The sequence below is a fragment of the Miniopterus natalensis genome, chromosome X (genome assembly GCF_054644295.1).
Source record: "Miniopterus natalensis isolate mMinNat1 chromosome X, mMinNat1.hap1, whole genome shotgun sequence".
NCBI classification, from domain to species: domain Eukaryota; kingdom Metazoa; phylum Chordata; class Mammalia; order Chiroptera; family Miniopteridae; genus Miniopterus; species Miniopterus natalensis.
The window spans coordinates 23,512,524-23,656,702 of NC_142103.1; the positions used below are offsets into that span (position 1 = coordinate 23,512,524).

At 39.0% G+C, this 144,179-nt stretch overlaps 1 protein-coding gene across 1 annotated transcript; it reads left to right on the forward strand.

Annotated features, from left to right (window-relative positions):
- Positions 1-31,167: 31,167 nt before the first annotated feature.
- Positions 31,168-112,299, forward strand: GUCY2F (guanylate cyclase 2F, retinal). The gene is given in 22 exon segments (XM_016198670.2): positions 31,168-31,909; positions 42,150-42,451; positions 53,911-54,265; positions 55,967-56,051; positions 60,886-60,982; positions 65,513-65,546; positions 65,549-65,643; positions 71,119-71,205; positions 74,311-74,371; positions 74,374-74,481; positions 76,942-77,100; positions 82,378-82,527; positions 85,531-85,675; positions 87,900-88,073; positions 88,845-88,884; positions 88,886-89,042; positions 92,495-92,614; positions 92,617-92,664; positions 96,246-96,344; positions 99,181-99,274; positions 112,032-112,118; positions 112,212-112,299. Coding segments are annotated over 22 exon segments (3,327 nt in total).
- Positions 112,300-144,179: the final 31,880 nt, after the last annotated feature.

A 144,179-nucleotide genomic window follows, 5' to 3' on the forward strand; every position in this document is an offset into this window, starting at 1 on the left:
GTTCCACGCTTCTGTGTCACTGAATCTATTTTGTTCATCAGTTTATTTTGTTCTTTAGATTCCACATATAAGTGAGATCAGGTGGTATTTGTCTTTCTTTGCCTGGCTTATTTCACTTAGCATAATATTCTCCAGGTACATACATGCTGTCCCAAAGGGTACGAGATTCTTCTTCTTTACAGCTGCGTAGTATTCCATGGTGTAAATGTCCCACAGCTTTTTTATCCACTCATCTACTGATGGGCACTTGGGCTGCTTCCAGATCTTAGCTATTGTAAATTGCACTGAAAATAGGGGTGCATAAACTGTTTCTTATTAGGGTTTCGGGTTTCTTAGGATATATTCCTAGAAGCAGGATCACTGGGTCAAATGGCAGTTTCACATTTAATTTTTTAAAAAAATATGTATTTATTGATTTCAGAGAGAGGAAGGGAGAGGGAGAGGGAGAGAGAGACATCAATGATGAGAGAGTTGCCATTAATCGGCTGCCTCCTACATGCCCCCGACTGGGGACCAAGCCTGCAACCGGGGCATCTGCCCTGACTGGAAATCAAACCTCGATCTCCTGGATCCTAGGTCCAGGCTAGGATCCAGACACTTAGCCATGCCTGGATGGGTCATATTTAATTTTTTGAGGAAACTCCATACTGCTGTCCATAGTGGCTGCACCAGTTTGCATTCCCACCAGCAGTGTACTAGAGTTCCCTTTTCTCCACACCCTCGCCAGCACTTGTCATTTGTTGATTTGTTGATGGCAGCCATTCTGACAGGCGTGAGGCGGTATCTCATTGTCATTTTAATTTGCATCTCTCTGATGATTAGTGACGTTGAGCATTTTTTTCATATGTCTCTTGAGTATCTGTATGTCCTTTTCGGAGAGGTGTCTGTTTAGGTCCTCTGCCCATTTTTTAATTGGATTGTTTGTCTTCCTTCTGTTAAATTGTATGAGTTCTTTATGTATTTTGGATATTAATCCTTTATCACATGTATTATTGGCAAATATGCTCTTCTATACAGTGGGCTCCCTTTTCGTTTTGTTGATGATTTCTTTTGCCGTGCAGAAGCCTTTTATTTTGATGTAGTCCCATTTGTTTATTTTCTCCTTTGTTTCCCTTGCCCTACGAAATGTATTGGCAAACGCATTGCTACCAGAGAAGTCTGAGATTTTGCTGCCTATGTTTTCTTCTAGGATTTTTCTTTTCTTTTTTTTAAAATATATCTTTATTGATTTCAGAGAGAGGAAAGTAGAGGGAGAGAGAGAGATAGAAACATCAATGATGAGAGATTCATTGATAGGCTGCAGCCCGCAACCCGGGCATGTGCCCTGACCGGGAATCGAACCCTGATCTCCTGGATCCTAGGTCGACGCTCAACCGCTGAGCCATGCCTGGCTGGGCATCTTCTAGGATTTTTATTTTCATGAATTACATTTAAGTCTTTTATCCATTTTGAATTTATTTTTGTGTATGGTGTAAGTTGTGGTCTAGTTTCATTTTTTTTGCATGTACTTGTCCCATTTTCCTAACACCATTTATTGAAGAGACTGTCTTTACTCCGTTGTATGCTCTTGCCTCCTTTGTCAAATATTAATTGAGCGTAATGGCTTGGGTGGATTTCTGGGTTGTCTGTTCTGTTCCATTTATCCACATGCCTGTTCTTGGGCCAGTACCAGGCTGTATATATTACAGTGGCTTTGTAGTATAACTTAATATTCAGTATTGTGATCCCTCCAACTTTGTTCTCCTTTCTCAAGATTGCTTCTGCTATTCAGGGTCTTTTTTGGTTACATATAAATATTTGGAGTATTTCTTCTATATCTGTGAAATATGCCATTGGCATTTTAATAGGGATGGCATTGAATATATAGATTGCTTTGGGTAGTATGGACATTTTAATAATGTAATTCTTCCAAATCCACGAACATGGTATATTCTTCCACTTGTTTACATATTCCTCTAACTTTTTTGCGGCTTCCTACAGTTTTCCAAGCACAGGTCTTTTACCTCCTTGGTTAAGTGTATTCCTAAATATGTTAACTTTTTTGTGACAATGGTAAATGGGGTTTTTTTTTAGTTTCTTTTTCTGAGAGTTCATTATTTGTGTATAAAAATGCCACTGATTTCTGGGTATTAATTTTGTATCCTGCTGCATTGCCAAATTCATTTATTAAATCTAGTAGTTTTTTGGTGGTCTAGGATTGTCTATGTACAATATCATATCATCTGCAAATAATGACAGTTTTGTTTCTTCCTTTCCAATTTGGATGCCTTTTATGTTTTCTTCTTGTCTGATTGCTGTGGCTAGGACTTCCAGTGCTATGTTGAAAAAGAGTAGTGAAAGTGGACATCCCTGTATTGTTCCTGTTCTTAGGGAAAATGGTTTTAGTCTTTGCCTGTTGAGTATGATGTTGGCTGTAGGTTTGTCATATATGGCCTTTATTATGTTGAGGTATGATCCCTCTTATTCCCACTTTGCTGGGTGTTTTTAATCAAAAATGGGTGTTGGATTTTGTCAAATGCTTTTTCTGCATCTATTGATATGATCGTGTGATTTTTGTCTTTCAGTTATTTGCAGTATCCCATTTACTGATTTGCAAATATTGTACTAGACTTGCATTCCTGGAATAAATCCCACTTGATCATGTTGTATGAACTTTTTAATATATTGCTGGATCTGATTTGCTCATATCTTGTTGAGGATTTTAACATCTATTTTCAGCAGGGATATTGGCCTGTAATTTTCTTTGTAGTGTCTTTATCTGGTTTTGGAATTAGTATAATGGCTGCCCTCATAAAAAGAACTTGGTAGTATTCCTTCCCCTTCAATTTTTTGGAATAGTTTGAGGAGGATAGGTGTCAGCTCTTCTTTGAATGCTTGTGAAAACTCCCCTGTGAAGCCATCAGGGCCAGGGCTTTTGTTTGCTGGGGTGTTTTCTATTACTGCTTCAATTTCATCAACCGTTGTTGGCCCACCCAGTTTCTCTGATTTGTCCTGACTCAGCTTTGGAGGATTGTATTTTTCTAGGAATTTGTCCATTTCATTCACATTGTCCAGCTTGTTAGCATATAGGTGTTCATAGTATTTTATTAAAATCCATTGTATTTCTGTGGTGTCAGTTACTTCACCTCTTTCATTCTTGATGAGTGTGGCTAAAGGTTCATCACTCTTGTTTATTTTTTCAAAGAACCAGCTCTTGGTTTCATTGGTCTTTTGTTTTGGGGGTGTTTGTTTTGTTTTGTTTTGTTTTAGTTTTTTTGTCATTTATTTCCACTCTGATCTTTATTATTTCCTTCCTTCTGCTTATTCTGTGCTGTTTTTGTTGTTCACTTTCTAAGTCTTTAAGTTGTAGGATTAGATAGTTTATTAAAAGTTTTTCTTGTTTTTTGAGGTAGGCCTGTAGTGCTATGAACTTCTCTCTAAGGACTGCTTTTGCAGTGTCCCATAGATTTTGGATTGTTGTGTGTTCATTTTCATTTGTTTCCAGGAAGTTTTTGATTTCTTCCTTGATGTCATTGGTAACCCATTCATTACATAATAACATGCTATTTAGCTTCCATGTGTTTGAATGTTTTTCAGTGTTTTTACTATTATTTATTTGTAATTTCATGCCATTGTGATCCAAGAAGATGCTTGATATGATTTCAGTCTTCTTGAACTTTTAGAGACTTGATTTGTGCCCTAACATGTGGTCTATTTTTGAGAATGTATCATATGCACTTGAGAAGAATGTATATTCTGCAGCTTTGGGGTGAAATGTTCTGTAAATGTCAATTAAATCCATCTGATCTAGTGTGTCATTTAGGGTTACCGTTCCCTTGTAGATTTTTTGTCTGGAAGATATATCCAGTGAAGTCAGCAGGGTGTTAAAATCCCCTAGTATGACTGTATTGCTGTAATTCTCTCCCTTAAAGTTCTCCAGAAGTTATATATATGTGTGTGTGTGTATGCTCCTATATTGGTTGCATATATGTTTACCAGGGTTATATCCTCTTATTGGATAGATCCCTTTAGTATTTAGTATATGAAGTTACCTTTCTTGTCTCTTGTTATGGCCTTCAGTGTGAAGTCTATTTTGTCAGATATGAGTATTGCTACTCCATCGTTTTTTGTGTGTTTTTTTTCATTTCCACTTGCATGGCCAATTTTTTTCCATCCCTTCACTCTCATCCGGTGTGAGTCTTTTGTTCTGAGGTGGGTCTCTTGTAGACAACATGTATTTGGGTCATGTTTTCTTATCCATTCAGGTTGCCTATGTCTTTTGATTGGAGCATTTAGTCTAGGTTATTATTGATAGGCACTTAGTTATTGTCATTTTAATTCTTTATGCCTGTGTTTCTCTATTTCTACTTCTTATTACAGCAGTCCCTTTAACATTTCTTATAATGCTGGTTTGATGGTGATAAACTCCTTTAGCTTTTTTTTTTTTTTTTGTCTGGGAACCTCTTTGCTTCCTTGCTGGATAGAGTAGTCTTGGTTTCAGATCCTTGCTTTTCATTATCTTAAACGCTTCATGCCATTCCCTTCCGGCCTGTAGAGTTTCTGATGAGAAATCATCTGACAGCCTTATGAGAACTCCTTTGTAGGTAATAGATTGCTTTTCTCTTGCTGCCTTTAAGATTCTCTTTGTCTTAAATTTTTGGCATTTTAATTATGATGTATCTGGGTGTGGACCTCTTTGGGTTCTTCTTGCTTGGGACCCTCTGAGCCTCCTGAATTTGTGTGAATTTTTCCTTGACCAAGTTAGGGAAGTTTTCTGCCATTATTTCTTCAAACAGGTTCTCTCTCCCTTGCTTACTTTCTTCACCTTCTGGTTCTTCTTTGATGTGAATATCATTACATTTCATGTTGTCCCAGAGCTCCCTTAAACTGTCCTCCAGTTTTTTAATTATTTTTTCTTTTTGGATCTCTAATTGAGTGATGTTTTGTTCCCTGTATTCTAATTTGCTGATCTGATCCTCAGCTTCCACTAATGTGCTGTTTATTCCTTCCAATATATTATTTATTTCTGCTATGTCATTCTTCATTTCCTTCATAGTTTCCGTATCTTTTTTCATGCTGCTGAGCATCCTTACAATCAGTATCCTGAACTTTATATCTGATAGATTCCTTATCTCCATTTCATTTAGCTTTTCTTCTGGAGAATTCTCTTCTTCTTTCATTTGGGTCTTGTTTTTTTGTCTCCCCATTTTGGCTGCCTATCTGCATTTATTTCTATGTATTAGGTAGATCTGCTAGGACTCCCTGTCTTTTTGGAGGGTCTCTGGTGCAGGCCAATGTCAGACACTGTTTTTGACTGGCCTTGAGTACCTTGTTTGCATCTATCAACAATACACAGCTTGTGGCTCCCTCTTCTGGGGCTGGGTGCTTTTGGAAAGGACCAAGATACGCACCAAGGTCTGTTTTTCTTATCCCCAGGTCCAGATGCAGATCAGGCAAAGACTCAAAGCACCCAGTGATCTACCTTTGCCTGCAGGCTGATTGTTATTCTGAGTCTCTTAATGAGCTTCAGGCTATAGACCATAGCAAGATGTAAACTCCACAGGGTGGGGTGAGAGGTTTTCCAATTGCTTCTCCTCTCAGGCAAAAGCTGCCTGGATGGTAAAGGTCTGCCGAGAAAGATGTCCTCTGCAGTATGGGGGAATGACTCAGCACAGGAATCCAGAAGGCTGACCTCTGAACTCTATCCCCAGAGCCAGCAGTCTTGGATTCTCTTCACACAGCTCTATTTCACTCTGCCCTCTCTCTGCTGGAGCCCAAGGTGAGTGGCTGCACATGAAATTTTGTGTGTTGGCCCTTTAAGAGGGTGCTTGCACTTTCATCCCTCTCTCCCTGGCAGACAGAAACCTTGCTGCTTTTCACAGCCAAATTTTATGTGGGCACCTTTCTCATTTCTGCTGCTCTGGCTGGGGTGCCCAGCTTGGGGTTTGACCCAAGAGTTCTCAGTGGGAACCTCCCACGGCTGAGATATCCCTCGGCACCTTCAGCTGCTGCCTGTGGCAGCCCAGCCAGCCCTCTCATGCCTCTGCACTTCCTACCAGTCTCTATGTGGTCTTCACTTTATGTCCTTGGTTATAAGGGTGCTCTCCAGCTAGTCTACAGTTGATTATTCAAGGTGGTTTTTCTATATTTTAATTATAATTCCAGTTTGGTCCTGGGAGAGTGTCATTGTAGCTTCCACTTAATCTGCCACCATCTTGGCCTATATCTGTGCCAATTCTTTAATGCAACCTCTCTCTCTGTCTCTCTTCTCTGTACACAAATATCAACTTGCTTTATTCTTATTATTCTAAAATATTCCTAATTTTAAAAAATCTACCTTGAGCCCAGCCGGGCATGGCTCAGCAGTTGAGCATAGACCTAGGATCCAGGTAACTGGGGTTTGATTCCCGATCAGGGCACATGCTCGGGTTGCGGGCTCGATCAATGACTCTCTCATCATTGATGTTTCTATCTCTCTTTCTCCCCCTCCTTTCTTCTCTCTGAAATCAATAAAGATATATTTTAAAAATATAATAAAATAAAAATCTACCTTGATCTGTTCTCAATTTACCTTTACATACTTTTCTCCCATTATTCACCAACATTGGCAAAAAGTTAACTACTACTGTTTGTCAAAAATTACTCATGTTTATTGCTTTTAGGTGATTGTTTTCCTTGATTGAAAGCTTAAAATGTGTCTGGTGTTTGATTTCATTCATTCTTCCCAAACCCTGGAGAGGGAAATATTATTATCTACATTTTTAAAGATTTTTAAACAGAAGTTCAAGGAGGCTAACTACATTGGCCATGATGATACAGCTAATGGAGATGGGATTACAACCCAAAACTGTCCTTGCTCTTAGACACTACTATTCATGCATTTGTTTATACTATGCTTATTTTGGAATGTTTATTCCCTCCACTTATACCTGCCCTTCAAGGACCAGGACATGTGAAGTTTTTTCCCTGAGCCTTCTCTCATTTGATATCCCCAGAACCCCAAAGGATATGATCTATCCTATGGCTATGAGGAGTGTTTTTTGGTGTGGGGCAAGGTGGGGCTGGATGCCCCTCTACCCCAAAATGGATCCCAGTTCATGCAGAGCAGAAGCTGTGCTCCCAGGCTGCTCAGTCCCAAAGCGGATGTGGATGTCCTTCCCAGACTCTAGTGGCACCGGTTCCCTCCTCTCTCCTGGGCTGCAACCGGCACCATCATTGTAGCTCACACAGCCTTTGTCTCTGGCTGAGGCAGCCTCTGGGTCATTTTCCTCTCCAAACCAGTCACCAAAGTGGTCCTCAGAAAACTCTGGTTTTATTGGAATGCTTCTTTGCTTAAAGCCCTTCGATGGCTTCCTATTACCTTTGTCCTGTGTCTCTCTCCCTGCCTGACAGGCCCTGCCCACTCTGGCTGCCTTTCCATCTCCTCCATCAGTTCAGCCCCAGAGCTGCACAGGGTGCTGTGCTGGTGCTCACAGTATAGAAATCGGAGGAGGTCAAGAAGTTACCTGATTAAAATGTGATAGATGACACATAATGGACCCAAAAGTGCTTGAGACTTACTGTGGAGTGTGGGCCAGGTGCTCACAGACTCTGACTCTTAGAATGTTTCAGCATTGAGCAGGACAGGCACATGCATATGTGCAAGGGAAAGAAGGGCGTGCTTTCCTTAATTAAAAATATAATTTAAAATGTAATTAAAGCCCTGGCCAGTGTGTAGCTCAGTTGGTTGGAGCATTGTCCTGTATACCAGAGGGTGTCAGGATTGTGGGAGGTAACTGATTGATGTTTCTTTCTCACATCAATGTTTCTCCCCCCCTCTGTGTGTGTGTGTGTGTCTCTTCCTCTCTCTAATGTTATATATATGTATAACATGTAATATATATAATATGTATATATTTACATGTAGTTAACAACTTTTGGTCACTTCATTCTGGAAGTGAATGTTCTTTGTGACTACATCCCCACCTAGTCAGTCATTCATATGACCAAGAAGAGTTCTGGACAGACCCAGACTCTTTTCATCTCTTATACTTTACTTTTCTGTCTCCAAAAAAGCATTAGGAGTCTTGCCCAGCCAGTGTGCTCAGTAGTTGAGTGTCGACCAAGGAACCAAGATGTCACTGTTAGGTTTGGGGCTCAATCCCCAGTAGGGGGCATGCAGGAGGCAGCTGATCGATGTCTCTCTCTCATCGATGTTTCTATCGATCCCTCTCCCTTCCTCTCTCTCTAAAATCAATAAAAAATATTTTAAAAAGTATTAGGGCTCTTGACCCTTTTTACAAGTTTTCAAAATGTTTTTTAAGACAATTTATGCAATTAGCTTTGAACTCTCAACAGGGACTCTGTTATTTCCCTCTGTGTTTAATCGCATGTTCACCAGTGTGAGTGAGTGAAGTAAGAGTCACTACCCATCCCCCCAGATAAAGGAAATAAAAAAGAAAAGGGACAGCTGAGCTAGAGATAGAGGAAAAGCTCAGAGTTTTGCACTGAATGCTTGCACAAAAATTTGGACGTGTTTATTAATGTGCTACTATGGTGGGAGAGTGGGAAAATTGATAATGTAGAAAACAGTGTTGATCTCTAATTAGTCAGAGCAGTGAATCTGAACCTTAAGAAAATTATGTCTGGTGGAACAAGTGGGAACCAGGTGGATAATACACAGAATTGCTCTTTATTAGATAACTGCACATGTGCAAAAAGTGGAGAGAGTAACTAGTAAGGGTGTGAGCTTTTTTTGGAACACAGAAAGGCATATTGGTCAAGCACATTGTTGTTGACATTAATCTGGGTTTAAATCCTTGCTATGCCACTGAGTAGCTCTGTGACCTTGGCCAAATTACCTAAACATTCCATGCTTTAGTCTCTCAATCTGTAAAATGGAAATGAAAATATTACTACATGTTTCATAATACTGCTGTAAGAATTAAATGAGTCAGTGCCTGGCATACATTCCCTGCTTGAGGAATATTACAGTATTTTCCTATCCATGGTAGATGAGATTATGCACCCACCTATTTAAAAGTATGAAGTTGGGACAGATTAGATAACTTTTGGTGTATTGAGAGGCATCAGGGCAGATCAAGAGAGGGATAGGGGCCCCGATATAGCAGATTGTAGAAGCAGTAAATTGGGCTGATTAGGATTACTTGTGGCTGTGCTGTGTAGCCATTTCTCCTGGTCAAGCGTAATACTACGGGAATTAAAGCTGTTTGGAGTTACCAACATTTCTATCTGAATCTATACCTTTCTCTGGACTTGATAAGGACTGTTCTGTAACAATCAGGGAAGTGATCAGAACAGTCAGCCCCTTCCTTTCAGGTCTCTAATTGGCAACCAGCCTCTTCACATTGTCTCATGCTCTCCTGACTAAGTTAGCCAGGTGCCTTTGGCCTGTTTAAATTAGATAGACCTTTAAAAAACAGGTTTATTGTGATATAATTCACATGCCATTCAATTCAGTCATTTAAGTGTACAATCCAGTGGTTTTTAGTATATTTACAGAGTTATGCAAGCATCGCCATGAAATTTGGGAGCATTGTCTTGATAATAACCCCCTTTCCCATTAACAGTCATTTCCCATTTCTCTTTCACTCCAGCTCTTGGTACCACCAATCTACTTCCTACTTCTATACATTTGCCTATTCTGGACATTTCATATAAATAGGATAATAAAGTATGCAGTCCTTTGTGCCTTAGCATAATGTTTTCAAAGTTTATCTGTGTTGTAGCATGTATCAATCAATACTCCATTCCTTGCAGAATAATCTTCCATTGCATAGTTATAACACATTTATTTATCCATTTATCCATTGATGAATATTGGGGTGGTTTTCATTATTTTTGATGTTATGAACAATGCTTCTATAAACATTTGTGTACAAGTTTTTATGTGGAAATATGTTTTCAATTTTCTGGGGTGGATCCCTGGGAGTGGAATTGCTGGGTCATATGGTAACTTATATGTTAAAAACCAAAATTCAACTGAATAAATTTTGAAGATCTTATCAGCTTTATTCAATAATTCATGAATTGGGCAGCATCCAATCTAGCAGATAGAAAGGAGCTCTGAGGAGCAGTACAAAATAACAGATTTTTATAGGCAGAAAGGAGTAGGAACAAGGGAGTTATAGTTGGTAAAAGAAAAAAAAAAAAAGAAAAAAAAAGCAGGTTAGTTATTGCAATGTCACTTTCCTTTAGGACAAGGGTGGGGAAACTTTTTTCCTGCCAAAGGCCATTTGGATATTTATAGCATCATTCTTGGGCCAGACAAAATGATCCACTTAAAAATTAGCTATGATAAAAGCTACTAGATTTATTGAATTTTGAGTCCTGCCTGTGGTTGCCTTGGCAGGGCCAGATCAAATGATTTTGTGGGCCCAATATAGCCCATGGCCGGATGTTCCTAGCCCCTGCTTTAAGGGATGGCAGGGGTCTATTAGGCAGATTATGTGACTTGTGGTGATCAGGTGATTCCTCATTGACTGTTTTAAGATTCCATTTCTGGGAGAGCTGAAACTGTATTTGTCTTAGTTTGGTAACATGGCGCTTAGCATAAGCAACTCTATTTTAGGCCTGTTGTCTTGTTTTTGACATGTTTAATATTTTAAGAATTGCCAGACTGTTTTCCACAGTGGTTGCACCATTTTACATTCCTACCAGCAATGCATGAGGGTTCCAATTTCTTCACATCCTCACAAATACTTGTTATTGTCTCTTTTTTATTATAGACATTCTAGTGGGTGTGAAGTGCTATCTATTGTGGTTTTGATTTGTAACCCTTTGAATGTTGAGCATCTTTACAGGAGCTTATTGGCCATTTGTATATCTTCTCTGGAGAAATGTCTATTTAACTCCTTTGTCTATTTTTAAAATTAGGGTATCATTTTATTATTGAGTTTTAAACATTCTTTATATACTCTAGATACAAGTCCCTGATCAGATATATGATTTGCAAATATTTTGTTTCATTCTGTGGACTGCCTTTTTACTACTATCGAGTGTGGAGAGAGGTATGGAAATAGGTGAGTAAGTCAAGTTACAACACTACAAACCTTGCTATCCTTATGGATGTTGAGCAGTTTTCCTTGAATAAATGCTCCTCAAATTTTTGAAAGTGTTAGCTTAATTTCTACAGTTCTGAATAATTAATTTTTACAATTTTTGCCGATATTTTCATTGCTTTTATGGAGTGATAAAGTTATGGAGGATCTCATTCTCTCATTCTAGAAGTCCTGCCTAGATAACACTTTTGTATATCTTTTAAAAGACATATTTATAGTCTGTCTTTTATTATTTGTATATTTATATTCATTACTAGATTTTAAGTTCCTGGGACTAACATTATATGTTTTTCATATATTAAACACTTACTTATACCACTGGCACTAAATAAAAGCCTTACACAATGTAGGTGGTTAAACACAAATGACCAAATGAAATTTCCTCCTCCTCTTAGCTTGCCTTTATCCTCCTTCTGAATCCATCCTGAAGTGAAGGTGTGAACTAATTTCTTATAAAGGGATCTTTTTCTTCCTGTCATGATAGAAGTGAGAGAATAATCCATTTTCACCTCATTATGTTTCAATTGCCTCCTCTATGGGTTATTCACAAGTCTTATCTTCAAGGGAGAACAATTCTTTCAACCCCACTGGAAACTTCTTTTTCTTTGAGTAATATTTTCAGAAGCAAAACGTACAATAAAGCTTTTGTCTTGGCTGAGCTCTCAGGTTTTGGTAAGTTTCACTAAAACTGGCTCACCCAGTCTGCAAATTTCTTAGAAAAATATCAACTATCACTGTCAAGGCATCATAATGTAAGATTCAGACAGGGGCATGCATTTAATTAACAAGATGAAGAACTAAATACTAGTTATTCTACCTGATTTCCCTCTTCTTCAATTGCTGTTAAAATCCTATGTGTCTGTATTGATTAGGGTCCTTTGTAAGCAACAGAACTGACTTTGACTGTGGTATAGATTGCAGGTGCTCATTAATATCAGTATTCTCTTCATTCTGGATGTCCATCTAGATTACATTCTCCAGCCTGCCTTGCAGCTAAGTGTGGCCATGTAACTGAGTTCTGCCCAATGGAATATGAGCAGAAGTGATGTGTCATTTTCCACAAAAACCTCCCACATTTGGTCCTTCCAGCAGATGCAGAGGATGCCTGTCTTAGCTCAAGCTGTGATAACAAAATACCATAAACTGAGAACATTTATTTCTCACAGTTCTAGAGCTGAGAAGGACCCTCTTCCTGTCTGCAGAAGAACTACTTCTTGCTGTATTCTCACATGTCTTTTCTCATGTCCCTTCTTATAAGGGCACTAATCCAATTCATGTGTGCTCCACCTTCATGACCTAATTACTTCTCAAAGGGCCCAATTTCAAATACAATTACATTGGAAATTAGGGCTCCAACACATGAATTTTGGGGAGACACAAACTCCATCCAGTCTATAGCAACTCATAAGACATAGAAGAGAACAGAACCAAAGAATAGAAGGAGCCTGGGCCTCTGAGTAACTATGGAGCATACCCCTACTTCTGATCCAATTTGGATTGGATATGGATGAAAATGGATATTTTTTAAAAAGTCACTAATATTTAAGAACTTGTTTATTACTTACCCAAACTAATATATTAGCTAACCAAAGAATTTATTTGGAAGGCAATGGGTTAGCTCGCTGAAGGAAAAACTAAACAACCAGGTCTTGGGAACAAGGTATCTTCTGGGATCTAGATAGAGGGGCCACTTTTCCAGGGCACCACTGACACTATGAATCAGCTTCAACTGTTTTCCATCTTTGCATTAGTCAGCTCAAGATTCAGTTGCCTGGGAGAATCCAGTTGACTTGGCTTGGACCTTGCGCCCACCTCTTGACCAACGGAGCACAGGGCATATTTATTGGCAGTCCCCAAATGCTACACACAATGTGGGAGGGGAGTCTTCCAAAGGAAATAACATAGCTGACACTTGTCATGTCCTGAAAAGTAGCAGTAAACCTTAGGCTTTATGTGGTCCATCTATTGAATTCTTAATTTTATCTATCATATTTATTTTTAATTTTAGAATTTTCATTTGATTCTGTTTAAAAACAGATTCTAGCTTTCTAGTGAAATTCACCATGTTGTTCTTTATTTTCTTAAATATTTATAGTCTATGTCATATAACTGCTATAACTGGATCACTATGAGTCTGTTTCTATTGCTTGGGTTTTGTTTCTTCTTGAGCTTGTTTCTTAGTATGTCAATTAATTTTTTACTGTCAGACTTTGTGCCTGAAAAGGTATGTAAGTTCTAGATGATCTTACTTCCCTCCAGAGGGGATTCACCCTACTTTCTGCAAGGCAGCAGAAGGGCAAATAACCTTAGTCCAATCAGCCACTGAAGTGACTTGAGTCTGATTTACAGTGTTTGTTAGACTCGACCTATCTCTAGTTTGCCCCATTCCTAAGATTTAAATCTCCAAGGGATCCCAAATGAGAACCAGGGTGGATGTTTCCTAGGGACCCTCTTCCTTGAGAAGATCTAAACTCCAATCTTTGTCTCCTCAGCTCTGTAAAACTCCCAAAACTCCACTCTACTTTTTAGCCACTCTGCTTGACTTCTAATTTTTTGCCTTGTGAAACTTAATTGGAAAATTCCTGTACTGTCAGGCTCACTTTTCTGTGCTTCTCCTTTCTCCAGACTGTGGCTGCTCAAATCCTAGCTAGCCTGGGCAAACTTTAAATTCCAATTTTTGTCTCCCCTCTAAGTCCTGTGATATTACCTAAAACTCTGGTGGCTTCTCTGCCTTTTAGGAGCTACCCTGTACCCAGTGTCTGGGCCAAGAATTGACAAATATCCTAAGGGGTAAAATATCAACATGTAGGAAGTTGGATTTACTTCAATGAGTTTTCCTTCTTTCTGGGATCTCACCTCTCAAGTCCTGGTTCTCTGATGCTTTCAAAAATGATTTTATTTTGGAATTTTACCTGATTTTTCTAGTTGTTCTCAGCAACAACATTGGTCTAAGTTACTCCATTTTGAAGCCTAAGTCCCTTGTGTGGTACATTATTTTATTTTATTTATTTAATTAATTAATTTTTAAAAATATATCTTTATTGATTTCAGAGAGAGGAAAGGAGAGGGAGAGAGAGAGACAGAAACATCAATGATGAGAGAGTCATTGATCAAGCCCACAACCGGGCATGTGCCCTGACCGGGAATCGAACCCTGATCGCCTGGATCCCAGGTCGACACTCAACCGCTGAGCCACGCCCGGTTGGGCAGTACATTATTTTAATAAGTATTTGACCTCCAACATTTTTCTTGTATATTTATCTCATCAATATGGTCTATAACTGGTTTGAAAAGTAGATGTTTGTAACATATATATATATATATATATATATATATGTGTATATATATATATATGTATACACATATACACACATTTAATGATGATGATGATGATGATGGTGTGTGTATCAGTCAGAATTTAGTGAAGGAAACAGAAGCCACATTAAGAAATTGAAGCAGGAAGAGATGTCCCTGCCTCTTTATTACCAAAATGAAATTATACAAACTATTTCATTAAATATATCACATATTATGGCATATTTTTTACTAATACATACACAGCATTTTTTTCAGTTTGATCTAAATATTCTATAGTGTGGATGTACTGATGAATTTAATCATTCTCCTATTGATGGATGATCAGGTTGTCTCCAGGTTGCTGTGTTTTTGTTTTTGTTTTTTGCCACTAAAAATAACATGGCAATAAATGTCTTTGTGGCAGTGAGTCTTGGTGCTTTTATTTCTGTGCAATAGAATTTTCCAAGTGAGATTGCTAGGTCAAAGAGTATATATATTTTTAAACTATAATAGACTCAGATTACATTTAAAAAGTTCATAACAATTTACAGAAGAATCTAAAATAGAGAATTTAGTGCTTATGAATTGCTGAAAGGTCTAAAGAGAGGAGTATTGGATGGATTTAAAAGAATAGTTACAGAAAAATAGGGAACTGAAAACTTAAGTGAGCTACCACCTCTGATGTTACCCCTACAGCTCTGCGAAAATCAAGAATCTGCCACTGTCACTTCTGCAGCTGGGGCAGCTGTCTCTGAATACCCAGGGAGCTAGATCCATAGATGTGCTCCAGTGATTAAAAACTAGGTAGAAAAACTTCTGTTGCTGCCTTTTCTGGAGGGTAACCTCTCAGTTCCTCTTGATACCCATGATGCTAGAGAAGAAACAGTGTAGAAAAATCACATATGTACAGACAGGACTGTTATTTCTGGCTTGTCAGCCCATTTCCACTTGCCAGCCTTCACATAAGTGCATCTCCTTGGTGATATCTAATTTGCATGCAAAACCCTAGCTGCATTGGACTTCGGAGTGGAATGGAAGTGGAATCAACCAATCCATAGTATTAGCACAGTCTATAGTTATTACATAGTATTACTAATTACCCACTTCTGGACAAGATACTAATTTTGGTGTGTTCTCTGCCTACCACTGAACCTTAGAATTAATTGGGGGAAGAGACAATTCACAAAACAGGAAATGCAAATGGTTGACAAAATTATGGGAAAATAATTTGTAATCAACTTGTTAGTAATAAAAAAATGCATATTAAAACCAGATATAATTTTTTTGGCCTGAAGTTAATAAATATATATGTGAGGTGACCTGAAGCTGGTGACAGAGCAATAAAATGGACACTTTTATTCATTGTTGGAGAGAGCATATGTTGTTCCAAATATTTTTGAAACTAAGTAGACTACATATGTCAAGAACCATTACTAATTTTCATATACTCTGACCCAGGAATTCCACTTCTGGGAAGCTATTCTAAGTAATAATCCTAATATACTGAAAAGAGGTTTATATTAAAAGTTATTCATTGTAGCTTCATTTATAATAGAGAAAAATTGGAAACAACTTAAATGTATAATAATAGAGGAATGGTTGAGTAAATTTTAGCTCATATAAAAAATTAAACATTCCACAGCCATAAAATAATGCATAAGTGAAATTACAATAATATTAGTCAGAAACTTTTATTTTAATCCATTAAGCATGATAGGCACAAAGACTAAGACCTCTGAACTTTTCAAGGGCCTAAAAATGTATTTGAAGCTTGGTAAAAATGATTGGCTACAAAATATGAAGGTAACTGCTGCTAAATAAATGTTTAACTAAATGTCAAAACTGTAATGCATCAATTTTATAATTATTTATTTTTGTGTTCAGAAAATTTGAATATATTGGAAAAATAGTTCATTTGCAAGAATTCCTGAGTATATATACTCTCTGTTAAGTTATAGGTAATAATATATTTCAAAAGCAAAATTTTAAAATTACTTCAAATTTTTTAGGAAAAAATATATTTAATGTAGGATGTGGGTACATGTTAAAGTGTGTATGTACAGTGGGGCCTCCAAAAGCAACATTGACTAAGATTTAGCATGGTCTTAAAATATTTTGGTTAAGAAATGCCATGTTTTGAGCATATTATGTGCATCATCTTTTTAAATTCCCACAACAGTTCTGGGTTGTAGCTCTGTTTATCATCAACTAGCACGAGGTTGTATGGCTCAGAAAGGCAGTGCTGTAGTTTGAAAGCAAGTTGGCTTGACTCCAAATCCTGGGCTGTTAGTGAGAAGTTACAATGTTACGGTATATAATAATAATAATAATAATAATAATAATAATAATAATAATGGCTTACAAAATTGTATTAGTGGTTTGATTACAATTTTAAGAAAAATACTATATTCATTGAAAACAAAACATGTTTCTTATTTTTACTCTTCTGCATTTTCTAAAATATCTTTACAATGGTTGTGCAACAAACACCTGTATTGATTTTTTTACATTGAATTTATTCGGGTGACATTGGTTAATAAAATTATATAAGTTTCAGGTGTATAATTCCATAATACATCATCTGCATATTGTATTATATGCTCACAATCCTAAGACACGTCACCTTCCATCACCATTTATCCTCTCCTTACCCTCTTCTACCTCCTTCCCCCCCCCCCCATTGTTTAAGAAGCATTCGAGAATGCTTGTATAATAGTGTCATCTTGTGGCTCGATATGGTCATTACAGTCTCAGCTTTAATTTCAGTTTGGGAACTGATTACTAGAGGGCAGCACTGAGCTTTATTCTAGTCAAATTTTCAGGGCTGAATGAGGCAGAAAGGTAGGTCAGGATTCTACCTATCCTTCAAAACTTAAGAAAATTATAATGCCATAAATAAATAGGTAGATAAGAGAAATACTTTCTTATAGTTTCTTTGCATCTTGAAGCAATGTAGCAGAGTTATTAAGTGTTGAGCCCTGCAGCCATGCTCCCTCAATTTGAGCCCTGACTCTACCATTTACTAGCTGCGTGACCTTGGCCAAGTCACATAACCTCTCCGGACTTTATCTTTTACTCCATCTCTATAGTGAGGATAAGAAATGGCCTGGCCGGGCGTGGCTCAGCGGTTGAGCATCGACCTGGTATCCAAGAGATTGGGGTTTGATTCCCAGTCAGGGCATATGCCTGGGTTGCGGGCTAGGCAGCCGATCAATGACTCTCTCATCACTGATGTTTCTATCGCTCTCTCTCTCCCTCTCCTTTCCTCTCTCTGAAATCAATAAATACATGTTTAAAAAAATTAATGTCCCCACTTCTTATGGTTGTTGTGAAAAATAAATGAAATAATACACTTATAGTGCCAGTTAAGAGGGGGTGCTCAATAATTAGTAATTACTATATTGCCTGCTGCCCAAAGCTCGCACAGCTCAACAGAAGGAAGACAAATAACCCAATTAAAAAATGGGCACAGAACCTGAGTAGGCACTTCTCCCCAAAGGACATACAGATGGCCAAGAGGCATATGATAAAACACACAAGGTCACTAATCATCAGAGAGATGTGAACTAAAAATACTATGAGATATTACCTCACCCCTGCTAGAATGGCTACCATAAATAAATCAATAAACAACAAGTGCTGGCCAGGATGTGGAGAAAAGGGAACCCTAGTACAATGTTTGTGGGAATGCAGATTGGTGCAGCCACTATGGAAAAGAGTATGGAATTTACTCAAAAAATTAAAAATGAACTACTGTTTGACCCAGAGATCCCACTTCTTGGAATATATCTTAAGAAGCCCAAAACACAAGTCAGAAAGAATTTATGCATCCCTATGTTCATAGCAGTGCAATTTACAATAGCTAAGACCTGGCAACAGCCCAAGTGCTCATCAGTAGAAGAGTGGATAAAAAACCTGTGGGACATATACACCATGGAATACTATGCAGCTGTGAGAAAAGGGGATCTCTTGTCCTTTGGGACAGCATGGATGGACCTGGAGAGTATTATGCTGAGTGAAATAAGCCAGTCAGAGAAAGACAGATATCACATGATTTCACTTATAAGTGGAATCTAATGAACAAAATAAACTGGTGAACAAAATAGGCCCAGAGAGATGGAAACATGGAACAGACTGACATATCTTGGGGGAGGGGGGCCTGAAGATGGGAATAGATTAACCTAAGAGCTTATATACTTATATGCTAACCCATGGACACAGACAAGAGTTTGCTGAAGGCCTGGAGTGGGGAAGGAACTAGGAGGAGGGGGACAAAGGTGGATTAATTTGGGAGACATCTGTAATACTGTCAACAATAAAATAAAATTAAGTTAAAAGCAAATAATAAATATATATGTTATTGAGCACTATAAAAAGAGAGAGAATTTTGTTATTACTGCTGAATTTGCAAAAGAGCTTTCGGTGAGGTAAGGTTTATATGGAACACTTAAAGACAGGTTGAAAATTGCAGTTCAGAGCCTGCACTGCAATCAGGCATATCTGGCTTAGAATCTAGCCTAAACCTGGGCAAGTTACCCGCTCTGCCTAAGTCTCATTTGTTGAAAATGGGGGAAATAATATTGAATGCATCATAGAGTTTTTGTGACAATTGAAATTATAGAGTACCTTTCATGCTTGTAGCACAGTGACTGGCATGTAGAGTTCACAGCAACTATTAAATTTTGTTTTCCTTCTTATCCTCAGTGAGGTTTTATGTGACACAGCAGTCCTTGTGGCAGAATATGGACATTTGTCTAGCATTCTTTCTTGTAGTTTTCTTCTCCCACTCAGTCTTCTTCCCTCATCTTCCTGGCTCTCCAGGTTCTCATGTGACTCTTGACTGCAAGGAGCTACTTTTCCAAGCCTTGTTCTGGATAATTAACTAGGAACACACTATTCTGGACCTAGTTCTATAGCACATGCCCAAGTCCTGCAGAGCAGTGCATTCTGTGTTTCAGTCTCAGAAGGAACACAGAGATCCCAGGCTAATGTCCTGGAAAGTCTTTACCATTTTCCGATGATATATATAATTGAGGGTTCCCTGTAGTATTTAGCATTTAAAAAAATTAAATGTTAAGAGACTGTGTTTTTGTCTCTGCAATTAAAGTTAAGAGGGAAGCTAGAAAGATGTGTCTGCTCCACAATCAGTCTTGTGTGGGGAGAGGAGGCCATCTTGGATCCTGTCATTCCGTGGCTCCTTAGGAATTAAAGATCATCCAGTAAAGACTGAATTTTGTAAATATATAGGCTTTCATATTGGGAATGTAGAACAGGAATTCATATAAGTTTTAATAAAATCCAGTACAATCTCATGAACATTCTGGTGCTATAGGTCAACAAGACCCCTGAGGGACAATATTTAACCAGATAGTGTAGCTGATGTTTTTGACACATGGTTCTTAAAGGTCTACAGGGATGATCCCTAAGATTGTACTCATAAGTGGATTTGGAATTTTTGTATATGTTTAGACTCAAAAGGAACCTACATGATTTTTAATTTCTGTTCTAACATCATCATTAATTATACTGTCATTGAAGTTGAGAGAGTAAATGGGTATATTTGAGTCTATGGATAAATCCAATAGACCCACCCTGTGATTTCTTTTAAAAGACAATGGATTCTAAAGTTAGGCCATTTATTTTCACAATCTGGCTTCACCACATCTTATCTGTGTGCCCCTGTAACTTTACTCAACCTCTTTGTGCCTCAGTTTCTTCATCTATTAAATGTGGATGATGATACCCACCCTATAAGACTGTTGTGATGGTTCAGTGATTTGGTACATAAAGCCCACAGAACACTGTCTAGCACATAGTGAACCCTCAATGACTGTTAGCAACTATAATTAACATATAGGGTAGGCAAAAGTAGGTTGACAGTTCTTTGTATGGAGAATAATACAATAATTAATAAATAATAATGCAAGAATAAACTCTCTGTTTCATGTACTCACAACTGCAAACATATTCTTGCCCCACCCTGAGAGAGAGAGAGAGACAAGTGCTTGTGGAACTCCTTTTTTTTTTTTTTTTTTTTAAGAAAATCACTTTAGAAATTTTATTTATATGCTAATTCCCAGCTACTCCTACTTATGAATTTGGAATCAATCTTACGTCTAGTCAGGATTTTGGAGCTTTCCTTCAATAATGGTCTTTGAGCATCCTAGTCTTCATCACAACTCTCCTGTGAAGTAGCTACTAGGGCTCATGCATGGAACAATGGCAATAGGAGGTAGAGGAGGTAGAAGGACCTCACTTGAACAAATATTTTGATCAGGTCACCACAAATTCTACAATTAGGGATTTTTTTTTTTTTTTAGGTAGTCACGGTGTTTTCTTGGAACCCCTGTTAAAATGCAAATAGCCTTGGAGGGATAGCACAAGAAATGCATTAGTGGAATGTAGCAAAGATAAGCATAGGCTTTGTTGGAGTCAAATGGCTTTGGGTTTAAATTTTGACTCCACCACCTATCCAGAAACAGACCTTCTGGGTTTAAATTCTGGCGCCACTGATTATCAACTGTGTGACTTTGGGTAAGTTACTTTAACTTCTCTGTACATCTGGAATTCAATTAGTATTTACCCCATGGGGTCACTGTGTAGATTAAAGGAGATAGGGCTTCCAAGAATGCCTATCACACCATCGGTAGTCAATAAATATTATTATTGTCTACTTTATCAGTGTCTTGATATTCTGATTTACAAAATGGGGATAATAAAATCTACATTCATGGTTGTTATGAATATAAAATGAGATAATATACATGTAAAAATGCTTTCCATACTAAAACAAGACAGATAATAACAAGTGTTGACAAGAACATGGAGAAGCAATAATCTTCATATATTGTTGGTGGGAATTTAAAATGGTCCAGCCTCTTTGTTTTTTTTTAAATATGTTTTTATTGATTTTAGAGAGAGGAAGGGAAAGGGATAGAGAGATAGAAACATCGATGAGAGAGACACATTGATCATCTGCCTCCTGCACACCCCCTACTAGGGATTGAGCCCACAACCTAGGCATGTGCCCTGACCTGGAATCGAATCAGTGAATTCTTGGTTCAGGGGTCAACCCTCAACCACTGAGCCACACCTGTGGGGCAAAATGGTCTAGCCTCTTTGGAAAACAGTTTGGCAATCCCTCCAAAAGTTAAATATAGAGTTATCGCATGACACAGCCATTCCAATTTTAGGTATATACTCAAAGGAATTGAAAAGATATGTCCACACAAAAACTTGTATACGATGTTCATAGAAGCATCATTCAGAAGTCAAAACATAGAAACCACCCAAATGTCCATCCATTGATAAGTGAATGAATGAAATTAAAAATAAGTGACACTCATTGAGAATGCATTATGACCCAGGCACTATTGTAAGTTTTTTTATTGTTTGTTTTTAATTTTGAGAGTACATTTATTAAAGCTGGGGACAGTGAAACAAGGAAGGGCTTAGTATAGAAGAAGTAACATCCAATAAAATGGAATATAATTCAGCCATAAAAAATAATGAAGTACTGACATTCTACGACATGCATGAGTCTTAAAAACATTATGCTAAGTGAAAGAAGCCAGTCACAAGTGGCCATATATTGTATGTTTACATTTATATGAAATGTCTAGAATAGACAAATCCACAGAGACAGAAAGTAGATTTGTGTTCGACAAGGGCTAGGAAGAGTGGAAGAATGGAGAGTGACTTAAATGGGTAAAGGTTTTCTCTGTGAGGGTAATAAAAACGTTCTGGAGTTGAATAGTAATGATGGTTGTACAACTTTGTGAATATATTACAAAACACCAAATTCTACACTTTAAAAGAATGAAATTTATGGTATGTGAATTATGTCTCTATAAAATTGTTATTTTAAAAATGTCTGCCATATAGTAGCCCTCATTTAATAGAAGGCATTTTTAGCTACCAACACTTTAGTTTGTACTTTACGAATCCAGAACAGGGCCCTGAATGGATGGTGTCCATGACTGAGAAGACTGCTAAGGAAAAAGGGATAGATCTAAAGTATGAGGGATGTGCAGAGGTGTGAGGGGAAGTTGGAAATCTCTCTTAGAAGGAAAGGCAGTGGAGGTATTTAAGGGGAATAGAAGGAGACAAACTTCACCTACTTTAAATTATGCAGAAAGCCAGCCTGGATCATCTTTCATATCCTGGGCTAGAATCACAGCTGATGAATGTTCTGGCATTTAAAGCTGTCCTGGAGAAAGAACAATGTGTGATTATTAGACAGAAAGGGAAAAGGAAGAACACAGAGGCAAAATCCGAGGGTGAGTCCGACTTTGGAAGGTAGAAGAGGGCAGTAGCCCACAGAAGACAATTTTATCCAGAGGGCTCTAATTGTTTATTAATCTCTGGGTCAATGCATTTAGGTCAGCACTGACTCTGCTACAGGTGGAATCAATTTAAAGGATTAGAAGTGTCTCACTAAATCCTAATCTGGGTCTTGGTGCTTCACAAAAAAGGTTTACTATCCCTCTGAATTATTTACCCCATTAGTGGAATTTATCAACAGACTGAAGTCCTTGGCAGTATTATGAATGCATAGAGGATGCACTGAAATGGAAACACTGGGTAGCCATGCCAGAGTTTTGCATATGGGAAGGCAAACTGAAGACATTTGAGCACTGACTTACGTGGTGAGTAGTTGACATCTCTTGTTTATTAGAAAGATTGTAATGGAGGAAAAACACAGTGCACTTAGGAACTCAGACTTCTGACTGAGATACATTAATTTTACTGCAATATGGAGAAGAAGAAAAAAACAGAAATAAAAAGAAAGAATGAAAGAGAAAGAAGGAAAGAGCAAAATAGCTTTTAAGATACTTTAAATCAAGATCTGGTCTCAAAGGCTTTCATCCAAGTGTTTATTTAGTTTCACTCATGATTATTTTTTATTTCTTCCTGCTGTTGTCTTACACAAGCTGTTAACTTGATTCAGGCTGTAACAACAAAGATTAATCATCCATACAAGTTTTTGGCTTGAAAAGCTAGAATGAGGAACCATTTTTCTCAGAGTTATTTGTCAGTCTTCCTTTGCACATATTTAAATAACAGTCAGTTTCCTTGTGAAATCAGGCTTCTTACCAGATTTTGAAAGCTACCTGAAATGAAATGATGTGTCCCTATGCTCTAGCTACTTTGCACAAAAGCCCAATTCCATGCAGGTGTTGGAACCTGAGTTGCCTTGACAACAACCCCAGAAGAGCTGTGGGTCAGTAGTATTCTATTTCCAAAATTTCATACCTTCAAACATTTAGTTATGTCCACATGTCCCATTAACCCTGGGGAAGACATCAGGCAGCTTCTTTTGAACACAGTGTCTTTTACACGAGAGCTTTATAATTTTGTCTTTAAACCCAAATCAGAAGGTAAAGGTTTAGGACATCTTCCTCCCTCTCCTACTCCCTCCCTTTCTTCCATCCTTTCCTATCTACTTTTTCCCCCAGAATAAATTTTCTTTTGCAAAATCTTGTAGTCAGAGATCAAGACTAAATCCTAGAGTGACATAGAACTTTCTGGTTCTCCAGAAAGTCCTAGCAGAGTTAGAAATACCACTCAAACGCATGAAATAGAGTACAGGAAGAATGGAGGGACAAACCTTCAGCTTGGGGGTTGTTTAACAAAGGGCAACATTCCTGCTAACAGCGTGCAAGGATTCCAATTTCTCTACATCCTCACAAGCACATGATATCTTTTTTTTATGTAATAGACACTGTGAGAGCTGTGAGGTGATAGCTCACTGTGATCTTGATTTGTGTTTCCCTGATGATTAATGATGGTGAGCATCTTTTCATATACTTTCTGGCGACTTGTATGTCTTCTTTAGAGAAACATCTCTACAAGTCCTTTGCCCATTTTAGTCAGATTATATTATCATTTGCTATTGAGTTGTAGGCATTCTTTATATATTTTGGATGTTAACCCCTTATCAGGTATAGGGTTTTATCTTACTCTGTAGGTTGCCTTTTGACTGTGTTGACTATTTTCTTTGCTGTGCAAAACTTTATAGATTGATGTAGTCACACTTGTCTATTTTTGTTTTTGTTGGTTGTGCTTTTGCTGTCATATTTAAGAAATCATTGTCAAAACTAATGCCAAGAAGCTTCCCCCATTTTCTTCTAGGAGTTTTCTAGTTTTAGCTCTTGCACATTTAGATAATTGTTCCATTTTGAGTTAATTTTTGTATGTAAGGTAAGGTAAGGGCCCAACTTCATCCTTTTTAATGTGTGTATCCAATTTTTCCAGAACCTTTTGTTGAAGAGACTATCCTTTCTTCATTGTATATTCTTAGCTCTTTAGTTGAAGAGCAATTGGCTGTATAAGAGTGGTTTTATTTCTATATTCTCTATGCCATTGTCTATAACTCTATTGTTATTTCAGTACCATACTGTTTTGATTACTTTGTAATATATTTTGATACCAGGAAGTGTGATATCATCAGCTTATTTCTTTCTCAGGATTGCTTTGGCTATTCAGGGTCTTTTGTGGGTCCATATTCACTTTTAGAAATTTTTTTCTGTTTCTGTAAAAAATGTCATTAGGATTTTGATGGAGAAAATACTAAATCTGTACATTGCTTTGGGTATTATGGACATTTTAACGATATTAAGTCTTCCAAACCATAAGCTTGGGATGTCTTTCAATTTGTGTCTTTTTAAAATTTCTTTTATCCGCATTTTGTAGTTTTTCAGTGTACAAGTGTTTCACTACCTTGGTTAAATTTATTCCTAAGTATTTTATTATTTTTGGTGCTTTTGTAAATGCGGTTGTTTTCCTAATTTCATTTTGGATAGTTCATTGTTAGTGTATAGAAATGCAACTGATTTTTGTATGTTGAGTTTGTTATTGCAACTTTTGAGTTCACTTATCAGTTCTAATAGGTTTTAGTTTGTTTGTTTGTGGAGCCTTTAAGGTTTTCTAGCTATAAGGTCATGTACTCTAGAAACCAAGATAATATTATTTCTTCCTTTCCAGTTTGGATGACTTTTATTTCTTTTTGTTGCCTAATTGCTTTTGGCTAGAAATTTAAGTACTATGTTGAATATGGGTGGTGAGAGCAGGCATTCCTATCTTGTTCCTGATCTTAGAGAAAAAGCTTTCATCCTTTCATCTTTGAGTGTGATGTTAGCTGTGACCTTTTCATATATGGTTTTTATTATGGTGAGGTACATTCTTTCTCTATTTAGTTTGCTGAGAGTTTTTATCAAGAAAAGGTGTTAAATTTTGTGAAATGCTTTTTCTTCATCTATTGAGATGATCATGTGATTTTTTTCATTCATTCTGTTAGTGTGGTGTGTAACATTTATTGATTTACATATTTTGAACCATCCTTGCATCCCAGGGATAAAACCGATCATGGTGTATGATCAGTTTTAATAGCTATTTGGAAACATCTTTATGGAAAGTCCTGATAATCACTTGACTACATGTATCATATAACACTGTGCAGAATGCAGTTTGCAAGTACCATTATTAGAAACATCTTTATCATACTATTATACCTAAATACACAAATTACAGAAAGAGTATGGCTTCCATTCATTGAAAGAACACTGTGCTGAATGCACCTTACAAAGTAGCTTGTAAGAAACATCTTTACTACAAGACTTGTTAAACAATTCACTGCATATATTATAGAAAGGGTATCATTTTCATTCTCTGAAAGAATCCTGTGCTGAAAGCAGCTTGCAAGTACCTTGTTAGAAACATCTTTATTATTAGTCTTGTTAAAGACTTCACTACATGCATTACAGATTTTGTATTAACTCCCATTCACTTCAAAAACACTGCTGAAGGCAGCTTGCAAGTACCTTTGTTAGAAACATTTTTTATTGTATAAGTTTCAAGTGTTCAACATTATAATTCCACATCTGTATATATTACGAATGATCACTTCCCAAAGTCTAGTTACTATCCATCATGGTGTTTGATACTTTTAATGTGCAGTTGGAAAGCAAACTTTTTCGAACTTAAAATATTATAGATCAATTACTTTGGCATAAACTTCTCCTCACCCCCTGTTGGAAACAAACAGGGAAGAAGAGTAGGGGAAAGTGTCGAATGTTATTAATCTTTTACATATCAGTGAACATTATGTAAAAGGCTTATTTTTCTAGAGTTGTTTTTCTATTAATAGAGAAGGCAGAGAGAGCTGGACTAGAAGTTTGAAGACACAATTTACCTACTAGATAATTTTGCCAAAGGTGGTTTCTGACCAAGACCTAAAATAGAGCCTTTATATAAAACATTTCATTTGTGCTCTATGTCTCTTCTTTACTATTTATTCAACAAATATTTGTTGAGTAGCTATTATGTGTTAGGCATTGTGTAGGGCACTGGAGATACAATGGTGAGCAAAAGGAATTTGACCTTACATGTGAGCCATGTTGGTGGACATTATTGTTCTCTTCCTCCTGATATACAAAGTTACTTTTCCTGGTGAGATTTCCTAGGCAGTCCCTGTATTCTTCCACTTTTTTGTAGTACAAACCAGGTTCTCAATGTGTACTTGTTAATAATGATGATAAGATAGTGAATGGTTTTAGAAACCGATAATTTCAGTGTAGCATAACTCCAGCATTGGGTGGGGGACACTTCACATTGTAGGTACTTGATAGAGGATTTTAGACCATAATTAAAATGATCAGGAACTGGATCTGCTCCTCCGACTTTACTTCACTTTCCCACTCATTATGTAATTTATTTTTTCATGGGAACTAAGGAACTTTTTTTCTAAACATTTTTTTTTTTTATCCACACCTGAGTATATTTTTTCCATTGCTTTTCAGAGAAAGGCAGAGAGAGAGAGGGAGAGAGAGAGAAACATCAATGTGAGAGAGACACATCGACTGGTTGCCTCCTGCATGTGCCCCAACCAAGGCCAGGAATCGAGCCTGCAACCGAGGTACGTGCCCTTGGCCGGAATCAAACCCAGGACCTTTCAGTCTGTGGGCTGATGCTCTAACCACTGAGAAAAACTGTCAGGGCCTAAGGAACTTTTTTAAAAACAACAAATGAATCATTCAAATTCAATCTGAGTAGCATAAAAGGTATAGTAATGATGGTCTCAGTGACTTCATAGTTTAGGGGCTGCTGGCAGGCCTTCTAGTACAGCTCTCACTCTACTGGGGTGCAAATCCTCATTCTACTACAGTGTGCCCTCAGGCAAGTTACTTACCCTATCTGAGCCTCAGTTTCATCATCTGTAAATGAGAGTAATAATAGTACTTACCTCAAAGGGCTGTGATTAGGTTTGTTAAATCAAGTTTTTAAAATAGCATAATACATGCAAAGAGTTTAGCCCAGTCTTTGATACATAGCAAGAACTCAGTAATTACCTTAGCCTTTGTTTATTTGCATGCTAATTTCTGGCTCAAATTTACCACTTCTGCGAGAGAACCTGTCAAACTAGGTGTGTTTGGGGGAGAAGAGGCAGTAGGTTGGCCTCCTTGCCCTGTTGCTGTGAATAGGGCTCTATTCTTCACATGGAGTTGCCCTCACTACTTTCCACTCCTAATGGTCGAAAGAGTGAAATCCTAATCAAATAGTTTGATATCCTTGTTTCAATGTAGACCAAAAATAGGGACCCCTTCCATGCTACTCCAGAAAAGGGGCTGTTCCTATAGTACTTTAGCTCTCAAGTTTTGCCATGACAGATAAAAGATTGGGGCTAGGGGAGGATGGAAAGAGAACCATGTAGCTATTGACTAGAGCTCAGATTGTAGTGCCAGGCTGGGGCTCTTTGGAGGCTGAGTCCACAACTCACACTTCATCCATGGTGAATCTCAACCTCATGCCTTTGGCCTAGCATGGAATAAATCTATTTTGGAAGAGAGAAGCTGGGCTAGATGATTTTTGAAGATCTAGGAATAAATTTGAGCTCCTTTTCATATAATCAGTTCGGAACCACTTTCCCGTTCCTCCCCCCAAGCAAAGTTGGAAGTTTTCCCTCTCCATCCTATAGACACCTCAGTCTCTGACTCATGCTGTTTTGTGAGATGTTTCCTGCTCAATTCTTTCTTGACCCTAATTTTAACCAGCTTTCACTTGTTTGTAAATGTTGGGGCATACTATTGTGACAGATCTTTAAGATCCAGCAGGTGTGTCCCTGACTGGCCCCTTGAGAAGTCAGGTTTTATTATAAAATTAACGGTGAAAGTCAAGATAATAACTAACAGGCCTGGTACAGGCAGATTGTTTTTGGCAATAAACATCCAGGCTGGGCTTGACCAATATACACCAGTGCTGATTATCAGCCCTGAAGAGAGCCATGCCATTACTTTATCTTTGGTCAAAATTAAAAATTTAGTAAGGACTTTCCTCATTAACATCTCCCCAAGCAATTAATTCTTCTTACTGTGTCTAGTGTGGTTATTCCTGACCTTGTCAACTTTAATGTTTATTAATTCATTTCACAGACATTTATCTGGTACCTATTCTGTGCTGGGAACTTGTCTAGACATTAGGGATATGAAGAGGACTTCTAGGAGCTTCCATTCCATTGGTCTGTATTCTGCATGGAGAGTTGCCCTCATTGTTGCACATTCCTTGTGGTTGAAAGTATGAGGTCCTGTAAATAGAGGGATATCATATGGTTCAGTATCCTTGTCACAATATACACCAGAAATAGGGATAGTGTATAAATCAGATTGACACCTTTTCTAATGGATATAAGTATGAGGCACAGATGGAAAAACAATGAACTCAACCTGGGGGTGTTACCTAAGGCTGCACAGAGTAGATAACACTTAAGTTGGGTCTTGAAGGTGAAGTTCATCAGGATAATCTGGAAGTGGAGTATGGGAAGAGAGAGGAAGGCATTCAAGGCAGAAGAAATGGCATTTTCCAAATCCTATGCTTGACCAACTATATGATATAGGTCTGTAGAATTGCAAGAAATTTACTGTACATCAGCTGAGAACAGTGGGAGATGGGGGTATACAGAAAGGCAAAAGCCAGATGGAGAAAGGCTTTGCCTGCATAATCTTAAAAGAATCTTCTACATTTGCTGATGCCACTTCATTTATTCCTATTCAATTTTGACTCCTTGTGATCCCTCAACTTGCAGCCTTACTCTCTGAATCCAAGTCCAATGGAAGACACCTTTCTATCTTTAGCTTACTTGAATTCTCAACAGAGTTTAAGATGTGATAGACACTTTTCATCCTCAAAGTTTCATCTTCCTTGGATTGTAAGTACCACTGTCTCCTGGATTTTGCTGTTTCTCTGGACTTTCCATATAAGTTTTCATTATGACTTCCTTTCTTTCTGCATGACCCTTAAGTGTTATAGGTTCTCAAGGTTTGTACTCTGGCTTCTTTCTATACTTTACGACTGTCTTTTCCTGATCTTATATACTGCCAGATCTTCAATTACCTTCTCTGAATTGATTACAGTCAAATTTATATATCTAGCTCAGCTTTCTATTATGAGATGCAGTATGTCAAACTGTCTACTGGTTATTGCCACTTGTACATTCTACAGGCATCACCAGTTCAACATGTCTACTAAAATGCATTATATCTCCCATTCCTTCCTCTAGTGTTCTCTATCTCAGAGACTTGTATCATTTTTTAACCCAGTTGCCTAGGTCTGAAAAGCTCAAAATCATCTTGGAGTCCTTCTTTTTACCCCTTACCTTCTACATCTTGTCAGTGACCAAGTTGTTATTGGTTCTGCTTTCTTAAACTCTTTGATAGTTTTAACTTTGGTGAAATTCATCTCCATTTTTCTACATCTTCACTACCTATCTCTTGATCTGTCATCATTTCTCATATGGATTACTACAACAGTCTCCAAACTGGTCTCCCAGCCTCCAGTCTTGTCCCCTTCCAACCCATTCTCCACAGTGCTACTTGAGTGATCCTTTAAAACTAAAAATCTGATACCATTTCTCTGCTTAAATCCATTATCTACAGGATTAAATCTAAAAACCTATGAATGGCATATGTGACTCTTGGTGATCTGGTCCCTATCTTGGCTGATAATATAGACCCAAGCAGAACAAATGGCTTGGAATTCTGCGAAATCTAACATATCCTTTAAAAAAAACACACATAAACTTCTGTATTTACTGTATGCTGTTCCTTCAGCCTGGAAGGCTCTTAGCACCAACACCCTTCACAATCCCATTCTCTAGGCTAACTTTTCTTTCAATACTGAACTCAGATGTTCCTTCTCCTCCCTCCTCACCTTCCCTGAAATCTGGGTTTGGGTAATCTCTGTCTTCTTCTGTCTGGGCTATTTCAATCATAGCACTATTTACTCTACATTGTCATTATCTGTTTACATCTTTGTTTCTCTCCAAGAGGACAGTATGGTGGAGAAATGTGGACATATTTAAAACTATAATAACGATAATATCACTAATATAATCTTGTTATAAGTGCTTGCTGTATGTTAACCCATGTAATCCTCACAACACTGTGGGGTAGGTAGTTATTACTGAAGTTAAATCGACAGGACTTGGTGATGAATGTGGGGTCAGAAAAGAAAGAAGAGTCTCAGCTGACTCCCAGGTTTCTGACTGGAGAAAGTGGGTGAACTGTGGATGGAAATGCCTTCTACTGATATAAGGAGTACAGGAAGAACAAGAAAAGGAGGAGTTTTGGTTGGAGGGAGGGGAAAGAAACTTCTAGTTTGGGGACTGCTATTCCTTTGCCATTTTTTCATAACCAATATTTCCAGAAGCTTCAGGAATAATGTGAATAACACATCTTTCCCTCTAATTGACAGGCATTTGGAAACACCACTGTCCATCTCGGGAAAGCGCACTAAGCTTCCAGTATCCCTTTGTTAGCTTGCTGGTAGCAGGAAGGCTATGTTCTTGGGACCCTGGCCTTTCTCTCATCTTGTTCTCTGGTTTAAGGCTCCCAGAAGACAGCAAGGACACTACAACTTTGCATCCTTCAAGCTCCTGTAGTGTTTGTGCCTCCTGACCCTCACATGCCTCCCGCAGCAGGTGTGAGCACCTCCTTACAAGATAGGTGTAGTGGGCCCTTGGGCTTGGGATCAGTTGTTCTCCAAGGCCCTGACTGAGGTTGCTGCTCAATTAGCCACTGAACGGATCAACAGAGACCCGTCATTTAACCTGGGTTACTCTTTTAAATATGTGATTCCCAATGAAGACTGTGAGACTTTCAGGGCCCTCTCCACTTTCATTTCTCACCACCAGGTGGCCTCTGGATTTGTTGGACCTGCCAACCCTGGCTACTGCGAGGCAGCTGGGCTCCTTGGAAACAGCTGGGACAAAGTGATTTTCTCTTGGGCTTGTGTAAATTATGAATTAGACAATAAAAATAGTTACCCGACCTTTTCTCGGGCACTCCCTTCTCCCATCTGGGTGCTGGTAACTGTCATGGAATATTTGCAGTGGGCTCATGCTGGAGTAATTTCCTCAAATGAAGACATTTGGGTGCACACAGCCAATCAAGTTGCAAGTGCTCTTCGGAGCCGTGGCCTACCTGTAGGGGTCGTCCTGACCACAGGAAAAGACAGCCAAAGCATTTGGGAAGCTCTCCAGCAGATTCGCCTGGCGGACAACTCCTGGCTGAGGTTTAAACGTGGCTCAGAGAAAGATATTACAATTTCCAACACGTTTCCTATCCTCGCGCCCTAAGGTAGCAAATTACTCTTCAGTTCTTCATGCGTTTGCCTCCTTCCACTCCCACGCAGGCCCCAAGACTTCCTTCTTTAACAGAGCCTATTTTATTAACTGAATAAAGGTACAAAGAACTCTGCAGTTAAAGTGCCCTTAGGTGCCAATGACTGCTCTCAGCACCAGGTTGGGGAACAATAGCATCAAGAGCAACTGTATCCACATACCCTCTTTGCTCTTAGGACCCTGGAGGTTTCAGATTAGCCAGAGGCCTGTTCTTATTGCTCCATTTTTGTCTGTTCTAGTCACTGAAAGAAGATTTTCCTTTCACTCCCTTCTGGGTACGTTCCCTCATAGGTGACCAAGGCCCTTGTGTCATCACATCTCACTGTCTTATCTGGACTCTGAAATGCATGTCCCCCTTCTGTTCTCCACCCCCAAACGGGGGCTACTTTCTCTGCAGCACACGGATATGGAACACCATATCTGCCTGATAAATGAAAGCATGTTAAAATAAGACCGCCTGCATTTTAGTCTTTCCCCTTTCAAGAGAAATTTTATGTTCAAAGATACTATTTGCAGAGGCAATGGACAAATTGTGAAACACTTTGAACTGACCCACTGAAGCTGGTATTACCAAGGCAAGTTGGGTACATTTTGGGGAAGGGAGTCCTTCTTGATTCTTTTTTAAAAATATGTTTTTATTGATTTTAGAGAGAGAGGAGGGGAGAGGGATAGAAAGATAGAAACATTGATGACAGACATTGATTGGCTGCCTCCTGCACGCCCCCTACTGGGGAATCAAACCTGCAATCCGGGCATGTGCCCTGACCAGGAATCCAACCAAGGACCTCTTAGTTCATAGGTGGGTGCTTAACCACTGAGCAACAGCAGCTGGATCTTCCAGATCCTTTTATATCAAACCTTTTACTTACACTTATTGCAAACCTTCATGACACTTGGTGTTGATTTTTTATATTCTAATTTTTAAAATGTCCACTTTATCTTTATCTTATCCTAATTTTAAAAATCTCCACTTTATCTCTTTCTAGAAAGTGGCAGTAATTTGTGGGAACACTGCTCATTTCCTTATTGCAGCTACTCCACCACTTTGGGACAGATAGCTCAGACACTACTTTGTCAAACTGATTACTTCTAGGATTAGTCCTAGTCCTAGTCATTTCCTTAATATAACAATGGACTTGTTAGAGAATGGTCCAGCTAAAGCCTGGCCCATACCCAGAATCCCATTTTAGGTTTCAAGTGTCTCCAGTATTGAAACTTAATTATGATCATTATGGGGGGATGAGGACAAGAATTTTTAGTTACAGGAACTACAGTAGTCTGCTTTCAGCTGCACTCTACAAGATCCTATAATGTTAAGCAATCAGTGTGATTCTGATTACTTCATAACAGAGCTGATACCTTTAAAGCAGAGCTCAGAATTATTTTTAAAGCTATAAAAACCATTTCCAAAGAGATGTGATGCCAGAAACAGGCTAACATATTTAATAAAACTTTATAATATGTTACAAATCTTCATGAAGCCCAGTATCTCCTGCAAGTTTATATTTAATGAGTGTTTCATATCCAACCCATTCTAAATAGTATACTTTTTGAAATGACATTTTGACCTCTACCATGAAATGTTAAATAAATCCAGGTCCGGAAGCAATTTGGGCTGTCAGTGGACTGAGCGCTCACCACCCACATCTCCTTTGAGGTAGGGAAGGAGCAAAGGTACATATTATTGCCTTACCATGAGAGATTATTTCCTTAGGTCAGTGGTTCTCATTGTGGCTGCACACTGGAATTACCTGGACATCTTTTCAAAATGATTGATTCCAGAGTGCCACCTCCAGAGATTCTGATGGTCTGATAGTGGGGCCCCAGCAAAAGTATTTTACATAGCTTCACAGGTACTTGTAAAATGCAACCAGAGTCAAGAACTACTGCTTTAAGTTAATGAAAATGCAAATGAATATTCCTTACTTTAAGCTATTAGTCATTTTTATCTTATGATTTTGTTTAATCAGATTGTTTTCTTTGTAACAGTACGAATCAGCCCACTAAGGGAATGAAACTTTTTTTTTTTTAATGAGATTTTTATTTTTAGTATATGTTTATTGATTTCAGAGAGAGGAAGGGAGAGGGAGAGAGAAAGATAGAAACATCAATGATGAGAGAGTCATTGATCAAGCCCGCAATCCGGGCATGTGCCCTGACCGGGAATCGAACCCTGATCGCCTGGATCCTAGCTCAACGCTCAACCACTGAGCTACGCCAGGCCAGGCTAAGGGAATGAAAGTTTTAAGATTAGGGGGGGAAAGCCAGAGAGGAAGGTATGTGGTTATGGAGCAAAGAAAGACCCTGGGTAAAGAGGACAGCAACAGAAAGTGAAGTAGGGACACAGAAAGGGAGAGAAAAGGTAGTGAAGACAAAACAGTGCACTCTGGGACTTTGCCTCTGGTTTCTGACAAAACAGGCAGACTCAGATGAAGGATGCTGGGATCCCAGCAACGTGAGTCAGAATGTGGGCAGGTGGGTGCAGTGGGGGAGAGACAGGCAGGGAAAGTGAGCCATCCGTTAAGCTGTGCCCTGAGTATGACTTCTGGTAGATCAGTGTGCAAGTCTTCAAAAAAGTATTTGGTACTCACACTTGATATAGCCAGTTGTTGGTATCTGAGGGCATGCTAAGTAGTAGGTGGGTTGTGACAGCAGAAGTTGTGGAAGAGAAGAGTCTTAAAGTAAGATAGAACTGTCTTTTACTTTATTATCCATTGAGAGCAGTGCTCCAGCCACTGGGAGTATGAGAACTAGGATCCAGAGTTTAAAAAAAAAATAGACTGAGTCTTAGGACTTTAGCTCAGTGGCCTATGGTTCAGGGCACATCTCCAGTCCCATCAGAAAAAGGGAGATCTGGTGAAAAACTGAGCCAGAGGCCAATGAGTGTGGTTTGGGCCAACAGAGCAGTGAGGAAAGTTATAAAACACCAGATACAGCACAAACCAGATCAAATCTCTAGCTGATTTTCTAGCCCCTCTCAAACTGGTAGGACTTAGACTGCTAAAGTATTTCTAACTGTTATCTATCTTGACTGAAAAGGTAGTCAGCTTTTTTTAAAAATAGTTTTTAATTTTCCACAAACCATATATATTTTTTTTCTTCACCTGAAGATATGCTTTTTATTGATTGTAGAGAGAGAAAGGGGGAGAGAGAGAGACAGACAGAGAGAGAGACAGAGAGAGAGAGAGGGAGAGAGGGAGAGAGAGAAACATCCATTTGAGAAACATCGATCAGCTTCCTCCTGTATGTGGCCTGACCAGAATTGAACCTGCAACCTTTTTGGTGTACTGGACAATGTTCCAGCCAACTGATCCACACAGGCCAAGGCAAAAGGCACTAAACTTTTTGTGTGTCAGCTGAGAAGAGCTGGGGAAGGCAGGCCTTTCATATTCTGCTGGATATGAGGCTACTTCCCTGGCCTCTTTCCTATTCCACTAGATATGAGACTACTGCTTAACACTGGGTACCTCCAAGCAAACCTTCAGAGAAGGACCTTTTGTGACATAAAAAATACAGTGAAAAGGAACCCCTTCCTTTGGAGAGACTTGACAATATTTGGAAGTAATAGAAATAGTTGGAAGTTTGGTTTTGTCTCATCTGCTCACAATAACAGCGACTACAGCTTCATGTGGGGATAGTCGTGAGAAACAGTGGTGGGAGGAAGGAGAGAGAAAGCTAGTCTACTACTGGCTGGTATCCTATTAGGAAATAACCTTGGCACCTTATAAGAGTCAGAAGGACTGCCTTTCTACAAACTGCGTCTAAATTGTGCTGACACAATACCAAGACAATGATAAACCTTCATAGTAAAGATGATAACAATAATTACAATTGTGGGCCCTTGAGAGAGGAAACAACAGGGATGTTATTAGATGTTACTTTAGAGACAATGAAAGGAACCATAAAAACACTTTACATGTGAACAACTCTCTGCAGTTTACAAGGTATTTGCATATAGATAATCTCATTTAATCATCAGGATTAGGGAGGAGATAGGTATTTTCTTTCAAATTTTACAACAAGTGTGAGTCAGTCTCACATAACATATAAGTAGCTGTAGGCATTATTAACACCAAAGAATGGGGTAAATGAAGTCCTAGAGAAGTGGGGATCCAGCCTCTCCCAGATTATCAGCTCATTTAGTTTAAACTTCGGGGACAATAATCAAGTATCTTTGTTTCTGACTAAGTCAAATAGAGATATTAATCAAAGGCAAAGGCCTCAATTTACAGTCAGGGCTGCTGTGTGTGGTTATGCAGGTTGTGCCCTGCACAAGGGAATCTAACTGAGTAGGCATGAGGGCCAAAATTCAGTTCATTCTCTGCTTCTTTAACCATGAGCCCTGATGGAGGTTTTGATCCAATGGGACAAAAGAGCATCCATTCACCAGGCAGAGCACCTGTGAGATTGTAATTACCCTGAATAGGTTCTTTTGCTAATTCTCACAAAGGCTAGCTGGAGGCCCCATTAAAAAAGCTCTTCAGAAAACTTTTCAAATGGCTATTTCAAGCCCTCCTCCCTTCTCCTCAATTTTTTGCCTATCAATGCTTGACTGATTGTGAAATCCTTTCAATTTGGGCTTGCCAAGTTGTTGAACCATTTGGGGACTCCTTTAAGTCCTAAATGGGGAAATTTTCATGACAATATGACCATTAGTAAATAGGGCACAATCAAAATGGTCTTATTTTATTCTTCCAAAAATTAGTATCTTATTGCCTCTTCCTATCTATTGAAAATTATTCTGCATAAAAAATAATAATAACAACAAAGATAATAGCTAATATTCATTGAGAGTTTATTATGTGCTAGTCATTTGCAAGGGCTTTGTATGGACCATTTCATTCAACTCTTGCAACATCCTTATAAAGTAAGGCTGATAATTATTTAATGCACTTTATGGAAGAGAATTCTGAGGCTGAGAGGTTAAGTAACTTGCCCAATGTCACACACCTAGTGAATGAGAAAGTCAAGATATATACTCAGGTTAGTCTAACGCAGTGACTCTCAAACTTAGATATGTAACAAAATCCCCTGCAGGGCTTGGTAAAACACAGATTGCTGGATTTTTCCTCCATAGTTTCTGATTCAGGAGGGCTAGGGTAGAGCCCCAGAATTTGCATTTCTAAACAGTTCACAGTGATGCTGCTGCTGCTGGTCCAGGGTCCACACTTTGAAAACCACTGGCTTAATGAAAGACTTATGCTCTACTGCCTCCTGTCCACTTGAGGTATGCCCCTACACCATACTCATTTGAGATCTTGTGTTCTGTATATGGTATATAAATCAGCCCTTCCATTTTTCTTCCTTAATTTCTAGATCCATTTATGAAATTTTAAAAAGTGCTTCAGGGTACCAAGCCCTGTTTTCCTAACAGTAATAACAATAATAATACTGATAAAGCTTTTGGCCAAGAGCCTTAGTCCGGATAGGGAATTGGTATAAGATTTGATATAGATAAATGTAAATGAATTAAATGTAGAAGGAAAACTTACTCTCATAAGTAGGACCACTATCAGTAATGATACAATTATTGAAGACCTAGCACAAGAGAAAATCTCTAAACATCTAGGTCTCCTGCATTTAAGAAGCCTTATTTGTATATATAGCAGTTTAGGAAAGTTGAAGAAAACATATCTTGCAAGGTGTGGAGAAATATTAAAAACTTATCTCAAGCTGGGCAGCACTGTGAAGGCAATAAATGCACTTGCATTACCAGTTATATTAGGTATGAAAAAAACATGATCTGATGCACCTGGAATGGCCATTGACTGTAATATGTCTGACATCATTCTGAGCTTCTTGGACCAGTTACTCATTAGTGGCACCTAAGTGGTCTCAGGACTTAAAGTGAAATATGTGGGATGTCTTCAGCCAATAGAAACAGCCACACATTGCCTAATGCAATGTTCTTACAGTATGCTTTGAGCACCTCCTGTACTGAATCACTTGGGAGAGGTGTGTGCTGGGAAACATGCAGATTCTAGACGGTCCTACCCTCTTTTTATATATCCATATTATAGACTGGGTGGGGGAAAACTGAGAGGAAGAGGATATGAATCTACTTCTTTGACAGTATATCCAGATGGGGCAAGTCCTGGAGAAGTGTGAGACTTGTGGTAAATCACACTGCATGCCTCCTCTTCCCCTGACCTGCCTCCCCTCCCCTCTCTCTCAACACTTGTTAAAATAAAATAGGTTAAAATATATGTTAGTGGTAGGAAATGTCAAAAAATGGTTAAAATGAAGAGCAAGGGCAATATAATGGGGGTTTCTGTGGGTTCAGAGCAATATTATAGGCTCACAACATGAATATGACTCTTAAGGGCTTCTTCAGCAAATGCTAGCAAAACCATTTCCATCTCTCTAGGTGGGTCCAGTTTCCCCCACTAAGGACTACATAACCAGTAATCTGAGAGAAATTTTAAAAAGTGAACTTTGACTTCTGAGAAACATAGTCCCTCTGTCTCAAGGAAATATTGGATGGAGTATTTCAATATAGGAAGAGAAGTAAGAGTTAATTGACTTGGTGATTGGTTTTTCCTAGAGTTTCAAGGTATTTTCTGATGCTAGTGTTGAGGGTGAAAGAGAGGGTCCTGGATAGCCTGCCATAGTGGGTACCACAGTATAAAGATATACATCTGCTAGGCAGCTTGAGTGGGGCTCAGGTAACTTAGAGAAAGTGCTAATATTATATCTTGGTGAGATGGGATTTCAGGAGAATATATCTCCTAGTCTTTGGTTATGGAGTGGCTTGACTGTTAATAATCAGAATGGAAACTTACAAATTGGTATTATTCAACGATTACCTGCTGACCCAAGCCTTGTCTAGGATTTAACATTTCTGTCCACTAATCTTTTCCTGACAACAACTTACAAGTAAAATCCCATTTTAATGAATGTAATTTTGAGATAATAAAACTATTTAGTAAAATTATCATGTAGACCAGATGTATCCACAAATCCTTGTTTATGAAGTACTCAATCTATTAAATTAAGATGCTGTTGTTTAAATTCAGTATTTAAGCTTTTTACTTTAATTATGTTCAATAGCAGGGTCTTGCCATGCAAAAAATAGAGAAGCCTGTGATCATTCCCTCTCGAGGCTTCCATTTCTTTTTTTTCTTTTTTTTTTTTTTTTTTTTGAGGCTTCCATTTCTTTATCTATAAAATAATAGGGTGGGAGAGGAGCTAGATGGTCTCAAAGGGTCTCTCCAATTATAAAACTTCTGACTTTTTGTTTGAACTGTCCTCAGTGTAGGCCAATGAAGTGAAAATTAAAAGGAGAGATTCAGATTGAGGATAAAATCTTGAGCATATTTAATGATACTAAATATTAAAAACAGCCATGGTAGTATCTACCTGCCCAGCAAACGTCTCTTCAAATTGTTGCTCCATACTAACAACTCAAATATGCCCATGTCTTTTAAGAAACCAACAAAAGACACCCAAGTGTACAACCTCTCTTTCTGAAATTTTTAAACATTCATCTAAACAACATTTATCCTGTGCATGATATGTACCGAGATAATATGTACAGGATAGGTAACACAGTCACAAGAGCTCACGGTTTCATAGTGGAGGCTGACAAAAATAAATAGGGACAAAACATCTTATTTATATGTGCCATAACAGAAGTCAGTTCAGAGTACAATGAGGCTCTAAACCAGTGTCACAAGTCAATGCCCTGAAAAAAAGTCTATAAAATGAAGATTTGTGTGCAGGAAGCTTATTGGGGAAATGCTTTCAAGGACATTACCTGTGAGGGAGAGAAGGCGATAGAACTGGGCAAAAAGAAAAAAATGGACCAGTCATACAGTTGCAACAAAGGCCTTAGCTAATTCCAACAGGAGCTCTCAAACTGGGGTGGCCCTTCAGAGTTATCCAGAATTGAGGAAAGGATTCTTGGCCTTTATATCTTCATGTTGACTAGTCATTGGGTACAGGCTGATGCAGAAAAAGGGGTGCAGTGTAATAATAATTGTTTAACAGTCAGCTCTTCCGGGGGTGGGGGTGGAGGAGGAAGCCCTGGTTTTTAGCATTTGCTTATTTTAATGCTATAATCACTGCCACCATGCCTAATTTCATTTTATAAATATGGCATTAACTTGCTCACAAAATCCCTGAAAATTCAACCATAAGTTCTTGTGAACCAACACAAGTTTACTCTAGCATACTAATGATGGGATGTGACCTTGGAAAATGTGACTTTCTTTGGCTGAGGACAATTCCCAGAGAGGCATCAGCAATCATCTCCTAACACCCCCAGCAGTCAGTAGGATGAATTCCATCTGGGTGGCACACCACAGCACCCACTACATGTACTATATATTAAAATTATTTGATGTATTTCAACCAACACAAAGCACTTAGTTCTATTTAGCATTTACCATCCAGTGAAGTGATTTTAATATTTCTTTAATTAAGTTAAATGGAATTCTATCTCTATTGGGTAATGTTGGTGGAATCATCTAATTTCTGTTTTTGTAGAAGAAAGTTGCCAATACTGACATATTTGCCAAGGATACTGTTGGACGAACTGACCAACTAACTGAAGCACTTGACTTAACTCATTTTTTTCCCATCAATGGACGTGTTACTGAACTAATTTGACCAAACTGATTCATGTTTAATAGTGCAGATAAGTGTAGGGAGTCGTAGGCCTTTGGTTTTAGTTTCTCTTTCTAAATCCAACCTTTGCTTTATCAAACCTCTTTGGCACTCCATTTTCTCATTATACAATATGTGATTATGCACAAAGGAGGCTGAATCCCTTGTGTGGCTCAGGAACTGGCTCCAAGGATATCCCCAGAGTATTTGAAGGAAGATTTGAGCATCATAATACATGTAGAACCTCTTAGGGTAATTATATTGAAGGAGCAATGGTCATTTGGAAACTCAAGTTATGGTTTATGTGGGTGTGGTGTATTTAAATCAACTTCATAACTTGCTAGTTATGCCTTAAAAAATGAAGGGTACTAGCTTTAGCTCAAAAGGGAAACTTTCTAGGGGTATTTAACAAGTGCAAAGAAGTTTTTTGAAAATAGGTGAAGCAATGTGTAAACTAGTCATTGAAATTAGTTAATTTAGTCACTTCCTGGGATTAAAGGCTCCCATTTAAGCATATATAATTAATATTTACCAGTGGCAATAGGACCTTTTCCTTTCTTCAAGGAGTTCAGAATACTTTCCAGGCATTATCTAATTAAACTATTCAATGTACCTGTGAAACGCATTGGAATCTACATTTTAAAAGTGTGGGCACTGATGCACAGTGGACTTACACTAAACTCATTTAGCATGCCAAGGGCAAAATTGGATATGACTTTCAATCTCATGATCTAGTTGTCATTCTTCAACCCGTTGCTTCCTCTAATCCACTATATTTTAGCATAGCCTTGCTAAACAACATAGTTTCACAAGTCTAGGAAGAATGAAATTTAATGCAAAGTAATTCCAATTATAGGGAAGTTATATTTTTAAAAGTTAGTAGCATTTATAGGTGAGTGTAAGTTAGTGCCATTCATTGTCTATAATGTCCTTGGTAAGGGTGGGAATAGTTGGTTAAAATCTATTAGAATGTATTTAGGAGTTTGGCAATAAAAAATGACAATGGCTATTGGAATATCTCCCATCCTCTCCTTTTAGACTTCTTATCTTCGGTATAATAATAACTACTATTTATCGAGTGGTATGTGCTAACCCATTATATGAATTGCTCCTTCAGTCACCCCATGAAGCACATATTTATTATCTTTATTTTGGGAATGAGACAGATAGAGGTTAATAATTTACCTAATGGTGTACAACTAATAATTGATGACACTAGGATATAAACCTAGGTCTTTCAACCCTAAAGCCTCTTCATTATGCTGCCTCCTCTTATATTTTTTGTTGTTCCTGTCAACTTTAGGTTCTGCGGCTGTAGATATATCTGTCTTGTCCCTGTGCTTAATCCACAGTCCCTGAACATACCTCAGCCTCAGATCTGGGCTTCTAATCTTGCTCATCTTGCAGGCATAAGATAGAAATTATTTACAAATTGGTTATAACACATTTATTTACTTCTATCAATCTGTAGTTTTGGGTACTATACTTACTAACATATTGTTGCCACAACCTTTTTGCTTTGTTGGTTTCAGTAATCATCATGTGTATGCATTCGGCCTTGATTGGGGGAGAGACTCGGACACATCTCTTGGAATGGGCTCATGATCTGAAAATGACTGATGGAACCTATGTCTTTGTTCCCTATGATGCCCTGCTCTACAGTGTACCTTATAAGCATATCCCTTACCAGGTCCTGAAGAACAACCCCAAACTCTGGGAAGCCTATGATGCTGTGTTGATCATTACAGTGGAGACCCAAGAAAAGACCTTCTATCAAGCCTATACAGAGGCAAGAGCTAGAGGTGGAATTCCTGAGAAATTGTAGTCAGATCAAGTAAATACAAATTCACAAGTTATGAGCAAGAACCTCAAAAATAATGAAGGTAAATATTTTTCCAATGAAGAGCTTCTATTCCATAGGCAATCACACACAAATGAAAATCACCTTTTGTTTGCAGAAAACTTTTATAAAACAAAAACATATTGTTGAAGATTTTTTTTTCACCTTCAAGCAACCCACAATGACAGCATACAGCCATGAAGAATAAATAAAATATATTTAAGAATAGGACAACAAAACTGTGATATATACTAGTGCTGTTCAAAGGGGCCTAGTAAAAAGAAGTATTGTTTCTCACCCAAGTTCTGAACCAATTCAACAATAAGACAAGAGAGCTGGTATATAAGAAGATATTACCTTTATTATTGATAAAGCTTGTATTAGAGAGTGTGGCTTCTGTCTGTAGACATTTGAGCTTCCCACTAATGAATCTGAGGATTAATCAGACTTCCCCATCTAGTCACCAGTATTACTGGACCACCATATTCCTGCCCCATGATGTCATGCCTTTTGTAAAATGTACAGCCTGGAGGAGCATAGTAGAGTGTGTGTTCCCTATTGGTAGCTCACTCACAAGACAAAGATGTTAGGAGGGGCTGGGCTACACATGCTTAGTTCTCTTTCCAAACTAACCAATCCAAGTAAGTCACTTCTCCTTTGTGGAAAAAAATAAGTAAGGGAGAGAAGAGAGGTCAGGTGTTTTTTTGCTAATAGAGCTACCCGTATATGAAAGAAATCATGTGAAAGAATTCCTACCTTCTAATATATAAGAAATAATATTTATATATGTATAGATGAATGTATGTATAAACATATTTCAAATTCAAATAGTAGCCACTTAAGGGCAGAGAAAGGAAAAGAAGTGGGGAGGGGAAAACAGAAAAAACAATGAAGAGTAAGGACAAAAGCAAAGAGGAAAAATGCAAAAACGATGAAGAATGTGACGAAGGCCAAAGATGCCAGTTAAATTTGAAAAAATACAGAGGGTTTTTTTTATAGGTCAGAGGCCAGATGTAGAAGGCAGTAATTTTTGGAACTATTTAGAGAGACACATAAAGAAGTTTTAAATGTTCTAACATTTGCTAACCTGCTGTATTAATTATAATGCTTCTGGTTGCAAGTAACAGACACCTCAACACAAAATGATCCAAGTAATTTTCTTTTTCAAAATTTATCCTAGCTAATTTGGCTCAGTGGTTAGAGTGTCAGCCTGTGGACTGAAGGGTCCCGAGTTTGATTCCAGCCAAGGCCATGTACTTTGGTTGCAGACATGACCCCTGGCCCTGGTCAGGGCATGTGCGGGAGACAATCAATCAATGTGTCTCTCTCACATTGATTTTTTTTTTTTTCTCTCTCTCTGTCTCCTACTCTCTCTGAAAAGCAATGGAAAAAATATCATAGGGTGAGGATTAAAAAAAATTTTTTTGAAGCTATGGGAGCTCCAGTGTCAGTTATTCGGCTCAATGATGTTGTCAATGAACCCGTTTCTTTTAATCTTTCCACTTTACAAGTCATAGCATGCTAGCTTGACCTTATGATCTGGTTGTTCTCATGTTCACAAGATAGCTGCCATAGTTCCAGACATGACATACAGCTAGACCTGCCTACAGACAAAAGTTGGGAATGCCCCTCTCATAGAAGCTCTTCAAGCAAACTTCTCCCCACATGTTCTTGGTCACAATCATGTCCCATACCCATACTTAAACCAATAATTTAGAAATAAGAATGAAACCACCATAACTGACCCTATGGCTGTTGAAAACCTGTGAACAAAATTAGGATTTTGTTAGTAAGGGAGAAGGTTGTCAGCTAGGTAGCTGATTGTCTCTAACACTCACATTTTCTATAATATTCTCCTTTTTATCTACTCTTTATTTCTTTATCCTGTGGACTGTTTCTCTCTCTGAATAAGTGATTCAGATGACACTTAGGTTTACTTATCTCTTTCTCTCCTGAGTATTGATAGCAAAGATTTTGCGATTCATGTTCTAATGAAAAAAGTGACTAGCAGAGATATTAACAATGCTGGACACAAATATTTAACTGAAAACAATCAATTTGGTTAAGAATTGCAAGGATCCCTCAAATTTCTAAGGATGATTGTTCAAAACAGTTGTTTGGTGTCCTTATAAGCAAGCCACAAGATAGCGAATTTTTGTACTTTTAGCCAATGATATGGCATCACATAGATACAGACTAGGTCATTTTTGTACTTTATTTTATTAATTTATCTTTATTACTGAAAGTATTACAGATGTCCCCCTTTTCCCCTCTTTGACCCCCTCAGCCCCGCATCTGCCCCCCCAAGCCTTCACCACACCATTGTCTGTGTCCATGGGTTATGCATATATGCATATAAATTCCCTGGTTAATCTCTCCCCACCCACCCCACCTCCCCACCTTCCCTCTGAGATTTGTCTTTGTATTTTAATCACTGAATGTAGGGAAGGAGGAGTGTGTGTGTGTGTGTGTGTGTGTTGTACATATATATGAGCAGATATTGTGATGCAAAAAACTCATACTTTCTCTTAATATTTGATCCAATCTCTTGGAGCTTGCGGAAAAGGTAATTAAGACCAAAAAAAAAAAAAAAGAAAAATGCCATTAGCTTGGTTGCTAGGCAGCCTGTACTCAGCTTTAGACAAGGAAATAGAGCTAAAAAAAAGACTCCAAAGCTTATAAAAAAACTTGTTTAGATGCAGTTCCACCTCCGCTTTGCAGGTGCCTAAGCGTTACCTTCATAACCAAAGAATGATAAAGAGTGAGACAATTATATTCTCATTTGTGATAAACAAAGATTCCCCACCCCCATTCCTAAATTATGTTGCTCAAAGGTATTTTTGAAGGCGGCTGGTACAGCAGAGAGAGCATATGATAAGGAGTTAGATAAATTTGGGTAAACTCAGCTCTCATTCTTACCAGTAGTGATTCTTGGGCAAGTTACTTAGACTTTTTTTCAACTACAGTTGACATTTAGTATTATTTTTTATTAGTTTCAGGTGTATGAATAATGGTTAAATTACCTAAATGTTTTTGAGTCTCTGTTTTCCCATCTGTAAAATGGATTAGTGATCTATATCTTCTAGGATTACTGTGGAGATTAAACAAAGTAACATGTGTAAAGTGCCTAGCAGAGTGCCTAGCTCACAGCTACCTTCCTTTCCATTTTTTCCCCTTGGGGCCAGAGTGATCTTATTGATTGATGGTGACTTGCCAGTTGCGTGCAAATTGTTGGAGCCAATCCACAAAAGCCAAGTGTATGCAACATACAACTGACAAAAATCTTGTGGTAGGTACTGAAAACATTGAGGGGAACACTTTGTAAAATATATGATTGTCTAACCACTATGATATACACCTGAAACTAATAAAAATAATATTCAATGTAAACTGTAATTGAAAAAAAACAAAAAAAAACAAACAAAAAGCCAATTGTGTGCATCTTTTCTGAACTCAGTGTTAGTGGCATCATTATGGTAGCTTGAAATCAGGCATTGAGAATATTTACACCACAGAAATTGGTAAATGTTACAAGAATTTTTTTCCTTCTCATGGAGATGTTAAGCATTTACTAGCACATCACTTGTTCCTACTCTTATGGGGCTTAAGCTCTAGTGAGAGAGACAGGTAGTAAATGATTAAACAGATGTATGAAAAATGTAGATATATTTTTGCTTTGCCCAATAACTTACAGCACAATTTAAATGTCTATACAAAGGCTATATTGCCTATAGCAATGGTTTGAAAGCTATTTCTTTTATCCCCCTGTTTCTTTAAAAAGTAAAACAAACAACTATAAAAGTGATAAATGAATATAATTGTGAAAGTCAAGCAATGCTAAAAGGTTTGTATCACCAACAAAGCAGTTCCTAGGTCTTCCTCCACTTTTCATCAGAAGTAACACTTTCATGTCTTTTAAGTCTTTATTCTGGTATTTACTCCTATGTTTCTAAGTAGCATGCTGCTACTGGTCTCTTGATTTATCAATTTTGGACATTATTCATTGATTTCCTTTTATGGTTGAGAATTGTTATTTCATATACTTCCTTATCTTTCTTCAAACCCTCAATATAGTTATGTCACAATCTTTATATTTAGTATTTTTAATATTATACCTATATAAATATAATTCATAGCTGATCCACGTGGTATATTATGGTAATAATTCATTTTACATATAATTTTTATTTTTACTGGAGTTCATAATTGCTGTATTTTTAAATTTGTTTACCGTAATTTAAATTTCTAAATCTTTCCATACTGCCTGATAAAGCTACAGAATCCTCTCAAAACAATTTTATACATGATAAAACCTGTTAAATCCCTTATCAATTTCATTTGCTTTTCCTGAGACTCTCTGTCCTCTTCCTATTCCAATCTAAACTTTTTGCTACTTAAGTCTTCTGCACAACTATTGTGCTAAGAGCTCACTTTTCATGTTCCTGGAAATTTCTTTCCCCTTTCTTATGCGTTGGCACCACCAGTTCATGAATCTTAGGACTCCCATTTTCTTAGTTTACTCGTTCAGTGGAGCACATCCTCTAGTAGCTTCTAAGAAAGGTATATAGGAGGTAAAGTTCTGAGATTTTGCATGTCTGAAAGTCATTATTCTATCTTTACTATTGATTGATTATTTCAGTATATAAATCTAGGTTAAAAATCATTTTCCCTCAGCATTTTGAAGACATGGCACATTGTCTTCTAGTTTCCACTGTTGGTGTTGAATAATCCAAAGTCATTCTTATTCCTGATCTTGTGATGCAACCTGTTTTCACTCTTCCTTATTTCTCTCAGAAGCTTTAAGATTATCTTTTTATTCTTAATATTATGAAATTTCACGATGATGTCTGATATGTATTATGCTGTACATTTGGTGAGGCCTTTCAATCTAGAAGCTCATTCTTCATAGCAAATTTTCTTGTTATTTATTTGATAATTTCCTTAACATCATTGTCTTTGTTATCTCTGGAAATACTCTAAGTTGGATATAAGATTGCTTTGGTTGATCTTCTTTTGTCTTATTTCTCTTGTATTATCTATGTCTTTGTTTTTAGTTTTTCTTTCTGGAAGAATTCCTCAATATTTTGTTCTAACTCTTTTACTGATTTAAAAACAAAATTGGCTATCATAGTTTTAATTCCCAAGAGTCAAACCATATTGTTTGATTATTCTATTTTAATAACATACTGCCTTTGTTTCATGAGTATAGTATTTTCTCTTATTTCTCTGAAGATGAACATTACAGTTCCTTTGCAGTTTTCTTCTGCCCTCTGTTTTTCTCAGTTCTTAATTTTTCATGCCCTTTTGTTTTGGTGTTTCTATTTCATGTTAGGAGCTTTCCTTAAATGTCTGGTGATTCTGCCTGTCTGTTCACATTTAACAGTTAAGCTCTAAAAGGAAGATATGAGGGTATATGTGCATGGTGGGTATGTTGACCAGTGGGTTTCAGTATAGGGCAACTGGATAACCAGATTTTTTTCTTTTTTTGCCAGTATCTATAGGTCTTGCCTCTTGGACTAGTCACTTTCTTCAGAGAAGAATGCTGCAGTCTCCTTCCTGGAAATCATAATCCTGGATGTCAGTATTCTAGGAGCCACGCTGGGGGAAGGAGACTGGGACTCTTCACTATTAAGTATGAAGACTTTAACTTCATGACTCTTCTGTGGCCCACCTAACTCCCACTTTCCTTTGGGTCAAGTGTCCCAGATCTGGAGCTGCTCTGAATTAATTTAACTTCTTTTCCACGGAGACCTGACTGTCCTTAGTAGAAGTGGGAATGGCAGATGTCTAACTGCTCTTTACATAGACACTCAAACAGCTCTCCCTCTTTTAGAGCTCTGACTCACAACTTCCATAGTAATTGGTCCCTCTAATTCCTAAGCTTTTCCGGGATTCTCAGGGGGCAAATCTGCTTGCTGCTTACCAATATTCACCTCTTCAAGTACTTAGGTTTAATCGCTCTCCACTCTGCTAAATTAGTTGCCACTCCTGTAGCAGCTTTTCATCTTCATTTTCTGTGGTTTAGGGTTACAGGCGACTGCTAACGCCATTAGATATGGAGGTTTAATGGTTTTGTTCCTTGTTCCCTTTGTTGTTTGGGAGTGATGTTTAAGAGGAGAAAGGCAGTGAAGAAAAAAAATTTTGATTTCACTATCTTTAATTAAGAAAAAAAGAAGTTACGAAAGGGTGTATATGATATTTTTATTGATGAGTTTACCACAATCCATTAATTAATTAAGCAAGTATTTATTAAGCTCAGATACAACATGGTAGTTAAAAGCATGGGTTTTGAAGGCAGACTGATGTAAATTTACTTAAGGTCTATGTCTTTTTATTTTTTAATTGAGAATAATAATAGTAACTACCTCATAGAGTTGTGAGGATTGAATAAGTTTAACACACATAAAGAGCTTGCCTGGCACCTAAAGCTCCTCAATAAATGTTAATTATTATTGCTATTAATTTTTTTACTTTTATTATTACTATGGGCTAGTCACTATGCAGGTAATATAATGAAGAACAGAATAGAAACAAGCTCTTTCCCTAATGAAAGTGAACAGTTTTACTATTTTAGGGTGCTAAGACACTGGGTATAAAACGGACTTTGTTACCTATTGGTCACAAATTCAAGACTGGAACAAGAGATTTGAAGATTGAAATTCCAGGATGATATTACTAGAGCCCTGTGCTCCTCTTCTGAAATGCAAATAATAGCTTTCATGTTTTCAGTGCTTACTCTACACGATTATGCTTTACATAAAAGATCCCATTAAGCCTAGAAATTAGGTACTAATACCTCCATTTTATGGACAGTGACACTGAGGCTCAAGGTAACTTGCCCAAGGCATACAGCTTGCAAATGGCAAAGATTCCAAACCAAGTCTGCTACTAAAACCTGACCATTTTACAACACATTAGCCTTTTAAAAAAATTATACTGTGTCCCATGTCTAGTGCTTTACTCAAAGTAACATTACTAAATGACTAATACTTTAATTGGAATGGGTTTATTGCATTGTTTTCTGCGGATATAAGAAGTGATAGGGATTTATGAGGACCCATAAAAAGAGAACAATAAATCAGAATGAAGAGACTAAGGGAGTGGGACACCAGTGACAAATTTCCTAATTTGGTCTCAGGATGATTGAGCAAGTATTGTCATTTTGTACCTTTATATTTTGGCACAGAATAGACTTCTGAAATAAGGTTTTAGTGTCTGCATTCTTTTCTTTTATTGTATTCCTTTGTCTTCAATGAAATTCCATTGGCTACAAATGCATATTGCTGGAACACAAATTTTGGATGTTTTTTCCAAATGTGGTCTTATTTGGCTAAGCAAAAAAAGTATTCTGTATGTCTCAGCAAGCCCGGAGGACCTTAAGCTCCTAGCACCTATTGTTTTCCATTACCTTAAATATGGGTGCCTGGGATGCTAGGTTGAAGGGAATGTGGTTACAACTGGAGCATTCCAGGATGGGACCCACCACACATGTTGTCAGAAAAGATTGCCTGCAGCTCACAGTGGCTACAACTGTCTTTTTACCTCATTGTTTATATAAAATAAGGGCATTGTATTCATGAGTATCATATCAAACAGATTGGGCTATTAGCCATCTCTTGACTAAGTCCAAGGATTGAGATCATATATTACTTGGGGGTACCACCTTTAATAACAGAAATTCAATAACCCTTTGGTTTCATGATCTCTGCATGTACCTAGCTTTTTGTTCAAAAGTGATGTTATCATTTTGTCCTTCAGGTGATGTTTTCTAAGCCAGGTTTAATGCATGTCACCAAGAGCAAAAATTTTTGGAAGCCATTTTTATGTTTTTCAAACACAATAAATCTGAGCTGATGATAGTCAACTTAATAACACCATGAACCATTATAGTGAAAAAATTCAAATATCACTGCTCTTGATTGAGACTGTGTTCTCTCAGATATAAGCTCCAAAAAGCCTAGAGTAGGATGAGCTAAAGTCAATGAATAACAAGTATAAGTTTTAATTATCATTTACTTATTCAAAATTCGTTCATTTATTCAGGTTCAGGTCCATAAACAGATAAGTAAGTCATCAGTGGTTTCCCAGTTCTGGGCTGTGATGTCAACAAGGTCATCAGAAGTTCCTGACAGTTCTGTCTTTCTTCTTTGGAGCTGTTGTCAGAAGCCAGCGCAGAGGGCTGTGGAGAGTGTTCTTTTCCCCCTGTCCAACTTTCTACCTCTTCTTTTTCTCATTATTTGCAGCAGCTACAACTAGAGAACTTTTGTGACCAATGCTAACAGAGTGTGCTTTTTATTTATGGGAAGGAGAAATTCCCATTGCTGAAGGGCACAATGGGTGAAACAGGAACACTAAACCAGCTGGAAGACAAATCTAAGCCCCTTGTAGTAAGAGTGGGCCATTGTGACAGCCACTCTTTTGCAACTGAATGCTGTTGCTACAGCTATGCTTTTCACTTTAGTTTCAAGGCCCTCTACCATACTTTTGTGGCTGTGCATGTATGGACGTGTGCACGTGTGTGTGTGTGTGAGAGACAGAGTGTGTGTGTGTGGTATTTGGTGGAGGCTAGAGAATGCTGAAGAACAAGGTTCAGGTCTCAGCAGTCTTGACGAGTTGCTGTCAGTCAGCTCTAATGGGTCAATCTGAGAGCACAAAGGGCAATGTAGCCTGGCCAGCTGAAAACCCTTTTGGATGGGTCAACTCAGAGGTGAGGGTATTGTTTTTAAGGGTTTAAATCTTTGCTTTTGGCTATGAGTAGAGGTAATCTCTTTCCAAGAAAGCTCTGTGCCTTTTAAAACAGAACACTAGCATTCTCCCTGCTTTCAGGGGCTTATTGCCCTGTGGTTTTCTACTCATTTGTTTTACTAGTATTGATTTTATACTCCACCTTCCAGCCTTCACTGATAGTCATAACCTACCAAATCCCCAGAAAACAGGAAGGCTCTTGAAGAAATCCTAAAGGCAATTAAATGAAGCATCCAAGAATGTCAAGATGGAGTTCATGAAACCCCTTAAGGGACCTCAGTGTGTGCTGGGCAACTAAGTGTAGATGTCGGCGGCTGCACATGTCATCCATTCACCGTACCTATTTGTATAGTGCATGTTAAGGCAGAGTGGTAAAGGGAGGTCATTGGAATAAAGCTCAGGAAACTGAGGTATTGATTTCTGTAGTTGTCTCTGTTATCTGAGGTAAGGTTTTTGGCATGAATGACTGGAAGCATGGAGTAACTTAAAAATTGACCCATTGTAGAAGGAGCAGGGGGTAAAGATTAAGATTTTGATTTGGGGTACATTAAAATTTAACACCCAAGTAGAGATATCAAAGTAGGCAGCTGACTATATCAGTCTGGAATTTAGGATAGAGGTCTAAGCTGGAACTATCAGTCTGAGATTTATGACATAGATATGGTATTTAAAGCCATGAGGTTAGAAGAGATTAAAACGGAGCGGGTGTAGATAGAGGGTGAAGGACTGAGCTTTGGGGCACTCCAATGTTAAAAGGTCAGAGAAATGAAGAATAACCCATATGTAGGCCAAAAGAATGTGTGCAAGCTAATCCTTGGACTAAACCAAGAGTCGGGGAATTTCACAAGAGTTCAGAACTAAGAGGGACCACAAGGAACATCTATTTCAATCAAGAATGCTAAACTAAGAACTAGGAGACCTCGGTTCCAGTCCTGATTTTATGCCTAGGTGAGTGACCTTGAAAAATCACTTCACTGTGGGTCTCCTTTGCATTCCTAGAAAGAAATATAGCTAGACAAGATGTCCTCCAAGATTTAGACATCCATAATTCTGTATCTTTGTTTTTGAAGCCTAGAGAGAGGGGAGAAGTGATTTGATCAATATCCTGACATTAAGTCAGTGTGTCTTCTATGCTGTTGATTTTAAACCCTAAATATAGATTAGACTCCCTGGGGAGCTTTTAGTAATACTGACCACTGGGTCTAAAAACCTACAATGTCTTATTTTGTTGGTATGGGTTGGGTTTGGCATTGGCATTGGAATTTTTGACACTCCCCACATAATTCTAATGTGCAGCCAGGATTGAAAACCCTCTGCTCTACATTAACAAGGCATGACAGTGTCTTGTTAGCTGCTATAACTCTCTACATCTTGACTTGTATTTCCACCCCAAAAATGATTCGCTCAATATTAAATCTTTTTTTTTTTTTTTTAATCCTCATTAGAAGATATTTTTTCCATTGCTTTTCAGAGAGAGTGGAAGGGGGAGAGAGAGAGAAAGGGAGAGAGAGAGGGAAACATTGATGTGAGTGACATCAACTGGTTGTCTCCCACACGCTCCCCCCACTGGGGCCAGGGATCAAGCCTGCAAGTGAGGTACATGCGCTTGGCCGGAATTGAACCTGGGACCCTTCAGCCTGAGGGCCAACACTCTAAACACTGAGCCAAACTGGCTAATGCTCAATATTAAATCTCTTAATTCAGATGAATGATATTACAGGAGGATAGCTTTCTAGACCTTGTGAAACCATGAAAAACCATGAAAAACCATGAAGCCATAGCTGGTGTGGGGGAAGGAGGGAGGGATCATGCCCTCTTCCTTCCTACCATTATGAAAAAAAAAATGCAAGATTTGTTACAAAAATAAACTCACAAAGTTAATGAATAGTGCACCAGACATAATACACAAATACTGTTGCTTTTACAACATTTATAAAGCAGGCAGAGTCATGCTATCGACCGTAGCAGCCTTACTGCTTTATAGTGGCTTGTCGCCAAGGCTTTGCCACTTTGCAAGCCGATACGATATAGGGTTTCTTGATTAAAACCACATTCTCTATATACTACAACATTTTTCTCTGTATTTGTAGGTGTGTATATGTTAGTATGCATGTCTGCATGTGCATGTGTGGGAATATGTGTTTAAGACATTATTCTAGTGTTTGCTTTCTCTGAGGAGCAGGAAGAATAGCCCATTTTGTCTAGGAGAATAGCCATTTTGAACTAAGACAGGATAAGACATGGACTATGGAAACATATTATTTATAGTCTTACCACACATAGCTGCCCTCTAGTAGTTCCAGCAAAGTGATTTTACCATGCATAACGCACCAGTAATTAACCTGGTAAATTTCCTTTGAGTGCCTCTACCTCTTGTCCTTTCCATACAAGTTTTCTTAGTGCCCTTTATAACTCTAAATCACTTTCTTAGATTAAGGATATAAAAATATATTCTGTATGACTTGGTTTGGCCATAAAATTGTCATATTTGATATATTTAAAGTTGTGAAGGCCTGGGGGAGAAAAACAGAAAAATTCAGGGGAGAAACGAAGCAAGTCCTCAGAAACAATTGTTTTTTTCCTCTCTGCCTTCAGAGCTCCCCTCCAGTCAGATATGCAGCCCATTATAATGAACACAGGCTTGAAATACACTCTGAGATTGCTCTAGGGTGACTAGGGTTCAAGATAATTGTGATTTTAAAAAATAGGTTTCACCGTTGTTTGGAACCATCTACAGTTCAATTTACCTTATCACACAAGCCATGAATAATGCTATGAAAGAAAATGAACAGGCTAGTGCTGCCAGCCTGGTTCAGCATTCCAGAAAGACGCAGTTCTACGGATTCAATCAGTTGGTAAAGACAGATTCCAATGGAAATGGAATTTCAGACTATGTAATCCTGGACACCAAAGGGAAAAAATGGGGACTCCATCGTACTTACACTGTGGACATGGAAATGGAGCTGCTACGGTTCAGAGGGACTCCCATTCACTTCCCTGGTAGCAGGCTCCCTCAAGCAGATGCAAAATGCTGGTTTGTAGAAAGGAAGATCTACCCAGGAGGTAAGGAATGGAAAATCACTGGTAGTCAATTTGGTTCAGCTTGGGCTACAAGGGAACCTCTTTAGGGGAAGGATATTTTAATATTGGAACACTTATATAGAATCAATCATTTGCATTCAGATGACATAAATATCTTGGTATACTGTATAGTTGATTTAAAATAATGACAATAAAGGTACTTTGCAGCCTTGAATCATCATCCACAATTTAAAAGCTTCCTCCACTTGTTTTTTTTTTTAACTTAAAATTTTATTTTTCAATTACAGTTTACATTCAGTATTATTTTGTATTAGTTTCAGGTGTACAGCATAGTGGTTAGACAATCATATACTTTACAAAGTGGTTCCCCCAATATTTCAAATGCCCACCTAGTACCATACATAGTTATTACAATATTATTGACTATATTCCCTATGCTGTACTTTACATCCTGTGACTATTTTGTAACTACCAATTTGTACTTCTCAATCCTTTTACTTTTCACCCAGCCCCCCAACACCCCTCCCATCTGGCAACCATGAGTCTGTTCTTTGTATCCCCTAGTTGTTTTAAAAAGGATCCCACTCCCAGAGGGGTTATTCTAATAAGAGGAAAGCATGAGCCTTTTCCTTGATCTTTTGTAGGCTGTTATTTTCCCCCTGCTAGAAAGATAACCTGTGCTTGCCTTGATATGTTCAAATCCTGTGGATCAGATTCCACAACAGAAATACCATCTCTATACCCTCTCCTCTATGAACTCCCATTGAACTATAAGTCTGAATCTCACAGCTTAGCACAAAATTGCTTTTCAATTGTTTCCTGTATATTGATTGTGTCTCCCCTTCCTAAATAGACTGCTCCTTGAGGGTAGGGACCATAGCTAATAATTCTTATGCCCCCCAACTGCTTGACACAGTCAGTGTCCAATAAATATTTGCAGTTTGATTGACTGATGAAACTCCTCTGGCCTGTGGAATGGGGGAAACTCCACTAAATCTGTGAGAGTAAGAGAGGAACTTTGGAAGGATCCATATTATTGCTATGTAAGTGTACACCACAACCTTCTAAAGCCAAATGCATATATTTGAAATGGACTTTCATTTCTATTTTGCTTTAGTATGACATACCCAGCTACCTCTTTACTCACATCATCATATATTTTCCCTCTGAAATGTTAGTAATCCATCCAAATATTTAGATTTTCCAGAGACCAATTTATATCATAATGAAAACACTAATTATCAAAACCAGACTCACCCTCGAAGGACAAGTGCTATGTTTTTCATTAAAAACTCACAAGGTCTATGGGTTTGACTGAATTAAAAATGTATTTTATTTTATGAAAGCAACATAATATTTACCCTTCACAGGTGAGATAACATATTTATTCTGAGGAACTCTGTTGCTGTGTAACTTAAAATAAGGTACTCAAAATTTTCCATTCATGGACTTCTTCTTCCAAAGAAACACCCAGGTCAGCCTTAATTCGTGTGATTTGTTTTTGTTAGAGTGGTGAGTGGTTTTGCTTCAGAACAGTGAAATTGCTTTCTGTGTCCATAAAGTCAACCAGACAGACTGTGATGTAGAAAAATGGAATTAAGTTAGGTAGGTGTGGCTTGATTTTAGAGTCACCAGAAAGCATGAGGAGTCTTTTTGTGGTGCCTTTTATTTACAGCCTCTTCTTGATAATGCCATTCTTCCCTTTCCTCTTGCTCTCTGCAGGCATCGACCTTGCCTTTGCTGTGACAGTCTGCCTTGCTTTGCTTATAGCCCTGCTATCTATTAATGGATTTGCTTACTTTATAAGGTACATTTTGGTGTTTTTTGTATATAAAAATATAATCCCATAATAACCTTGTTAATATTGATTTCCAGGAAGTCATGTTGCAGTACAATTGCCTCATTACATGACCCACTGATTTTCTTTTTTCCATAGTGATTTACCATTCCTACTGGTCTCATTTAGGGTGTAGTGGTTTCATGATGCCAAGAATAACTTCCTCATCTGTATTGTCAATGTTGTTGCCTCTGAGTAGATATGACTCTTAACAACACTATCATGAAATAAGATCACTAGTACTTTAGGGCCTGCCTACTCCCTATCTGTCCTCTTTTTTCCACTGGCAGCATCTTCTATAACTCTTTCCTTCCTTAAATGGTATGGATTTCTGGGGAATGGAGTTGGGGTATTTTAAAAATTCCAAGAATTAGGCAGAATTGACTAGAATCCAAGATTTAAGGATAATGATACTAACTCACAGGATTGTAGTGGGGATTAAATAAATTAAAGTACCTAGAACAATACCTGGCTCATAGTAAGTGCTCATCAAATGGTAAGTCTTAACTCCTTCCCAGGAACATGAGACTTTCCTTTTGATTGTTGGGAGCCCAGAATCTTCACTTTCACATTCATGACTTTTGCCTTGGGTATCATATTCCAGATTTTACTGTCCTTCTTCCTCGGACCAAAGGTCTCCTCGCTAATCATTACCATCATCATTGTCATCATTCTTAGTCTTCCTCTCTGAGATCCCTTAATAAGTGACCAACTACTCTAATGAACTAATTCAGGATCAGGGATAAATGGCTGAAGATGGCTTAATATGACACCCTTTTCTTATAATCTTTGCATTTTAACAGTTGGTCCCTCCCCCATGCTAGGATGATTTAGGGAGAGTGAAATATGAAATTTACCACAGCTCTCCTGCTTTAGGCTTTCCACCTTGGAAACCACACCTTTTTTATCTCTTTATAAGGGTGCTCCTGACAGCATTGTGATGCAAATTTGATAGGGAATGGAATGGAGCTATTTTGATTAGCTTCAAGAAAGGTCTAAAGTGTATTGAGTAGCTGTATAAATTTGGACCAGGCACTAAACCTCTAGGCCAGAATTTTCTCATTTTAAAATAAATTGGATTAGATGATCTTTAAGAGCCCTTCCAGCTCTGATATTCTAAATGATTTGATATCCTGGATTGAAACTGTAACAGGTATAGCTCTTAGTGTTTAATGTGTTGGCATGGCTGTGAAAAAACATTGTGGTCTATTCTTTCCATGATTAGAAACTTGAGAAAGCCACACAAAGTAGTAGATAGCTTATGAACTGGTAAAACACACTTGATAAATGTTAATGGCAGACAGCACCAGATGTTACCAGTGAAATTAGACCTCAGTCCTTGAGTTTGGCTAAGAAAGAATTCAGTGCCAAGAACTCCAGTGTAAAAAGTTTATTTAGAAAGTCACAGAGGTAGAAGTGATCTAGAAGAAGTGAGCCAGCTGGGCTGCATGGGCCCAGGAAACAAGTTACACAAGCAAAAGAAAGGCCCTTGGCACTTAGGAAAAAGAAAGGCAAAGAAAATGCACCTGTAGAACAGAGAAGGGGGGAAAAGTGTGGGCATGCTCCAGAGAGAGTGCGCACTGGTCCTTCATCTTAAGGGGTTTTATATGTTTTCCAAAGGCAGGGATTTTAGGGGAGGTGTCAGGGTACAATCTCAATAGAATATTTATCAGCTTTTCAGGGATGTCCTTTAATGGTCGTGGTCTCTACTGATTGGTTGATGCTGGGAGAAGGGGGTTATTAATCATTGAAACTAGTCCTGATGTCAGCCATAATGTCACTTCATCTGGTTTTGCTGCTTTTCTGAACCTGGAGCTGAAACACAACTGAGGCCTAAATGTTATCTCTAGTTTGACCAAAACTGTCTCTGGGGTCAACAGATTATTTGATACAGGACAGGCCTCATTGTACTGGGGGCTTAATGCTTAAGGGAGTGAGTGGTAATGCAAGTGCTTGTATGAGAGTCATATGAGGCTATTCTCCCACCCCCTTGTTCTTCCTTGAAGGGGGTCTACCACATGACTAGGGACATGCCAGGGGAGGAAAAGCCAGGGGAGGGTCCAAACCAAATGACTAGATATATGAAAGGCCATGGGGTTTAAATCACATGACTAGCAATATGCTATGGGAGGAAAGGCCACCCTGGGGGCAAGTTCCCACCCTACAATACTTGTTTTTCCAGGTTTTCCCATTGCTAGGTACCATGGTCTTTCTGCCCTGATGACCTTCTGTACCTTGCCTATCATTCCTACTTTGCTCATGTCTGTCTAACTGCCTAATATATCAATAAAGACATTACTTCGAAGGAAGTTTTTCTTTTAATTTCTGTGACTGTTACATATCCCTGCTGTCAACAGAAATTTAATGTCTTTAATTTAGCTGCTTCCATAGAATAAAGTATTTAAATAACATCATTAGCTACTTAGTGAAAATAATTTTCATTCAATCAAAAATCTTCCTCCTCTAGGGAGATTTGAGGACTAATAGGTTCTAGCTATTCAATGCCAAGTCATCCCATGGTAAGGTGGAAAATGGAGACACTCAGCTGTTTGTGTTAGTTATCAACCACCCACCCCAAATGACTGGTCTCACTGGTTCTTTGGGCTTAGAGTGAGCCCAATCTGCAATTCTTGGTAAGGGGAGGAAAAAAAGAAAAAAAAAAAAATCATGGGGTTGGCAGGCATTTGTTTGGAACTTGTGGGCTGAAGGGCAAAGAAGACTGGAGAGGAAACTGATTGGAGAGGGACATGATTACAGATGAAAATGATTGGAGAGGAAAATGAGTTTGAGACAACTGGTACTTGAAGTGGTCACAGAAAACTCAGAAAGGGGAGAAAAGCTCATCATTTTCCAGAGTCACTTGGTTCTTGGTTCTTCAGCTAACAAAGCACAAAAGATGCCCTCTCTTTGCTGCCTACCTCCCTCTCTCTGCCCACAGGGCTGCAATCAGAAGAGCTGAGCTGCTGATGAGTTTCTGTAATAGATGGTGATTACTTGCAGGAGAGTGACTCTCTGTTCCTTCATTTTCTGTGTTTTGATTGTTTAAGTTTTTTAGAAAGAAGGACATACAAAGAACCCAGCCACCCCAAAACAAAGGATTCTTTGAACTCCTCCTTTCCCCCTCATCTGAAACAGATTGCCTCTTCTTTCTATAAAGCTCTCCCGTGCTTTGTAATACTAATGATGATAATGATAATAATGAGCCCTTATACTTTCATAGTGCTTCATGCTTTTCAAAGCACTTTCACATACATTATCTCATTTGATTTTTCAAAACAACTATATAAAAACAGATACTGCAAGGACAATTATCTTGCTTAATAGATGAGGACACTGGGGCATGAAGAGGTTAAATTATGTATCCAAGGTCATCTGGCTAATAAATGACAGAATCTGCACTATACCCCAGGTCTTTGGATTGGGAGTGCAGTTTTTTTTCTACTTGGATGTATTCTGTAGCATGATTATTTTGACAGATGTGCCTGCTTTAAGAGAATTCCCCACACATATCAAACAGATAAATCAGGGAGTGATGCTTTACTTTGCCAATAGATTTGTATGGTATACCCAAGAATTCACTACAGGGCTCTTTTAATTTTCTCTGTAGGGCAGCAGCTCCCACAGTGATAAGAGACATATTTGTTGGCAGACAATTAGAAACACATTAATTGCTTGTTTACAAACCAGTGGAATCACTGAGAAAAACTGACTGGGTTGCTGGTCCTTAAAGCTACAGTGGCACTGTAGGTTTTTTAGAACAAGTTGACAAAGCACTTGGATTCAGGGGTTGTTTTCCCCACTCTGGCACTCAGCTTTAGTACATTCCACAGTGTAACCATTAAGGGGTTATGAAAAAAGTAAAGCCAAACTGTAACTGTCAGACACCCAAGATAAAACAGAACAGAACAAACAACCGTGTGGACTAATCCAAGATTCCCTCTAGATCCTCAAATTGTCCCATCAGCTCAACTGAGATGACCTACCTGGCTGTGTGGGCAGACATCATAAACTCTTATGTGTCTAGTAATTGATTTGTAAGAAATGATTACATTCACTGCAAATTAATGGGCATGTTTGGAGAGAATCAGGTTTAAACTGTGTCTATGTAATCCTCAGACAAGAGACCAATTCAGTAAAAGAAAAAAACAACACTAAGCCCACTTGTTTGGAATGATGTAGACAAAGCAACCAACTGATTGAGTTTTTCCACTTTTCAAACTGTTGCTTTGGCAACACATAGATGCAACTTTGCAAGACAAGTGGTCTTGTGGGCAGAAATCTGGGCCCTCAGCCAGGGACCAAGGATTCAAGTTCCAGCTCTGCCTCACACTAGGGGATCTCACACAATTTGCTGAATTTTGTTTTGTTTCTTTAATGTATTTTTGTGTCTACAAAATGAAGATTATTGATTCTTTGCCCTGGTATTAATAGAAAATAAACTATGGCATATGAGAAAGCATATTGGATTCTTTAAAAGTATTCAGAGGTGATGTTTTGTAATGTGCCCTTGAAGTGGGAACACCACTTTTTGGTCTTAGATACCATCCCATACAACACTTTCACCCCTCCCTTTGATGTCTTTTCAATAACATTTTCACTTTTCTCTTTTGATTTTTGTTACTCTGCAAGTTGTGAGGACTAAGGTTGCTGCCTCTCTTTGCTGTGGGTACTATGGAAAAGATCCATGCGTAGTTATTCTCTCAATTATCTTGTGTATTTTTAAACTTTTATCATAAGGCAAGTTTATCCTAGGTTTGAAAAACATCCAGCCCCCTCTGACCCTCTGATATTATGCTTATTTCAGGCATAGTATAAATAAAATCCAGTTGACTAAAGGACTCAACAGAATTGTACTGACTTTGGAGGATGTGACATTTATCAATCCCCATTTTTGCAGTAAGGTAAGGAGCTTCTCTTTCTCTAGCTGTACTCTTCAGTATGGTATTCACAAGCCACAAGTGACTATTGAGGACTTGACATATGGCTAGTCTGAATTGAAATGGGCTATAAGAGTAAAATTCACACTGGATTTAGAAGACAGTACAAAAATATGTAAATTATCTCATTAAATTTTAGAAATATATTAATTACAAGACAGGATGACAATACTTTGGATGTATTGGGTTACAGTCTATTATTAAAATTACTCTCACCTTTTTCTTCTTATATTTTGTAATGTGCCTACTAGAAAACTTAAAATTACATGTATGGCTTGTGCTACATTTTTATTGGATGGTGCTGTCTTAGAACAGTTATGTGGAAGCGATGCAGTGCTCTTTGAGCAATAGTGTGGTTTTGACTGCATGTATCCCTTCTTTGTACATTTGGACTCAACATTTGATTGTTAGTTTCTCAAAGACAGGGGGTGCATTTTTTTATGTTAGCCAAAAGAACCCAACATGGTGCTGATAGTATAATAGGTGCTCATAAAAGTTTTATTAATGAATCCACTAGTGAAAGATAGTTGAGTTTCACCAGTGGTTCTGTTCTGATTTTGATTGTGTTGTAACTGGTGATCTTTATTGAGGGCCTACTACTATGTCCTGGCCCTATGTTAGAGAGGGCATATAATTCCTGCTTTTAAGGAGATTAGAGTCAAGTCAGAGACTCAAATCATACTACATAAGAAAGGTGATAGACACCATATGCACAAAAGACACTAGAAATATGGTAGAACTTCATAGGAGACAGATCAGTGGAGAAAGGCTTTTCAGAGACCCAGCACTGAAGCTGTGTCTAAAAGAAGGAAGAATAGAATTTTTCTAGATCACAGGTAAGAAACTGGTAACCACTTTCATCCAACCCTTACGATTAAAAAAATTAGTAGCCAGATTTTTGACATTGTGAGATTACACATAAAGATCTGGACCTCTGGGTGTTTTTTAAAAGGTTAGCCAATCTATCAACTTTGGGTATCACTGTGACAATTCATTGATAGTAGGTGCCCTTTTTGGAAGAGACATGATTTCTGCAGTTTGACACAGTTCCTATCACTCTCTTTTTTCTTATACCCAGCCTAGTTCATCAGTTTATATTATCCATCTGGCCCCTATAGGCATCCTAGGCAGAGAAAACAGCATAAACAAAGCTTGGAAAAGAGATGTGTGGGGGAGTTTTGTCAAATATAACTAGTAATGGGAGAGTTTGCCTTTCTGTGCCCAATCTGTGGCAAAGATAAAGACTTTAGTCTTTGCAAATTCTGATATGGTGTGGCAAGATGTAAGGAAAGGATGGAAACATCTCACATTGTCCCCATATACTACTTACTTTTGCTACACCTTTGAACCAGATCTGATAATTAATTATATTTGTGACCAAACTGATTGTTTGCCTAAATGTGACACTGAAAAGTGTAATTTAGTTGGTTAGGTGAAAATGTATTTACAGGGTAATAGCTTATACAGTTGGAATCAAATAAAAAGTTCAGCTGTTTGATTTAATTTTAATTACAATCCTAACTCTTACTTGTTTAAATCAACAGATCTTGTTGTAAGGTTGATATCATGTTCCTGGAAATGTATTGTTGAATACCAGAGCACCATTCTGACTGAAAGCCACATTCCACTTTCATGTCATAAAAACTAATTGATGATAGCCTCTATTTTTGAAGCCACCAGAGAACCCTGAGGTGGTGGAATTTGTCTGGATTTTCCACATTCAATATACCTTATATGAAATTTCCCACCTCATTTAGAAAGGGAAGATACTGAAGTTCAAGCTCTAAAGCAATCCCAATACATAACACTATACTAAAAAACAAGTATTCAATTCTGTGACAAAATATTTTTGTCCAGAAATGGATAGTCAGTAGTAAAAGCAGATGGCTAGAAGTTATTGTCCAAAGGTAGCGATATAGAGTATAGTTATGGTCAAAAGCAATAAACCCATTTTTTTTTCAATAAATTTATTTTTTAAAATCCTTACTTCTTTGGTGGTATGCATGTCAAATGACAGTTCATATCAATTGCCTAGATGTTTTGGCTCTAAAGTGTCAAAACAATAAACATAGCTCAGTTTTGGACTGAATTAGCCTTTTCTTTGTGTAGGCCCTGTAATGGTCAAGTAATGTCTATAAAACCTCCACATATGCCTTTTCACTTTCCTACTGAGACGAAAAGTGTATTTGGGTTCCGTACTGGTTCTCACAAGATCACCAAGAATAGAATAGTGCTACCTACAGATTAACAAAATACCTGAGGTTTTAAAATTTTGTTCATTATGATAGATCTTTTCTTTCACTTGTGCATATATTTTGACATAATGAGAGAAAAAAATCATCACCACTTTTTACCACATGAGTGAGAAAAATGAATAGCAAAGAGATTAATACCCTTATAGAGTGCTTTTTAAATTTCTGTTACTATTTTGGTCCAGGTGGAAAAGGATGGCATTACCCTAGGAGAACATATCTCTTGGCTTCCAGATCCCGTTTGACACTTGGCAGCTTGTATCACAGGTTTTGAGGGGAAAAGATGGGGGGCCATACATTTTCCTTAATTGCTATGTAGTCAGACTTGCAGCTGGCTGTGTCCAATCAGTCAATAAGCCAAGCCAAGAATTCCATGCAAATAGAATGTCTGAAAGTGTAAACCCTTGGTGAATATAAATTCAGTATAGAAAAATTAACAGGTCAGTAGAAGTCAGGTCAGGAAAGGAAGTTTTTAGAGGAAAGTGAAGCTGAAGTCCAAATGTATGTGGATTTTGGCAGATTTTCTTGCTTTCTCTTTTGCCCTTAATGGAGAGATCTATACCTCAATATACAGATCTAGATGCTCCTGCTGAGATATGAAAATAAAGAATGAAAAGGAAGATATGAAAAAAGAATAAAAGTAAAAAATGAAATCTATGATTCTAGTCCTCTCTAAGAGATGGAAGTACCTACAAACTTTTGCCTTTCTTTTGTAGATTTCTCTCTGGCCTTGCTCTGATGTAAGGGTTATGTGAAGAGTCAAGTTTTACATCTTGTTTGAATCTTGAGCTGTTGGGATTTCAACACATTAGGGGCTAGGTATAGTTTACTATTAACTTGGGACTTCATGATAGTCTTGTCTTGGTAAAATTAACATAGGGCTAAAACAATTAGTGATCTTCAGTTTATCAAGGACCATTAAGTTTAGAGTGTGGGAAAGTACTTAAGATTAAATTTTATTGGAAAGCAAAAATGAAACAAAGCATTATGTGGTAGAAATAACACAACACCAGCAAATATAACATTTACATTCTTCTTCCAGTCCTTACATCCTTTTCTAAGTCTCTGTTTCCTCATTATAAAAGGAGGGTGTTGGAGTTGCAGGTGGGAGCTGGCCCAGACAGTATCAAATGTAACTGCTAACTCTGTATTGCTATAATTCTAAAAAAGGCATATTTGGAGACATGGAGAAAAATATGAGAACTTGTTGATTTATTATTTCTTCATTTGAAATAAGTCTGCAGGTTTAGTTGAATATAAAGGTGTTCAATTTTTTTTAAATCCTCACCTGCGGGCATGCTTAGAGAGAGGATGAGAGAGAGAGAGAAAGAGTGAGTGAGTGAAAGTGAGAGATGTGAGAAAGAAACATCGATAGTTGCCCTCCTTAAGCTCCCCTACTGGGGTACATGCCTGAGAATCAAACCCACAACCCAGGCATGTACCCTGACCGGGAATTGAACCTGCAACCTTTCAGTGCACAGGACGATGCTCAACCAACTGAGCCACTCTGGTCAAGCAAAGATGTTCAATATTAAAAGTTAACAAAGACTGCAGATAATTCTTCCTTTTATCATTCAACTGTACACTTCTTAGTTCTCTGTACCAAACTTAAGTGTACAAGTTAACAAATCAAGGAATAGGGAATTTGGCCTATTTAAGCATTAAACTCATAAACCATGGACGGATGATCTACTAACTCTCTACCATTTGATTACTTTTCGGGATACTTTTTGCCATTAATCTTACCTGCACAAGGAAGGATGCCATTCAAGATGGTATAACAAAAGCAGCCAAGCTTGAAAGTCAGAAAGGTGTGATTCTGTCCTAGTTCTGCAATTGATTTCTTTCAAATGCTAAATTTTTATCTTTTCTCATTTTGTTTATAAAATAAAATGAGGGTCCTAGATTAAATTATGACTAGTGTTTTTGTTTGTTTGTTTTACCATTCCAAATCTATGATTCTAGTCCTCTCTAAGAGATAGAAGTACCTACAAACCTTTGCCTTTCTTTTGTGGTATATGGAGTTAAAGCATGGTACCAACCCTGGCTTTAAAAAGTGCTGAGGGATAAGAAAAATTAATCAATGTCATGTTTACAGAGTTCAACTCTTATAGTTACTTTCTTCAGAATAAAAAGAAAAAAACACACACACAGATAAACATAGTATCTATATCATAGCTTAGTACTTTGTCCTAAATCTTGAGAATTTTGTTCACAAACTTTTTTCCTAATCCTTTCACAGACAGGAAGTCATGCCAGTGTAAGCTTCCAGATCACTCAGAGGTCCAAAGTGGGAGATCCCCAAGTCTCTCTTTTTCTTCAGGGAGTCTAACTCCAGCTACCTATGAAAACTCCAACATAGCAATTTATGAGGTAGGATATCAACAGCTACCTAATCTGTTGTCTCCTTGGATTTTAAAATGAGGCAGTGACTTAGGATTTATTAGTCTGTGGGAAAAAATATTGAGACTTTTGGTAAGTCTTCTCAGTTTTTTTGTCTGTTATTCCCTTATGGACTTGTTTGGTTGACATTTTTGACAATGATTTTCTTCAGAAACTAACTGACTTACTTATAACTTCATTGATTTTTTTTTAACTGCATGTATTTACTATGCATGTGAAAAAAACTATGAGACCCAAACACTTAACCATGTAACTCCTTCCAGAAGATATAGATACAATAATAGAAGAAATTACTTTCTAAGTCAACTGATTGTGATGGAACTTCTAGATAAATGTTTGTGTAGAGTAAGGTTTGGGGCAAACCCTTCTTTTCAAATGCTAGTTTTTCTTCCTATACCTGTTATCTTCTGATATTATGAAACAATAATTTTAAAAAGTATTCATTTATTTTTTTTAGAAAATTATTCATTTATCTATTCTTTTAGCCTAAACTAACTCTTGGAGTAACAGGTTAACTTCTGTTTTGTAAAATAGAAATCTTTTTTATTTCACTTCAGTTTCTGTCTTTCAAGCTTTAAGAGGCCACCTCTGACCCCTTGTTCTAAGATACTGGAGTTTGGCAACCAGAACAAATCTTGCATCAGTTGGAGAGATGAACTGTTTCTTCTCAGCAGGAAAGAATTAAGCAGAGGGTAAAAGGAAAACTAGGCTGTCTTTCTTTCCCTCATAAGCAAGGCCTTCCCAGTGTGGTTTCCTTGTTTTGTTTGAAGATACTCCCAAAAGCATCAAACACTCTCAACTTCAATAGTAACTACAAAAGGAAGTCCAAAACAGAACAGAATGGGTTTTTTAATTGTCTACCGCACTGGGTTTTCCAAATGAATGCTCTCCTCCATAGGATAAACTACTGACAGGGGCCTAAAACACCAAAATTGGTATGGTATATATTTGTTCAGTGTAGCTGTGCTTTGACTTAAATTTGTGACAGGAAACCTCTGGATCTTGCCTTGTACTTAATTTAATTTGCTTTAAATATAAACTTGAGGTATTGGGGAATTAACAGTTCTACTCTTTCAAAGACTACAGACAAGATAATCACATAGCTTTTGAATGTCAAATGGAATGGGCTGATGGCTTTATACATGTATTGACACCTCCAATATTCTGAAATAAATCTCAATTACCTAAAGCAGTCTCTTGGTTTTTCATCTGTAAAATGAGGGGTTGAACTAAATTCTTTATCTTGGTTGCTCATTAAAATCTCTAAGGAAACTTAGAAAAATACCTATGCTCAAGCTCTACCCCTAGCTTTGATTCATTTGGTATGGAGTGGGCTTAGGCATTGGTAGTTTTAAAAATGTCCTCTATATGTGCAGCCAGGGTTGAGAATTGCTGGACAAAGAGGCCTCTAAGGCCTCTTCTGGCTCATATATGCTATGATCCTCTGATTGTATGGAAGAATCTATGTGTTAAATCATGGTATGTTTTATTTGGTGGAGTTGGAAGGTTATAGGGTAGAATTGAGAAGGGAAATAAATAAACATCTGTATATAACTGGCCTTTAAAAAGCTGTCACATATTTCCTCATTTGGGAAAGAGGCAGAGAGTTCAGTTAGTTCCCTTAACGACTGTTGGTCAGTCAGATGATGAGTATTTCTGAACTGTGTAGGCTAAAGGGGGCCTTCATCTGCACCAAAGGAGCGTGTTAGTGAGAATAACACCATACAGTGAAGTCAACATTAAGCTGGTGATGGGGTACAAAAGGAGATAGCTGGAACTAGAAAACTGCCTAACTAGGGCTAAAGAGGACTCTGGGAGGGAGCCGAAGTTAATCGAATCAACACATCAAATAATGAGGTCCAGTGTGACTTCTGAAAAGGTCCTCTACTCAGAGTGTTTTAAAAAAGATTTGTTATCTAATTTCTGTTTAAAATAAGTCAAATTTTCATGAGAATTACTATTGAAAGATCTAGAAGTTACAGAATGTGCCTAGAATAACAGACACCTAATAGGAAAAGACAGGCTTCTCTAAAGATATGCCATAACATTGTACTACATTGACACAAATTCACACCTTGATTGTACACACAGATGCATACCCTTCAGAACTACACAGAAAAATCAGCCCTTATTTCATAGATACTCTTGGAGATGTGAAAAGAAAGCCAGATGAGCCAACCTCTGGGGATAAAGAATTGTGAATGGCAGATGCAGTGGGAACATGTCATCAGGTGCTCTAATAGCCACAATCTAGGGGAAAGGTTTGAGATGGGAATTAGTACAACCCTGGCACAAACAGAGAGAACCCACTGAAAAGATCATCCTTCTCCATTCTCTGACTCCATCTGCCTCTCAAGCCCTCTCCCTTTGTTTTCCTCTTTATCTCATTTCACTCTCTCTCCCTTCACACTCTTCCTGTTCATCTCCCTTTCCCAGAGCTTTTTTTTCTATCTTCCCACCTTCTTCTATATTCCTATAGCTCTCTCTCCTCCTCTATCCTTCCACCAAACATCTCTCTCTCTCATCGCATAATCATATCATCAAATCTGAAAAGAACCTAATAAATCATCTAAGTCATCCGGCTATATCAGTGAAGAAACTGAGGCTCAGGATGATTAAATGGCTGCTCTAAAGCCACATCTGAATTTGAGGCAGAGCCAGGCCTAGGACCTAGTTCTCTAGTTCAGAATGAACAGACTTTAAATTACTTCTAAAAACTGCAGTGGATAGAGTTTGATGTTTCTTCCTCTTAATTAAAAAGTGAATGATGAATGAAGTATTTATCATTGTTTCTCTTAAAAAGAAAAAAACAACAAAACAAAACAAATAGTGCATGTGTGGTAAAGATAAAACCTGCCCATTTCCTCCCTTTTCCTCATTATTCGTGAAGTAAGACACACAGACTCAATGAAAATTTTCTTATAACATTTGTGAGAATTATTTAAATACTAAAACAAACACACACAAATCCCCCCACACAAAGAAAGCCCATGAAAGTAAAGAGCAACAAAGTGAGAAATGGAAAAACTTAGCACTGTTACTACCTAGTTTTCTGAACCCAGGCAAGTCATTTAATCTCTTTGGGATTCAGTTTCTTTATCATCATATGAAGGGATTGGCCTAGGGACACCTAAGACCCTTTCCAGCTCTCAAATTTAATGAATTGGCAAGGTGGCGGGGAAGCCCTGCTTAACTACCTATAAGAGCTAATAAGCTAGAGTAAAGGCTAACCCATGTCTATAATAGGGTTGAATCCAGGAAGCAGGTATGTGGTACTGGGTATAGGCAGAGTAAGGGCTACCTGTACTGCTGTTCAAGTTGTGCCTTACACAAGAGCACCATATCTCAGGTGATACTACTTACATTGTAGATATATACTTACTTATATGAGAGGGGTGCAGGAGTAGGCAAAGAGATTCTGGCCTCCCAGCCTAGTTCTGGAATGAGGTGTCAGGGGTATCTTCTCATATCTACATTTATACCAACACAACTGTCCATGCACATACATTCACTGATAAACATATGTGCACCTCGCTATGTGCTATCTTGACTATACCCCAGGTCTTTCTTGAGGTTACTCCTTTCTCTTGCCTAATGTTCTTGGAGATATAATTTTAGCTTCTCAACCCCACCTCCACAGCCTGACTCCAAACCTGACAAAGAGGCCTCATCTGACAGGCAGGGCTTGGTGGTATGCAGAGTATTCATGCAGTTAGTAGAATGTGTTCCCTGGTGTCTGGAAGATGTATGAGTAAATGAGAGTGTGGTGTATCCATGCCCAACATCACAGGGCTACTGCAGGCTGTAACATAACTGTATTTTTACATGAGGGAAAGTACCCTTTTCTAATAAGCACAAAGGCACCATGATGGCTAGGAGTGACTGTGGGTTGGATAATATAGTTGACTTTCAAAGGTTCTTGGAGGGCTTTATTGCCCACTGGAATATCTCACACATTGGCTGATTGGGTGAATTCCCACTTCAGCGTAAGCTTTCACCCCTCTAAAGGCTAAAGTCCTCAGAAGACTAAAACTTCAAGCTCATCTCAGGCCCTCATGACTTCTATGATTAAGTAAGTATGGGGTGGAACCTGAGAATTGGCCTTTCTAACTAGTTCCCAGGTGACCATAATACAGTTGTACGGGAGTCACACTTGAAGAGCTGCTGGGCAAAAAGTCTGCCTTTAGTGCTTTGACTGCTCTGCTGCTGCCAGGCACCGATCCTGGACTACGTTTCTGAACTCTGTGGGCATTGAGTCTGGCTGGCATAGTTTTGTCCAGCTGCTAAAGGCCTCTAATAGCCATTTCCTACTTAAAGAGTTTTGAGCTCTTTGGCTAGAAGATGCACTCTAACACAAAGTGTGGGCAAGTAACTCAGATGCCTGCAGCTCTCATTATTAGCCTTCGCCTCTGGCAAGTCTCCAGATGCAGTACCACAGCTGGATATTTCTTAATAAGAGAATGGTTACACTCTCTTATTCTCAGAATTTGACTGCACAGAACTATCTGCTTTATTATCTCTACTTGATGACAAATTGGTGTAGCCTGAAATGAAATATCCAGGCTACAGGTAATAGATGTGAAAGCACTTTGAAGAGTAGCAAGCACTGTGCAAATGTAAGACATTATTATTATGGAGAAGAAGGAATCTATACTTGTATTGCTTTTTTAAACTTTGGATTGGACAGGAACTAAATAGGATTCAATGACTGATGAATCCTTCAGGCTATTCATATAGAAGAAAATTATCTATCAGGTACCAGTGTTAAAGTGAAGACAATAAAATAATTGTTGTTTTTGACTTGACAGCAACCTTAGAAATTGCTGTTTTGTACTTAAAAATTCAAAAATAGACTTCTGAAAGAGTCTAGGTTGCTCATAGTACTATGGAAATACATTTGTGCGTCCAAATAAAAAATGTTTAATCTATATTTAAGCCAATCAGTTTATGATTAAAGCATAAGAAGCCGCCAAAATGGCCTGTCTCACAAGAGAAAAATGGATCAAGGTAAATGCAGAAAACATTTGCTGTACTATGTCTCCTGCCACAGATGCCTCATAGCAGTGAGAACTGCAACCACCAACCATCACCATTAATCACAGGGAACCTGGTGCTATATCACTTAGCTATGAATAAGTGAAATGACCTAGCACTTTCTGCAGCTAGTTAAGGGAATTGTTATAGAGAGTGGTATCATTCCTTTCTGGGGTTCTGCATACTTTCAACTGTTCTTCTGTTTTTAGTTAATTGGAATTTTTAACTTCTCTGTATAACCTCATTTTTAGCTCAGAATACAGAATGCTCATGGGACAGAGGATTAGAGAGGAAGGACAAAGCCTGTTTGGGTTGATGGTCTAACTATAAATCTTTCATATGGAAGGGACATTTGCTCTATAGCTCTAAAGCAACTAAGTCTCATCACCATTCTCTATCTTTTCTTTTTAGGGTGGTTGGGTGTGGATGAGAAAGTTACCCTCTGGAGATTTGGAGATGTTAAGTCCATCAAATCAAGTGCAAGTGATGTTTGAAATGGTATGAGAAACCCTCTTTTATATACATTCACACTAAAACCAATCCTTTCTCTAAAATAACTACCATTTTCTATTTACATAAGAAAAAAGATTTCCCCAATCCTGCCAATTATGTTCAAAGAATCCTTGGATGGTTTATTTAAGGAAGCAGCCTGAAGATAAGGCAGGGGTGGTAATGATTCTTCCCAAATCATTTAGAATCTTAACTCCTCTTTGAACATAAAAGATTCGTGAAACTTAAATTATTGGGAGACAGGACACATTCAACTCTTGAACTTTTGATGGTAACCAGCTAGGGAGATATTATGGCAGAGGTGAAGGACATGTGTACCCAGCAAATGTTCAGATGACCATCTAGCTAATACAGGTGCTCCAAATATTCTCTGCTTCCTGAGGTTGTCCAGAATATGAATAGGATATAACTGCACACATAGAATCTTCTTTATTGGTTGTAGCTAAGGACATATGACTATAAAGATCTAGGGAAAATTTAGGCCTAAAAATTTTCCATGCTAAGGGTATTAATGTAAAGCTAGATGCTGTAACAAACACCTCAAAATATTTAATGTCTCAAACACAGCAGAAGTTTAATTTTCATCTGAAGAACAGTGTAAGTTAGGTTTTACTAGTTGGCTGGTGACTCTTCTAATATGGTGATTCAGGGGCCCAGGATATGACCACCTTATGACAATGCTATCTCCTAGGGCCTTGTCATCACCTGCATTCATCTATAGAAGCGGGAAAATAACATAAAAGTTGTATATTCACTTCTTAAAAATCTTAGACTAGAAATATCACTTATCACTTCCTCTTATAGTCTATTGCTAAGAATTCAGTTATATGGCTACACTTAGCTCCAAGGGAGGTTGGAAAATGTGGACTAGTTGTTTTCTCAATAAGAAAAATAAGTGGATTTGTGTTGAATTACTAGCAGGCTCTGACATAACCACTGTACTCTGTCTTCTTTTTTAAAAAAGATATCTTTATTGATTTCAGAAAGAAGAAGAGAGAGGGAGAGAGATAAAAACATCAATGATGAGTCATTGATCAGCTGCCTCCTGTACACCCCCCTCTGGGGATCAAGCCCACAACCAGGGGGTGTGCCCTGACCTGGAATTGAATCCCAATCTCCTGGATCATAGGTTGATGCTCAACTGCTGAGCCACACCGGCCAAGCTGTACTCTGTCTTCTAACAGAGGTTCAGAGCTCTGTAGTTTTGACTGCTTGGTCCATAAGAGCTGCTACAATGAAACCTTAGAAAAAACTGCCCACTTTACTATGTGTAACCTGATTTCCCATGTCCGCCTTAGCTGGTTTAGGCTGGACTGTGATTTTATTTTGCTTATCTCTGCATCTCTAGCATGAAGTCCAGTGTCTTGGACATTGGGGGCACATACTAAATGCTTCTCACATTAGTGAAAAAATTAATAGTTGTGAAGGGAAAATGTAATTAAAATTCTAAATGTTTCTTGAGAAACAAATTTTATAGACAATCTATTCTACGTTTTACTGTATTAACCTTCTTTAGTCCTCCTGGGTCACTGAGCTTCACTCCACAGAGTCCCCAAAGAATCAGTAAGAAAGCTCCAGCTCCAGCATTCACTTATATATATTGCTAAGAGATATCCCGCTCTGAAATTTTTCTCTTTGACCATTGCACCCTTTTTCAATCACTGCCTGTGATATTGTGATTTATAATAAGAAATATATATTTGGTCTTTGTCCCCATTTCTGGCACAGAACTCCTAAAACCCTTGAAATTTCCTAAGGGATGGGAATGATAAAGGCACTTTTTGTTATGTTAATGAGATGACTATAGGAAAGCACCAGAGGATGAGAGCTGGTTGCCCGGAGAACCAACCATGTGATTAGAGGGTTGGAAATTTCAGTCCCACCACCCTGACCATGGGGGAGGGGAGTAAGCCTGGAGGTTGAATCAGTCACCTATTGCCAATGATTTAATCAATCAACCCTATGTAATGAAACCTCCATAAAAACCCAAAAACACAAAGTTTGGAGAACTTCCAGGTTGGTGAACACATGGAGATTTGGAGAGACTGGCTTGGAAAGGGCATGGCAGCTCTGTGCCCTTTCCACCTATCTTACACTATGCATCTCTTTTATATGGCTATTCCTGAGTCATATCATGTTATAATAAACTGATACTCTGGTAAGTAAAATGTTTCTATGAGTTCTGTGAGCTGCTCTAGCAAATTAATCAAACCCAAAGAGGGGTTCATTAAACCTCTAATCTATAACTGGTTGGTTGGAAACCCACGTAACTTGGACTTATAATTCGTGTCTCAAGTGGGTTGGAGTAATCTTGTAGGATTGAACCCTTTACCTGTGGGATCTGACTCTATCTCCAGGTAAATAGTGCCAGAATCAACTTGAATTATTAGACACCCAGCTGCTAGGTTGTATGGCAAACCGCTCCTCTCCCCGCCTCATATACAAAGTGGAATTGGTGGCTAGAATCCTTATTGCCATAACAAAATAGCACAAATGTAGTAGCTTAAAACAACAGCCATTTATTATCTTAAAGTTCAGTATATCAGAAGTCTAAGTGGGCTCAGCTGAGTCTTCCACTTAAGCATCACACAAGGCTGAAGTCAAGGTGTCAGTCATGCTGGGCCCTTATCTGGAGTTTCTGGGGGAAAACCACTTCTAGACTCATTCAGGTTGTTAGCAGAATTTAGTTCCATGCCGTTGTTGGACTGAGATCTCCACTTCCTTGATGGCTGTCAGCTGAGAGCCATTTCCAGCTTCTAAAGGCTAACCACATTCCGGGGTTTGTAGTCTCATTCCTCACTCTTCAAGCCAAGAATAGAGAGCACTGAGTCTCTTTGAGTCTCTAAATTCCTCTCATCCCTTCTCTTCTGATTTAAAGAGCTCATGTGGTTAGATTAGATCCACCCCTATACTCTCCCTTGTGACACATAACACAATTACAGTAGTAACACTAGGGTTTGGAGATCATCAGGCCAAAATTCTGCTTACAACAACCAGCAATCATAAGAAGGGTGAAGAAGGGTATGTGCCCTTAATCCTGGTCCCCAGTTGAGACAGGACAGCTTTGACTCTCTTCTGTCCCTCTATTTCCAGATAAAGGACCTGAGTCATGAGAATATTAACCCTTTGTTGGGCTTCTATGATTTGGAGATGTTTCCATTGTGACAGAATTCTGTTCCTGAAGAAGTCTAGAAGACATACTGATGAATGAAGATGTGAAACTAGACTAGATGTTTAAATCATCACTCCTGCTGGATCTCATTAAGCTTAATGGAAAGACTGAGGAAATCTTGAATTTTCCCTGTAGATTAGAGCTTAAATATTTTCAGATGTTTTGTTTTCCTTGGATCCTTGTGATGATCTCACTTCTCTACCTTCCTTTGTAGGGCCTTCCCCCCACCCGATCTCATAGTCTCTTTGTCCATATCTGTTATAAGGTATTAATATAAAAATATTTTACTTGCCTTGCCCCTCACCCAAATTTGAGGGCCAGATTTGTTTTTACTTCCTGTTCGCATTGAGCACTCTTCACCTTCAGCAGTCCTTTCTTCCATCCCACTTCTCTGCTTTCTGGATGTGGGAAAGTACTCATTTCCAGATTCTTTAGTGGTGCTTAGTTCCATCTCCTGGCTTTCACCTTCTAACAGGTGGTTCAGCCTAGAACTAAGTGATGGGTTTTTGCATATCATAGGTATAGATATGGAACTCAGCATGACCAGAAAACCAAAAGACCATTGGGTCTATCAGGCAGCACACTCATTCTCTGAGGCAAGGATCATTGACAGCCAAGAGGGTTCATGGTTAGGCATATGGATGGGCTTCTTCACAGTAGTCCATGAACTTTCTGGAATAATATGCAAATTCTATGTGCATTTTTATGAGGCTGGTCTGGATAATCAATAACTTGTTGAGCTTCTTGCATATCCATCATAGTTTTGACCTTTGTATTATGACCTAACCTTTTTCAAGCTAGCTTTATAGACATTATCTAATTCCAATTCTCCATAAAATAAGTGTGATTAACCTTCTTTTACAGAGGCTCACAGAAGCTAAATGAGGTATACTTTGTTATGTAGTATCTGCCACATATAGTAGGTGCTCAATAAATACAGGGGTGGGCAAAAGTAGGTTTACATTTGTGTGTACTGAAACACAGAGTATAGCTAGTAGACTACAAGACTGTGTAAAAAATGAAAGCCGGCAATTGGAACACTTATGAGATTGTACCTAAGTGCACTGTGCCATTGTGACATTCTTTTGAGTTAATAAAGCTATTGTAATAATCATAAACTGCATGTGATTTTTTTATATGAACAACTGTAGACTTATTTTTGCCCACACCTGTATTTATCAGCCAACTATTAAGTGGCAGGGTTGATAACAGAATCCAAATTTCCTAATTCCTATTTTAGTACTTTTCCCACTTACCTTGTAAGCAAGGTCCTGTGATTTAAGGGAGAAACCTATAAATTACAGTACTGTCAGGCCCATGATGAGTGAAACACAAGCACTAGACAACCTGGAGAAAATCTTACCCACTACAGACTCTGCTAGGAGATACTGGGGACTGCAGACTTTTTTGAGGACATAAGATATAAATCATACAAATACAAACAGGGTGTCAGGCTACAAAATAGAGCCAGATACTTAAAAAGGCTAGGTATAAACAGTTCTGAAATGATTACACTAGATTATGGATACATTTATATGTGAAAGATTAAATATATCTGAAAGAGTTCTGGTAGATCACATTTGAGTGTCATATAAAGCTGCCAAGCAAGCTGCAGAGATCAGGAGTATTCAGCTTTCTTCTTTTTTATTGCCTATTTTAAATTACAAAAATAATGTATTAGATTAAATTTAAAAATCAAATGATATAAAAATGCTGACATTTACTCATTCTTTTTCATATTCTCCTCCACAGTTAGCCATTGCTAACAATTTGGTGATTAGCCTTGTAATTAATTTCATGTGTATTGGCATACATTATAGATTTTGTTTGTTTTTTAAAACTATATACTGTCATATAGTTCTGCAACTTACTATTTTTTTACTTACTCTATGACTTACAGATGTTTCTTTGTTGATACATATACATCTAACTGATTATTTTTAATTTTTACATTTTGTAGTTTGGATATACCACAATTTGAACAGTCCCTTCTTGATAGGTATTTATTGTATTTCCAATTATGTGATATTATAAAACAGAGCTGCAATGAAAATTCTTGTATATGTCTTCTCGTACAAATGAGTAAGCATTTCTTTGGAGGAGAAGTAGAATCTGTAGGTCACAGGGCATGCATACTTTCAGTCTTCATAGCTATTGCCAATTTGCCCACCCAAAAGGCTGTACCAATTTCCATTCCTTCCAATAGTGGATGCGAGTTGGACTAGACCTTTGGGGGGATCAGAATCTTCAAATTCTTGGCAATTATATATGTATGAATCCATCCTGTGTTTGAAATGGTAGTAAATCTTCCAATAACACACAATTCTTTGTACACTCAAGATATGATTCTTTATCAAAGCATACAATTTTAGAGTTAAAAGGGGCCTGGAAACAATTCTCATTGTCAAAGTTTGCTTTGCCTAGGTATAAGAAAAAAACAAAGGCTGAATTCTGGATCATAATAAATCATGCCATAACAATCTCAGAAAGTGGCTCTAAAAGCAGAAAATATTTAAATAAATTGCTAGATAAATCCTGTTTGTATCATCTTCAGGGCATGAAGTACTTACACCACAGAGAGTTTACTCATGGGAGCCTGAAATCTCTGAACTTTGTGGTAGATGGACATTTTGTACTAAAAGTGACAGATTATGGCTTTAATGACATCTTGGAAATGCTAAGACTCTCCCAAGAGAAACCTTTTGCTGAAGGTAAGCAATGTATTTCACCTTTCTGATGCACACAAGGTAACTCAAAAGTTCACATGAGAATATGTACTGAATTAAAGCCCCAGACTGATTCAACTTCCCACTTTTGTTGAAAATTCAGCCTCATTTCCAAGCCAAAGGAGTTGAATGAATTCTTCAGGCTGTAATCTCAGCACAGACTAACCTTCAGGACAAAGCCTGTGCAATAATGTTGAGTTCCTGCTGTGGCAGGATTAGGCTGTATTGTTTGGAGACCCCAGGAATCCCTGGAGGAACTTACTGAGCACTGGGCACACCGTAGGTGCTCAATAAATACTTGTCAGATTGAATGGGAGGTAATTTGGTAGCTAGACTCCCACAAAGCACATTCTGAAATGGGATGTCACTAAAGCCTACCCTCACTGTCTTTGTTAGAGAGATAGAAACAAGTAGGGGGCCCCAGCAAGTTAATGCTCTATGGGTTGTGTGGGATGACTTCAGACAGAACTATAGCATTCTAGTAAATAAGTAAGCATGCCATTAAGATCGATTTTGTGTTTTTGTTTTCTGTTTAGTGCACTAGTGGCAGCACCAAACAATGTCTATAGGTATCATCACAGATTAAATAAGAGAAGTCTGATGGGGAATGGGAATCGGTGAGTGAGAATTAGGAGGAAATGAACTGATGGAAGAGAGGGAGGAAGAAAGAACAAGAAAGAGGAAGAGTAAGAAGGAGAAACAATGAATAAGGTAAAATACATATAGGAAACAGGCATTACAAGTTTTAACCAGTATTGCAAGGACAAAGAAGAGAGTGACACAGAAAACAGAAAAACACAAACCAAAAAGACAAGAGAGGTGCAAAATTACAACATATACTCATATTATTAAAAGGATCTTTGGCATTATAAATGGTAAAACTGATGACTTTACTACATAGAAAAAAATGAAGAATTAAAGACAGAGGGACACATGCACAGATAGAGACAGACAGCCTGGTGGTCATCAGTGGTATTATCTTCGTGCTTTACAAAACTTGTGAGATATTAAACTTTAGGGAGTCATCTAGTCCAACTCTCCCATTTAACAGATAAGATAACTGAGGCTTAATATTTTCTGAAATCATGCAGCTACTTAGCAACATTTCCAGGAATTCAGTTCTGGTCTTCTGCAGACTAGCCCTTTCATCCAGCTAAATTTAAACATATACCTATTTCCTCTTTCTCTACCTGTCCATGCTTTGGAGGATGAAGCTCCTGGTAATCACAATAAAAATTTTGTGATTCATTCCCCCCCCCCCCCTTGACCTGTTCTTATTGCAGACTTAGTCCAGTGGTTATTATTTGGCTGATTCCAATTTGAAAGATTGGAGTAGTTTCCTGGTCCTAGCACTAGCATGTTGGGACAGTAGCTGCAGAGTGGCAAGTGCTTAGCTTCCTGTCAAAATTAGTTATCCACAAAAGATAAAACACAATACCCAGCTTCCCAGAGTGCAATTTAATTCGTAGGTTGGCAACTTTCAAACTTAAGAAACTCTGATCTCAGAGTGAGGAAAGGATAGCTGCAGACATGTGTGTGTGTGTGTGTGTGTGTGTGTGTATTGTGTCTGTCTTTTTCTCTGCCTCTCTGTCTTACTGCTTCATTTCACTCTCCAAATTGCAATGGCAGTGTGGATGCTCAGTCCATTCTTCATCCACTGCAGCCAGGAGTTTTCTAAACTGCAAATCTGATCATGTTACTGTTGTGCCAAAATTCAATGAATGGCTTCCCGTGGCTCTTAGGATAAAATTCAAATTCTTTTGCATGGCCTACAAGCCCTGCATGGTCTGGGCCTTGCAAACCTCCCTCCATCTCTGTGCTCCAGCAGTGCTGAACTCCTTCCAGTTGTTTATTTACACCAAGTACTCTCTTACTTCCAGACCTTCACACATCCTGTGCCCATTGCTTGGGACAGTCTTCCCTTCCCACTCTTTTATAGGCTTATTTGATCCTGGCTAAATTCTACTCTTTCTTTAGGGCTCAACATAAATACCACTTATTCAAGAGGCTCTCCATGATCCCTTATGCTGGGCTAAGTTCCCTTAATGATCGGTTAAGGCTTTGAACTTTGTTGTAATACCACGTTTTTTTGGCATTATGTGTTTAATTAGCTGTCCTCTTTCTCTATTCAAACTATAAGCTCTGTGAAGGCAAGAAACATGTTTGCTTCCCTCAGCACCTTTCTTGACATGACAGAAAAAATGTTTGCAGCATCAACGAATGGATGAAATAAAATAAAATAACTTGCTGTTCCCTGCCTTAGATGACAGGGCTAATACAATCGTATAATTGAAATACTTTCAACAATAAAGATAAATTAAAACAGAAAAGCTCTTGGAAATCATCTGGCTCACCTTCTATTTTATAGTTGGGGAAACTAAGGTTCAGAAAGATGAGCTAATTAGTGACCAAGCTGAGATTTTAAACCTAGGTGTCTTTATTTCCAGCTCTTTTTTCTCTTGTACTGTACCACACTGAGTATTGAAAGGTGATTTTATCACCATAGCAAGGCTCAGAGTTAGTACTGCCTCCAGCAGATTAAAAACAACAACAACAAAAAATAAGCTAAGGTAATTTTTCTAGTTTTCCTGAGAGTTTCAGTATGGTATGTAGTGGCTCTTACTTGGCTCTGGAGTAGGGATGGGGAAATGAGAGTGGGTTGTAAGTGTATTCATTACTGTCTATTCTCAATTATATAAGTATAATACAGATATAGCCTCATTTTAGCCATTAACAACATACACGTAAGTGCTCTCTGAAAATACTATTTGGTAATGATTGTATTTAATAACCCAGCTTTTACCAGAGAGTTTTGTCCCCTTTTCCCTTCTTGTGCTTTTAAATTTGCACAGAGAGAGGATGCCAGGAAGAAGCAGTCACATACCATTTTCCCTGCCCCAAATATTCCTCCTGCCCTCCCCCCAAAACCATATGCCTGAAATTTCACAGTCAGAAATGTACTCTTTGACAAAATATCATTTAATCTTTTCAGTTTTATTTGTAAATATCAGTCCACTTAGACAAGGAGACGTAAGGGTAAAATCACTATAGAGAGTGTATCAGGGACTTTCATGGGGGTGGGTAGGGGGGAACAAAGGTTGGGGACACCTAAAAGACAAAAAGAAAAGATGAGTATAAGATTGAGGGTAAGCTAGAATTCTTTATTCCACCATTTTGATCAGGATTGGTTTAAAATCAGAATTTCCAGGGCGACTTTCTCTTTTCTGGGTTTCACTAACAAACCAAAATAATCTCAGACCTTTCACCCTCCTTCCTGCTTCATAGAAGCTTGTCCCTTGGACTCCCTTCTCAATACTCCAAATTTAACAAGATGAAAAGTAAGCCATTACTTCCTCCCCACCCCACCCTCAGCAGACATTCTTTCAGCCTCTCTGTCTGGCCATCAACCCGTTATTTACTACAACTTTCTCCCCTTCTCAGAGCACATTGAGCCTATCCCCAGCCCTATCACTTCCTTCTCCATTGTAGCCTTCCCCATGTATCTGGTTTCCGTCCTGCTGCTGCCACCCTCACCCACATTAAGGCCCCTTTTACCATGCCTCTGGCTCTTCCTGTAATAGCTTCCTAGCTGGTCTCCCTGACTTTAGTCTCTCTTGTTCTTCAATCCAGCTTGTGAAGTTTGCCATATTCATCTTCCTGAACAAGGTTTTCATCAAATCCCTCTCCAACTCCTGCACCCATACTGCCTTTTGTATTTTCTCCAAATGCCTTCATTTGGCTCTTAGGGACTCTCACCTTCTGCCCTCATTTTTCTAGCTACCCTCTCTCCCCCACTTCATCAACCTCATTTCTCATTTCTCATTATTTCTTAACAGAGCTGTTCTCTTCAGCCAAGCTAATCTGCTTACCACCACCCCCATCTGCAATTTGCTCCTTTCTACCTCTTATTCTTTTGTATGTACTGTTCTTTCTCCTTGAAAAGCCTTTACCCTCTCAGCTTTAGGAAACTGCATCCTCAACCTTCTTAACAAGCTCCTTAAGATTTAACTTTTCCAGGAAGCCTTTCTGGATTAAGTTGATCAGCTTAGTTTTTTTTTGTCTGAACCTTATGAAATTGTCAATATTTAACCATTTTGACCCATACAAACAGCAATTTCATATGGTTCAATGTAAAACACTCCCTCCAACTTTTGACTATTCAATTTATATTATTAATATGTATTTATTTATGTATTGCCCTCCCCCAAAATTTCCTAGTCTCTGACTGCTGTAACACTGAAAGCAGAAATAACATATTTTTTACCTTGATGGAGCCTGAAATGGTGCAGAGCACACCACTGGTGGTCAAATTTGGCTTTTAATAGATTCATTTTCCTGCACTATATAGTGGGCCTCATCACTATCTCTCTTGTATTGCAGTTAGGGGTACACATGTCTATTTTTAAAAATATATCTTTATTGATTTCAGAGAGAGGAAAGGAGAGAGATATAGAAACATCAATGATGAGAGAGTCATTGATTGGCTGCCTCCTGCACAGCCCCTGGCTGGGAATGGAGCCTGCAACCCAGGCATGTGCCCTGATTGGGAATTGAACCCCAATAGCCTGGATCCTAGGTCGATGTTCAACAGCTGAGACATCGGGCTGGGTCACACATCTATCTTACTGATCTGTGAACTCTGCAAGGGCAAAATCAAGGCCTAATTTATCTCTGGTACATCACCTATACCAAGCACCCTGCCTGATACATAGTAGAGCCTCAATAAATATTTGCAGAACTGAGTTGAAGGATTTGCTGCACCTTTTTGCTCTTCAAAGAACAGAGGAGTCCTGGGGACCCTCTAATCTTTTTAGTGAAGACTTGGAGAAACCAACCTATGAATCCCTGAGCTCCAGCACAATCAAATTACTAGACACATATAGATCTTATCAAACAGCAAATCCATGGCAACCAGTCTGACAGTGAACTCGCCTTTCCCTGGAAGGCTGCCAACTGCTACTGGCCAGCTCAAGAGAGCAAGCAAGCAAGTACTAGATAGTTTTTCTACTTTGAGCTTCTCTGCCCTTCCTCACATCTGTTGTGTCTGGCCTGCATGATCATGGGGTGGGGAAAGGAGTATGCTTTTTATGTGTGTAATTCCTTAGGTTCATAGATTCAGATCCTAGGAAGGCACTAGCATGCTGGTTTATCTAATACTAATATAAAGCAGTCAATGAAATAGCACCCTTGGAGGCTTTGAGGGCATTGCACAAGCTGTCAGTTAATCTTCCCTGCATTCATTACACAATGCTTTCTTTTCAGAGTTACTATGGATGACCCCTGAACTGCTGAGAGCCCCCCAGGGCAGCAGGTTAGGTCCTTTTGCAGGAGATGTCTATAGCTTTGCCATCATCATGCAAGAAGTGATGGTCTGGGGAACCCTATTCTGCATGATGGATCTGCCTGCTGGAGGTGAGAGAAGGGCACCAGGGGCTCAGCATGACCCAGATTATCAAGCCAACCTAGGCTGTTGTAATTTGCCAGAAGAGTGAACACAGCTATGCTTTTGTGCTAACTGCCTGCCAGTCTGCAAGCAGCCCATGTTGTGTGCAGGTAGGACTTGGGGACAAGCAGCTTTAGGTATTTGGTAGAAATTCCTCCAACCAAGAAGCTGATCCTTTTCCAAACTGACATAAGCCAAGGGCCTACAGGACCTGTATCAGTCCTTTATTTTAGAAGCCCCCTATACTCTTCTGAGACACTCCCTGCCAGGTTTTTAAGTATCTCTCATGATGCTCCTGGATGGCAAGTTCCTCCTATGCATTCCCTGTGACATACCACAAACTTTCATCTTCATCTCCCATTGGCCATCAGCCAAATGAATGATAAAAACAGTGGGCAAAAGTTTGAGGGGAAGAGGATATTTGCATATTCTAAAAGTATCAACTCACTAGATACTAATTACAAGTGGGAAAATATTAACTTTAGTAGTGAAAGATCCTGCAGACGCCACCTTAGCTTAGACATCGGTATCATGTAACCCTGACATGTTGCATTCAGAAGGGCAAAACACCACCTCTGGGGTATTCTTGTCAAAAATGTATAGCCTCAATATAACTATAGGAAAATACCAGACCTACTCCAATTGAAAGGCATTCTGCAAGATAACTGGCCAATACTTATCAAAAGTATCAAAGTCATAAAAGACAGGGAAAGAATGAGGAACTGTCACAGATTGGAGGAGACTGAGAAACAACAATTAAATCCAATATGGGATCTTGATTTGGAATGTTGACAGAAAAAGAATATTAGGGGGAAACTGATGAAACTAAACACAAAAAGACTCTAGATTAGTAATAGTATTGTACCAATATTCATTTCCTTTGTACTATGGTGTATAAGTTGCTAACATTAGGGGAAGCTGAGTGAAGGGTATATAGGCAATTTTACTATTTTTACAACTTTTCTGGAAGTCTAAATTTATTTCAAAATAAAGGATTTAAAAAATGCAAACAAACAAAACAAAACCCCCCAAATACTTAGCTATTCTTTGCCCCACTCAGAGTCCCATATAATTCCTCTACTCAAAGCTCCCCAACTGTTCCCCATCATTTGTTAAATGAAGCACATGTTTCTCACATAACATACAATGTTCTTCACAATCTGACTCCTAACCACCTCTCTAGGCCTGTCTTCTGTGACTCCCCACACTCCTCCTAAACTCCATGACTGGCAGTGCCCTGAAAGCCTTGTGGCCTCTCCCATCTCTGTGTCTTCACACAGGCTGTTCATAGCACCTGGAATGACCTCACCTTCCCCCCACCTTGCCTCATCTAAATTGTGTCACCCGCTCTTGTAAGCCTTCTCTGACCTCTTCAGTGTGAGTCAAGTACCCCCTCTGTGTTTACCTGTGTGTTTGTCTGCTAGAGCACTTATATTGTTGGTCATTGTTTATTTCTTTAATTGGACTGTGAGCTCCTCAAGGGTGTGAGTCATGTTTGACCTAAGTAGAGAGGTGACCCATTCAACTTGATGGTCTTCTGGGAAAGGAACAAGGACTTCCTGTGCTAGAGAGTGGATGGGGCAGTTGTGTCCCAAGGGCTTGATTCACATTAACTCTATTGCACTGAGACAGTAGGGTGCTGTGTTGGAAAAACTATTACTGGTATAAGCAAACCTGGGTTATAAGAGCAGAAGGTGTGATGTCACAGGGAACTAAGAAGTCAGAAGCAACAGCTAAAATTCTTTCATGGGGCAAGGGACATTTATTACAGTCTGAAGCAACACTGTTGTCTTGTTATAGCCAATGGGAAGGGCACACTGGTGGGGCAAGCAAGGTTTGGTTCATGATGAGGATGTTAGGGTTGGTGTTGTGGACAGGGGACTAAGAATAAGAAATGAGCTGAGATAAGAATAAGAAATGAGAAATGAGATAGGGCTTGGATTTTATCTTGTGGGTTATAAGAAGTCAAGAATGGGTTTTAGGCAAGAAAGTGACATGACTAAATTCATGTTTTAGGAATGGTTTGGAGAAGATTAGGCTGGAAGCAGAGACCAATTTGAGAATAACGCAGGTTGCTGGAGAATATTGAAGGCTAACCATTTTTTCCTACTTCTAGGGAGTTTTCTCCCTTTGTAAAAATATCACTCTGACTGATCTAGACCTCTGGTCACTAATGGCTGTTGTTCCTGAATTGGGAGTTTAAAACCCCCAGTTGAGGTCTGAGACATTTGCAAGAAGGACAATGGGGTAGACTGAGATTACCTGGGATCAAATTTGAATCCATGTGGCTTTGAGTAGTTACTTATTCTCTCTGTGCCTCAGTTTTCCCCTTTGAGAAATAAAGAGTTCCTACCTCATCTGTCTGTAATGAGAACCAAGTGAAACAATGCATGCAAAGTGCTCATTCAGGCCATAATCTGATAAATGTTCCACCAAAGGTGGACCTCAAGGACAGTCAGCCAGGAAGATACCAATGAGGTCCTGAACTATCTACTAGATTTCTTAATTCCCTTTCTCTAGGAGCCAAGCAGGGCCTATAGCTTGGACCTGAGTTGGGCTTGGGCCTTCAGGGGGTGGGATGGTAATTGTGTCTAGTGTGGGGATTGGAAGACTTAGATGATTTGGGGATGAGTGAAAGGAGTCAGATCATTGGAGTTGTAGTTTTATAATTGACATCAGATAGGGCTCATCTAAAACCAAGCAGAAGCAGAATAAAGCTGCGCCTAAATGATACCAGTAGCTCAATTGATTAATTTTTTACCCTGTCCTCAATTGACTGATGTAATTTTTGCTCAGATACAATTTATATTCATGTCACTTAAGCAGAAAGCAAGGAGATGGGCTTTCTGTGATTTCTCCTGGCCAACACCATTCTTAGCTAAAACTCACTTTTTTTCCTTTTTTTTTTTTTTGCTAAATCTTCATTGCTTTTCCCATGATTTGTACACCTTTCTCTTCTTTCTTCTGGACAGAAATCATAGACACACTTAAGAAGCCTCATCCTGTGTACAGACCATTGGTTCCTCCTGAGCACACCCCTCCAGAGTGTCTCCAACTGCTGAAGAAGTGCTGGGCTGAGGCTGCAGAACAACAGCCAACTTTTGATAAAATATTTACCAGGTAAGGACTATGTGAATCTTAGCATTGCCCAGCAGCCATCCTAAACCCAGCCTACCCCATACTAACTCCTTGGGTTCTTGTCATGTGTGGGAGGAACCTCTAGCAGGAGAAAAAGGCACTCCTTTGGGTGAAGAAGCATGAAGGTGACTACTTGGAGGCCTTTGATGCTGGAACATCCCAGCATATCCTCTAAGAGCACAGGCATTATTTTTTTGTGCTCTTCTGTATCTGAACCTCTGTGCCAGACCATCTATAATCTGACCTAACCAACCTTTCAATGTTGGAATTGAACCATGAGGCATTTGCAAAGCACTAGTATTGAGACTGTTACAAGCTCATTATCATGGAATAGATAGGGATCTTCATACAGACATGATTGTTTTGAAGATCACAGAGAACTCTGATGAGTATACTATTTAAGCAATGCTGGGTTGTTTTTGGAGGTCAAGAAAGGGTGTTCAAGATGGAAGAAAGTGGAAATAAAGCAGGAGATTCCTTATGTTCCTAGGGATTGACTTGAGGTAATAGAGTACCTGAAAAGTGATAAACTCTTTCTTTAAAATATAGAATTTTTAAAAAGGCTGATTATTTCTTTAGAGTGGGAAACTAAAAGAGAGAAATGAGAAAAAGACAGAGTCCTACTAAGAGATCTAGGATATGGTTTCTATGTTGGAGCAGGCAGTTTAGGGCTTTGTTGAAACTATAGGATACTGAAACTCGGGGTACTCTCTGTGAGTGCTGTGTTAGCTTTGGTGAAGAGGCTTTTGAGCTTGACTGGAGTTCAGTACTGAGATACTTTGTGAGTAGCAGATATCTGAGGTGGGATAAAAAAGAGTTGGATTGAAAGCATTAGGGGACCTGAATATGAAGTCATCCGTGTCCCCAGCTAACAATGCCTCCATTAGCTTGGCTACATTTCTTGAGGACACTCAAACAGGTGTTCAATAGTATGTAAAGGACAAAAGACCACGAAGGTCAAATTTCTAAAAATTCCCCATGAGGCAAGAGAAAAACATTTGCCCTGTGTTGATGCTAGAGATGTTATTTCAGAAGACAGAATAGAAGTCAGTGATAGAAGGAGTTGTACATCATAGGACCTTCAAAGAAGACATAGCTGGAGCTGTCCTAACTGAAATGCTTCAGTGGAAGTTTAGACTGTCTGAAAGACAAGGGTAGGCTCTCAACTCCCTGTAGCTAATAACACATAAATGGAGAGAAGAGCATGAGGCTCCCTGGATTAGGGAATAGGGGGAGCCCAAAGCATCTGATCTTGCTACTGAGATTATTGGCCAGGCCTTGGCGGACCTGTAGATGTGGACCAGGCTCAGAAGAAAACTCTTAGTCTTGGCCTTGGGGTACTGAGTGCTAAGTTGTGGATGTGTGGCCCAGCCATATAGGAGGGTTCATGGGGACAGATTCCTAGATATCTGCCCAGCAAAACTACCACCAGTATTTTTGTCGTGAACACAGCCTTGTGCATGCTAGATACTGCAGCAAGGAGGGACTACCCCCTCATGATTCCAATGCTATGCCAAGCTTCCCATCTCTGTAGATGGAAAGGGTCTTAGGAAGGTGTATTGAAAATCTGTAGTATACAACCACTTCTAAAGGATCAGGGCATAGAATGGGACAAGACCAGTTGAATTTCTACATTACCTTGATTAATGTGAAGGGTAGGTGATAAGGAACACCATTATTTCTGGATTCCATGGGAAGAAGTAGGGTTAGATCTTACCATGTAGATCTTGGGTCATATTTAAGAAGTCAAGGAACTCTCCACTGCCAAAGAACTGGCAATACAGCAGCATTAGAAGATGAGGATGATTTAGTAGATAGATGACCCAGAAGGGTAAAACAGCATTACCTGCTCTCTTTCCCCTTAAACACTCAAAACTGGCCTGGGCTAAAGAACAAATCCTATTGCCTTAGAAATGGCTACTATTCATGCGTTAGTATCTTAGAATTGAAGGACCCTGCCCAGGACGCCTTTGCTCGGACTTGAAAGAAACAGAAAGATAAGGGAACATCTACTCAAAGCAAAAGAGCCCTGTGAATGGACCAGGGTGACAATGAGGGTGGGTGGTGACTTTTGCTGTTTTTACCTGGGTTTACCTCCCCTGTCCTGGCATTTTAAAGGAAGGGGTGTTTGATAAGGGGTCCTGGTCCATGATTGCTGAGTTTGGGAAGTAAGGATTCCTTGGCTCCTCTTTCTATTTTACTTCCAGTTTAAAGCTTTCAATAAAGGGGGAAAGACCAATATCATTAATTCTATGCTTCGAATGTTGGAACAATATTCTAGAAACTTGGAAGATCTGATCTGGGAGTGGACTGAAGAGCTGGAAATTGAAAAACAGAAAACAATAAAGCTTCTAACACAGATGCTACCACCATATGTGTGAACACCTGAGGAGTGTGAATCATTGTAACAGTGTGTTCTCTTAAAAATAGAAAAAAAAAAACAACCACCATCAACTAACTGCTCTGTCTCTGTGTCCTGCATCCTTTCTACTCCCAGTAGGTTTGAGTCACACCCTCAAATCAAAGAAGAATTGGAAATCAAGGGAGAAGAGCACACTTCCTAATTTTTCACTACCTGTGGATCATGCTGATCATTTAAGTTTTGGTGCCTCGGCTTTTCTATGTGACATTTCATGACTTTGCCTGGTAGTTGACCAATTAAAAGGAAGCAGTTCTTTGAACTCCTAGAGGAAAGTACTAGGGTTGTTTTTCATCCCTTAGTTGAAAGCTTTATCTGTTACTAGAATTTCCAAAATTTCCCAGGCACTTTATTCTGCTGTAACATGATCTTCTAGGAGATAATTGGGGAAACTAGTTTCTTGCAAAGGCATCCACCTGGGGAATTTCCCCAAGGGCATGGAGTGCTGAGGAAGAAGGATAGAGAGCTGAAAAAACTCCGCAAAGACACAGACCAGGGCTGTCTGTTCAGTGCTGTATTCCAGCACCTAGCACAGTGCTTGGCATGTTGTAAGCACTTAATATATATTTGTAGAATAAATGAAAGAATTAATGTTTTCATCCAGGTGATATTTTCTTCTTCATCATTTAACTTGACAGTGATTTTTGGAGAAACTGTGTTCTAACAGATGTGTGTGTGGCATAGTGGGAGCCCTGTGTCCTTTGAGGAATAGCTGTGTCTGCTTTTCAGATCAGTTGTCAAATCACTCAAAAAAGGCTGCACGGTCAAACCCTGAGGGTTTTGACTTGGTCACCTTGTACTTCAGTGACATTGTGGGTTTCACCACTGTCTCAGCCATGAGTGAGCCCATTGAGATTGTGGATATTTTCAATGACCTGTACACAGTCTTTGATGCCATCATTTGCAGTCATCATGTCCACAAGGTAAGTTAGCACAGAAATAAATTCCAGAGAGAAATTTTTATATGAGGCTCATCTATGTGTACTTCAAAATTGAAGGATGCAATTTTATTAAATGTTGTTATTTAGGAATTAAAATTTAAATAGTAAATTTAAAATTTTCCATTGGTATCTCATTGGAAATGAAAGCCAGAGATTGCTGGTCAGATTTCCTTTGAGCTATTTTCTAGAACTGGGACTAAGAAGAGGTTGAGTCTAAAAGTGTTATTGCACTTCAGTGGCTGACTACTCACAGAGTAGGTGGTATCATGCTAGGCACTGAAAGGGATACAGAAGAAGTGTTGGTGTTTTGCCTGTAGTTGGTGACTGCTACAGAATTCATCTTGGTAAAGTTTGTGTAGATATACATGCTGTTGACATTTGGCTTCCTATTTAGGTACCATTTTTATACAGGAGAGAATTCTAGCATTACTCATGTCGAAGAAGTATTAGACTTGAGGCTCTTAGGGATTGCTACAGGGGATTGCTTCAGCCCACCTATTGGTCTGAAGTCTGGGAAGTAATGAATTGTGAGGTTGCAATCCCCTGCTCCATCCGACCTTTCCCAACCCCTCCAGCCTGTCAATTTCTACTCTTTCTATCAAAGGTTGCAGAAGATGAATAGAGAATAGATGACTTCATTCACTCATTTTGGTGTGATGCTTCCTTACACTTGGTTTTATGTGTTATCTTGTCTCTGAGCAGAAACTTGCTAGAAATTTCATAGCTGTGCAGGGATGTGTCCACATTGTCTGCAACATGGATACTTGTCTTATTGATGGAGAAAGATGCCCCAGGTATCCCAAACTTTAGACAGCTCCTCTGTCCCAGGAACCAAGGCAGAGCTGGAGAATGAGTAGCTCAATTCATTGGATCCTTCACAGTAGTCTGAAATATTCCAACTTTTAAATCACACAGGACAGTGTGTTTATCTCAGATTAGACAGGGCCCTTTCAGATCAGGCAGAGAGCCTCAGGGCTAGGCAAAGCCATCTAAATAGGGCTCACAAATAGACATCATACCTGTCAATCAGCAGGACCTGCAAATTAATCAAGAAGCACACATGGAGACTACGAAGGAGGAAAAATCCATGGAATCAGACTACCTGTCTCAACTTGTTGAACTCAAGCAGCCTGAAGAGAAAAACAAATCACCAAAAGCTAATTCAGTTGAAACTAAAATCAAAGATGACTTGGCATGAGCAGTAACACAGCCACTGGTCTAATCAATCCAGGTGATACTATTCAGACAAATGTTGGGGATCTTAGGGATGAGGTCATTAGGTATTTTGGTACTTTACGGCTACAGTAAGGAGTTAGTGGGCTGTTTCCAAGAGGGAACAGGGCTTTGTGAATCCAAAATGGAATCTATTTTTTTTAGTCCTAAACACAGTACAAAGGAAAAATACTGAGCCAGCAGTGATTCACCAAACCTATTTGTGTTTTCATTTTTTTAACCTGTAAAATTGGAATCACTTCCTCTGGCACTTGATAATCTGAAATGGTAGTGAGAAGGCTACTGCAGAATTACAAAGTGAGTGATTTGTTTTCAGTTTTAATTCTCCTGCTACCATCTCATCTCAACCAGACCCTTTTCTATACATCCTCTTTCCTTTCTCTGTCCTTTTGCTGACTTATGCAACCGACAGTTTCCCACAGCAGTCCCACACCAAGATCAGGCAGTGCTCCCTGCCATTCTAATCTTCTTATCCATATCCTTAGGAACTCCTGTGTGACTGACTCAAAGCTGAAGGGTCAACCACCAGTCTCTGATAATGGCCAGCCAGTGATTTTCACCCTCCTATATAGTATTTGCATATTACCCGTTGCCTCTCTCTGTGTAGACAGGCATGCTTATTTGAGGGCAGGGATCCTTTTCTCAAAGTGCACAGGTAAGGGAGGCCCTGATTGGAAGCATGCTGAGGTATAAAGTCCCATAAGTGCAAAATATCATTAGTTATTGGCTATATAGGAAATCATGATGAGAGGCCTATTGCTGATTATTAAACTTTCTCTGGAGCTTAGTTCTAAGGCTCCTTACAAGACATCATCTTGGTGATGATGACAGTGATGATGATGAAGAGACAGTGTGCACTTATCATCCACCAGGCAGGTTTTAAGTGCTTTGATATGTATTAAGATTTTAGTTCTTAGAAAACTCTATGAGGTAGGTACTGTCATAATTCCTATTTTACAGATAAGTACAGGATACTGAAGCACAGAGAGGTTAAGTGCCCTGCCCAAGGCCACACAGTTTATAAATTATACATCTGGGATTCTAACCAGGACAACACCACTTCACAGTTTCATGCTCTTAACCATTGTACTCATGAGTACTGTTCTCTAGGAAAACATGGATTTAAACTGCATCCAAACTTTTACTAGTGGAGTTGGACTGGCAGATTTCATAGAAGTCTTTTCAGCTTACTTATCTTTTGGATTTACTTGAAAAGCTCCAACTTACTGGTCACCTAAAAGAGTGAGCACACTTCTGTGGGGAAGATGAGGAGCACAGATTTGCCTTTATTTACATGTTTACAGTTGTAACTGCCCCTTGCAAAGCAGTTGAGGCTTAGTAGTGCTGCCCCTTAAGTGGTAGCACTAGAAGAGGAGGAGGTAGCTGGTGATAAAAGACCCAGTTTTCATACCCATTGGGACTGCAAAACAAATTTTATCATATTAGCAAGGCAAAACAGAAAGAATGAACTTTTCTACCTCCTTTCTTTCCCTTTTCCTATACTTGCATTAAGGTTGCCTTAGCTCATTTACCTGAAATCATCTAGGGAAATGCTTGGTGGGGGAGTACCATGTGCACCTTTTCCTAGGGTGCTTTCTCATGGATACACACAGACACTCTCAGAATCTACCCTTTTCATTTTCCCAGGAACTGTTTGGGGCCTGATAATTCTCTAGGGCCAGCCAGGAGCCTGCAAAGTAGTTGCACTTATTTCAGAATTTATCAGTGTGGGACCTGACATCAGTAATTTTATATATATATATATAAATTATATATATATATATTATATATATATATAATTTTTAATGGTTTCAGAGAGAGGAAGGGAAAGGGAGAGAGAGATAGAAACATCAATAATGAGAGAGTCATTGATCGGCTGCCTCCTGCATGCCCCTTCTTGGGGATTGAGACCACAACCTGGGCATGTGCCCTGACCAGGAATCAAACCATGATCTCCTGAATCATAGGTCAATGCTCAACCACTGAGCCACGCTGACTGGACAGACATTGGTATTTTTTTATAAAGGTCCTTAAGTGATTCTAATGTGCAGCCAGGCCTGTAAACCACTGACAATCTCCCTGTCTTCCTCACTTTACAAAAAGAACACCTGGCTCCCATCATACCCCTTAAACTCTGTGACACACACACACCAGAATTTATTTGCTTCCTGATTCTATTCCCCCCCCCCACTGTTTCCCACGTAGAGACCATTGGTGATGCTTACATGGTGGCATCAGGCTTCCCAAAGAGGAATGGCAGTAGGCATGCAGCTGAGATTACAAATATGTCCCTGGATATCCTGAGTTCCATGGGTAACTTCAAGATGGGCACATGCCAGAGGTGCCAGTCCAGATTTGAATAGGCCTGCACTCAGGTAAAAATGACCAGCTAAAGCAAGAGGTGACATTCCCTTATGCCTCAAGGGAAAACTAGATAAGGAGGGAGAGGGTATCTCTTCCCTGATTATTTGCAGCTGGATTATCCAGCTGTCTAATGCTCCATAATTCTTTTAAGCCACCTCAAGTTTACTCTCTTCCCAGTTGACAACAGTCCTTGTTCAAGGTACCAAACTCTTTCTGTCTACTTTTCTTGTGAAAGCCAACTTTCCATGTTTGACTATATGATACAAGAACAATATGTACATGTTGTATTTAGAATAATTCACTTAATTATTTAAAATCTCAACTCCTGAAGTATTTGTCTCCCACACTCCTCCCCACTTGCTTGAATATCTTCAGGATCTCCCCTTCATTGTACCCTTCCCATCTACCTTAATGAATTCACAGGTATCTTGACAAATATTTCACTTGATATCACCGACATCTCTCCTAGTAGTCCTTCTTGCTCCTCTCTCCACTTACCTCCTTTTTATTGTTGCTTTGCACTTTTAGACTCCTTTTCTTCCCCCATTTTTTTTATCCCTTTCTTACCATATTTCTTAAAAGAGTGTTTGATACTCACTATGCCATTTCTTTAATATCCTTTCCTTTAGCCCCTTTGTAATCTGGCTTCAGCCCTTACCACTGTTCCCAGTCCTAATCTGCTCTTATCTCTTTAGCATTTTATAGTCTTGAAAATTCTCCTAAATCTTCCCTCAGTTGCTTTTCTGACATGTTTCTCACTCACTGAATGATTCTTCTCCATTTCATTTCCTGCCTCTCTTAGCAAGTCTTGCTCTCGAACTGTGGCTGCTCCCACATTTTCTGCAAAGCTCTGAGTTATGGTCTCCTTGCTCTCTGCACATTCTAACCTCTAATTCATTCTCAACGCACTGCAACCTGACTTTCATTTTCTACCATTGTCTGTTAATCTTTTCTGTCTCTTTCTGTCTCTTAGATATTGCTATTGTTAAGGGTTCTGTCCTTCATCCACTGTTTTCCTCTCCTTATATACTCTTCTGGGTGATCTCATTTATGTCTATTATTTAACTACCACTTGTATGCTGATGACTTCCAACTGTACAACTTTGGCACATCTTGTTTCTTAAGCTTTAGCCTTGTTTATCAAACTTGCTGCTGACACTTTCATCCGAATGCTCTACAAGGACCTCAGCCTCAACACATCCAAAACAGAATTGTTTTCTTCCCACATGAACTTCCTCTTCTTTCTGTTTTTATTCTCTATTTCAATTGGCGGTATCACTATTCATCTTGTTATTCCAGTTAGTCTTGGGAGTCATTCTCCTTGGCTCCTCCCTTACCCTGACTTTTGCCATTCAACCAACTATTAAGTCTTGAATATTTTACTTTTTAAATATTTCTTGAATATGCCTTGTCTCTTCTTAACTCTCACTACTCAGACTAGGTCACTAGCATCTCTTGCCTGGATCATTGCAATAGCATCTTTTTGGATCCACTTCTTACTTCTTTCTATCTATCCTTCTTATAGTCATCAGCATAATCTACATCTGTTTTTCTGTCTTTCCATTAGACTATACACTCCTTAATGTCTGGATCCATATTTTATTCATGTTTGTATCCTGAATGTTTAGCACATTGTAGGTATTCAGTATTTTTCTTTTTAAAAAAAGCTCTCATCTCTCATTTGTACTTCAGTTTCACATCTCCAAACCCCCTTAGCACATCTCTTCTTGGATAATTCACCATTACTTTGAATTCAACATATCTAAAATATCAAACCATCTTTCCCCACAAACCAGCATAAGTTTATAAGCCCATGCCAATTTCCTCATGGTTATCAATCAGACAGCCAACAAGTCTGTTGGTTCTCTTTTCACAATGTCTCTCTTTTATCAACTCTTTGTGCCTCCATCAGCACCTCCTTTCCAGTACTCACAACACTGTGATTAGATTACTTCAACAGCCACTTAACAGATTTCCCTGGTTATACTTTCTCCTCTTTCAATGCATTCTGTATACTGATCTGAGAAAAAAAAAAGAAAAAAAAAGAAAAGAAAAATAATTTTAATTATATAATTCCTGTTCAAAATTATCTAGTAGTTCAAGGTCCTACAGCTTGTACAACCCAATATCCAACCTTGTCTGAAGTTTCTCCCTAGTCACCTGAATTACAGACTGCTTTCTCTACAAGCTTTCCAAAATTCCATGCTCAATCCTAACCACACACCTTTGATTCATGTCCCCTTTCCCTTATTCAAATCCTACCCACCCATCAAGATTCAAATCAAACTTTGCTTTCTCCACTGAACCCTTATAAACTGAATCAGGTCCTAATAACACCCCCCCCCCCAAACTATTATAGCACTCTGCCTGTAGCATTTATCTTGCCTCAACCATACATTGTTTTGGGTGGTTAGTTAATTGCTTCCTGTTTGGTTGTCTCTTTTCTTCAATTAGACTACAATCTCCTGGAGGACTGAGGCTATTTGTTACATTTCTTTTTTACTCCCCTAGTTACCTAGCTCAGGGCTCAGCGAATGCTTCTGAATTGGTGATAAATAAATTAAAGTGAGAAACATAAGTTTTGTAATTATTATTTTTATTTTTTAAAAATATATCTTTATTGACTCCAGAGAGAGGAAAGGAGAGGGAGAGAGATAGAAACATCAATGATGAGAGAGCCATTGATTGGGCCCACAACCCGGGCATCTGCCCCTACTGGGAATCAAACCCTGATCTCCCGGATCCTAGGTTGATGCCCAACCGCTGAGCCACTCCTGGCCGGGCTATTTTTATTCTTAAAAATTAAAGTTCTGAAAGAACTTTTTGAGACAGAAAGACCAATTACTTTTTCTAACTCAAGAAACAGCAAAAAGATAATGCTGAACAATTTTAACAGAAACAGTGTAGAAATCAGGAAGGTAAAGGTGGAGAACTCCCTAGACAGTCCTGAATTAGGTTTTCAGTATGGTTGTTGAAGTTTTTTCAAGTAATGTTCACTCTACGAACACCTAACACAGCCACATTAAAATGTAAGAACAAAAAACATTCTAAGGCAAATAGAAAATATTTGTGGATTATCTATATACACTGCTCTTCCATGCCCTTAATACAAATGATTCAGTCAACTCTATTTTTCAGATTTTAAAACTGTCTTAGCAAAAATTCTCTCGATAGACACAGTTTGAGAGACATATAACTCTATGGTATTCTTATTTCCAACCCTAAAGCCCCAGAGTGTCCCATTTTTTTCCTTGCAGCAAACGTGTTTGGATCCTGAGTCCTTGCCCAGGCATTTCTGGTTTAGATTTGATGCTTATTCGTCCCTGTTGACAAATATAAGCATCTTGAGTATCACTGTTGCTTGGAACAAAGGTATAAATCAGAAAGGTAGTCATGTCTGCCTCATGATAAACTTGCTTCTCATAAGGTAAAGAGTTCATTACTCATTATAAGACTTCCTTCAGATTCCCAGAACTATTTGGTGGCAACTTTATTCTTTTATGTAGCTACATTCCTTCCCTTGGCAATGCTTGTCTGTTAGCATTGAATGCATACCTCTTGACTGTAATCCCAACCACCTGCTACTCTATAGGGCTGGTTGTTGCTGGAGTGGTGGACCTCATCATGCCCAGATACTGCTTGTTTGGAGACAGTGTGAACACAGCTTCTCAGATGGAATCAACAGGGTTATGTGAGTACCTATAGCAAGACGAATGGGATGGTAATCTTTTACCTTTGAGAAAGTAATTATTCCTCAAGAGATGGGGAAGAGAGCAGGGTACTTGATGTTTTGATGTTTTGGAGAAAAATAAAAGAGAATTTGAGAGGATTAAAGAGATTTAACACATTTTTCCTGGTCTGTAATGGCAAACCAGTAGGGGGTGATGTTGGATTGAACATGTAACTTTTTTGTTCTGGAAATGAAGCTGTAGCTAAGTGACACTGAAACAGCAAGCATTTGATCAAAACAACTAAAAGAATTCTTTGGGCAAAGGAAAACATTGCCCAGCCTGGTGTGTTTAAGGGAGTCATGTTGAGTAAAGAAATAGCTGAGGAACTGACATTTTTAGTTTTTCAACTAGTTTGTGGAAACACACCCAGAGCCAGCTGCCTCCTAGCCAGCTGCTGTTTACTACTCTAGTCTTCTTTTTGAACTAGTTAGTAACCTGGGAGTTCTGGCTTTATCAAATAGGTCCCTTGAATTTAGCTAGCAATAATCCCTCAACCTAAGGAGCTTGGGATTCTGAAATAATTAATTCCAACTTGCCCTTAGCTTCTATCAAAACATCCATGGTATCAATGATACCACTCCTTCTTTGAGAAGAAAACTGTACAAACCATTATGACATTTGTCTGTTGCCAGCTTTCTTGGTTATGTATTGCTACTCCTAAGGAAATGTCTGAATCACAATGTGCCTTTACGTATATCCTGGTTGAGCAAAGCGATTTGTTTATGGTAGTATAAGAAAAGCATAGATTTTTATATATAGTTTTTATGGTTTTTATATTTAAAAAACACTTAGACCCTTTGCAGCTCTGACTTTGACATTTATCAGGCAAGACATCTCTTCCCACATTTCAGCAATATATGCAAACTAGTCTCTGATGATATGGTGGCCTGTATTACAGCAGGTGGTACCCTGTATAACCCCACTCCTCATCACTCATGTACAGAAACAGGCTTGCACCATGGATTCAGTCTTAGTCAATCTAGCCTATGCAGCCATGATTAAGGAGGCAGCATGGAACTTAGAAGCTGTTGTCAGAATAAATTTTCTGACATCTGGGAAAATCTTCGAACTCCACAGACATGGCCGAAGCCATGGGCATAGTCCTCCAGGAACTGCTGTAAGCATGTGACTTTGTTTTTGAAGTACAACTGAAGATGAAGTGAAACTGATCATGTAACAGCGATGCAGATTTGGCACAGTGCCCTGGACTGATGTAAACTTGTAGAAGACTAAAGTAATATATTCTGGTCTGCACCAAGGAAACTCCACGCATTTCACATTGAATATATAGAGCTGACAGCAGAAATTGAATTTTCAGATTTAGGCAGCACCTTGCCCAGTGATCAGCTAGGAAGAAGAAAATGGAATGAATCACGTAAAACAGGTGTTTATCAAGCACTGATTATCCAAGGAAGGCATTAGGAAGGATACAAAGAAGTATACACATGTGATCTTTGCACTAAAGGAGCTGGTTAGTGTGGTTTTCTGGAAGCTAAAAACTGACTGAAATATGCCATTAAACTCTACATCTGATTGAATGTATGTAAAGAGGTAACCTCTAACCTCATTTTGGATGTGAGACTGGGGCATGTCACAGGTCTATTAAAAATCAATTTTATCAATACCTCCTTTGTGTACAGTTGTATCCATTGATTCTGGAATGGAAGTGACTAGTAACACAGCCTTGAAGTGATCCTCCTTGCCACACAACCAGATGGTAGTCTCTCTCTTTTGAGCTGTTGTTCCCCACCAATAGGATTACTCTACTGAAAGGCTCCCTGACAACCAGATGCTAGTGAAATGGCACACATAGGGTTGGCTAGGGACACACTAGATAATTATATGACTTTTAGTAATAAGACAACCCTTTTTGAGTAGATGTTCTGGGTGACATGTCAAAAAAAGGAAAGTCATTGCAAGTAAACATAGCAGAAATTTCGTCCATTACTTTTCAGCCATGCCTTCCTACTTAGACTGTACTAAGCTTCTAAAAGAATTAGCTTTTCAAATGTGTGTGAGATAAGTCTTGGACTTTTATTTAAGATTCAACTTGAACAAGGTCTTACTTCATAGGATGACAATTTCCAGGAAAGTCAAAGATTATGCTTCAGTTAATAAATGAGTTTTCTTTACCAAATAATTACATTTAGTTTCCAACAAAACTTTTAGTCATAGTTCCCCATGTAAAGCTTTACCCCAGGTTGGGATCATTAATTGGAAAATAATACATTCATTTATGTACACAGCCAGATGTGCCCTCCCAAAGGCCAACTATAAATATACACTAGGTGCAAAATGTTGAGAGGGGTCTTGGGTCACTTATTGATTTTTAAACATTTTATGTACAGCAGTATTGAAAGATAATTGTATGGATGTATTTGGAAAAGTCACTCTTTTGTCTCTTAAGTAAGATACGTAAACCTTGGGAGTTCAGCCTTAGCAGCTGCCTGTGAGAGGCTGCTTGAAGCCTCACAGCCTTCAGAGGAGATCACATTTCAGCTGAGAGCACAGTATTGGTTGCTGGTTTCTCCACCTCAGCCCTCAAGTTAAATTAACACCTTTCTATTACATGGCCTTTCATCTGAGGTGGTGTCTAGTTGCTGATAGGTGCTACAACCTTATTTGGGCCTGGTGAGGAAAGCTATTACCCCTCCCTCCCAACACTAACTAAACCTCTCTCTCAGGGATCTTTTTAGGGTCTAGTTCATTTAGATGTGAGGCTATTTATTACATTAATATTTTTCTCATTGATTTTACCTGAAAGGATCCAAAGTCATGCCTCTCTTTCTTTTAGAGCTTATCGCATTCATGTCGGTCATAGCACCATGACAATTCTTCAAGCTCTGAGTGAGGGCTATAAAGTGGAGCTTCGAGGAGGGCAGAGCTCAAGGTATAATGTCCCTTTGTTTTTTGAGTCAAACCACTCAGACACACCTGCTTCTGGAGAGGTCATGGTCTGCTGAAAGAGTTTACCTGGGTGTCTGAGATTCAGACCTATAATTTGGGCAGAATTTTCAGCCCCATTTGCAGTTCCAAAAATATTGTTCCCTTTTGCCTCAGTTTTCTTTTTTTAAAAAATATGGCTACAGTGAGTAAGATTGTTAAAACTCCTGCATTTTTTAGACTACCCAGAATTGGCTTTCCTATGAGATACACTATTATTTACATTTTAAATTCAATTTTGTTTACTCTTTTGCAATGCCAAACATTGTTCCATAAGCTACAGTATTGATGAGTTTGGGTTATCTATTTGACTGATCAGTGGCCACCCTTTCTGACTTTTCATCTCCATCATTGACCCCCTGTTATATCTTTCTCCAAGTACCAGGAGGAATAAAGTCAGTTCTATGAAAGACATTTCGTACCACCTTTCTTCTCTGTTAGGATTATCACTTGATCTAACATTCAGGATTAGAATAATTTTCTTCTTTTTTTGCCATTTCCACTGGATTTTTTCCATTTTCTTCTGGGTGACTCCAGGACCCCTGGCTGCCCAGTTGTAAGAGACTCTACAGATCTGATAATATAACTCCTTCATTTTCAGATCAAGAACCAAGGCTCAGAGAGATGAAATAATTTGATTAGGTCACACAGTCAACTGATAGCAGAATCAGGCCCAAACTCAGGAAGTCTGACTTCCCATTTAGTAGCCTTTCTATGATACCATTGTGCATGAAAATTATTTCCTCAGTGATTATTTCTGTGCAAAGCAAAACCCAGGCACTGAGTAATGAAAATTTTGTTCTGTTAAAGCAAAACCTGAGCAGTGAGTAATGCACAATTTGTTTCTTTCATTGGCATGCCTTCCTAGATGGTGGAAATATAAATATAAACATATTTCAGAAGTTAAAAGTTGGAAGGCTTGATTCTAGTTAATCAATTTCTTTTCTGACTAGTCCTATGAGTCACTTATGAGGTTCCTTTCCCACCTCTGCAGAGAGCTCAGTGAGATGATGGGGATGGTGATATTATCTGGTAAGTGAATCAAATCACCCAAGGCTTTTGCGATCCCTCTACATAGCCTCAGCAGAGGAGGACAAAGGCAGCTTGATTTCTTGAAGCACCTTCCTCTCTGTATTACTGAACATAGATACACCCATTTAAAAGCTGAAGAGATACCACTTTGAAACTGAAAAGGAAAAATATGCCCTCATCCCCATGGTTTTTATTGCCCCCCAAATTCCAGTCAGAAGCAATCACATCTTTGGGTATTTCAAGTACAAAAGCAGGACTACTTCAAAAGGGCCCTTTACAGCATCACAGTTTCCCTTGCCCCAAGGAATTTGGAAATGTGCTATACAGCAAGTTGGAGAAAGACGCAGGGAGAGACTTCCCCTAATGCCACCTCAGGTCTTGGTTATTGGGGTGGCAGAAGCCTCCTGAGGAAGAAAGATTGAGAGAGAGATTAAGACAGAAAAAAATAGGGGCTCCAGGGAAAAGGAAGAGGCAATGAGAAGGAAGATGATAGAAAGTAAGATGCAAAAAGAGGAAGGGAGAGAAGGGGAGATTCTTTTTATCTCTGTGCCCCCCACCTCCCCACCAGAGGACAGGTATTAGACATTACTTAGTAGGGACTGGGGGATTCCTTGTCCCTTGGGGGCATGCAATAAATTCCCAATAAGACTACATTACCAGCACACTTCAGAAATTCTGAATCAATATTTCCACCCCTCATCCACTTTCTGCTTCTGAAAACAAGAATTGCTCTAGTACATTGGTCAGAAAGACCACATTTGATAGCCAGCCAGATGTGATTTCAAGGCTAAAAATATCCTCTCCTTCCAACTGGCTGATGTTTGAAATTCCTCCATCAGAATCTCTTCTCTTGGGCCCAAGGCTTGGATCTAATAATGCTGACCCCCACCCAAGTCCCATCTCCTTCACTGAAGTGATGATACTTTAAGATGTTTCCCTTAGTGGAATCAAAGATGTAGATTGCATTGGGTGAGAGAAGACAAAATATAAAAGTTGAGTAATTGGGTGGGTGGTGGGTACAGAGACCAAAAAATGAGGAATCTGGAGTAGCTTGTGGAAGGACCCCATTTAGAGATGTGAAGCTCAGTCTCTCTGGGGAACTGTCCAGCTGCCTACTCCAACCCTGACTTGTACTATGCTGGTAACAAATCATAAGTGCTTAACTGGCCAATTCTGCATTTTCCAATTTCTTTCCTAATGTCCTGGTGTTAAGTCATCTTATTATTTCTTTTCTTACATGAGTCCTGTCTCCGTTACTGATTCCCTGACAAATTTGAGGGTCCCTGCTGAAATTTCTATATATGTTGGTTTATCAGTTGTATTTACCAGGGTCTCTGAAGTAGATTTACATACTGAAAAGACTTTCCCAAATGGCTGTTCTCAGCCCATTTAAGTTGTCCTTTCCAGAGGTGGACACTTCTGACTTTGTGTCTGAATTCTGGGGCTAAATAGTATTTGAATCTCAGGCCCCTAAGCAGGAGCCCTGTTTTACTTTTGATTTCTCTTTTTTCTCTCAACCTTTTCCACCCCAACCCTCAACCCTTAACAATACACACACGTGAACATGCATACATGCAAGCACACGCACGCATACGCATGCACACACACACTAGCAATTGAGCTAAGAAGCAGTAAGTTTGTTTTGACAGAGTCCTGAGGGTCAGAAGAGCTGGTCTGTATTTCTTGTCCCATCAATGACTCAATGTATGACATTGGACAAGTAACTACATCCTCTCTGTGCTTCCATTTTTCCACATAAAGGTCCCTTCTGACCTGTGATTATCAAGAAGCTCATTAATCACAAGCTTTAAAATTCCCAACAGTTGCTTTTTGGCTCTAAACCTGCCCTTTGACTTCAGTGTGTTGGAAAAGCTATATAGAGCAGAGGTAAGAGGAATAAAAATTTGGAATCTAAGATGTTAACTAGAATTATTGTGATAATCATTTCACAATATATACAAATATTGAATCATGTTGTACACCTGAAACTAATATAATGTTGCATGTCAATTATACTGTAATAAAAAATAGCAAAGTCATAATAAAAAATTAAATTTGGAGTCTAGTAGAATTGGGTCCAACTGCCAGCTATGCCTGCTTATTGACAAGACATTTAATCTCCATGAACCTTAGTGAACCCATTTGCAGAATGAGGTTAATAATAAGCTTACTTTTCAGAGGTTTAGTGAGGATTAAAGACAGGAGATGCCAAAGTGTCTTAAAAGTGTCAGACCAAAGTAAGATGATATTATTGGAGGGGGGGCGTGTCTCTGGGACTGCTTAGAGATTGATTTGGAATAATAGAGTTTGCTTTAGGCTTTACTTGTTACATACTTGCCCCCCTCCCCTTCAGCAGAATTTTGGAAGTAAACAGAGAGCTAGGATTCTAAGAAGTCTCCTGGATGGGCTCCAAAACCTCAGAGAGCTCCTGAAGCTCCCCTTACTACTCTTTTTTTTTTTTCCCAATTGAATTTATTGAGGTGACATTGGTTAATAAAATTATATAGGTTTCAGGTGTACAATTCTATAATACATCATCTGCATATTGTAATGTGTGTTCATCACCCCAATTCAAGTCTCCTTCCATCACCATTTATCCTGCCTTTACCCTATTTTACTTCCCTCCACCTTTCTTTCCCTCTGGTAATCACTATGCTGTTGTCTGTGTCTATTAGTTTTTTTCCTTACTTAATCTCTTCACTTTTTTCACCCAGTCCCCCAACCCACCTCCTCTCTGACAGCTATCTGTCTTTTCTCTGTATCTATAAGTCTGTTTCTATTTTGTTCATAAGATTTCCCATATAAGTGAAATCATAAGGTATTTGACTTTCACTGACTGGCTTATTTCATTTAAGCATAATACTCTCCAGGTCCATCCATGCTAACACAAAAGGTAAGATTTACCTCTTTTTTTTTTAAAGTGGAGTAGTATTCCACTGTGTAAATGTACCACAGCATTTTTTAAACTTTATTTTTATTGTTTACACTATTACAGATGTCCCCATTTTCCCACCCTTTGTCCCCCTCCCCTCTGCCAATGACCCCCTCCCCCTGACCATCACCACACTCTTGTCTGTCTATGGGTTATGAATATATCTTCTTTGCCTAACTCCTTCACTTTTTCATCCAGTCCTCCCTCCCTACTCCTCTCTGACAGCTGTCCATCTGTTCTGTGTATCCATGCCTCTGTTTCTATTTTGTTCGTCAGTTATTTTGTTTATTACATTCCACATAGAAGTGAGATCACATGATACTTGTCTTTCACTGACTGGCTTTCTATCTACTCATCTACTGATGGACACTTGGGATGCTTCCAGATCTTGGACTGAAACGAACATAGGAGTGCATGCACTCTTTTGAATTAATGTTTTGGGTTTCTTTGGATATATTCCCAGAAGTGGAATTGCTGGGTCATAAGGCATTTCCATTTTTAATTTTTTGAGGAAACTCCATACTGCTTTCCACAGTGGCTACACCAATCTGCATTCCCACCAACTGTGCATAAGGGTTCCCTTTTCTCCACACCCTTGCCAATATTTGTTGTTTGTTAACTTATTGATGATAACCACTCTGGCAGGTGTGAGGTGATATCTCATTGTGGTTTTAATTTGCATTTCTCTGATTATTAGTGATCTTAAGCATCTTTTCAAATGTCTATTGGCCATCTGTATGTCTTCTTTGGTGAAGTTTATATTCAGGTCCTTTGCCCATTTTTTAATTGGATTACTTGTTTTTTGGTATTGAGATTTATGAGTTCTTTATAAATTTTAGATATTAAACCCTTATCAGATGCATCATTGGTGAATATGTTCTCTCATTCAGTAGGCTGATTTTTCACTTTTTTGATGGTTTCCTTTGTTTTGCAAAACTTATTAGTTTGATATAGTCCCATTTGTTTGTTTTTTCTTTTGTTTTCCTGGCCTGAGGAAAAAATATTGCTACAAGAAATGTCTAAAATGTTACCACCTATGTTTTCTTCTATGTTTTTTTTATGGTTATGAGTCTAACATTTGAGTCTTTAATCCATTGTTAGTTTTTTTCTTGTGTATGATGTAAGAAGGTGGTTTAGTTTTATTTTATTTTTTTTACATGTATCTATCCAATTATCCCAACACCATTTATTGATTAAACTATCTTAGCCCCATTGTATGTTCTTGCCTCCTTTGTCAAATATTAATTGACCATAAAGTCATGGGTTTATTTCTGGGCTCTCTATTCCATTCCATTGATCTGTATGTTCATTTTTATGGCAGTACCATGCTGTTTTATTACTATGGCCTTGTAGTGTAGTTTGATATCAGGTAGAGCGATTCTTCCAAATTTGGTCTTTCTCAAGATTGCTGTGGCTATTCTGGGTCTTTTGTGGTTCCATATAAATTTTTGGGATATTTGTTCTAATTCTGTGAAATATGCCATTGGTATCTTGATAGGAATTACACTGAATCTATAGATTGCTTTGGATAGTATGGACATTTTAATGATTTTAATTTATCCTATTCATGAACACGGCATGTGCATCCACTTATTTGTGTCTTCTTCAATTTCTGTCTTGGTGTCTTATAGTTTTTTCAGTATAGATCTTTTACATCCTTGGTTAAATTTATTCATAGGTATTTTTTTATGCACTTGTGAATGAGATTGTTTCCTTAGTTTCTCTTTCTGATAGTTCATTACTGGTGTATAAAAATGCAACTTACTTCTGGATATTTATTTTGTATACTGCTACTTTACTGAATTCACTTATCAGTTCTAGTAGTTTTTTTTTGGTGGAATCTTTAGGGTTCTATATATACAGTACTATGTCATCTGAAAATAATGATAGTTTTACCTCTGCCTTTTCAATTTGGATGCCTTTTATTTATTCTTATTTGCTGATTGCTATGGCTGTGACTTCCAGTACTATATTGAAAAAGAGTGGTGAAATTCAACATCCCTGTCTTGTTCCTGATCTTAAGGGAAATACTTTTAGTTTTGGCCCATCGAGTATGATGTTGGCTATGGGTTTGTCACATATGGCCTTTATTATGTTGAGGTGTGATCCCTCTACTCCCACTTTGCTAAGAATTTTTATCATAAATGGGTGCTGAATGTTATCAAGTGCTTTTTCTGCATTTATTGATATGATCATGTGAGTTTTATCCTTTATTTTGTTTATGTAGTGTATCACATATATTGATTTGCAGATATTGTACCAACCTTGCATCCCCGGAATAATGATCATGGTGTATGATCTTTTTATTGTATTACTGCTTCAATTTCATTGGTTGTAATCTCTCTTCAGATTTTCTGATTCTTCCCAATTCAATTTTGGAAGATTGTATGTTTCTAGGAATGTATCCATTTTGTCCAGATTGTCCAATATATTGGCATACAGTTTGTAATATTTTCTTATAATCCTTTGTATTTCTTTGGTGTCAATTGTTAGTCCTTCTCTTTCATTTCTGATTTTATTTATTTGGGTCCTCTCTCTTTTTTTCTTGATGAGTTTGGTTAAAGGTTTGTCAATCTTGTTTATCTTTTCAAAAAACCAGGTCTCTGTTTCATTGATCTTTTCTGTTGCTTTTTTAGACTCTATTTCATTTATTTCTGCTCCAATCATTATTATTTCCTTTCTTCTACTCATGTTGGGCTTTTTTGTTGTTCTACTTCTAGTTCCTTTAAGTGTAAAGTTTGATTGTTTATTTGTAATTTTTCTTGTTTCTTGAGGTAGGCCTGTAATGCTATGAATTTCTTTCTTAGGATTGCTTTCTCTGTGTCCCATAGATTTTGAGTTGTTGTGTTTGTATTTTCATTTATTTCAGGGGATCTTTTGATTTCTTCCTTGATCTCATTATTAACCCATTCATTGTTTAGTAACATATAATTTAGCCTCTATGTCTTTCTGTGTTTTTCAGGGTGTTTTTTTTCCCTGTGATTGATTTCTAGTTTCATACCATTGTGATCAGAGAAGATGCTTGATATGATTTTAACCTTAAATTTATTGTGACTTTTTTTTGGTCTGAACATGCAGTATATCCTAGAAAATGTCCCATGTACACTTGGAAAAAATGTATATTCTGCTGCTATGGGGTAAAATGCTCTGAAGATATCAATTAAATCCATCTGATCTAGTGTGTCACTTGAGGCTGCTGTCTCTGTTGATTTTCTGTCTGGAAGAGCTATCTATTGATGTCAATGAAGTGTTAAAGTCCCCTACTATGACTGTATTACTATCTATCTCTCCCTTTGTGTTCATCAAGGTATGCTTTATATATCTATGTTCTCTTATTTTGGGTGCATAAAGGTTTGCAAGGGTTATATCCTCTTGTTGGATTGATCTCTTTAACATTACGCAGTGTCCTTTTTCTCTCACTAATCTTTGTTTAAAGTCTATTTTGTCTGATATAAGTATTGCTACTTGAGCTTTTTTAAATTTTCATGTTCATGAATGTATTTTCCATCTGTTTACTTTTAGTCTGTATGTATCTTTCATTCTGAGGTGGGTCTTTTGTAGACAGCATATATATGCGTCTTGTTTTCTTATCTATTCAGCTACCCTATGTCTTCTGATTGGAGCATTTAAGCCACTTCAATTTAAATTGATTTTTGATAGGTACATATTTATTGCCATTTCATTCTTTTAACTGTGTTTCTGTTGTTGTTGTTGTTGTTGTTTCCTTTCTTCTTAAAAAAGACCCTTTCACATTTCCTGTAATATGGTTTGGTGGTACTGTATTCCTTTAGCTTTTTTGTTTGTTTGTTTGGGGAACTCTTTATTTCTCCTTCAATTTTAATGCTAACCTTGCTAAGTAAAGTCTTGGTTGTGGGCCCTTGCTTTTCATCACTTTTAATATTTCATGCCACTCCCTTCTGCCCTGAAATGTTTCTGTTGAGAAATCAGCTGACAGAATAACGGAAGCTCCCTTGTAGGTACCTAACTGTCTCTCTCTTGCTGCTTTTAATATTCCCTCCTTGTCTTTAACTTTTATCATTTTAATTTTGATGTGTCTTACTGTGGGCCTCTTTGGGTTCACCTTGTTTAGTAGTATCTGTGTTTCCTAGACTTTTGTGTCTTTTTCCTTCTCCATGTTAAGGAATATTTCAGTCATTGCTTCTTCAAATAGGTTTTAAATCTTTCATTATCGCTCTAATCCTTCTTGTAACCCTAGGATGTGGATGTTGTTATGCTTCATGTTGACCCAAAGGTCCCTTAAACTATCCCCATTTAAAATTTTTTTTCTTTTTTGCTGCTCTGATTAGGTGTTTTCTGCTACTTTGTCTTCAAAATTGCTGATTCAATATTCCACTTCATCAAAAATACTTTTTAAAAGTGTATTCTTCATATCAGGTATTGTATTTTTCATTTCTGAATTATTCTTTTTTATGGCTTCTATGTTCTTTTACATGCTGTTGAAGTTCTTACAAGTTCCTTGAGCAAACTTATAACCATTCTTTTGAACTCTATCTGATAAATGGCTTTCCTCCATTATATTTAGCTGTTTATCTGGAGATTTCTCCCGCTCTTTCATTTGGGGCATTTTCTTTGTCTTCCCACTTTAGCTGCCTCTTTGTGTTTGTGTTTGTTTTTATGTATTAGATAGATCTGCTATGACTCTCAGTCTTGGTAGGATCGTCTTATGTAGTAAGTGGCCTGTGGAACCCAGTGGTACAGTCTCCTTGATCCCTTGAGCTGGGTGCTTCTGGAATGATCCTTGTGTGTGTTATGTGAGTCCTCCTGTTTTAATTGAGTCTTTATTGCTATTGGCAGTTTGTACTGGAATTGACCCTCAGGCTGACTGACTCTGAGTGTGAACCCCAACCACATTGTACAAGCTGCTGTGCAGGTGCTGACCACATGCAATGGAATTTGCCTCTGCAGGGTCTGGTTCCTGCTGAGATTTTTGTTTGGATATGCTGCTTGTGAAGCTAATTGGATCTTGTTCTGATGTGTCTGAAGCTGGCCAATTGGTGTGTTGGTTCTTGGGCCTCTTGGGAGGGACTGTGTTACAGGCCAATTCAGATGCTTCCTATGAGTGGCCCTGGGCAAACTGTTTGGAGTTACCAAGCAATCCACAATTTATAGCTTCCTCTGCTGGGTGTGTGTAGGAAGGACCATGTTGTGCATCAAGGCTGGCTTTCACCAGCACCGAGTACAGGGGCAGGTCAGCAAAAGGCCCAAGGCACCCTGAGATTTGCCTCCCCATGCCTCCAGATGCTGGCTGCCTGTTAGACTAAGTCACTGAAAGACCCTTTGGTGCTACTTGAGTTGCATGAGGTAGGTTCTCAGTTAATCACCAGGTAGGGGCGTGTTGTGTTCACCACATTGATACAGGTAAAAGTGCCAGTGCTATGTCTGAGTTCACTGAGCAAAAGTCCCCAGGTATACCAAGTCTAGCTGCCATCCACTGCATGCTTGCACACCTTTGTGGTTGGGCAGGGTCTCAGGGAGTTGTCAGGGTGAGGCCAGCAGAATTTATCAGGCCGAAACAGACCAAGATGTGTGAAGGGAGGGCTCTGCATTGGTAGGGCATGTGAGCAAAAAATGGTTTATGTCTTAGAGCACACAACTCAACCTGTCCCAGATTCTTCCAGGAGCTAGATCTTAGCTGGGTAGGGCCACCAGGAGTTGGGAAGATGGAACTCATGGATCTCCCTTGTGGGAGAGGTGCCAGTCAGGCTTAGGAGAAGGTGGGGGAATGACCCCCACCCCATAACCTCACAACTCAGCTTGTCCTGGATTCTGCCCAGACTTTGGCAGGGCGGAGCCACCAGGAGTTGGAGGGTAGGGCTTCCAGGAGCCTGGAAATTGGGGCTAACAGATCTCATGTGTAGGGGAGTTGCCAGTCAAGTTCACAGGAAAGTGGGGATAATGGCTCTTTCACCAAACCATACAACTCAGTCGGTAACACTTCCTGAATCTGCCCAAACTTCTATACCTTGGCTAAGCCAGTTGACTCCTCATCAGGGTACAAGTTCCACTGTGTGGGAAGGCAGGGAGTCCAGAGGGTGGGACTATTGCATTCTCCCAGGCTGATGCCATATGGAGGTGAGTGCTCCACCCAAGAAAGATGACATCTGAGGTGTGGGAGAATAACTCAGTTCATGGATCTTGGCAGCTATCCCTTTAGTTCTCACCCCAGAGCCACAGACACTACTCTTTCCTCATGTGACTCTTGTCTGCTTTGTGCCCCCCTCCCCCGCACCAGAGCCCAAGGTGAGTGGCTGCAAATGAGATTTTGTGTGTTGGCTATTTTAGAGGGTGCCTGTGTCTCTAGTGGGCTCCGGCCTCTCCCTGGCAGACAGAAACCTTGCTACTTTTTACAGCCAGATATTACGTGGGTGCCTTTTCCTGGTTCTGGTGCTCTGGGCTGGGGAGCCCAGCATGGGACTGAGACCTCAGCTGCTCAGAAAGAACTTTTGCTACTGAGATATCCCTCCAGAATCTCAGCCACTACCTGTGGGAGTGGGGCCAGTCCTTTTCACCTTTCTTCCTTTCCTACCAGTCTCAATGTGGCTTCTTCTGTAAATCCTTGGTTATAAGACTTCTTTTCAGCTAATCTTCAGTTCATTATTCAGGTTGATTGCTCTATATTTTATTTGTAATTCCAGTTGGGTCCTGAGAGGAGGTGAGTGTAACTTCTACCTACTCTGTTGCCATCTTGGATCCTTCCCCTTTCCCCTGAATACTCTCTGATTTGTAAGCTTGCCTGAATCTATAACACTCCCATCATCTTTTGCAACCAGTAGTTTTGGCATCCTAGTGTGTCCCAGAACTAACTCAAATAAGTGGACAATCCTGGCATCTGCAAAGCTCCCTTGGGAATTGGCATATTGTCCTGATAGCTTCTGGATATTAATACAGCCAAATATGGCTGACGGTTTGTGTTCTCAAGTTCAAGTTTTAAGATTATATTTTACCAAAATGAGGTCCAATGATTCCTTGAATATTCCAAGTGCTCAAGGATTGATAACTCCATTTAATGGAACAGTCTGATTATTTACTGAGCAACTGTTTTGTTCAAAAGTCTGTACTAGATATTATGAGGAAAAGAAAAAAGCTTAGGGGGCAGAAGAGTTGGGCTTGTGTTTAGAGCCTAAGACATGGCATGATAGATTTTTTTATCTAACTACACTGAGCTCTTTATGGACAGAGCTATCTCTGTATTCCCAGCCCTGGTACAGTGAGGGTGGGTTAAATGTAAGAATGAGTGATGTGAGGATATTTTTAAGTTGTTCACCTCTCCTGAAAACAGAGTGGCCCAAACAGTCCCATTATTTGGGGTTTAGGTGAGTTGGTTGCCAGTTAATGGTGGTTGGGCTCTTGTGATATTTTCTTCCTACTGGCTTCATGGAGGACTTGTTCAGAGCCTTGAACCAAATATTTGAAAAATGCTTGAGATTCTCCAGATAAATGTGCTAATTATTATTATAGTTTTTGTTAGTATTGTTAAGGGATAAGTATATGTGATATGAATTAGAGAGCAAAAGATTTTACATTTAAAGGGGGCAGACCTGCTCAGCTGGCATGACCCAGTGGTTGAGCATTGACCTACGATCCAGGAGAAAGTGGTTTGATTCCTGGTCAGGGCACATGCCCGGGTTGCAGGCTCAATCCCCTGTGGGGGGGCATGCAGGAGGCAGCCGATCAATGACTCTCTCATCATGTTTCTGTCTCTCCCTCTCCCTTCCTCTCTCTGAAATTAATAAAGATATATTTCTAAAAAATAAAGGGGGCAAACCTAATTTGAATTTATAAGTTAAACAATTTAGAACTGTTCCAAATGAGATCTGCTGAAAGTAAGACCATATTTCAGATTAATGAGTTGGAAACACATCCCATTACTTCTCTCAGTCTTAGTAAACACATTTGTTTCTTATGGGTTGGAGGAAATGAGAGGACAGACAAAAGAGTTTTGAAAGGAGGAGAGAGAAAGTCATTGAGAGGAGGATTTTTTGGGAAAAAGGGGAGGACAAAGCAGAGGCTGAAAATTTGGCTCCTCTGAAGTCATCACTCAAGCTCTGGGATGACCAGGTAAGTTTTCACTCCCTTTATCTTCTCAGACTTATGGTTCTTGATAGCCAGCTACCTGTGCTATAGATGAAGGCTTCCCTGAAGTCTCTCTCCATCTGTAAGAATCCCCTGGCAAGATGAAAAGAACACTGCAGAGATGTAGACTTCTCAAGGCAGCCAGAATGCCCTGGGCATAAAAACAAAGTTGCACAGCCTGCTTTCCATTTCTATTCCTTTTTTTGGGTTTTGTAAAAGTTGTTGGATGGTGAGGTGTTTTGGGGAGGTATGTACTCTAGATACAAAAGACAATGAGTTGCCTAATTCCAAAAGATCAGGGTAAAAATGACAAAATGTTCAATTGAGCATCCAGATGTTTACTTGCTGTGAAGCTAAACAGCCACATTCCCAAAGGTGGAGCTGCATAGTAACGGGTAGACAAAACATCTGGATGACAGCTTGAAATGGTGTTCACTTTTCATCTGGCTGCTATGGCAGCTTATGGAGCTTGCCTGAACCTCAGGTATATATAGCAAGCAAGCCATGTAGGAAGGTTTTAGGGAGTGATGACAAAAGGAAAGCAGAGGCAATTTTTGAGCCAAACTAAATGCTTGTATCCTATTGATCAGAAGGACTTCTTTAGGTTTGTAGCATGTTTAAAATTTTCCATATTTTCTATAAAAAGGGCAAAGGCACAGAAGAGACCTGTATGGTTGGGAAAAAAAGGCTTCACAAAGCCCCTTCATGGGCCCCCACAAGTGGGCAAAGATGGGTAAGTGGAGTTCACACTTTGTTAGAGTCTTCCTATGTCCTACTCTGACACACACTCTTCACTAACTATTTTTGTTGCTCTCTTACACTGCAGGCAAGTGGGACATGGCCTGCAACCAGTGGAGAATGCAGCTTTCCAAATAAGAAAAACAGAAAGGCAGCTGGTGAGAAACAAGCCATAAGGTAATGGTCAGCAAGAAAACAGAGCTTAAGAGCTTGCCAAATTTTCAAAGCTGGGGCTCCCTTTGACACGAGTGCTTTTCTCAAGCTACATTCTATTGGCAAAATCTGACGGAGTTGGTGAATTTTGAAGCTCTGTTGAATTATGCAAAAACCTTGTGGGGAAGCCTGTTGCGGAGCAATCTGCATGTGAGGGGGGGTCGGCCGTCCTGGCCTGAGAGAGATCCTTGCCTCCTGCACTGATAACACATTTGAATATTATCAAGGCTGGCCTTGTTATCTAGTTACCAGGCAAGTGCTCTTGTCTCTTTCGTTGTTGAACACCTGGGTCATGTGGTGAGCCACAAGTCTTGTGAGACATCTGTCTAAGCAACACAGCAATATTACATTAACCCTCCCTTTTCCTGGGACTTATTGGCAAGACCATCTTTGAGGGGATGCTTATGTCATTTTCTCTGGAGGCACTACCTGATCCTTTCCAAGGTTGGCATTGTCAACCAACCTAATACTGACTACTCTTTTACTGCTTGGCTTGAATTCAGGATAATTCCCCCATTCTTCCTCTTCTACTAGAATGGCATGATTCCAAAGCATCAACAACAGCTTAATTATCAAGAATTTTTCCTAAGTATTTGTCTCTGAAGAATCCATTGCTTTCTTGGGCTCCTGTCAGTATCTCTTCTATTCTTTATGTTTTTTTAAATCCTCACACAGGATATTTTTTCCATTGTTTTTCAAAGAGATTGGGAGAGAGAGAGAGAGAGAGAGAGAGAGAGAGAGGGAGAGAGAAACATTGATGTGAGACAGAGACATGGATTCGTTGCCTCCTGCACGTGCCCCGACCAGGGTCGGGTATCAACCCTGCAATTGAGGTACCTGCCCGTGGCCAGAATTGAATCTGAGACCCTTCAGTCTGCGGGCTGATACTCTAACCACTGAGCAAAACTGGCTAAGCCTTCTCCTCTTTATCTTGCTTTGTTTATTCCTGCTTTTATGGGGACTTTGACCCCAGGACCCATTGCTCTCTCTATATATCATTGGAAATCACAAGATTATGAAGTAAACATTAGGGCATCTCCACAACTCCTATTTACTTGCTTTTAGCATGTTTCACAATACACTAATTACAATTCAAGCAGCAACTACCAAAGGCATTCACATGCTTCCTATTTTTCTACTAGCCTTGGTTGACTTTATCAATTTTATGACTCTTTCTCTCCTAGAGAAACCCAGTGCATCTTCATTTCTGTGACTATCATAAATACTCTCTAGAAGTCATAACATTTATGCTTCAGAAAGGCTTCTGTACTGAGCATTTGGCTTTCCTGCCACCCTGCCACCTGGGACCTAGCTCTATTCTTTCCTATTGATGAATACAAGCAGATAAGCAGCTGGGACACATATTCATCCAATTTGCAGGAACATTCTTTCCTGTGGGGAAGGAGACACACAGACGCACAAAGACACACAATCAGTCTCTGTCTCAGACTCAGTCTCAGTTTCTGTCTCTTTCTGTCTATCACACAGCAGGAAAAGGTTTGGAAGCTCTTGAAGGGTTTTCCTTTTGGCAGGGTGGTGTGGGCTTTGGAGGCACTGTAGAAAAAAATCTTGTGCATTCTTAAGAATGTGTTCGACTTTGCAGCAAAAGACACTGAAGCTGACTCACTATCATTCGCTATGCTTGGTAGTGCTTTCCCAGCATTACAGATGGATGTGACTTAAGCCATTTATACTCACTCATCTGGACTGCCTTGACAGAAGGCAGGCTTCTGTGGGCTGTGGGTATATGGAACAGATTGAAGCCAACTGGGCCAAAAGTAGATTTGACCTCTGATCCTGGCATAATTAGCACTTGTGCTTTAATCAGCATTTTAATTAACCACAGTGGCCTTGGAAGGCTGTGTAAATCACAGAAATTCTCAAGAAGAGCACTCTTGAAAAATTTCAGAACACTTGTCCTAAATCTAAGAGCTCCTAGATATCTCACTTATCTCATTAAATATCCTATGTTGATATCACCCAGTAATACTACCTATTGCAGAATCTTTCAGCTCAACTTTTAGTGAGATAGAGCCAACTTACAAAAGACCCATGATATCTATGAATGACTCTCATCCACTGCCACAATCATGGGAGTTGTTAGGGGAAAACTTGAGACCTTTAGATAGCCCTGTGGAGTCAGGGAGGAAGGAAAGATGCTGTGAAAGGGTGTACAGCTTTGGCAAACTGACTACAGGGGCTGCCTCTCAAGCAGGGCTCTGTTGTCTACCTAGCAGCTCCTTCATCATGTCTCCAAATATCCACCACTCACCAAAACTTCTTAAAAGTTATCACTTCATCTGATTACTTTCCCTAAAATTTCACCAACTGAGGTTCATTTGGAGTTGACAAGCCTCCTCTTTCAATCACAGATGTACCTTTTGGAAGGTAAGGGGCAATTAATCATTCATATAATGAAGGTGAATAGAGCTCGATGTCCAGGAGGACAAATAAGTTTCATTTTGATTGGGACAAGGAGAAATGAAGTTGGCAGTTTTTAGGAATGGAGGACCATAATGGTTAGATTCTGCCCCTTTAAAACATTTGCTTTGAGTTTTCCTTAGACTCAACAAATAGGAAGAAAAAATCCTTTTTCTTCTGCTCTCAGGACCCAGGAACCGTGCCAGAGCTCTAATATAACTCTGCTCCATGTGGGTTAAATCAACCTATGTGGACTGGCTTATAAGCCTGACCACCACATACGTAACACTGTTTCTATGGAGCAATGCATTCCAGTTTCCAAATCAGTGACTTAGTAATGTTTTGGACACACTTCATTAGTATGTTGAGGACTACCTGTATATATTAAAGTGTCCCCCTTTTTTTGTGAAATTTGTAAAAACCCTTGTAAATAGCAAAATCTAATTATGTAAACCTGACAAATATAATAATGTTTATTTGTTCAACAACCCAGGAAATGTTAGCAATTTGCAAGCTGTTTGTGGAGTAGAGTGATGTTGAGGGGCTTGGAATCATTCATATTGAAATCTTGTGAATGGCTTAGAATGAAGAGAAACTTACTGTTTTCTCCTTTTCCCACCCAAGAACAAAGGGCGCCAAGATTGGAATCTTCTCTTGGTAAGGCAATGGAAAAGCTCACTCTACTTCAACAAATTGTTTTTTAATTTAATTTTTATTTTTTATAATATATCTTTATTGATTTCAGAGAGATGAAGGGAGAGGGAGAAAGAGAAATAGAAACATCAATGATGAGAGTCATTGATCAGCTGCCTCCTGCATGCCGCCTACTGGGGATCAAGCCCACAACCCCGGGCATGTGCCCTGACCAGGAATCGAACTGCGATCTCCTGGATCTTAGGTCAATGCTCAACCGCTGAGCCACACCTGGCTGGGCAACTTCAACAAATTGTTATGCCTGAGCGAGAAATTAGTGAATGACCATATCTCTGAGGATGAACAATCTCCAGGGTTATTCATGCCTAATTCCAGTGTAAGTTCCCCTAGGAAGTAATTTATTATTTTAATTTTATTATTTTATTAAATTTATCGAGGTGACATTGGTTAATCTGGGAAGTAATTTCAATAAGCTTTGTTCGTTACACAGCCATCACCCAAAAGGCTGTTTGAATGTAAAAGGTAATGAATGTGAACCCTAAGGAAGGTGAAAGAACTACCTCCAAGTTGAGTCATTTCAAAATAGCAGGCACAACTAGGACTAAGATAAGGTCTCTATTTTTATAGAAAAGAAGTAGGAGGTACTTTTTCATTTTGTTTGAATTTCTAGAAAGTATTTAATAAGCATAATTTGCCCCCCCCCAAAATCTTCCAGCAAACATACATCTGAATTTCAGTCCACTGTGACCTCAGTTGGCTGGAATGCATAGGAAATAGGGGGAGGAGAAGAGACTGGTTAATTGTGTTGTTTGGATAACTGAGAGCTAAGAAGTTTGTTTTCTTATTGCTTATTATTCAAAGTCTTTCCAGAACTGTTATGGTCCCCTTTCCTGTCTAAGTAAGGATAATCTAGACAACATAATTGAATTGCTCTTGTTAGATACGTGGATATATCAGTGGGCCTCAAGGTCATATTCTGAACATGACGGAAGAGATGTAAAAGATGTCAAGCTAAAAGATATAGAAGTAGTGTATTGAATTGGGCAATTCCCTTAAAGTTTTTTAATTTTCCTCCCTTCTCCTGCCCACTGGCCTTTCAAATCCCTACCCTTCCCCTAATATAAATTCCTTTGAACAATTGTTTTTACTTTATGCTTTTAGTTTTCCAGATTCTACTTTCAAGGGGTTATTGGCAGTGGCTTGCCACATGGACCAAAGCAATGAGGCTTAATTCACTGGCACATTTAAAATAGTTAAGCGAGCTTTCCTCCCTTTTATTATAAAAAATAATCTCTTTATTAAAACAACTGAACCCAAACACATCAGCCAGTAAAGCAGTTAATACCTTTAGAACAGGCCTTTTTAAAGAAAGAAATACCTAAGGTATAATTTGATACCTTTCTCACTAATATTTAATTTTTTCATTATCAATGCACCCTGAATCTATGCTTAAAGTCAAAAGCTTTTCCCAGCAGTTTTCCCTACACCTTCAGTCAAAGTACCCTTGGACTCTTTACAGAAGCTAACTTCTCTCAGCCTCAGGTGGTCTATTTAATACGTTAAAGCTGTTCAAGAGGGTGCAGAAAAGACTGAAGTTGCCTTTCAAGCTCCTTGATCTGAGTTTTGTGTTGTTGTTTTTTTAATATGTCTTTATTGATTTTAGAGAGGGGAAGGGAGAGGGAGAGAGAGATAGAAACATCAATTATGAGAGAGTCACTGATCAGCTGCCTCCTGCAGGCCCCCTGCTGGGGATCGAGCTTGCAACTCTGGCATGTGCCCTGACCAGGAATCGAACTGCAATCTCCTGGATCCTAGGTCCATGCTCAACTGCTGAGCTGAGTTTCTAATTCCCTTTTCTAGACATGGCAGAGAAAGAGACTGAAAATCATCTCTACTTAGGGCAAGATCTCAGTCAAAAGCTAAGCTTTTAAAATTCTAGAGAGAAGCAAGGTCTAAGGGAAGTTTCCAGGAAAGGTACCAACTAACTCAAAATAGGATTTGACTTCTAGAGGAAGTGACACCCCACTCTAGTAGGAATAGGGAAAGATTGTTGGAAGCAAGGGTATGGGGCTGCAGGTATAGGCTCATGGATCAGGATTTTCCCAAACATGGTCTAGTCCTTTATACCCAGGAACTGCAGCCCCAGGTCTAGGCCTGCAGAATAAGGACTGGCAGCCACTCTTTAATTGAGCAACAAGACCTACTGAAGGTGATACTTAGCTCTGTGTCTTATCCTATCCCTTATTTCCCTCTTTGATATTTCTCTAGTCTAGCATATCTACCAAACCTACCTTGTCTAGCCTACTAATCCTGCCTTGTTCATAATCTCACCTTTATTTGATTCTGTCAAGAACCCCTATCTAAAACCATGTTTTCTTGGATTCTTTTTCATTAAGGCCTTCTGCATTGACCCAAATAGCTTTCTTCAATTTGCCTTAGCATTTTAATTATTTGCAGAGAAGCAAAACACTCTCTATTCCATGTACCATTTCACTTACCTAGTGGAGCATAGCCTGATTCTTACATACAAGCAAATATTTTTCTTTATTCATCTGTTGCTACTAGCACAGTGGCTTGAATTAGTGGTTAAGAGAGACAACACTGATTTTTTCACAGCTGTTTTCCTAAGTAGCTTATATTCCTTGTCTAAAACCAAATATTTAGAAAACAAAGTTTTCAAACAGAAATTTAAATTAGTTTTATAACATCACTTGTTTTCTTATGATTTGCTTCTTTTCAAAATAAATTATTGGAAAAAGAAAGCCAATGCTAGTGATTTGCAAGTTGGGTTCTGCTTATTGAGGTTTTACTATACTTTACAAATGTAACTTAACAAAGTGGTCATCCCATGGGAGATTTTAAAAAAAATATATCTTTATTGATTTCAGAGAGAGGAAGGGAGAAGGAGAGAGATAGAAACATCAATGATGAGAGCCATTGATTGGCTGCCTCCTGCATGCCCCCTACTGGGGATCATGCCCAAAACCAAGTCATGTGGCCTGATCGAGTATCGAACTGTGACTTCCTGGTTCATAGGTTGATGCTCAACTACTAAGCCATGCCAGTCGGGTTGTTTAAGTCCTTTTAGATTTTGTTCTTACCTCTCTCAACAGCAATACATGATCATTACAAAAAATTTAAAAAAACACAGAAAGGCACATAGGAAATTAAAATTGCTCAAAATACCCTTAAGTTCTTTTATTCTATTTTATCCTTCCTCTTTGGGCTCATTTCATAGATTACTGCATGTTTTTATAACATAGACCCAGACAAAGAATACTTTAAATTAGCTGATTCTCAACTTAGTCCATTTTACTTTTATTTTATTGATGGCAGTGTTACTGATATTTTTCATGGTAGAGGATGGATCTGTTTAGATTGTGTGCAGCTTTCAATGATCCACTTGTTATTATTTTACTTTGGGTTGCTAAGCAGGAGGAGATAGCAGGTGGCTATCTACTTCATTAGAGGGCTGTAATTTGGTTTACTACAAAAAGCTACTCTACTAAAAAGTGTTGTGCCAAGGACTCCCATTCTGTCTGCCTTTTCTTAGACTTAGCATAAAAAACTTTATTACCAAGCTACTCATCTCATCACATTCTTGTCCTTAATCCAAGTGGAATCAACTTGCAAGTAGTGGGAGGTGGCAAGCAGCCAAATACTTTATGCACTGGGTGGTCACATCTATGCAACATCAAAAAATTGGATGTAACTTAAGGATTCACTTGAATCAAGAAAGCGTTAATTAGACAAAAGGCCACAATGGATTGATCGTTTTATTTTAACCTCTTCTTTAGTCAAAGCTGGTTGAACTAATCAAGCACATTTCTAATGGGCTGGTTGCTTCTAGTCCATTAAAATAATGGAATCCGTGCAATAGAATCCTTTCTCACCCCTTCTCTGACCCATGCCATCTTTTTGGGTCAAGATGATTGATAAGTGGACCACAGACATAGACACAAGCTATCTTTTTAAAAAACATATGTTTTGTTTTTTGTATGTTTTTTGGGTTTCTCTGAATTGGTATGTAAAAACTGTGCTATCTTATCTCTTTTCAGTTTGGATTTGCTGTAGGCCAAGCATTAGTGAATCTCTTTCGAAAAGGCACTGAGAGCAGTGGTGACCATTAATCTATATTCTTACTTTGGCTCACTGCAAATTAGAGCGGCTCCAGATGCCACTCAAGATTTTTTAAGTGATCTATTTCCAAGCCAATGAATATGCACATAGAATCATAGAGCTAGCAGGGCCTTGAAGGCCATCAATTCTGCCAATATGTGGACAAGAATATTGAGGTCCAGGAAGGAGAAACCATCTTCCTAAAGTCACCATAGTTAGTAGAAGTGGAACTGCTCTTACCAAGATCAAAAAGAGATCTAAGGTATCAAGAACAATCCCTGACCCTTAGGAACACTTCTTAGAGACCTTAGAGTAAGACCCCTAACTGTATGGGCACAAGTTTGGCAGGAATACTTTGGTTTGGGGTATTTTGGTCTAGGTGACTGTATTGACATCATAGTCCACAGAGAGATAGAAAAGATTATAGATTTCTTGGTCACTAAATCACCTTTACCATGCAGATAAGATCTCATCCAGAGCCATGCATGTTCCTAAGTTGATCTGGCCCAAGTGGTTGGAAAACAAACCTCTAATTCTGCCTAGCCCAATGGATTCATTTGTAGTTTATAGCACATGACCTTATTTCTATTTATAGAATTACAGTCTCAGATACATCTGAGAAGAGACTTGACTTCAGAGAACATCTTACGTATATTTTCACTGTTCCCATCATCCAAATAAGAGCTCCAGTATACAGTGAGGGATGTCTGAAAAGAACCAAGCCTGCAAACTTCAAAGCACAATAAGAACTAATTCTGATTACTACCGTTGACACCATCTTTCTCCTCCAGAGCCATGAGGAGAAAGATGGTGTCAACAGTAGTAACCGGAATTAGTTCCAAATCTGTGTTGTGGATACAGTAGTGCACCCAGAAGATATAGTTTGTCCAGAGAGGGACTTTGCCCCCTGCACTCACTGACTCCAGCTGCTTCAGGGGTGATTGAGCCCATCATGGGCCATAATCCCAGGTGAACTTCTAATAAGGATGCCTTCCGAGAATAAGCAATCAAAGGAAAAGCAATTGCTTGAAACCCACTAGGGGACTAGATCATGGAGCTAAGTTCATTATAAGTGGCAGTACATTAAATTCATTGTGACATTTTTGGTGTGGTTAAGAAGGAGGACCTGCTTGTTCTTTTGTGTATCCCTTGTCCAATGAGCAATATAAGGTCAGAATAAGCTCATTGCATTGATTTTCAGTCTGTAGAACCTGTCCCTTTGGTCAAATTTGGGTTGGCTTAGTCACTGACACCACAGGACAAATATTATCATGAAATATCCCCATTTATGCCTTTAATTTGAAAATGCAACACTACTTTAATGGTTGTAATGATAGTATTTCAAAAGACTATGTCATAAGATTGTTATGTTACTTCAGAGAAATAATTTTCCCCCCTCTGTGTGTATATCTCTGTCTGTTTTCAGTGTATTTTTCTGGGATGAAAATTCAGATCTTCTGATTTTCCTATTCTAAAAATTTCAATATTTCTCTATTTTTATAAATTCCTTATTACATTTCAACCTAGCTTTCTCTAGCTTCCTTTTTATAGTTTATGCTATAGCCCAAACCTATTACTTGCTCTTTCCCCTGACCTTTTCTGACTGCCTGCCTTTATTCATGCTTTGTTCTTTACCTAAAATTCCATCCCTGTCTCTCACCACCACAGGTCCAATTTTACCCATCTTTCAAAGTTTAGTCAAATACCACTTCCTCCAGAAAACCTTCCTTATTCCCTTTAAGTGATATGACCCTATTTCTGAATTCAATAATAATTTTATCTATACTTCATTAATGGTTATGTAATATTAACTTGTTTTATAGCTATTTGTTTACTTGTTTCTACTATACTTTGATCTAGAGAAAAAAAAATAAATGTTACAAGCTTCTTGAAAGCAGGAGCCATGTTTGATTCATCTTTGTACTTTGGTTTTCTCCTGAAGTGGAGACTAAAGGACTAAGGGGGGAGGGCAGTGATAGCTCTCTTGATATATGTGAAAGGATACCATGGGGAGTAGGTTTTCAGTTTGTTTTATGTGGCCTCAGGAAATAGAATCTGGATCAAATGATGGAAGCTATAGACATAAGGTCAACATAAAGAAGAACTTTCTAGTAATCAGAGCTTTCCAAAAATGAATGTTTTTGGCCTCAAGGTAGTGAGTTCTCTGTTATTATGGGTATTCAAACAGAGCCTGAATGGCCATGTGGTGGGGAGAGAGTAGATGATATTCTTAGCATTGTATGGGGTGTTGGGATAAATTATCTTTTTAAAAAAATAAATGATCTTTTAAGATCCTTTCCCACTCTGAGATTCTATGGTTCCATGATTCCCTAACATGCCTCCTTAAAATAGACTTAAGCAGTTTCCAAATGTTAAGAAGACATATAAACAGATCAATTCAAATTAAAAACAGGGAAGAATGTTATAAGAAACAAAACTAGAAGCTTGAGACAACCTCATGATAAATCACTGTATTTTACTCTGAGTTTCTTGGCAGTTAAGGTAAAAAGAAAATAAAACAACAAAATTGAGTTTCATGGTTCTCTGTCAAGTTAAAAAAAAAAAAAAAAAAGCTATGACTTCAACTGCCTAGACAGGTTTTCTTTCTGCCATTGAATTCTAGGAGGAATTTATCATGTAATTCTTTGTATAATATATGGTCTTTATCATAATGGACAATGTCGTTTTACAAAAGATATAGATATAATCTTCAAATAGAAATGTCTTTTCTTCCTCTTAAAAAAAAAAAAAAAAAAAAAGGCCATAAAATGTCAAATCTTCAACCAGTAAGAATCTTCTTCCCTCAGAAGGCTAAAAAATTATGGTGAAGATAAGTTGCTTTCTGTTAACCTGGCTTAAAATATAGAGACATGGCACAAAGAACCCAGAAGAATGGACAGTTAAGGTGACCCTTATCTGCTTTCAAGTATCTCCTGTATCAAGTGATCCTTTGGATCACAGACAATTCATTTTTGAATTCTCTAAGGGGTATCTCAAGGAGGATTGAGATTAGGAACCTAAGGATTTGTGGTCTCTGCCAATTACTTGCTGGCAAAGGACAGTAGAGATACACATTCCAGTCCTACCTACCTCAGAAGGATGCGGTGAGGATGGGAGAAAATTGATGTCAAATGTCAAAGTACTGGAGAAAGTTACAATTTCTAACCAAATATTAGGGATGAGGGATAGTGTTCTTGGCACCAGACTGCATCTCACCAGGGACTAGGCCTCGGGAAGGCTTTGGTGTTTAGCTACTGGACAAAGCCAATTTGTCAGATCTGCTATGAAGTGTCATTGCATATCTACAGGGGCAAGGCATTCAACTTCAGAGAAAGATGATTTTATGAACTTAAAGAAACTTTTATGAAGTAAGGACCCTCATTGACAGTATCAGAATAGTGTCATAGTCAAAGACATGATCTAGCAACCAAAAGTAATTTCAAAATAATTCAAACTCTAGCACTAATAAAAAAAACTATGAAGGAGATTCAGAACAATGCATTAAAATCCCAATTTCTCTAATGTGGGGTTTTTGTTTGTTTGTTTTTTGTTTTGGCATCATATTCCACAGGTCTTCAGTTTCTCTTTAATCCATCACCCTCCCACTAACTTTTCCTGGACCTCCAGGCAAAACAATTATTTTCCCTAATATTTCCCTCTCTCCAGTCACTTTAATGTGTGTATTAGCTTAGAATGCAGCCTAAATTCTTCTCCCCTGCCTCTCATGTGTTCTTGCTCCCTCTCTTCTTAATTCTGCACCACAAAAGGCCAAAGATCATTTCAACAAACATAGGAGAGAAAGGTTGGAATGGTGAGGGGCTGAGAAAAGGAAAACCAACCTCTTCTTGATGCACTGGGGGAAGGTTGCTAATATATATACACTAATAGTTTTCACCCCATTACACCATGACGTGGACAGATGGATTACCAGAATCACCCAACTTCACACCTTTTTGTTATTAACCCAATTTCTCCTTTTTTACTCTAACTCATAAACTAAGTTTTCCCACAGAGTTGGAAACCAGGATCATTGGAAATAATAGTTAATTATAGCAAAACCTGCTGGTGTATGTGTTCAAAAAAAGTAGCAAGCCTGGTGGAAGGATTGATGCTTTTCTTGGACTGGTTCTATACATCAGTCTGAGAGATGCTATCTTCAGTATGCAGAGGGAGCAAGGTGGGGCTGTTTAAACTTCCCAATGCTTCTTACATCTGAACTTCAATATTGGGATTGTGATATGAAAACTTCAGCATTAAGAATACCTCCCCAACCCCAAATTCTAAAGCCAAATGTAAGTATTTTGGTAACTGATCATGCCATTCTTTTCTGTTCACAAAAATTCTAAATACTTTAAAGGTGTGGAAAAAACATCTTTGTCTTCTTATTTATGAATACTAACTGTATATTTAAAGAAATGCCAGCTCCTGTGAATTTTAGAAAAGATAAAGAGGTATATACTATGTTTAATTTTTAGATCTTTTCAAGATTCCTCTGAGATTAACAAAGTAAATCAGTTTAGTGGTCATTCTAACCTTACTATTTCATATAAGTCATGGGATGCTGATACCAGATGGGATAGGCATTCTGGTTATAGATATGGAGAGTAGTAATTGACATAAGCACAGCAATGAGCAAAACTCAATGATTCATAGTAGTGTTGGCACAATGTCTCCAGCACTGAGCTCTGGCATGTACTAATAAAAAGCAGTTCAAGCTTGATGGTTGATGACAGTGATATATCCTTAATCATCTACCCAATTCCCACCTACAGGCACCCACATGTACAGTTGTTGTACCTTTTATGCTCTCAATAAATAAATTCATAGAATTTCAAAGCTGTAAGTGACCTCAAAGATCATTTAGTTTAACTTTTTTATTTCACAGACTGGGAAACTAATCCCAGAGGAGAAAGTACCCTCTCAAAGTTTTCATAGCCGGTTATTGGCAGAGTTGGGACTAGAACTTCCTTTCTCCCTGTTTCAACAGCATAGTTACTGTAAAAGTCAAACACTGGCTGTCAGCAGAGTATCCACTATTGAAAAGGCACCAAGTGTGGTTAATAACTTCTGAAATTCAGTTCAATATATTTTGACCCCTTTCCATTATGAAGTCAATGAATAGTGATTAGTTAGGTCTTCATGGGGCATTATCATTTCTAGTCTGCTCCATGATCTTGCATTTCCCCCCTTCTTCTTTGGCACCAATTGAAAAAGCTATACAAAATATTTTTTTGGACTAGCTCAGTTGGTTAGTTAGATCACATCAGTAGAAAGGAAAGGCCTCAACTTTTGATTATTTAGTCTACGTTCTTAAGAATTTCCTGACTTAAAGTTTCTAAATGGACTTAGTCTTTAGACCTTACAGTGAAGTAAATCATGTTTATGTGAATAATATGTGTATTCAGCTTTCTTCTCCCTGATGGGAGAGAGGTTTGAAATTACCAATCTATGGATCAGTTTAGAATCACATATTGACCAATTAGTTTCCAAATCTTCTGACCCAAATTTTCTGGCTGTGAAAAGTTATAACAAAAATAAGAATCTACTAAGAGCTGCTAGATCTCCTAGATAATAGTTTTTCAGACTACTTAAAATAATGCTTTAAAATATCACATTAACTGATTTTAAAATTTCATCTTATATTTATGCCAATGAATGAAAACTCACTTAATTATGACACTCATAAGAGTAGTATTCTCTATCTTGGGAAAGAGATAGAGAATTAAATTTAATCAAAGTCAGTTGTAGTCAATGGTGACATTAACTCCAGTGAAACTGCCGTTCTGACAGGTCTTCCCTCTGTCTCTCTCTGGTCAGTTACCTAGAGGTAAGCTTAGCGTTCAGAAAGACAATTTAATATGTTGGACACTAACCAGAGGTCTAATATACTACTCACCTACCTGACTACAATAGAATAATTTTGAATAATCTGTCTTCCAGATTATGTCCAAAGTGTTATTCATTAAATTATCTCATTGGTTAACCTGCATCTTATGAGATCAGCTGTGTATTCACACAGCCTGGCAGTCCTGGCAATGTTCTTGGAAGTTTCCTCTGCCATTTATTTTTATCACAGTGCCAAAGAGGTAGTGTCAGATGGGCAATAGTTGGAGTTTCTTTTCTGCCCATTCATATTCTTCCATACTTACATGATGTTAGAGTTTATTTTCAATCCCATCTCTGAACAGAGGAATCAAAGCATGGTTGACACATATGTCAAAGAGATTTGGCAAATACCCTGTTATTCAGATCCACAAAAGCAACCAAACCAGATAAATGATCTCCAAAGTGGATTTTTGTTTGTAGTAGGGGGCTGAAATGATATGGATTGTCTGTTTATGAGAAATTGAGTAACTGGAAATCCCAAAACTTATTTCCTTTCTAGCTCATTATCCTTGGAGTAAACATCAACTGGGGCTATTAACTCCAGGCACCATTAGTTCTCTGAAGAGCCAGTTAACAACATGTCATTTTCAAATCAAGAAATTACTAATCTATTTTCTTTAGCAGAAAATTTCATCATCATATTTTGCCTTATCACCATGTACCTACTATGTGTCAAAAACTGTAGACGTATGATCTCAACTGATTCTCACAACAGCCCTGGAAGGCATGTACTATTATTAACCCCAATTTACAAATAAAGAAACTAAGGCTCAGAAGGTTAAGCAAATTGCCCAAGGCTGCAAAGGTAATAAGTGCCAAGCAGATGAAAAACCAGATTCATCTTGATTCCAAAGCCCATTCATAGTCTTCCATACTCACATGATGTGAAATTATCCAAGGAGATCAAAATAACATTTTCACTGCAGACTTTGCAAAGCACTGGACTATTTAGAATTCTGATTCTGGGAATTTACTTCCCACTTGAGGGAACAGTTTCAGAGCATTGAGGCTTGGTTCAACAGATACTTGATGGATGAGGCAGCTACTGGATAGCAAGTACATTCAGCAACCAGAGTCAGAGTGTGTGTTCCCTGCATTTGTCTGGCTGGGTAGGTAGAAATGAGTTCCTTCAAAATGTGAAATGAAATAAGCAAACACAAACCATTAAATCACTGTTAACTGAAGTTTCAGGCTCTAAAGAAGTTTTATTTCAAAACAGTTCACAGAAGAAAACTTATCTACTGAACCAGTTTTTAAAAATACATTTCACATAACTGATATCATCAGTGCTTCAAGAAAGAGTATCTCTGCTTACAGAAGGTGCTGTTGATGGATTTCGGATATTGAAATTTGTATGGAATCAAACCAGGTACCATATGCTAGGACTAGCCACACTCAATTGCTAAGCAACCCTTCAGCAACTGAAACCAAATATTCTTCCTGAACTGTTACCTGAACCAAAGTTTGTTGTTGGTGTTTTTTTCTTAACATACAATCAAACTGGAACCAATGTTGTATATTTTCCAAAGTGATTGAACCCAAACTAACATAGAACTTCAAACTAATCTTAATATTGAACCCGAAGTGAATTGATATACATGTAGTCCAGTCGAATTCAGTCATTGATTAATGATGCCACTGAGATCCTAGAGTTTGAGCCCTACTCTTTTTTAAAGGACTCAGCTCTGCCTTGACTGAGCAACTCAGTCATATTGTCTGAAGACTCCTGGGTCACATTATCCATAAACTCACCCAAGATCTGAGAAAGCATGAGCAATAAACTAAGGAGGAAGAATTTTGCCTGCTTTCTAATACAATAGCATGGTGACAGATGGTTACTAAACTTAGTGTGGTGATCACATCATAAGATATATAAATGTCAAATAACTATGTTGTACAACTAAAACTAATGTACTATCATGTGCCAACTATAATTTAAAAAGCAAAAAGCAAATACAACAAGATGTAATCGGATGTCACTAAAATATGCACTGACCTTGCTGTTCCTCAAACACACCATGTATATTCCTGCCTCCGTCTTTGCATATGCTGTTCCCTCTGCCTGGAATACTTTGCCCCCACATAATTTTCTCTCTCCCTTTTTTCAGGTCTCTGCTCAAATATCACCTAATGGAGAATGTTTTATGTGATTACCATGTCCAAAATAGCACCCATCCACTTTTCATCTTCCTTTTAAAAATAAATTTATAACATCCAACACCATTTGACAAATTATACCTTTACTTTTGTTTATTGATTGTCTCCCCCTGCCATAATGTAAGCCCTATGAGAACAAAGATTGTTTTGCTTACTGCCTTATCCCCAGTTCTTAGAATAATGCCTAGCATGTAGTAGGTGTTGAATAAATATTTGGGGAAAATGGGTACATGACATAAGATAACAAGGCATAGTCTAAAGAACATAACTCTGGGAGTCAAAAGACCTCATATTTAGTTCAAACTCTGTTATTACCTCTCTAGAGTTCAGTTTCCTTACTGGTCAAATTGGACTATTTGTTTCTTCTTCACCTAGCTCATGGGCATATTGTGAGGTACAAAAGAAAGAATATATATGTAAGTTCTTGGAAAAGAAGAAGCTATTACATTTGTGTATGTTTCCCTCCAAACTGTTGATGTGAGGTGTTCTGCAGGAAGACGTTTTTGTTGGTTTAACCTCATGCAAACTCATGTTTTCTTCTCATATTCTTAAACTAAGGTAAGCCTCCAGGGATAAAAAGCAGATCAGCTACTAGTGGGCCTGGCCAGCCTTACTTCTTCACAGAGTGCACTTAAAGGCCAAAAGGCCAGTCTAACTGAAGCCAGAATCTAAATTGATTCTCTTTGCCAAAACTTGCACTAGTTCTGGGAATGAGCTGAACATTTGAAACAGGAACTCAAAGCAACGAACTATGGGGTTTAGCCACCCCATGAACCAGACTAGATGACCCTAATCCTTGATCAATCATCCATCTCTCAAATCGCCTAGTGCCACTAAGCTTAAGGAAGTAAGCAATTGACCTCTTTACTGGCATCCTGTCCTGCCCTCTTCTGGCTTGCCATGGACATATACTGAACAAGTCATCAGAAGCCACCAGATATCTTGGTGTCCTGACATCCACCTGTCCCAAGCCCAGATCCAATACAGCCAAACAGCAAGCTGTTGATGAAGTCTCTGAACGAAATTTATGTGAAAAGTACTATAGTCCGTACATACAAAGATTCTTATTCATTTTCCATATATCACTTGGGCTTGCCTTTAGGGATCACAGTCTGGCATGGTTACTTTGATGAAACATGAAAACAAATCTGCTTTCCCCCGAAGTTTCAAATTAATTGACTGCATGGGCATTGGCCAGCACCTGAAATGAGACTGACTGCTCCATGCTGCCAGAAGGATCCTGAGCATTTAAGGGCAGTGGGGGACAGGACAGGGCGGGTATGTGGTGGGTAGAACCTGAGGTTGTCTTCTAAATAAAGAAGGAAAAAAAGGAATATCTAAAGAATCCTCTTCCCTTTAAGGCCCTGAGTCTAAGATAACTTAGGGGTAGGTTCTGAGATAGAGGAAAGTGGTCAGGAAATAGACTTCCTCAGTCTCCTTGCTATAACCCACCCTGTTCCAGTGCTGTCTCAACAACTCACCACTTTGATTTTTTTTTTGTTTTTGGGGGCGGTGAGAGTAGGATGGTGATGGTGAAACAAGTCCATTAGTGCCCTCAAGAGTCAACTGAAACTCCTAGCCCCTGCCCCACCTGGGAGGAGATCTCCTTGCTTTGCTTCAGGCTGACCACACTAATCCCTGGCTCAGGCATCTAAGTGCTCTTGGAACCTCTCCCTCTCAGGTGTTTTATGGCCTAACCCTGTCCTCTCTCTTCAATTGATTTAAACTGGCACCAAATCTACACTCACAGATTAGGTTATTTTAAATATTTTAAATTACAAAAACATACTTGTTGACAATTTTTCAACAATACAAACATGTATAAATTAAAATGGAAAAGATCCCCTTTGATCCCTCAATCCACACCACAAATATGAATCCTATAGTGGCTTGGTATGTACATTTCCAGCAATTTTTTTATTCAGGCAGCTGAATCAGGAAAATTCAGTTTTGTATTCTGATAGTGCCAGGTGCTACAGACCACAGGATAATTAGGGAAGGTGAAAAAGCCCTGGTTGGCATTACATGGCATGGCTCTTTGAGACCCCTGTTGGTGGTCTGGCAATAAACTAGTTTGCTGCCCATTTATGAGATACTTGGTGAGACATATGTGGGACATCTGTACTTCAGCAAGCTGTATTGAAGCAGCCTAGAATCTAAACTGAGCATTCTTAGCTTACCTGGCAAACTCTGGGTTGTGCTTAATGCCAAACATTCATGGCAGCCTGAGAGATAAGATGTTTTGGTAAAAGTAAAAGGCCAATGTCTTTGGTGATATATTGGCTTTTTGTGAGTGCCTTCCCATACTGCTGCTTGCTCTGCTCTGGTCCTTCTCTCAGAAACAAAATAGCCTTAGTCAAGTTAGTCAACTTAGTCAATCAAAAGCTCTTAGTAGAAGGGTCATAGATACAACTAAGAAAAGTGATGTACATATATGGTGGGTTCATTGTTAGGGGTTAACCAAACCAGTTTATTTTGGAAAGGATGAATATCTGCAAGTGAGAGATTTTTGGAATGTATAAGATCTTTACATAGAGTCCTTCATTCAGAGTACCCTCTGGACTTGCACCTGTCACACACTCTCAGATGTCATAAGCTCTTCTTCTTATTGGATTGCCAGTGAAGAAACAATGCAAGGGCAAAGGTCGGGTATTTGGCCTCCAATAAGGACTATTGAAACCCCAAATATGGGAGAAAGAATCGAGAGGCTAGTGGAAGCCAAGAGTTGTGCATCCTGATGTCTACTTCTCAGAACCAAGTTCAATAGAGTCAGATTTTTAGCATGCTTGCAAGCATTCACTGAATTATTCCTCACCTCATTTTACCAAGAACCTGAGGATGTTAAGAATCTCAGCTGTTCAGTCCTACTTTAAAACTGATGCACAAGGAGAGACAAGATGACTGCACAGGTAACAACGGGACCCGCCACCTCCCACAACCACATCAAAATTACAAATAAAATACAGAACATTCAGAACACTCAGAACATCCTGAAATCTAGCTAACAAAAGTCCTACAAGGAGGAAACTGAAGAAGCATCGAGACCAGTAGGAGGGGTGGAAACGCAGGCAGATTGGGGCTGAATTGTGGAGACACAGCCATGGTCCCATACCTGGTGCCGCGGGTGAAAACCAGGAGGGATATCTCAGTGGTGGAGGTTTCCCAGAGGAGCGAGGGGTCCCCAGTCCCATATCAGGACCCCCAGCCCAGTGTTCCAGGGCAGAGAAGTCCCCACAGCTTCTGGCTGTAAAAACCAGTGGGGATTGTGGCTGAGGGACACTGAGGCTGCAGGAGTCTCAAGCAGCTCCTTTTAAAGGGCTGATGCATGGACTCAGTAGCACTTCCTCTGAGCTTCAGCACTGGTAGCAGCTTGAAAAGAACCTGGGACGTTCGGGGAGGAACCAACTGGCCTGGAATCTGGGTGAGAGCTGAAGGGGCAGTTTTTTCCCAGACAGAAGAGCTGGCAGAGGCCATTGCTTCTTTGGCCTCCACACAGCCAGCAGGCAGGTGCCATATTTGAATTTCCAGCACCTGACACACCTTTCACCCCACCCTGGTGATTCTCGGAGACCTCACCCCTCCCTACTTGCAGGTTCATCTAAGCCATTTCCAGTGGCTTCTCTATGCAAGTGGCCTCTCTAGCCTCATGCTTAGACTTTCCTAAAATCTCTCAAACAAGCAGCAGCTGGCCTCAGCATGCCCCATACATCTTGATAAGTGGCCCCAGGCCTGGCACTAGTGGCAGCCTGCATTGGTTCATAACTTGGCCTCTCCTGGACACCTCCAAGCTCAACGCAAGTAGCAGCCAACTAGGGTTTGCTGTGTAGCTCATGCTGGGTGGACCTGGGCAAAGCACTGGTACAGGCTGACTTTGCACTTCCAGGGAGGCCCCAGGACAGTGCACCTGGTAGTCAGACTCAACCACACTGGGTTACAGCCCTACCACATCCAGGAGTCACACACTCAAGGGGCACAGTAGAGTAGAGGACACTGAGAATCAAATCAGCTATTTGGAACATGAGGAAACAAAAAACATCCAACCAGAAGAGCAAAAAGAAAAAAATAATCCAGAAATAGGAAGATAGTGTAAGAAGTCTGTGGGACAACTTTAAGCAGTCCAACATTCATATTATGGGGTACCAGAAGGAGAAGAAAGAGAGCAAGAAATTGAAAACCTATTTGACAAGATAATTACAGAAAACTTCCCCTACCTGGGGAAAGAAATAGACTTACAAGTCCAGGAAGCACAAAGAGTCCCAAACAAGAGGAACGCAAAGAGGCCCACACCAAGACACATCATAATTAAAATGCCAAAAGTTAAAGACAAAGACAGAATCCTAAAAGCAGCAAGAGAAAAGCAGTTAGTTACCTACAAGGGAGCATCCATACAACTGTCAGCTGACTTCTCAACAGAAACTTTGCAGGCCAGAAGGGAGTGGCAAGAAATATTCAAAGTGGTGAAAAGCAAGAACCTACAAACAAGATCACCCAACAAAGCTATCACTTAGAACTGAAGGTCAGATAAAGAGCTTCACAGATAAGAAAAAGCTAAACGAGTTCATCACCACTAGACCAGTACTACATGAAATTGTGAAGGGTCTTCTTTAAGAAGAAACTAATGAATGAAAGAATCTGACAAACTAAATAGATCCAGAGACTTTGAGGCATGCAACAGAAGGTCATATTTCAAAGGGAATAAAGAAGGGGGGTGGAGGGTGAAGAGATTAACCAAAGAAGTTATATGAATATATGCATAACCCATGGACATAGACAATAATGGGGTGAAGGCCTGGGGAAGGGGTGGGAGTGAGGTGGAGTGGGTCAATGGGGGGAAAAATGGGACACCTATAATACTTTCAACAATAAAGATGAATTTAAAAAATAACAACAACAACAGCAACAACAAAACTGATGCACAATAGGAACTAACACCTCTTTCTCCAAATTGAATAATCACTAAGCATCCTAGTAGGGTTGTGCTTAGGGTTTGTGGAACTCAGGAGGTTATAAAACTTACTGGTTTAAGAAGTATGCTGTCTTGTTCAAGGAGTTCCTAGTCCAATAAGAAGGCCTAAAGATCACTGCAGTTGGCAGCCTATAATGTGTAGACCCACAGAATGGCAGAGCTGAAAGGGGTAAAAAATCATATAGTTAATCTCCCTTATTTTAACCTATCCCTGGGAACACCAAAGAACACCAAAGCACATGTTCTCATCAGACTATGGGCATACAATTTATCCTCTCCTGTGGCTACCACTGGCTTATCAGAGATCACCTAGCTTTGAGTCATGGGAAAGGGTTCTTTTGTCTTGCAGCTTTGATATTTCCAGTCTTCTATGGGCTTTGTATTTTCTGTGTTTCCAAGCTTTACCACGAGAAGAAATTGCTTTTATACAGACTAGAACATTGAGGTGGGAGTATAATAATGGTCATAAAAACCCTGAGCAACTTACTAACCCCAACATTTATTATAGTCAAATTTCTGTTTGGGTGTTCCCAGTGGAAAAATTTAAAAAATTTTTGACAATAGCTAGAAGGATGAGCCTGAGGAGTATGTGAGGTTCACATCACAAGGCAGTTAATTTACTAATACTGTTGGTATCCTCAGTTGCATTAACACACAGGTATGGTGGGTGTGCCTTCCCCCAGGCATCTCATTAAGCATCGGATAGAGCAGTGATTAGCATTAACCTCACTAATACCTGACATTGGTTTTGTTCCTTGCATTTGAAGATTTACTTTTCAGGGCAGGAAGCAAAGTTTGAAAAAATAAGCAGCAAGAATAGATAATAAGGCCCAGAGAGGGGGTAGGTATATTGTTAGAAACAGGATGGGTAAGTTATGCCAGTGGTTCCAGAGTTTAGAATTTCATAGAAGATTACAAATCATTTAATAGAGGAATAGCATAAGGTAGTCAGCTTTTATCCTGTGAAGCAAAAAACCTCTATAAGCGAAAATCACCATAATTTCATTTAAAAATGACACTTTTAATGCCAAAAACTTAGGAAAGAAAGAATAAATTTAGAGTAAATTTAATTCATAAAAATCTCTGTGTTGTCCCAGTTCATTTAATTTCAACACAGACCAGTGGAAACAGTCACAGATTGAAACTGGTCCTCTCATTGGCTTTTGGGAAGTTTTGGTTTATATGAAAGCCAACAATCTCAGTCTAATAGAGGCACGTGATGACTGGTCTGGAGTAACACTGGTTAGTTTTCCAAAACAGCTAGGTAGGAAGACATAAGGTTGAAAGGCTCTGGGCCAAAAGGGTAGGAAGATGGAAGGATAGTTCTTTCCTTTTTCCTTTTGAGGCATGAGGGTATGGTAAAAGCAGGAATGTCCTATCGTAAACAAATAAAAGGTTTTCTAGCAACAATCTGATTCAGCTCCTGGATACAGCAAGGTAGCACAAGAGAACTTTCCACAGCATGGTCTGTCCCCAACCACTCCAAATATACACACAAACTTAGGAGGCCCCACCTTTTCCAAATACTGGTTGCCTGCATTATGTATTGACAGAGTGAAGAGTCTTCCCCTAAAGTCCAAACACACAAGTTCTAGTCTTGATTCTGACACTAGTGAGCTGTGTGATTTCTGGAAATGTATCTCCCCTCTCTGAGACTTGATTTCCTCACTGGGATAATGAGGGAGTTTGCCCATGTAACTCTGACATCCTCCTCACACTACCCTACCTCTCGTCCAACCTGGCCTCAGTTCATTCCCTGGCCACTGCTTCATTTGGGCCCAACAGAGGTTTCCCTGGTAGCACATTCTTTGTTTACCAGCAAGTTTCCTCTTATCCCTGAGAGAATGGTGACAGAGGCTTCCTCATCCTGTTCTTACCCTTCTTTTGCCCATTACAAGTTCAGCCAGGTCAGCTCAGCACTGCATTTCCCATATATCTGTACATTATGTCCCCAAAAGAACGTTTCAGGCTGGGGCCTGTTAGCTGAGAAACCAAGGTCACTTCACTAATTACCCGTGACTCTCTAGCTATACGCTATTTCTCTAATAGACCAATTTGTCCATTTATGATAGACAAGATTGCCTTTGGTCCAGAAACCCTTTCTGAGTGGATGCCTCTATGGTCCGGAAGTTGCTTCTAAACCAAATTGCTGTCCTCCATTAGATATTACTGGAGCTGTGCTATCAAGACAAGGAGAAATGGAAAAAGGGGGAGTTCAAACAGAGAAAAGTGCTGAAACAGAGGGAAAAAATGTAGTTCAAACAGAAGGGCCCACTCTTCAAATCACTCTTTTATACTCACTCTATAGCCCATCAAGGGGCACTATAGGCCAGACAGACCTGAATTCACATCGATCTCTGTCACTTCTTAGCTGCACAATCTTGGGAAATTTTCTTGACTTCTTTGAGCTTAAGTTTTCCACATTTGTAGAGTTGAGAGGATTTTTATGCAGATTAGATGAGAACATACATATAAAGTAGTTGTCAAAAAGCAAACATTCAATAAATGGTAGCAATTATAGTTCCTTAAAACAGCTCTGTGGAGCTCTCTATTGCTATATAATGAAACCCTTACTGCCCGGCTAGGCAGAGCTGGATAATCTCCCCACCTAGGCACAACTATCAGAAAATAGGCCAGTCTCTTCAGAAGGGTGAAATATATATACTCAGGCTGACAGTGACAATCATGCTGCCATCTTCAGCCAACAAAGCAGGGAATAAGTCACTATAAGATGTTACAGGCCTCACTACATCTCGGAGAAGCCAGCGTGAAAGCTTCTGGAATCACCCTGGGGGCCATGAGTCTTCATGGGGGATGGGCCAAAGTGAAGGTGTCCCTTTCCTACTTGTGTCTGGCATATAGTGTTTCTAATCCTGAGGGCACAGCATTATATCCTTATTTTTCCATTAAAGAAAGAGGCACAGATTACTTTCACATGATATTGTGGCCTTCAGGGTGCCACACTTTACCTATTAGTTTAGCTCTGAGGTAATGTTTATGCCTATTGTTATCTAGTTACATCCATCTTTCTGTGTGTGGAAGTAAGGTGCTCCCTTTGAGGACAGACACCAAAATGGACAGGAGGAAGCACAAGAATACAGACATGAACTCTGGCAGAGAAAATGTTATGTGTTCACCAAGTCCTATTTAATTTTCCTTTTCCTGGCCTCACAAGAATGTTATACTTTCCAATTTCCACCTTCCTTGCAGTTAAGTGGGGCCCGTGTGACTGTGTTCTTGCCAATGGGATCTGGAAGAAATGATGTAAACTACTCCCTAGTGTGGCCCTTAAAATATTTCATGGGACCTTCAGCTCTGTTTTCTCCTGCTGCAGAGAACTTGAAGCCTCATGTTGAGATGGTGCCAACACAGAATGGAAAGACCTTGGATTCCCAAGTTGCCCACATTGATGATTCTCATCAGATTTTACATGTAAATGAAAGAAACTTTAGTTGTGCCAAGCCACTGGTATGTAAGAGTCTACTTGTTATTGTAACATAGCCTATCTTATCCTGTCTAATGCATATACCAGTTATATACAGGGTGGAGCAAAAATAGATTTACAGTTGTTTGCATGGAAAATAATACAATAATTTATAAATAATAATGCAAGAATAAACTCTATGTTTCACATACAACTGTAAACCTACTTTTGCCTTACCTTGTATAGTTAGAATTATATACATACTCTAAAGGGTAAGTAAAGAGAGAAATGACAAAGAGAATGACTTGACATGTCAGAGGTGGGGAACAGATGAGTGACAAAGTGGATGGGGGGAAAAGGTTGGGTAGCTAGGGCAGGGGATTTGTGGAGTGAAGATCAGCAGAACTGGAAGATGCCTGACCCTCTATGCTTCCTGTTTTGGCTAAGGAGAAACCTCATTTTTAGCTTTCTCTGAAGCTGCTCCCCCATCCAAGACAAAGCAATGCTGGGAGAGAAATTTCCAGCTTCTTGGATCAGGCTCACGTATTGCATGCATCCTGGTTGAGCAGATGCTGATTGGCAGCAACCCCTTGAGCTAGAAGCAATTTTGTAGGTCATTTAGTAGTTTTTTCCTTAAATATTCCTTAGCAGAAAGGAATTTTCTGTTTCTGTTCTAAAAGTAGATAAAAATAAGTCTCTTCTTGGTGTGCACCATGGCCCAACTCATCCAGTTTGCCCTCTCGATCAGAAGTACCAAATATTACATTGGAGAATGGTCTCTGCACTCCACGTAAGGTATGCACATCCAGCCCCCAATCTGCCAAAGATCCACTCTGCAGCTGCTGTCCATGTCTTCCTCTAAGCCTGGGCCATTGCCTACTAACAATGCAGACTATCTCTTAAAGCTCCTCTAAAGCTCGTATGCTTCAGTTTAAGAGCATTTTGTCTTGTGCTGTTGTCAGTAAAAATGGGGAATGCCTATTACCCATTCTGGCCAACTGCCTTCACCCAGCTTTCCTTCTTCCCTAGGCTGCTCAGTTAACTGACTTTCATTAATCTAGGAAGACTTCCCTTTTTGGAAAGCTTCCTATGGTGAGTATTCTGAGCCTGACAGCAGTTGTATTCTTTCCAATGCCTAAGAAAGTCATTGAGCATTTTACAACTTCTTGATGAAATCTTAAGAGGAAGTGAATTCTTGGCTAGGTTGGGCCATCCTAAGTCTCCCAGGGGACTGTATAGTAGCTTGAGGAAAACCTCATCCTGGCCTATTATAAAAATTCTGCCTTGCCAAAGTACACAAGGCCAGTAGCCACTGTGCTCTGCCTTGAGCTGAGCCAGAGCAATGGAGGGCAGAGTATAAGAACAGAGAGCTTCCCTGACCGGAGAAGTCAGGTGGCCAGGCCTCAGGCCAGTCAGCTCTGTGCCGTGCATGAGGTATTGCAGCCAATTTAGCACATTTGTTTCCACCCAGCAAGGCTGAATGCAGCACAGGCTTCCAGAAATTGCCTTCATTTTCTGATTCTAGGAGAAGCACTGAAAAGAAATAGAAAGAAAAGATGAAAGAAGGAAGGACTGAAAGAATGATAGAGGAAGAAAGGAAGAGAAAGGATGGAAAAAAGGAATAAATGAAGGAAGGATAGAAGGGATAAAGGAAGGAAGGAAGAAAGAAAGAAGAAAGAAAGAAAGAAAGAAAGAAAGAAAGAAAGAAAGAAAGAAAGAAAGAAAGAAAGAAAGAAAGAAGAAAGAAAGAGAAAGAAAGAAAGAAAGAAAGAAAGAAAGAAAGAAAGAAAGAAAGAAAGAAAGAAAGAAAGAAAGAAAGAAAGAAAGAAGGAAAGAAGGAAAGAAGAAAAGAAGGAAAGAAGGAAAGAAGGAAGAAGAAATGAGTGGGACCAAACTTTGCCTCTGAGTGTTCCTGGGCCATGACAATGAGACATATTGAGATCATATTTGCACATAGCTAGATAATCAGAATGTGTGTGCCTGGTAAATTTAGAATACTGACATTATGATAGGAATTTAAAAAACAGGAGGCCCTCCCTGCCCTGGTATGTCTTATTCTGATATCTAAATGTACCTAAAAGGACAGGACAATTCCAAGAAAGCATAGAATTTGTGAAAAAATATAGTAGAAGTGGATTTACAGAAAAGCTTAGGTAAGTTCCCTCACGTAGCTTACTACCCTAACCCGGGAAGAGACCAATCTCTTCAGTCCCATGGTCTTATCTATTGGCCCAAACTTCTATTTGGCTCTCCCTCCGGCAGCAACTTTGTGGAGCTTGGATACCAGATTAGGGTTTCAGGTGCAGCACCAGACACCAACTCAGTATCCATTACATTCAGTATGGCAAGGGAGACTTTAAAGTTCAACATTACAAGGAACTGTGTAGATTCTGGTGTCACTGAAAGGAGGTAGCAGGTACATCTTCAATGGACAGAGAGGGAATAAACACATTCTCTGAAGAACTGAGGGCAGGGGTACTGGAACAGATGTGTGTGAGTGTTTTCTAGATCACTTTCAACTTCAAAATTCTGTAATTAGTACAGTTACTTAAAAACTATTTTATTTAGAACACTTTAAATTTGGTTCCCATGTCATTTAACTCCCCTGTAGTGGTCAGCCTGTTTGGGTAGGCTGTGTGTGTGCACATGCTTATGTCTGTGTAAATATGTCTATTTCTTTCCAAAGAAAAAAGGCACCTGAAGAGATACAGATACTCACTTAAAGGTGCCCTCCCCCTCAACCCATCTCAACCCATCCACAAAGATAAGCTCAAACTCTAGCGATTCCTGAAACCAGAGTACCCACTAACTCACAGATGAAATTGCCTTCCACCTTTGACAAGCACCAGTACATTTCAACAAAAGTGTCAGAGCTGAAAGGTGTCTGAAACAAGGTGAGCAATACAGCATAAGTGAAAGAGAAGAGAGGGTAATGAGGGGTGGGCCATTGCCCCTCTTGAATTAGTCATTTTTCCTCTGAGTTTCTAAGAAGGACATTGAGATGACAAGATCTTAGTGCAAGAAGGGACTTTGAGAAATAGAGTCTCATTTAAACCACCTCAGACAGATGCCACAGCACCTTATTTTAAAAATTTCTTGAGAAATTTACTTAATTATTGTTTGTAAGTGCTCTCTGTTGTCTGACTATTCCTTATGCTGCTACAGGCTCATTACTTTTTGGTTTATAAGTGGTGATGTAGGTGGTGATGAGTAGAGCTGTCCTTGCTGAGGCACTATGGGGTATAAAAAGGAGGAATACCTCCAAGGTCTGGTCAACCTCTCTGCCTGATAGAGAGTCTGAATGCAGTTTGGATAGCTTAGAGCCCCAGTTTGAGGGAAAGACATAAATTGCTGGCCTTGGCATTCCTGAGCAGTCTTGCAGGAATATTCAAGAGAGTACTTTTTAATTTTCTGGATGCTTTAGAGATTCTTAGCACAACTAAAGAAAAACCAAACCAGAAACCAGCTTCTTTCTCTAGCTTGTCTGTAGAGGGGTTATTTTCAGTTTTCTGTATCTAGCTTGTGGCCCTCTTTCTACTAATGCTCTGCATCTTAGGAAAAAACAAACAAACAAACAAACCTGATTCTTGTTTCATTGACAGGTCACATGTTTCCACTTAGCATGTGGCAGTCAACCTATTATTCTCATGACATCTCATTGGTGGTTGGAGCTGTTAGTGGCAGTTCAGAGAAGGGGTGACAGAAACATTAGTTTATTTAGTAGCATCCAAGCTGGGACAATGTGGAAAATAAAAGAAAGTGCCAATATATAGACGCATGCACAGACATGCACATACACACATACATCCATAAGATTCTTGGCTATTCTAACCTCCCCTCCCTAGCACCACCCCTGTCATATAAACAACCACAGCAGCAAAGTTTGTTTCCCAGATGTACCCAAATAAGAGCTGTGGGTCTCAAATCTGAAATTAGTATACACCAGGATTAAAGAAGTTAGTTTCTTCCTAACTCCCTTTCTCTTCCACAGATTTTCCTCTAGGTAAGGTAATCCTTAGATAAAAATGGGGGTGAGGATTAAGTTCCTCCTCTTAATGTCCTTCTCCCTGGTCTATGCCCAATTTGCTTGGCCTCATTGCCACATCCAACTAAAGCACTCATCTATCTTCAACTTGCTTCCTCTCTGGTGGCTTCTTCAGTGGCTGGCCTTCCTGCAATTCTTCCTGCCTAGCATAGCTGTGCATGTCAGTGTGGCAACCTAGATGGAAAGACCAGCAAAAGCTGAGAAGACCATTTGTGGTGCTTCTGTGCCTGTCCAGACTCTTCTGTGGTCAATTACCAGCAAGGCCTTAACTGAGTGAGGCACTGTGATTTATGTGAACAAGGAGGAGACAGGTTCTGATCTCAAGAATCTCATAATATAGCAATGAAGGAAGAAGCTAATACACCCACTGAAGTCTGAAAAACTGGATATAATTGTGGAGTGACATACTTGATTATGAACAACTGTCTTCTTGCTGAAAAAGCTGAGAAGCCATGGAAGCCTACTGGTGAGAAGACTGTGCAGGAGTTGATCTAATGTCCAGTGAGTCTCACCATGGAGCCCCATACTGTGATAGGCTGGCAGTGAGCTCTGCTTGGGTTTATTGAAGTTTGGAGTTGGGACCACCTCTCTTCTACCTATAGTCTTCCTGAATTTCTCTTCCTCCCTAGCTTGCCCTTCTGTACCTCCAACTACCCCTCCAGGTATAATCTCCTTGAGCTTAGAATTTTTACCAAGCAGCAGCTGGAAGTCAGGCATTGGCTGCTGGAACAATATTGGCTAGATTTCAAGTTGCTTTCAGACCTTCACTGGGGGAAATCTGCTTTGCTCTTGCTCATTCTAATCAAGACCATGTGCTCTGGACCCCATGGAAACATAATTGGTAGAATGCTTTCTCCAATACTTCATCTTGGGGATTCAACTGCAAATACAAACTTGAGTTGCTGTGGAAGGGATGCTGGCCTCCTGGACTCAAGAGCAATGCTCCTGGTTTCCCAATGGGATTACTTGTCCTCAAAAGAAAGAGAAGCTGTTGGGCCTCTGGAAAAGGCACAGTATTATGACATTTCTCCCATTCTCTGTTCCCCTGAAAAATACAGAGCTTCTTATATTAATAGCAAGAGGAAACTAGCATAGGAACTGTGAGACACTCACAAGGACTTTGGGTATGTTGAATGTGGAGCTGGGCATTTCTGAAAACAATTGTTGGCCAAAGGAGGCCCAGGAAAGGTCAGGTGTTCACTGCAGAGTGCTCAGGTGTGGTGGGAAGCCAGGGACCTGGGTATTAGCCCCAGTAGGGCCATGAATTCCCTGTGTGATCTGGCTACTTACTCCCACTGCTCCTACTTCTCCTTCAAACCCTAGGCTCCAATTTTCAAAATGAGGGAATGACCTCTTCTCTAAGGGCTTTGGGAGCTCTAAAATTCTAATTCAAGTCCAGCCCTTCAGACAGCACACAGAACTTGAGGGAAAGCAGACTGTGATAGAGTTCGCTCCAAAGATAATTTTATGCATGGGAGTGGTGGATATTGTCTCTCTGAAGTGATTTGGCATATCCTTGCCTTGCCAAGAAATATCCTTTCATTGATGTATCAAGAGTGTATGCTAATCTGGTCTTCTTTCCTTTGGAGTAATCACAGCTCCATTGCTCCCTTCTAAAATACAGATGGTCTGTATTATCTCTTAGTATGAACACACTAATCAGACACACTTCTCCCTAACTGGAGAATAGGGAGAAGATGGTGATGGGGAAGGGGTGCAAATTTGGGAAAGTGGTTGCCAAGGATGCATATTTGTCTGCCTTCACAATCTTCCTTAGGGAAAGCCCTGGCTCTTCTATAGTCTTGCTGTTACTGTTTTGTTTCCAGAATGGGTAAGGGATTAGAGAGTTCCTACCTCCTTCTACTTATACAGTGTTTGGAAAGTCAATTTTCAGAGATGTTGGCCTGTCCCCAGTTGGATTTAATGTGGAAGAAAGTACCAAATAATAGAACATTCCTGCTGTCATCAAGCAGCACTGTTCTTATGTCCTTTGTGAGGTATTTGGAAAGACCTTTAGGAATGAAGAGCCCACATCCCCTTGCTCATCTATTTCCATTAATTAGGCCCGTGTCTCATCATTAAGTTACTCTGTTAGCTGATGTTTCTCATGCTGTGATCTTCAGGAAACATAGGGTCCAATTCTAGCTCACCTCTTAACTTAATCTTGTGGCCTTGGCAGTAGTCATTTAAACTGTTTGCACTAGGTTATGAAACATGCAACAAATGTGGACTTACTCATTTGTAAGTCATACTTGGAAGGGAGGGTAGGAGAGAATGGCAGGTAGAGTGAAGTAGAGTGAGGAAAGGAATGAAGTGGATTTTTTAAAATTAAAAACTCTATTACTGAGCTCAGTCACACACCTTATTTTCTAGACTTGGCTCTGAGTGAGTCTTGGCCATTTGCTAAAATCAAATCCACCCTCAAAGGACAAAGATTTATTACCACTGAGGATATTCAAAAGTGTGCCACAGGCTCTAAATTCAATTACTAAAGAGTTCCAAAAAACGTTTGAGCAATGGTAACATCATTGCAGTAAAGGTACAGGGATTTAGCCTCCCAAGGTGTTGGTCTGAAGGTGACACCACTCTTTTGGATGTGTACATCCTCTTATGTTTGTGAAAAAGCAGCAGTCACATTACATTATAGTCACAATTGAAATTATTTTGTTTCCTCTCCTTTCGTTCTCAGTGGGAATTGGCAACATCTGGTTGCCAAGTTTTGTAGGGAGCAGCTGAAAGCCATGTGGGATTTTTACCCTAACTTTTTCTGTACCTATGGCTATTAGTTTCCCTTCACTGTACATGCAATAAAACTGCATCATAGGAAATCGGCATTTGTATAATGCTTTATGTTTTTCAAGGAAGTTTCATATTCAGATGATAATTTCCTGGAATGAAGGAACCCCATCTTATTTACTTTTAAAGACCAAAGCCCTTGAACAGTGCCTTGACCATAACACTCAATAAATGTTCATGGGATGGAATAGCTATCATCTCATTTTATCCTTGAAACATACGAATGAAGAGTGAAGAAGGCAGACAGACTAGGTATTATTCAAGGTAGTTTTTCTGTTTCACATGGACCCAGGACACAAAGTACAGTGTGTATGAGGTGGAGGCCATTTACTGTAGTAGTGTTTAGGACCATTGGCTTTGGACACAGTTCTGGATTCCAATTTGGACTTTGCCACTGGTTAGTCATTGACCTTGAGTCAGTTACTAAACTTCAGTTTTCTCAACTGAGGTATAATATACTCCTCAAGTGAGAATAATAATAGTCTCTACCTTCCAGGGTTGTTGTGATGATGAAATATTATCTATGTAAGGCACTTACCTTACAGCTGACACAGTAAGCATTCAATCAATAGTGGCTATTCTTACTTAGCTTTTTGAGCTAGCTGGTGGCAAAGCACAAGTTGGAACCCAGGGCTAACTTTAAGTGTCAAGTTCTTTGAACAATATAAGGTGGAAATAAGAGTGAAAAAAGTGGTCTAGACTTGGTCAGCAAATGGAGAACAGAAGCTCCTGATGACCTTTCTGTTTCTTATGCAAAGGATCTTCTGAAACGGATGTTCAAGACCATACAGCCACATATATAAAAGAGATAAAATCCAAAAGACAAACTGGCCAGTGATTACAAGATGAAATCTGAGGTAGCATCTCCTTGCATTCCAACATTCAATCCCATGGAACAGAGCTAAATAGAGGCCTATGTTGGTCTGTTTCCTGATTTCAGAAACATAAATCCAATCAACTGAAATGTCTCCTGTTTATACTGGTTACTCAAGGAGCCTAAAGACTTTACACAGGAAGTCATTAAAATTCCTTATATTCTCCCCAGGCAAAGCCATACCCAGTCAAGCATCTTCCCACTTCCTTCTATCCAGAGCTTATCTAGATCTCTCACAGCCTTCAATCCAGGGAAGACACCTCTCAGTTTGGACACTTGCAGATTGTCCCATTCGGGAGTCTTGAGTCACAATTTAGCCAAATACCCAAGGATTTTCAGCAGACTAAAGAATGGACATTTATGTCTGCCCTTATAGCTAAGAAAGACCATATTCTCTTTTCACAGGGCCTACCCAACCTGGTTTCACTCTTTTTCCCCCCCTATAGTCACACCTGAAAAAACAGGATGCCTACTCAGGCTGAGAAATACAGCCCCAGAGAG